The sequence below is a fragment of the Centroberyx affinis genome, unplaced genomic scaffold (assembly GCF_046629955.1).
Source record: "Centroberyx affinis isolate AG114_WGS23_722 - 3 ecotype Tasmania unplaced genomic scaffold, CSIRO-AGI_Caff_v1 ptg005180l_1, whole genome shotgun sequence".
Taxonomy (NCBI): Eukaryota; Metazoa; Chordata; class Actinopteri; order Beryciformes; family Berycidae; genus Centroberyx; species Centroberyx affinis.
In genome coordinates this window covers 1-119,494 of record NW_027282575.1, presented here as the reverse complement: position 1 = coordinate 119,494, position 119,494 = coordinate 1, and the positions used below count along the sequence as shown (strand labels likewise).

Sequence of the window (119,494 nt, the reverse complement as noted above, 5' to 3'; positions counted from 1 at the left end):
CGGTCTGCCAGTCAGGTAGTTGACAATCCAGGACACGAGGGGGGCATCCACCTGCATCGCTGTCAGCTTCTCACCCAGTAGAGCCGGCCGGATGGTGTTGAAAGCACTGGAAAAGTCAAAAAACATGACCCTCACAGTGCTCGCCGGTTTGTCCAGGTGGGCGTAGACGCGGTTTAGCAGGTAGATGACGGCGTCCTCAACTCCAAGTCGGGGCTGGTAGGCGAACTGGAGGGGGTCCAAGAGTGGCTTGACCATGGGTCGGAGCTGTTCCAGGACAAGTCTCTCCAGGGTCTTCATGATGTGGGAGGTCAATGCCACCGGTCTGTAGTCCTTGGAGCCAGCGGGACGCGGCGTCTTTGGCACAGGAACGAGGCAGGACGTCTTCCACAGCACGGGGACCCTTTGAAGACTCAGGCTCATGTTGAAGACATGGTGAAGCACTCCACATAGCTGGGGGGCACAGGCTTTGAGCACCCTGGGGCTGACACCATCAGGGCCTGCAGCCTTGCTTGAGTGGAGTCTCATCAGCTGTCTTCTTACATGGTCAGCTGTGAAGCACACTGTAGAGGTTACAGGTAGGGGAGGGGGAGGGGTGGAGTTGTCAGGTTGGAGAGGGCAGTCAGTCTGGGAGCCAGAGGGGGGGGAAGTGGGACCCTCAGTGGAGGATGGGGGGCTGTAGGAGGGGGGAGGGGGGGGCGATTGAGTAGATGTTGGTTGGAGGCAGACGACAGATGAGTCAAGGGGGGGCTGGGCAGGGGTCACTGTGTCAAATCTGTTGAAGAACAGATTAAGTTCGTTGGCTCTGTCCGAGCCGCCCTCAGCCCCTCTGCCGCCAGTCGGCCTGAAACCAGTGATGATATATGGGTATAAATTGCCCAAATATATATATATATATATATAGGATAAAAGGGGTGGCATATTCAGGGCTAGATTATAGAGCATTTATTGTTAGATGTGATTCATGTGATTCATGTGATTGAAATCCAATGGGTTGATTCAGATTCTGCATCCACATTAGGGTTCGACCGATTATGGGATTTTAGAAGGCCTCTATTGACAGTTTGGACTTTGGCAGTTTTGTGTACGTGCTGATAGCCAAACACAAATATTCATTTAAATATTTTTGTTGTTTTTTCCCAAAAAATACTGTATACATTATATTTTAAATACATTATATCAGCATGACCTAATTCTATAATAATCATAATAAAACATATTGATTCATACTTGAGTGGAATGCAAAATGTGTCATTAGAATCAATAGTATTCACATAGACAACCAGTGTACTGTTGATTCTACAATAAATATGTAATCAAAAAAACCTGCATCATATCCATCATATCAGAGGTGGACCACACAGGGTGATATCTGATTTTTAATGCAAGGCCAATATCGTGCTAACTGGTAGATTGTAGGGATGGGACGATATATTCGAAATTTAATATATCTCAGTACAAAAATGTAACAATACGTATCATGGGGCAGAAAAATGAATGGTGATATTAGCTCCATTTTATTCTGCTGTAGTAATCACAGATGAATCACAAGCTCTCCATCGATGTTATGTTGTTTGCACTTTGTAATGACATTTTAAAATTGTTGGTTACATTCTAGCAAGCCAATGCCATCGCTGGAAAGATCTGTGGCACCACAATAAGCATAATTCTGCACAGTCAGGCTTTTCTGTTGCTATCTTTATCTCTAGCGTGGATGTATGCCACTTCATTGTTTTCCTCTCCCTCTGTGCCCCCCCCCCCTCCCACAGTGAAGTACATCCGCGAGGTCTCCCCGCTGTTCAAGAAGCCGTCCCTGGTGGCCGACCTGCCGTGGGACGGCGTGCGCCCCCAGTCGCCCAGCTACAGCGGCAGCGAGGACTCCGGGTCGCCCAAGCACAGCAGCTCCTCCTCCTCGCCCAAGGACAGGAAGGTCATCAGCCTGAAGATGTGCTTCATCAGCAGAAACCTCACCATGCCCGACCTGGAGAACAGGTCCGAGACTACATGACATGGCAACCCTCCTGAATGTTTGTGTGTGTGTGTGTGTGTGGAGAGAGAGAGAGAGAGAGAAATACCTGAGTATGTGGGCGTTTGGGTGTGGTTGGGTGTGTGTGTTTTGCCACTGGGTGTGTGTTTTTGTTTCCCCCATTTCGATTTTCTTTTAATTCGTTTGGAATGTTTGGTCTGTGAGAGATAATCAGCTTTGATAGAACTATTTTCTATGATTTTGGATATTAATATCTTAAAACTGCTAATGTTCCTTAAAGGGGAATATGTGTGTGAAAATGTAGAAATATATTGATTACTCCCATCCAGTGAATAATACTTGAATATAATTTAGGTGTAAATATGACACAGCATAGCATCCACATTTTCCCTTAGGTATTATACATTAATACTATACTATCATATACACTCGACTAGCGACTGACCTCCCCCCCCCCCCCCCCCCCCCCAACAGGCTGCTGGAGCTCCACTCCCCGGACGGCCAGCACACGGTGGTGCTGCGCTGCAAAGACGGCCCCAGCGCCAACTCCTGGTTCACGGCCGTCCACACCAACATCGCCGCCCTGCTGCCGCAGACCCTGGCCCACATCAACGCCTACCTGGGGTCCTCGTCCTCGGCCTCCACGCACCCCCACCTCAAGCACGTCGGCTGGCTGGCTGAGCAGGTAAAGCTGCACGCTACGTGTACGTTTGTATATGTGTAAAAAATCCCTTTCGGACGCTCGGGGCTTGACAAACAATAAGTACAACAATCGAACATATGAACACACACACATATAAAATAATGCAGCAAATAAATACATACAGATACATCTTCAGTGACAGATTTCCAGGTTGAAGCTTATGTGCAAATGTGCATCACTAGCTATTCACATGATCACGAATAGGAGAACAAATATGCAGAAATGTGTCCAAATGTGCAAGTATGCATTGTCAGCTATTTATCAGATTTCCAGATAGAGGTAACTTATGTACATACATTTATACGTTACACATTAACCTACAGTGAATGTCAAAGGTGCATTTTTCTGTGGTAAATCAGATAGGAAGGTAGGAGTATTGTACCGAAACGGCTCAGTTTTCGTTTCAGTCAGTGTTCCCGGATCTCATTTTCCCCTCGCAGAGTGCTTTGTTATTCAAGTAGTGTATATACATAATAGGTTGTCTCCCATTGCAGATGGGACTTCTGCACACTTAGATAAAACGCATGTTCTGTTTATTTGCCAGGCTTTCTAGTGATTCCACACAGTTAGGGATGCAGTGGAGAGAAAGGCCAGTTTAACTCAATGAATGAATTTATGAGCTGATACAAAGCCTTATCAATATCAGTTCTTAGTAAGCACTATGTAAGTACATACCTTTTTCATTACTCCTACATCACTGCTCACACCCAGACCTCAAACACACTGGCTGACATTGCTGCCTAAACCTCCCTCAGTGTAGATGTACAGTACACCAATAGTTCTGTCTTGGCACATGACAGAAAAATGAATTCCTAGCATTTTAAAAGGAAGCGTAAAAGCAAGATTTTATAGATATGCAATAACTGCAGCAGCAAACAGGAAATGCTTGTTTCCCTGGGTTAGCCTTAATCGTAAACATCAACATTTCCATTACAAAATAAGCCAGGGCAAGTTTCAATTCATGTCTTGTTCTGTGAACAATGTCCCTCGGCTATGATGTAGTGTTCATTCAAGGCCGTGTTGAATGTATGGATGTGTGTGGTTCTATTTATCTAGGCTGAGGTTAGACAGGAAACGCTCGGAGACGGAAAACCAATAGAAGCTTCCGTTGCGCCACACCACTTCCTGCGGGGCTTACCTGCTCACGTCAGTTGCACTCCCAAACACACCACCTGGTTCGTCACGATAACTCTGCAAACACTCCAGTCACTCAGCCATGACTGAGGCACGTATACACTGCTCTATTTTTACCACAATCACCCAATTCAGATCAGACAGTCAGGGTGAGACACTTAACTCCTCTATACCTGTACACCATCAAACTACATCACTATAGCTGTACACTATCAAACCACATCACTATAGCTGTACACTATCAAACTACATCACTATAGCTGAACACTATCAAACCACATCACTATAGCTGGACACTATCAAAATACATCACTATAGCTGAACACTATCAAACCACATCACTATAGCTGTACACTATCAAACTACATCACTATAGCTGCACACTATCAAACTGCATCACTATAGCTGCATATTATCAAACTGCATCACTATAGCTGCACACTATCAAACTACATCACTATAGCTGAACACTATCAAACTACATCACTATAGCTGTACACTATCACTATAGCTGAACACTATCAAACTACATCTCTATAGCTGAACACTATCAAACCACATCACTATAGCTGTACACTATCAAACTACATCACTATAGCTGCACACTATCAAACTACATCACTATAGCTGCACACTATATAGACCACATCACTATAGCTGTACACTATCACTATAGCTGAACACTATCAAACTACATCACTATAGCTGCACACTATCAAACCACATCACTATAGCTGTACACTATCACTATAGCTGTACACTATCAAACTACATCACTATAGCTGAACACTATCAAACTACATCACTATAGCTGCACACTATCACTATAGCAGCACACTATCAAACTACATCACTATAGCTGTACACTATCACTATAGCTGTACACTATCAAACTACATTACTATAGCTGCACACTATCACTATAGCTGTACACTATCAAACTACATCACTATTGCTGAACACTATCAAACTACATCACAATAGCGGCACGCTACATTCTGTAAACTACATTCTCTAAATCAATCTAACCCATCCGCACTGACATGTCCCACCTGCTGTCTCTGATAGGTCCAGCTGGACGGCGGACGCCACCAGTTCAGGCCGGTGGTCATGGCGCTGACGGAGAAAGACATCCTGCTGTTTGAGTCGGTGCCGTGGAGCCGAGAGGCCTGGTCCATGCCTCTGCTCACCCACCCACTGCTAGCCACAAGGTAAAGACAGCAGACAGGAGGATGATTCAGCCAGCTCTGCATATTTACTGTATGCAGTGGTAAAATCCTACATCGGTCCCACAGTCCTACATTTTGTTTTATTCTACTGATTTTGCTTACTGACTGATTTGGGTATTTATATGATTTGTCAAGTAATAAGATGAAACTTTGATGATCGTTATGGAGATACTGGGTAATAGCAGCTTCATCCTAACTAAGAATACAGTAGAGCAAAGGCAGAAGCATTGGCAAAAACAAGGAGACTGGAGGAGGGTAAAGATAACAAATGCCTTATCATATTTCCATGTTACATCATCTGTGTCTCCCTGCAGGCTGGTGCATTCTGGCAGCGCTCGGGGCTCTCCAGCCCAGGGGTCAGACCTGGTGTTTGCCACCCGGACAGGTACGGGGCGGGGCATCGAGTCCCACGTCTTCCGGGTGGAGACCCACTGGGATCTGTCTTCGTGGACGCGAGCCTTGGTGCAGGGCGGACACGCCGCCGCCGAACTCATCAAAGAAGTCTCCATCGGTGAGATTGCTTGTGTGTGTGTTGGTGTGTGTGCGCATTATTAGTATCAAGAATTCAAAGTCAATACTTGTGTCCTTGTAGAGAACGTTCTTCCCAAGTTGTCTTGGAGAGAACAAACTTCTCTAGAACGCGAGAACAGAGCAGAGAACGTCTTTACAGTTTGAGATGAAGAACAGAGAACAAAGGTCACGCCAGTCACGACCAATCAAATCTCTTCTTTTCCTTCTCTTTAAAAGCAGTGTGCTCTGCATCTTTTATGCGTCTGAGAATTTGATGGAGAAAACAGAGAACAGTCCTTGTGCGGGAATCGCCACAAGCGGATATACGACACCTTACATTCCATTGGCTTGGGAGGAGAAAACACATTTGGTTACCGTGTTGCTCTGGCTCTAGGAGAGCAGTTGCTCAATGTAGGAAACGGTTCAGTGACATTAGGTCAAAGAGCCAAACAGAAGTCGGTGGCAAACAGCAGGGACAGTTTGGCTACAGGAGGGGACCGTCCACCATCCACCAGATCCCTGACATCTATAGAGAATGGTGCCGTCTCCACGTACTGACAGTTCTATGTTGGATGACAGTCACTCACACCACAGCCACATGTATGTATAGTTAGAATGGAAAATGTTGTATCTTATTTTTTCCTGCTTGAGGGAAATATATCAAAGTCAAATTGACAGAACACTGCGCCATGCACTTTTGACCTGGTCTTAGCAGGCGGGCAGTGCAAGTGCAAATCCCTGGAATCCTTGACACCAAAATTGCACTGTGCAAACTTTACTGAAACCCCCCCCCCCTACTGTGCCTCTCATTCATGGCGAGTCACCAAAATATCAAATGGTTACAGGGGAGAAAAAAAATAGCGTGTGCGCCCAACGAAAATGCCACTTCCCCAGCTCAGTGCCACCGTCACCCGCCGTGGGCCGTCACGAAAACAGAACCCTCAGAGTTTTCCTTTTTGTTCTCGCCGGCCAAGTCACCATCCGACGCCTGCTCTGTTGGCAAGTGAACTTCTGGGATCTTGATCCGTCCTCTGTGTTCTGTAGTTTTGGAATCGTACTTCGGCCGTTGCATATTTTGTCAAACACATCATGGAGGCATAGGAACGGACAAGAACAAATTCAGAAAGACCTGACTTGTGTGTGTCCGCATGTGGGTCGATTTCGTTTTCTCCTGCAAACCTACTTGTGCACTTGTGTGTTTGGCTGCATACAATATCTGTGCATGCATACGTTCGGGTGAATGCATGTGTGCCTATTACATACAGCTTGTGGACAGACTGTCTAATCAGAAGAAGTAATCAGAGGACCCAGGTTCACTTTTGAGGATGAAATCACTAAGGACCTAGGATTACTAAGGTGTTATGCTTCAAAATGGATGTATTGTGTTTTCAAACTAAACCCTTCATGGGTTATTTTTGCATATAAGGACAGACAAAATCACTTTGTCCAGACTTCTTGTAGCACAGTATCACAGTATTTTGGCTAATGTTAGCTACTTTTCAGCACCCAGGTTGCCAGTTGGATGAGGCATATTTCCATGAGGTTTAGATGCCTTTGCTCGAGGACAGTTTGACTGTATTGAGCAGTGTCAGTACAAGGAACTGAACAAGAAGCTCCACATTTACATTCATTTCTGTACACAGGCTTTAAAACGGCATGATAATGTACCTCGGACGCAGGAAGCTTCTGACGGCGAGCGACTCGGTAGTACCGCGCCGCAGATTAAACGTCGCACACAGAGGGAGAAACGCTGCGTAGGAAAAGCAGAAGTCGGAGCCAGCGGAGGGGAATGTTTCCACTCAGCAGAGAACAATAGTTGGCTGCAGTCACAGCGCTGGAAAACCTCAGGCTTTTTTTTTTTTCTCCTTCCCCGTCCCGCTGCTACACAAACACACAGTTGTGGAGGAACATTCAGACCGTTCATGTTACAATAATACACATGAAAGCGCTTCGAATGAGATGACCGCATGTTTCAAAGCTGCACTGGGGCAAGATTTTGTTGTAAAAATACACTTGTCTTATCAGAGCGGGGCTGCAACAGAGAGGAGCGTCCCATCCCTTGTCATTTAGATATCATAGATTTGTCCTATTTGCCCAAATTATTACTATTGTTTTGGTGTCAGGTATGGTCACTGATGGGAAATCTTCTCCTAGGGGAAGTGAGGAATCAAAACTTAAGAGTGAAATCCCAAAGTGTCTCCTAAACACCAGTGAGCGAGTGCTCCGTCCAGAGAAAGCTGGACTCGTTCAGCCATCACTGGTGCCAGAATTCAAACAGTTCCCTCTTGCTGCCATTTTGGGCCGCCAGTGTGCAAAGTTACTTAAACGCGTGGCTCCTCAAAGAGACATGTTGCGGACGGATATTGTCCACCCCTCCGTACGCACTTGCACGTACCCACTCAGACCCCCATACCGCTGTTCTAACATACCCTCCCACCCCCCTTGTCCCAGGTTGCACGCTGAACAGGCAGGACGTGCGTCTGACGCTGCACTACGAGAAGGGCTTCACCGTGACGCGAGAGCCGGCCGACCCCGCCGGGGGCGCCGTGCTGTTCCGGTACCCCTTCGAGAAGCTCAAGATGTCCGCCGACGACGGGATACGCAACCTTTACCTGGACTTCGGGGGTCCGGAGGGAGAAATGGTACGTTCCGGGGCCACCCGAGGGAAGACGCGTGATAGTAATCCTTTGCTTAAATCTCCCACCTGCCATATCCAAATGTTGCAATTATCACCTTCTAATTTTGATTCTTCTGGCGTCTCCCTCTCTTCCTGCCTCCTCTACCCCGCTGTTTTCCTGTTTTCTCTTGTCCTCTCTCCTTCCTCCCTCCCTCCCAACAGGTGTTTGACCTCCACTCGGGCCCCAAGCCGGTGGTGTTCGTCCTCCACTCCTTCCTGTCGGCCAAGCTGACCCGTATGGGCCTGCTGACGTGAGCCGGCAGCAGCCGCATTGGACGGCAGGCCACCGAACGGGGCCCAGGCACCGGGGGGCGGAGGGTGAAGTAGCCCCCGAAACGCCGATATCGGGGCGGGGGTCCTTTTTTTTTTTTTTTTTTTTTCACAATTTCTCCATTCACGGCTGAAGTTAGGCCGCGAGTCGGCGCCGAAAGGGGACGACTTCACCCTCGAGTCATTTTTTTTTGCGATTGTCTCAAAAACGTGCCTTCTCTTCCGGCTTCTCCTCGGCCTCCCGCGGTCTTTTGTGTTTTTTTTTATCGCGAGGTCGAGGAAAAGTAAGTGGCACTTTGCTCGAAGCGTTGCTCGTGAGGTATCATAAGGTGTTACAAGGCAGCCGAGGCGTGTTGCGAGCCTGTTCCCGAGTGCGTTCTAAGCATTCTGGTGAGAAGGCGATACTGTAAGGCACAATGTGCGAAAGCTACGGGGGACGCTTTGTGCCGCAACTGAATAGCTGTTAACGATCTCACGACATTCCATGTGATAACGTATGAAATTGCTTGCGATTATAACATTAAAAAAAGCAAAACTCTAATGCACCTGTGATACCTCGCCGACGCACTTCAAGTAGAGTGTCACTGAAGAGTATTAAGGAAAGGAAGGATTTTTTTTAGACAATTCCGACGCAGCCAAGAACAGATTTTGTAAATGTTCCCTCGTTTTACTCTATGCCTATCATTCCATGACAGCCTTCCAATGTACTTTGGGCTCTTTTTATGTACTTGTTTTGTTTTTGTGGTGGACGAATGAGAGAGAGAGAGAGAGAGAGAGAGAGAGAAGCTGTGTGTGCGTTGTGCTTTTTTAGAGTTGCGGTTAATTGAGCTCGCGTGCTGAGATTTTGCGGATGGTGAAAGCCGTGCAGTGTGTGTCTGCGTGCATGTGTGTGTGTGTGTGTGTGTGTGTGTGCGTTTTAATACTACATGCTTACGTCGGCTTGATAGCGTGCCTGTCGTCTGAAAGACTCACCTTTTAGCACATTATCCCAAACTACTGTTGTAATCAGGATTGCCAACTGTGCCTTTCTCCACGTAGTACAAAGACGCTCTTTGTAACGTTTTTTTTTTCTTTTTTTTTTGTACGTCACGCCGTAAGAGAACTTTTAAAAAAACAACGTTAAGCTTTCAACGTGCACAGCAATAGTATTACTCTTATAGTGTAAACCACGTTACTTTTGTTTTCGTGTCGGTTCGTTTTATAAGTGTGTATCTTACGTTAGCATGACTTCCTGACATTGAACTTCACATGAACTCTGTATCAGATGATTTACGAAAATGGCAGTGTGTACCCCCCCGTACCGACACCGCAATGTCGTCCTTCCGTCTCAGCCGCTATCACCTCCGCTCTCGTCTAGTCTGAACCCACTTAGAGCCGCGTTTCTTAAACTCCGGCTACAGACAAAATGTATTTAAGAGGCTCGTTTCAAGGTGGCTCCTCGCATGACAAGAATACTAATACCTTTTAATGAACAGAACTTTATTGGGATGACAAGAACCCCTGCAGTAGAGGAGTTATAGCTGATGCCTACCCGCTCATTATGGCCTTCTCCTTCCTTTCTTTCCCATTTTTAGAGTCGAAGAAAGTTTCTTTTGAACAATAATCCCAATGCTGATCGGAACATTACCATGAGCTGCCAACAGCAAACTCATTCGCTCGCCCATTCCGCATCAGCTTTTGGCATAATTGTAGATTTTTTTTTTTTTTTCTGAAATAGAAGCGATACAGCAGAGTGACTGGTGAAGTTTGAATCAACTCCTTCAAGTCAGATGATTTGAAGATTTTACTCATTTCTGAGTGCAACATGACTGACACACTTCTCATAAGCTTCAGTTGGTTCATGGTACGTATTTTCTCAAGCGAACCTTCCTCTTCAGTAGATCCACTGTGTCCTTTTTCAGGCCACGGACAATGTCCCATTATGTCTGACCTTGCAGCGTAGGAAAACAAGGCAACCCTTCTGTCCTCAGATACGGATCACAGTCCAGTCGCTCCGTGTTTATAACCCCTGCGTGACCCGTACGCTTTTTATTTGGACCTTGATCTCTTCGACGATTGTTTGAACAACACGGTTTTTTTTGCATGAAAGCAGGGGAGTGCGGACATGCAATTCTGTTAACTACAGATTCTAGTTGTTTTTACTATTTTTAGTAAGCCAAGGTTCCTGGCTGCATGCGTTACCGATGTAGCAATCCCTCAGAATCTCAGATTGGAGTTGAATTCGGTCTGCACACAAAAGGTCCTGATACACTTGGCAACATTTGAGGCAATGGTGAAGGGCAGTGTTACACTTCTTCATCATGCTTTCTTTCCCTTTTACAAAGTTGCACACATTTTTTTTGTATCCACTTTTCAACCTCCATTCCATTTCCAGGCGATTTTGCCTGTTTCCACTCGCCTCAAAGAGTAAAAGCCTGTGTATCGTGACCTGTCGCACATCTTTTGAGCTACGTTCGAAACAGTTTTCAACACAAACACAAAAGCAGTAATGTGCGTTGTCTCTCCTCGCTGCGTCAGTAGAGAGATCCAAGTGTTTGAAGTTGGTTTCTTTAAGCTACAGACTCTCTTTCAGCTTGGCGCGCTAGTCTGTCAGATCCCTTTAAACCTGTGAATGTACCCTCCCCTTTTCTTCTTCTCCTGCCTCTTTTTATATGTTCTGAACTCGTGGCTCTCCTGTCTATGCAAAGCAACGCTTCAAGAAGGGGTTTCTGAACCAAAGGTAATATCTGTGGCAGCTTGCGTCCAACACAATCATTTAGCAGAAAAGTCACAAGAGGATTAAGTGCTGCTGCGAAAAACCCGTCATATGCAAAGTATTTTAGACTTCCTACCAAGATACAGTATACAATGTATGATAGCTATGTAATAATCTCAAATGTAAATATCTACCAATAAAACTGTTACAAAATGATACCGGCTGTTGTGTGGTGTGTCTGATTGGATGGATGCTTTATGGGGGATTCTAACAATATTATAGTTATGGGTTAGTTTTGTATTCATAAATGTGGCTTTTGTTAAGACCCATTCAGTCTTTTCTGCTTCCAAAAATGAGATGACATTGTTTTTATATCATTAAAAAAGTAATAAACTGTAACATAAACATAGACTTTATTTCATTGTTTTTTATTGATATGTTGTTCTCAACCTTTAAATGCTTTACATGCCAATGTTTGAAGTGGCTTTTTGAATGTGGTTCAGTTCAAAATAGTTTTAATTCTTCCATAGCACCAACATGTCCGCTAGGTGGCAACACCCATACACTTGTACCATCTGCCAATAAGCTGCGTCAAGCTGCCAGCGTTTGCCAGAAATACGACCGGAAAATAAAGCATAAAATTGCTACTTTAAAAAGAGAACAAAAGTGTTGGGGTTTACATAAGGTGTTCGAAAAAACATCAGTTGCATTTTAATTTGCTACAGATTCCTCCCAAAATATGTTTTTAAATTAATTTGGGTACTTGTATTTCTTAAAACGTTGCACATATATTTGGGTTTTATTTTGGAATTATGACCGGAAGTTTTCTTTTTTATTCGCGGTAGCTTGACACCTGCTAGTAGACGCAGTGTTGCTGTTGCTGCTGGGCCGAGCTGTCATCTTTGCAAGCTATCGTATTAGCCACTATTGTCATGTCAAGAGCAACCTGTCCCCGAAGAATACAATACAGTTAACAGGCGCATTTCTTCAAACATCCGTCACTGGGGAGGATCAGAGGCTAGAAATCTGGGCGGATAGCAGAAGAGTGAGATGAAATGACAACGTCAACATTACAGGTAGGCTACTGTTAGCTAGCTGAGTAGCTAACGTGAGCTACAGCTGGACACAACCCGTTATACAGCAGTTTGAACGCTAACTGGCAATGAAAACAGCTAACGCTAGAGCTATCTTTGTTAGCACGCCAGTTGGTTAGCTGTGTCAGTTTACAGTGCGTCATTTTAATTGCATTGGCAGTGCGTGTTGGAGCAGCTAGCTAAATATCCAAACAATGATAGTAAGAATTCTGGTGACAGTTGTTGACCTCAATGTTAAACATGCACAGGGGAATGTTTATAACGGTAGCTAGCTTGCTAATAAGCTGCTAGCTAGCTGGGCTAGACTGTGCAAAACAAAAACCCTGCTGGAGGGTTGTAGTCTGGTGACTGGCTCATTAAATATCAGAGGAAAATTTGTCATAGACCTCAAGAAATTAATTGGCTTCTATTATTTGACACTTTAGTAATCCCCTTGGTTCAGGCTGCTCTACTGACATGATGCTGGGACTAACGAGGGGACCACTGGTCCGTGACAGGATGCATTGCCTACATCTGTCTGCCTCTCCGTCCCTCTTACAGAAAGCGATTGATCTTGTGACCAAAGCCACAGAGGAGGACAAGGCAAAGAACTATGAGGAGGCCTTGCGCCTGTACCAGCATGCTGTGGAGTACTTCCTACATGCTATCAAATGTGAGTACTGCAGCCTTACACTCAATACACAATGCCATAACATGTGTGTATAACATACATTCATATATTTATCATTTGAACACAAACTGACTGCTCCAGTAACATAGGATCTGCTGTCGCTCGATGTCACAGCATCCCTCTGTCGTCATGTTTGCATCCCTCTTCCTTATAAACAATCTAGTGTCTCATCTATCCTCCAGATGAGGCCCACAGTGACAAGGCGAAGGAGAGCATACGAGGGAAGTGCATGCAGTATCTGGACAGAGCGGAGAAACTCAAGGACTACCTGAAGAACAAAGACAAACAGGGCAAGAAACCCGTCAAGGAGGCGCAGAGCAATGACAAGTACGCTGCCGCTCCTCTGCTCTGTCAGAGTACATTAATCACACCGACAGCTTGTTCTCTTTCATCCCAATTCATATTTCTTTATGTGCTTGTTTCCTCTCTAGGAGTGACAGCGACAGCGAGGGTGAAAACCCAGAGAAGAAGAAACTGCAGGAGCAACTTATGGGTGAGCGTGTGTAATAAGTGCATGTATTTATGTGTGTGTGTGTGTGGTTAATGAGGGATCAAATTCAGAATTTATGCTGACATTTGTGTAATATCAGATGGCCTGACATTAGTACAAGAGTTAGACCGATATACATATCCGACTGATGTCGGCCTTCTATAAAAAAAAAAACATGGGATGTGGTCCAGTCAGTGTGGCTCACATCTGATATGAAGGATATGATGCAGTTTGATTGATTACATATTTATTGTAGAATTGTTCAATACTACACTGGTTATCTATTGGAAGCCCTTAACCTGGATTGATTCAAATGAAAAGTATGAGTATACAGTACTGTGCAAAAGTCTTAGGCATATGTCAAAGAAATCCATAAAGCGAAGATGCTTTCAAAACTAATGAAATGAAAAGTTTCTGAATATCAAAAATTTACAATAAACAGCAGTCTACTGATACACTAATGCAGAAAACAAATAGACATCTAAGGCTTCTAAGAAATTTATATAAAATATCTAGGGTGCCTAAGACTTTTGCACAGTACTGTATGTTAATTATGATATTGCATTACTGATATTTTCCTCATGGCCACAGATGTACAGTCACCTATCTGGTTTGTTTTCATCAGCCTGTAGAGAGTGTTGTTGACCAACTTCATCATTAAAAACTGTCGGTTTCTGCGTCCAGGTGCCATTGTAATGGAGAAGCCCAATGTCAGGTGGAACGATGTGGCTGGACTGGAGGGGGCTAAGGAAGCCCTGAAGGAAGCCGTCATCCTGCCCATCAAATTCCCTCACCTCTTTACAGGTACTGTAGCTGTAGTATCTCTCTCCAGCTGGGGTCACATCCAAGAAATATGATGCATCTAAATTGGAAAGCTGAATGGAAACAGCAAATTTGATAAAGTTAATTAAGAAAACAAGTATTTTTTTCCCCTGTGTGTTCCCAGGCAAGCGGACCCCGTGGAGAGGCATCCTGCTGTTCGGCCCCCCGGGGACGGGGAAGTCTTACCTGGCCAAGGCCGTGGCCACCGAGGCCAACAACTCCACCTTCTTCTCCGTCTCCTCCTCTGACCTCATGTCCAAGTGGCTGGGAGAGAGCGAGAAGTAAGTTCCTTTCCCGTAAAACAAGCCGTCATCTGAAATGATTCTGCAGGGTCCTGAAATGCCTGGAATATCATGGAGTTTAGACAATGGAAAGTCCGGGATATTTGTGAAATTCTCTGCAGAAGCCAGGGAATATCGGGGAATTTTACAAATGGGTCACTTTATAGGAGTATACCAGAATGTGGTTTACAACTTGTTTCACATATTCACTGCATTCGATGGTTTTCGGAAACCAGACTGTTCACTCCTTTAGAAAAACAACATCAACAAACCAGGACGCAATCCCTCTTGTCCCCCTTGAACTATTCTATGTTTTGTATTGCCTGTTTTGTATTTGTATTTGACGGACTACAATAGGTGAACTTGCACCCCGGTAAACCCATTTCACGATCCAGACCGGCCGCACCATCATTCATCTATCTCGCTCCTTCCGTCTCTCTCTTTGTCTTCCCTCTCCTCTTTTCTCCCCCCCCCCCCCGCGCAGGCTGGTGAAGAACCTGTTCGACCTGGCGCGCCAGCACAAGCCCTCCATCATCTTCATCGACGAGGTGGACTCGCTGTGCGGCTCCCGGAACGAGAACGAGAGCGAGGCCGCCCGCCGCATCAAGACCGAGTTCCTGGTGCAGATGCAGGGTGAGGGGACGGGGGGACGGGGGGACGGGGGGACCGAGGAAATATCACAGGGATAATATATATATATATATACGCTCAGAGTGCAGTAAGATAGCTCCGGCTCTGTGGGTTTTCGCAGGTGTGGGGAACAACAACGACGGCATCCTGGTGCTGGGAGCCACCAACATCCCCTGGGTCCTAGACGCCGCCATCCGCAGAAGGTCAGAGGCCCGCCTGAACGCACCGCAATGTGTAGTGGGTCAGTTCTCGGGGGCCTAGACTTGAACGACACTCTTTGTCCTCTGCCGTCGTCCCCAGGTTCGAGAAGCGCATCTACATCCCCCTGCCGGAGGAGCCGGCCCGGGCCCAGATGTTCCGGCTCCACCTGGGCAACACGCCGCACAGCCTGAGCGAGGCCGACCTGCGGCAGCTGGCCCGCAAGACCGACGGCTACTCGGGCGCCGACATCAGCATCATCGTGCGGGACGCCCTCATGCAGCCGGTCAGGAAGGTGCAGTCGGCCACGCACTTCAAGAAGGTGCGTTTGTTTGGGGTTTCGGTGTCCCCCCCCCGCGACGGAGTAACGTCGGCCTCCCGTTTTGAATACAGCACCGACTCCCGTTTTTTTTTTTTCCCGTATTGCCGTAGGTTCGCGGCCCGTCCCGCGGCAACAACCAGGTGATGGTGGACGACCTCCTGACCCCGTGTTCCCCTGGCGACCCCGCCGCCATAGAGATGACCTGGATGGATGTGCCTAGCGACAAGCTGCTGGAGCCCATAGTCTGCATGGTGAGACGCACACACACACACACACACACACACGCTGTCGTACAACCCGGTAATTGTAGCTCTCACACCTATTCTCAATATCAGTTACAGAGCCAGTTGTGGTTGCTGTTGTCCGGTTTCCCCATTGGCTTCCATAGTAAAACTGGAGATGGGAGATTCCACTGAAATGGCACCATATTTATATTCACATGTAGTATTGGGAGGATGATCATTTAGTTTTTGGAAACAATGCCATCCCATAACCTAAAATCCCATTTGCGACCTATTGAATGAACCTGATATCAGCTTTGTTGGGGGGAAAAAAAGGCAAAATTAGAACACTTTTTAATATAATATTGTCCCAAAACCTATTATTCCAACCTTAATATGAAGCCTGACTATCACATTGTGGGTAATGCTGAGCAAAGACCTGCTAGTGAGTCAGCCCAAATCTTAAAAAAGAGCAGTATAGATTTCATGTATAGAATCGGGTATTGTGATAACTTAACACAGTGGTTCTCAACGTGGGGTCCGGGGACCACCAGGGGTCCTTGAGAGGGTTCCAATGGGTCCCCAGCAAATTGCTGAATTTTTAAACTTCACCATTATTTCATTTACAAGACGTGAACACAATCAGAGAATGTAGAAGAAAGACTATTTTGATCATAGTTTCACTGTTATCTCTGCCTACAATAAAGATAGTCCCGGAATTCTGGGCAAAATCATATCTAACAATAAAAATATTGTCAGATATGAGTCCGAGAGAAAAAATCTCATCGAATGGGGGTCCGTGACCCTAATGTGGACTAAATTAGGGGTCCTGGATATGAAAAAGGTTGAGAATCACTGACTTAACATACTCCGATACAATGGATCAAGCTTATTATTCATCATGAATTGCAATAATTCATATTATAAAAGAGCATTTTGATTGCCAGCCAGTGTGTTGGGTGACTCCTACTGATTTTTTTACCTTATTTGGCGCTTGGCAGGTGCTAATTTCTGACTTTGAATCTAGGAGAAACCGCATATAATAAGAAATTCTGTCACAAAAAAAGCAAATCTCGTAACAAAACTATCATTCCGTTTCTCCAGTCGGACATGCTGCGCTCCCTGTCCACCACCCGTCCCACGGTCAACACCGAAGACCTGCTGAAGGTCAAGAAGTTCACAGAGGACTTTGGGATGGAGGGCTGAGAAGAGAGATAGAATGCCACCCTCCCTCCCTCCCTCCCCTCCGTGCACCTGACCGGGTCAAACTACGACTACTACTACCACCCACCCATCCCACCCATCACCCGACCATCCTGTACGCGTTCTACCCGCCCCTCAAACCCCCCCCCCCCCGCTCCCGCTCAGCTCACCCGCCTCTCACGGGATTTCGAAGTAAACGGCCGAAACGACGAGGGTGAGAAATTTGTGTGTGTTCTTTTACTTCTAAATCGTCCAAATCCGCTATGTTTTTCGAATCCTTCGGAAGAGCTGGGCCAAGCGCTTAAAAAAAAAAAAAAAAAAAAAATTGTCGGCGTGAATCCAGTCGGACAATAGCGCCCACTGTCTTTCCCCATTTTCAAACACTAGCCGCTACAGCGTATTCACTCCGAAACATGAACTTTATCCCCCCCTCCCCCCCCCAAACCCCCGTCTAACCCGCATCGGCAAGAAGGAAGGCGCATCTCGGGGGTTAGAGTTCTTGAGCCTACACTCTCTCCGACTGAAGGACTGTACATTTTTGTTGCCATCCTGCACTTTGTTTTCGGATCGCCGCCACGGAGAGCGACGTCCGAAAAGCTTTTTTGAAGAAGAAAACAAACAAAAAAAAAAAAACGAAACAAAAGGAGTTTCCGTTTTTAGTCGTCCTGCCAGGCATGCGGGCGTGCGAATGCATACGTGCAGAAGTGTTTTTATGAAAACTGGTGTGTGTCTTAACGTGTATGTTGCTGTTTGTCGACCGCCCTGTTTGTTTTGTTTCGTCTCGTCGTCGCGGTGGATGGATCCGGAGGTGATGGATCCGGAGGTGATGGATCCGGAGGTGATGGACGGACAGATTCGTCCCGCTGCCCCCGGTGTCCTTCTGTCTACAGCGGGCCCCGTACCTGCTAGCAGCAATCTGACCTGGGCAAAAGCAGTAGTCGGATTCATTTCAAATATGTATCAAACTGTGCAAGAGAAGTGCTTGATTGATGCCCTCCAGAGTCCATTCATTTCACTTCAGGAAGAGCGTTTTCCTCAAAATCCCCCCCCAAAAAAAATCAAATAAATTTTTAAAGTGGTAATCAAAAAAATTTTTTTTTTTTGTAAGTGGTAATCCATGGGATCCTTTATCAATTGGCGATAGAGAGTAGCAAAACGGATATATATTTATATGTAAATGTTTAGAGCTGCAACTAACAATTATTTTCATTGTCGATTAATCTGTCGATTATTTTCTCGATTAATCGATTAGTTGGTTGGTCTATAAAATGTCAGAAGATGGTGAAAAATGTGGATCAGTGTTTCCCAAAGCCCAAGATGACGTCCTCAAATGTCTTGTTTTGTCCACAACCCAAAGATATTCAGTTTACTGTCATAGAGGAGGAAAGAAACCAGAAAACTGAGAGAAGCTGGAATCAGAGAATTTTGACTTATTTTTCCTAAAAAAATTACTCAAACCGATTAATTGATTATCAAAATAGTTGCCGATTAATATAATAGTTGACAACTAATCGATTAATCGTTGCAGCTCTATAAATGTTGCAGATTATTACTTTAAAGGTTAATATGTCATCCATCTAGAGTCAAATGAGCGCTCTTTTGTTAACCAATAGAAAGCAGTTCTGCTTTACATTTTGAATTTAGCGAACTGAAGTAAACTGACTTCCACCCTGATATCCATTCATCTGGCTAGTTTCTGCTTTTGAAACTGTTCAATTGTCATCCAAAGCAAATGAATCAAGCACGCCTCTGGAGGTTTGAATATGTGACATTTTCTTTTCCAACATCTTTGTGTTTTTTTGCCCAGGCATTGACAGGCAGTGTTACAGAACACTATTTATTACTTATTTATTTTAACGCGCCTCTTCTCTCAGCTCAATATGTCATCTGTCTGACTGTATGATAGACTTCATGGTAGAAGAGAGGCGTTTACACTGTCAGTATTTCCTCTGTTGATGTTTCATGACGGAGCTCCATGTATGTGAAGGCAGCGCACAGTGCAAAGTCGTCTTTTCTAACGGGAAGCAACATTCACACTAAGTTCCACTACCATATTGTTTCGTTACTGGTTTTTCAGGGCTGGCTTTCCCACACCGCTTGAATTGTATTTGCTCTGTTGTAAGCTAATGGACAGAAATGATGACACTTTTGGGAAAGCTAGCTCTGGTTGCTACCTTAAGAAGCAGGATTACCCAGTGAGCCAGAATGTCATTTCATTCTTGATATTTTGAATAATCTTTCAAATTAAACTCGGGTACTGGTTCTTTTATTTGTCATGTAATCATACCAACCGCTGACCTCTCACTACAAACTACACATCAGAGGTTATTTCATGAGTTTTCTGGCTAACTGAGTAATGGTGCCTCTTGAAATAGCTCATTGCTAGTGTTGCTGTGTGTTTGTATAGCTGGAGGTACATATTGGCCTAGTCCAAGGTCAGTTATTAACGTCCCTAAGGGGACCTAACCTGCCACTGGCCCATGTAACCATAACTACTAATTTAACCTGAATTAATAAAAACAGACTACATTTCAAATGGGAAAACTTATTGGTTTGAGATTCTTTTATTCAGGTTTGAACAGCCTAGTGTGATTTCACAATGGTAACATATATTAGTAAGCCTGACTTGAAAATATCAGATGACTTAAGCTCTATACATGAATTTTATTACTGATTTCAAGGAGTGATTGTTGCCAGGAGTCAAATGACATTAACGAAGCTTTAATTCACCTCTTTGTCATCACATATGCAAATATCCGATAAGGTACAGGTAAATCACACAGGGTTCCCACACTCCTGGAAAACCTGGAAGATGTCATGGAATTTTCCATTCCTGGAGGAGTTATGAAACATGATAAAAGGGAGAAACAAAAGTCATTTTTCATCAAGACAAAGTTTATTTGTCAAGTTGTTGTGTCGACAGAGTTGAAATAATATAATAATCCTTGGTTGTAAAGTGAAAAACAAACTAATTCTGAAAGTTAGCGTAGTTGATGGTTATTTTTGAATTCAGTCTCCTTCAAGTTTGGTCATGGAAATCTGAAAAGGGCTCATGAAGAAGTCGTGGAGACATTTTTGGGAATTTCATCAGTGAAAAGGTGCTGGAACCCCCGATCGCACAAAATCCGTCCCACTTACAGTCAGTCAAACTGTGCCACAACATTCATCATCTGACCGCCATTTTGATAACAAATACTCCACATGCTACATTACAACTTCTTTGATGTCGAGACACGAGACCGCCCGCTGACCACCACCACCACACACTTCTCGACGATTTTCTAGAAACGAGGCCACGGTTTATTTACACGTTAGGCATTTAAGCTGATGCTCTTATCCCGAGCGCCTACCAGTGAGCGAGCAGGTAGGGGGGGGGGGGGTTCGGCGTCTTACCTCAAGGACACTTTAGACAGGACGCGTGGCTGTTGACGGACACGTGCATTGGCGGTCGTTGGAGGGGGCGGGGATCCTTTCGGTTCCAGGGCGACCTCTCTTTAACAACAAGGCCACCGTGCCATTTTATTTCTGCCACAACCCCTTTTGACGTTCCTTTGCGTGGAAATGGCAGTGTTTCTTCTACTTCGGTCCTACTTTCACCCCGATACCGTCCGAACGACTCGATAAAATAAAAAAAAATACAAATCTTCAAGCAGATCCAGGGCAACTCTAGTCAAGTTTTTCAGGATGTACACGAGTCGATGTCTTCGTTCTGCTCTCCTGCTTCGATGTTCGGATTGAAAGAGCAGAATGGATTCTCGTCCCGTTTTGCCGACCCCCACGCTCGTCTCAGACTACATGGTTCCTCCGTACTGACGTCAAGGAAACTTTTAGCGGACAGACCTTGGCAGCAATAAGGGACATTAATGAATCCTCCAGACGCTTAACAGAGGAAATCGCTATTGAGCCTATGAGCGACACAACTGTTGCATCTACATAGCAGAATGTACAGTTACAGCCATTTGAAAATGCTCAAGGTGTTTTTGTATTGCGCTAAATGCTTAATTAAAGAGTAACTAAACCCCAAATCTGTGTAAAGCCTGACATCCCGTGGTAAAAAGCATGCTAATGTCGTGCTCTATAGAGTACAACAGGTGGTGACATCACCTGGCACCAAAGATCAGCCAATAGAAGATGGCAATTTCAGTACTATGCTTTTTACCATTAGATGTCAGGCTTCACATAGATTTGGGTTTGGGGTTTAGTGACCCTTTTACCACTAAACAGACCCGTCTAGCCAGTCCAGCAAAGTGTCCATCTGTGCCACAGTCCATATCTTTGTTTGGCTCCATCTGTACAGAAACTGAACTGGTTCAAAATTCCACAAAAAACATTATCATTATGAGCAAAATCCATGGGTCCAACGCAAACCAATGTCCAACCATTAAATGCACATTACTGAGAATGCCACTGCCACACTGCCGTCTTCCAATCCAATGTCTTATCATCATCATCATCATCATCTTCATCATCATCACACTTTGCTTCGTTTCGCGTGGCTTTCTGCCGGAGGAGCAGCCCTTTTGTTGCGGTGATGAGGGAAGGTCGGCATGAGTTCCGGTTCGCAGGCTGGAGAGAGCGGAGAGGAAGAAGATTAAGGACACACACTGGAGGTCAGTGGTTGGAAGTCCAACCTTTCACATATTACCCAGAATCTGGTCTCCTTGACTTACGTAGAGGTTTTTCTTTGAAGTAGGAACTCTCCAAGCAATCTTTGGCAGTAGCCCTGGATGAAAAAAAAAGACAAGAATCAGTTGCCGGGTTCCTCTTTAGACGAGGTGCGTGTCTGCTAAAGCATTCTTTACTGTGTGTGTGTGTCCTGTACCTGCGCTGAGGGTTGTACATGAACAGCAGGTTTAGTAGTCTGTGTCCAGCGTCAGACAGCCAGGTGAATTTGTTCTTCAGGTTGTTGTACGGCTGCTTCCTCAGGCTGTACTGGCCAACGAGGGGGAGTCGAGAGAAACCCTGTGACACACACACATACATTTAGGTGATTTAGATTTGATGAAGCTTTAATAAATGGGGTCATCCATGGGTCGTTTTTGGCCCCAGACTGGCAGCCAGCCCCAAGCCAGCTGCATAGTACCCAAATCCAGTGGTAAAGCAGTGAAAAAGGTAATAAAAGTACTGAAACTAAAAGAAAAACAAGACAAAGTATAGCAGGATTTAGCACCCTGTAACACTTTAGCATACACTATGTTGTGTGATAGTAGGCCACTAGCATTATCGAAAGTAAGACAACTGACCTTTTAGTAATAGGGCCTTTAGGGCCTACTATCACTCAACATAGTGTATGCTAAAGCGTTAGCATGGAGCCTGCTATCACTCAACATAGTGTATGTTAAAGCGTTAGCATGGGGCCTACTATCACTCAACATAGTGCATGCTAAAGCGTTAGCATGGAGCCTACTATCACTCAACATAGTGTATGTTAAAGCGTTAGCATGGGGCCTGCTATCACTCAACATAGTGTATGCTAAAGCGTTAGCATGGGGCCTACTATCACTCAACATAGTGTATGCTAAAGCGTTAGCATGGGGCCTACTATCACTCAACATAGTGTATGCTAAAGCGTTAGCATGGGGCCTACTATCACTCAACATAGTGTATGCTAAAGCGTTAGCATGGGGCCTACTATCACTCAACATAGTGTATGCTAAAGCGTTAGCATGGGGCCTACTATCACTCAACATAGTGTATGCTAAATCTTTAGCATGGAGCCTAATATCACCCTGACCCAATAATATCTTGTCAGTCAATTATCAGTCGTTGCTCCACTTTGTCCCCAGAAATGTAATACATATAATAGACGCAGGGACTTCGCCATAGCTTAGTGTTCAGTGAGCTGAGCCTGAGAGGTATTCCGAGCTGAACTCTTACCGGCCAGATATTCTCGTTGGGCGTTCCCAGCAGCTGAACTATCAGGTCGACCTGCTGGATCTCAGAGCTTCCAGGCAGCAGAGGTTTGTGGGCCAGCAGTTCAGCCAGGATACAGCCCACCGCCCTGCAGAGAGAAGCATCACCGTGATCTGGACATCATCTCAGCGACTCCTGCCATCAGTTCCAATCAACTTACTATTAACTTAAACTATTTTATTAGTCTGGCTTTCAATGGGGAGTTTTAGCGTCCCATGATGGTCTAAGACGCTTTTCCACCCTGACAAGAATAAACATCTGGAGGAAAGAGGGAATACTTGTATTGTTGGAAGGAATTGTTTGGCCTGAAAATGGTCAAATTGAAATATATTTGAATATCGACACAACATACTACATATGTTATGTGTGGGGTTTTTTTTCCATCATGTCGGAGCTTGGAGCCTTACCACATATCTAATGCTGTAGTCTGGGTCTTGGTCCCTAGGAGGAGCTCTGGTGCTCTATACCTAGAGAGAGTGAGAGAGAGAGAGAGAGAGAGAGACCCAGTCGTTCAGAGGTAATGGAGCTGATGAAGGAGGATTAGTTAGAGGGATTAGAGGGATAAGTTTCCATTGTGGCAGCACAAGGACAAAGTAAGCAAGCACAAGGGTTAGCTGCAGGCACATGCCACACACAATTAGGCTAAAGAGGCGCACCATAAACATGGTTCAAAGGCCAAGTAAACACACACACACACACACACACACACACACACACACCACTCACCACAGTGTAACCACTCTGGGCGTCATAGGATGCAGGGGGATGCCGTACATCCGGGCCAAACCAAAATCAGCTGTGCAGAAGGAACAGGGGAAACCAAAATTCAGACCCATGAAAACTACAACTAATAATACTAACATTTATTTTTATTGCACTTTTTAAAAAAAGCGCTTTAACAATCGCATAAAGCAAACATCACTCATAAAATTTAATTAAAACAAGAAGGCACCGCAAAATTTAAAAAAAAATGACATAACATTACATTACAAAAGCCAGGCTATAAAAATAGGTTTTAAGAGGTGATTTAAAATAAGATGCCGATTTTGCCAGCCTAAGCTGTTCAGGCTCCCGAGCCAAAAAAACCCGGGCCGACTGCGGTTTTAAGCCGGGATGCTGGAACGGCCACAAGACGTTTGACTTCAGTAGCCCGTTTCAGAAGCACTTCTGCCTCGGGAGCGCAAGCCAAGGAAACGAACTTTATCAGCAGTTTGTTATTTTATTATCTCCTTCATTTACATATGAAAAGCAGATACAAGTAAAAAGGTAGTGATCCGTTCTGGAAGTGTTGGGAATTTGACTGGATGGACTGTAAAAGCGAAGCCAGTCCGGTGATAGTCGAGGAGAGAGGTCAAGGGTTAGCGATGGTCGAGTTGGGCAGTGCAGGTATAATGTGATTACGGTGCAAGCGGCAGAGGTGGTTATGGTAATAATGATGACTCACCAATCTTAACACAGCCTTTGTCTGTCATCAGCAGATTAGACACCTTCAGGTCCCTGTTAACGAGATTGGAGAGGATAATGGCCGGGCTACGATAAGCCGCAGTGCATTCAGCAACTAGTCAGACCCCTGGACTGTGTTAACGCGTCTGCAGTGTTGCAGCCGGAATTCAACGTGGATTGAGATTAGTAGCAACAATTAAATGGGATGTGTTCTACATGATCAGTCTGTGATCCTGTGTCTTAAAAATAATAATCATAATTTAAAAAAAAGATGACTTTACCTCATATGCCCCTGCATCCCTAACAGTTAATCTATTAAATTCCCATCAGCCGTTACCCAACTGAGTGAAAACAGGCCTACGGCTCTTTCTGCGCTCCTCGATGATCTCGTTAGCCGCTTTAAAGACCTTTGCCCCACAACCTTGGATGCTACCGCACCCCCGAAAACCAGATCAGTCCACTTAGTTAATCCGTCTCCGTGGCTTAATGACGCAGTGCGGGCCCAAAAAAAAAAGAGAGAGAGAGGGCCGAAAAGCTGGATGCGTTCGGAACATAAACGACGGCAGATCTCTTCTCCTGACCAAGACCTGTCTGGTTTATCGGAATATTCTCCCGTTTTGAGACATTTTAAACCGATTTCCCCATTTTGCTTAAAAGGAAACTGTCTCCCGCATGAGGTCATCTACTTGTCCGCTTGATGTTGTTCCCCACAATGTCCCTTAAAGATGTTTTTGACACAGTCGGTGCTAGTATTTTATCTATTATGAACTGGATGTGCTACAAAACTCCATAAAAACAGCACATGTGGGAGAGATGTGGAAATCCACTGGAAAATTGGCTGTGCATAAATTGTATCTAAATATCTAACAACCAGGCTGGAAAAAGAGAGACAACTGAAAAAGATTGCTGTGGTTTGGCTCTATACAGGATACAGTATAGAGTATTTATCAGATTATAGACTAGTAGATGGCTCCATTCATTGTCACTACTTCTAGTTCATTTTTGAGCTTCCACAGTACACAATTGTGGTAGCATTGTAATTATTATCTAAACCTAAAGTAAGTGTAGTCCAAATGTTTTAAAGGTCCCACATTCTCCACTGTCCAGAGTTTTATTTTGTGTCTTGAGGTCCATTCAAAGCTGTGTGTGTGGTGTCATGCACCAAAAACACTCTCAATCCATTTCTCCACGTTCATTTTCCAGCATCTCTCTGAGCCTTACCAAGAACAGGCTGTTTCTGTCGCCGTGTCTTTAAGGCTCATTAATATGAACGACCCCTCTGTTCCGATTGGCTAACCGTTTCGAGAGTGAAACGTGAGACGCCGCGGCCCGGCAGCTACAGGTAGGGAAAACTCTCCGGTAATAAACAATGACCACCGCTCTACCGCTTTGAAAAAAACATTTTTGTTAGTCTATTATTTCTTACAAAAATGCTAATGAGCGAACCTTTGTGATGCCACAAAGTTACGGAAGTCCAAACGGCTCGTTCAGAGGCTCGCTGCACTAATATAGATTGTGTGGATTTAGTTGTTGACCGTGGGTTTTGATACTTTCACCATGTTTAGATAGACCATCCAACTCCTTTATAATCAAAGAGGCAAGGGGAATCCTGTTTTACACCATATGGGACCTTTAAAAGTCAGTTTATCGTGATTAAAAAAATATTTTTACGCACTACAACCTGAACTTGAAACATAACTTAGACCCAAACAGTGACAGATATGGGACAAAATCTGAAGAATCAAAAGAATTATCCATCCAAGCACCACAGCTGCATCAAAACAGAGAGGAAACAGTGTATTAGAAGCCAGAAGACTTGGTTCCCACTGAGTTGTCTGGGACTGACCTGTGTAGAATGAAGTTGTGGTGGAGGTACTCCAAGCCTCTCAGCAGCTGAAGGATTATACACTTCACCTGGAAAAAAACACAGAGAAGTGGAGAATCACCACACTGCAGATGAGACAAACATGTATTGTATGAGGTAGACCTAGGAAAATATCCCAGAGTTCATAGCTACACGTAGGGGACTCTGCTCTGTCCTACCTGAGCCTCGGAGAACGGCGTCTGCATGTTCTCCAGCAGACTGGCCAGGTCCTGTTCACAGTAACTCATCACCAGGAACAGACTGGACAGGACACACACACACACACACACACACACACACACACAGCCAGTTAAAGAGGCAGTATTTTCTCTCTGATGTGTGACTGTGAAATTGGTTGAGATGACTATGATTTGACCTTAACCTGAATAGTTTTAAGGAAAGATTTAGATCAGATTACACACAAGTATGCATGAATATGTTGCATTGGTATTATTGTTAAAATCATTATCCTGGGTTAGGCCTAAACCTGTTTTAGCTGTTCAAAAAAAATCACTGCAAATTACAGCTTCTCATGGCTTATTGCTGTGGTAACACACCATTGTAATAAAAGTATTTATCTGCCTTAAAATATAGTTCATGAACAGTAGATAAAGGATGATAGATAATGGATTAATATAAGGTTAAAAATGGGATTTAACCTGGCTTAATGAGCAAATATAAACAAATAAAGTATGTCTCCCTATTTTTTTGTAGACAGACTTTTTGCTCTAGTGAAATGTTATGCTCTCAAATTCATGGTTACATTTTCAGGTGTGTGTGTGTGTGTGTGTGTGTGTGTGTGTGTGTGTGTGTGTGTGTGTGTGTGTGGACTACCTCTCCAGCTGGTTGCCGACGACCACCTCCTTCAGCTCCACTATGTTGGGATGCCGCAGCCTCAGCAGCAGGGTGATCTCCCTGAGGCTGCTGATGGGGATGCCTGTCAGAGAGAGGGAGGGATGGAGAGAGAGAGAGAGAGAGGTTTGAATATTTTTTCAGAGAGAGAAGGTGCGCTTGTTTCAGGGCAGCGGCGGGTCTCACCGTCTTTCTCTTTGTCCATCCGCACCTTCTTCAGGGCTACGATCTCGTCGGACTTGGTGTCGCGGGCCCGGTCTGCGGTTAAGAAGAGGAAACAAGCGGCTGTGGTCACGTTCTGCAAAACCAGGTTGTGTGCACTGGGTCTGGAAATCAGTAATCCACATTCCTGACTTACACACAATGCCGTAGGTTCCCTCCCCTATTCGGTTCAGCTTCTCGAACTCTTTGACACTTCTGCAGTTCCCGAGCTGAAAAAAAAAAGAGGGGAGAAGAAAAGAGATGAGTTCAGTTCCTATCAGTTCCATGCATCATGGCTGTTTCCAACACTAGTTGAGAAGCCTTGACTTAGAAAATGCATTTTGTTTTCAACAATATCTACAAGGATAAACCTCAACTTAATCAATATGGTTACTGGAAAGACATAGGGAGTTGTACTGCTGGTCTGGATAGCTGCATGTATCATAGTCACTGATGTATCCAACAACACTTGATACAAATTTGGCATCACCTAAAAAGGGTTAGACAGACCTCACTAAATTCAATTGGGACAGGAATCCATTGCTGGTGTCAAAGGGCTCTGATTAAAGTTTACTAGAAAGCCTCTGCTGATGACGTCCCAGGCTGCTCAGCAACACCTGAAGGTGAGCGGGCCACAGCAAAGATGCATGCGGGCTTATCTAACTGGTAGAGGGAGCCAATGGTCAAGCAAGGTAATGAGATTGGCTGCTGCTCGAAAACAATGACTGGAGCAAAGTTTCTGGGAAATGTACGCTAAACTCCATTAAAAACTTTGGCATTTTTAAGGTACATTGCTTATTAGCAAAAGCAGACCCCTCGTAGAATATTACTTCAGACCTTTTATGAATCATTAGGATCTACTGGTAAGTTCGGCACGCATCTGATCCACTAAGCAGCTCGTTTTGGGATAGAATTTCAACTTTTACAACTGGTTCACGCGGCTCGCTACCGTCCACCGCCGTGCTATTCTGATGAAAGAAAACCGTGGTAATACCAAGCTAACCAATTAAAATGTTTAAATTGTATTTAAATAATTATTACTTGGTGGATTAGATGTATGCCGAATTTATCAGTAGACCATGAGGACTCGTAAAAGGTCTTAAGTCATGTTCTATAATTGATGTAGCTTTGCCGATAAGCAATGCAACATTACACTACCATAGTCTGAACAGAGTTTGGTATAACAGCAGAACGGCAGAGCTAACGGGGCTAATGCTTACCCTGTGATTCTGCGGCACTGTGAATGTTCTGTTGTTCTTAACGGACTTCAGCTTTATAGGGTCCGGTTCGTCCTCGCCAATAGCGTCCATTCTGTCTTTTGAGACCGATTTCAACTAAAGAAGACTGGAATTATTAACGTTATGGCATTAACTAGACAGGCCGCAGCAGCTAGCTCCGGTGGGCGCAGCCGTCGTGTTTTGTTTTAGGCCACCAAAAGGACAACCGTGCGCTTTCCCGGAGTTTGAGCAGGGAGGAAGACCCACACCGTGCAGGCATACAGAGGTGGACTCCGTTCTGGTTCATCGTTGAAACACTGTTAGGAGACAAAAAAACGAAAATATAATAAATGCTATGAATACCATATGCCCTTAAATATTAATAGTAGTAGCAGCAGTTGTATTAGTATTACACATTCCTACAATATGTGTGGTCCAACCTTTAGAAGGGGTCAAAAGGTTAGAAAGATGGAACCAGAGGCCTGGGCGTACCTTCTGTAGCAGGACGTCTTCTGTTTAAGTTTACTGGCTGTTTACTACTGTTTTGCGCCCCACCATGATGGGGGTTGAGTTCGGCCTCCGCTCCTTCATGGCGTCCGCTATAGTCATGGTGGACGGGGAAGCGTAGATGTCATCCCGAGACGGAGCCGTGATGATGATGGCGGGCGGACGAGGAGGGAAGTCCGGGGAGCCTGCAGACTCAGTGTTGGACTGTGAGGAGGAGGGCAACTCTATGACAAAGAGAAATTACATTAATTAATTATTACAGTGCACAGTGTATGGTCTAGGTCCCATATTATTCAGCTTGCATTATGTTTTCAAATATACTATGGTTCAGGATATGAATAATGTTCCTTGTGATGTGATGCAAATAAGTGTAGTTTAGTTGAAAGAGTTTATTGAATGAATTAGAAGACTAACAGTCACAATACTGGACCCTGATTGGCTGATAATGCCAGCTCCACTAGGTTAAATGAGGTAAATCTGCTGAGTGGAGGCTTCCAGGTGGTGTGTGTGTGTGTGTGTGTGTGTGTGTGTGTGTGTGTGTGTGTGTGTGTGGCTGGACAAGGAGTCAAAAGTTGAGTTAGTTCAGGTGCTGAAAACCCGTCCAATTGGAGGGATTTCAGCAATTATTAATCGCTTAATTGAGCCAATCAAGAGCAAGTCCAGTTGTGATGCGTGGACTCGGTCTGAAACTCCCTTTGAAAAACAGATGAACTCTAAATTTAACAGCTCAAACCACATCTATTTTAATCCAAGTCTATATGAAACATCTTTAATCATACATGTATATAAATAGGGCCTGAATTTGTATAATAGGGCCCCTTTAAAGTTCACTAATGATGACACGTTGTCGTCTAGTTATATTGTTATATTTCAAACGCTTAGCCGGATCAGCTCACATATTAATTTCTGCTGTGTTGTCTTGTTCCTGGATGTTTCTGGATGAACAGCAACACCTTTTAAATAGGATTGGGCTAATTTCTTAAGAGCGTTAGAGCTGCGCCTGCATCATGTTAGTCATCATGCTAATGACCAACCAATTAACATACAGTATCTGTCTATATTCAAAGGCTGCTGGGGAAAGACGTGGCGTTGGACGCGGCGGTGTAGCGGCCGTCGAGGTTACCCGAGGCTTTCTGCTTACTGTTCGGGTTCGTTTGGGTATACTGTGACCCCTCTCCCCACACACACACACACACACACACCTATAGATACACAAACGGCTGCTTTGTTGCCATGGTTTTATCTCCTAGAAAGCAGCAAGGTGGATGTTAATCAGCATTAGCAGCAACATAATACATCTGAGTGGTCATCCAGGCCTCCGTCTTAGTGACAGCACTAGTAAACACCAGTAGAGAGTAGTATCATTCAGTATCATTACGTTAATAGTGCGTAGATGTTGATGCTCCTTTCATTCTGACCATATCCTCTGTGTTTTAAATATTAACTAGGTGTGTATACCCTGAAAATGCATGTACACTGCCTGTCAGAGGTTTGGACGCATCACATTTTTCTTTATTTTTACTATTTCCCACCTTTTACACTAACAGTAAAGACGTCAAAACTATGAAATGACACAAATGGAATTATCCAGTGACCAAAAAAGTGTTAAACAAATCAAAACTATCTTCTATTTTAGATTCTTTAAAGTAGCCGCGCTTTGCCTTGATGGAAAGGCAAAAGGCTTTGGAAAGAAATTCATACATAGGATCAACTTCACTGTTTATATTTGTTACATTTCAAGCATTTAAGCAGAAGCCTTTAGATCAAAAATGGCTTTAAGAGAATGAAAAACATAGAACATTCAGTCAGGTGGGTCCAGACTTGACAGGCAGTGTATACATGTATATACCTTCAACTCACCACACTACAGGTTGGATAGTGACAAAATGCCATAATGAGACAACAGATCATGGGATAAAATTCATGAATTCATGACTCCAATCTGTATACTTCACAGACTAATGGAAGGATAGGCGATGTCAGAGTGCGATGCGTGTTTGTTTGTTCAGTCAGAGTATTTCTACTGCTCTACTCTTACCTGAATCTTCCTTCTGGCTTGCTCCAGACCCCATTAGGCTTCAGTCAGCTGTTATACAATCCATAGACATCCACATACATGGTGATCACTGCTGGGTCAGTCTACACTACAGTGCACTTAGAGTCATTATGTCTGCACTTAAGAGCCTGTGTGCTATATCTGTGGCTGCTCCACTCCCCAATCGCCTTCTCCCTCCCTCCCTTCTCTGTTTGTCTGTCTGTCTGTCTCTCTCTCTCTCTCTCTCTCTCTCTCTCATTGACGGGTGGCACTAATCTAGGATCGCTTGTCCAATGGCTCAGTCGTAAAATATTCTGGATTTAAAAAAACAAATCAGAGATGATTTGAAAAGTCATAGTTTATTATGTTTTTTTTTAAGTGAAGGACTTGTAGATGTTCAATATAAATGTACAATATAATCAGCTAAACATAAATTATGCCTACTGAGCACCAAAACCAACAAATTGTGTCATTAAAAATACAAATAACATGCACACACACATACAAAACAATACAGAAAAAGGGAAGTCATAACATATATAAGATGGACTTAACATTATCCAAAATTATAATCTTCAACCATAGTTTGTGAGCCACCAAATCACGTGTTTCTACCGGGCGCCACCTATAATCACGTGACTGCCCCTGAACCAGGAAGTGCAGCGACAGAACCAGGAAGTGCAGTGTCCATATACACGGGCTAATCAAAACAAATCAAGACTAGCTTGTTGGAGAGCGGAAAACACATTTTAAATTGATTACCTGGAAGTCATAAACGCCTTGACATGGATGGTAACTAGTGTTTTAACAGTTGACGAGTCTGTCTAGATGGAGTTTGCCGTTGGTTTTGAGTTACATCATCAGTTTGTGACGATAAAATTAGCTAGGCTGGCTAGCTAAATCTAATATGTTAACTTAGCTACATGTTAACTGTAACAGCAGCTGTCCAACCAGTTGTTTTGATACTCGGTCATATCTAACTGTCTTATTTCGCTAATATAGCTGGGCACTGTAGCTATCTGGCTGTGGCCTTGGGTTTGATTTAAAAACTTCAAGCTACAGAGTCTTTGCTAGCCCCGATACGCTCCGTTTCCTAATGTATGTAAAGAATGTCACGCCAAACCCTATTCAAAAACCTGTCAGTTTGATGTGACCCTGCTTATCGGCAAACGTACACACCTCGCCAAATAACTCACCTTTTATAATGCGGCATACCAGTAATCCGTCAAGTAGCACTTATTTCAGTAAAATGTCATCTTTTACAATTAGTTCACGCTACTGGGCACCACCCTCTACTGTATATTTTAAAAATAACGGGCGAACCAATTCTAAAAGTTTACATTTTATTTAAATAAATGCTGTTCGGTCGAACATATATATGCCGAATTTATCAGTGGTTGCTCTCGCTTCGTAAAATGTCTGAAGTCATGTTGTGCGAGGTGTATAGGTTTGCCGATAAGCACTGCAGCATTAAAGTGACGAATTCTTGAATGGAGTTTGGCGTGACGTCGGCTCTATCCGAGAGAAAACGTCACGTGTAGGGGCTAAGTAAGGAGAAGAGCTTGCTCCTCAGCTGTAGCCAGCCATGCGTGTTTGTGTGTATGTAAGTAAGGACTCGGGTGCCTTTTGCTGGGTCAATTACTTAACTGTCAAGGCAAGCTCTGTCCTCCTCTCTCCTCCAGTCATTGTTTTCGAGCAGCAGCCAAGCTCATTACCTTGCTTGACCACTGGCTCCCTCTACCAGTTAGATAAGCCCGCATGCTAAACCAAGCACCCAACTATTAATGTCACAAAGTGTTTCTTTGGTGCATCTTTGCTGTGGCCCGCTCACCTTAAGGTGTTGCTGAGCAGCCTGGGACGTCATCAGCAGAGGCTTTCTAGAGAGAGTCCAAATTCCTGTCCCAATTTAATTTAGTGAGGTCTGTCTAACCCCTAAATTTGTATCAGGCGAGACAGACAGACAAGCTCCTGTTATCAATTTACCAATAATTGGCAGAGATCGAGAAGGTTAACAGACAGTCATTGGGACGCAGTGCTTTTAAAGTGACACTCTATATTCCTAATTCCCTTTTTCTCTCTCTCCCCAGAAACACTCTTCCAACTAAAGGTATGCATCTGACTAAAAGGTTTCATTCATCTCAGCTTGATATAATCTGAAAAAAAAGAAATTATCTATTGACTTCATTCCTGTCTCTCTCTCTCTGTTCACAGTTTACAGCTAAGCAGCTTGAGAAACTGGCCAAAAAGGCGGAGAAGGACTCGGAGAAGGAGCAGGCCAAGGTCAAGAAGGTGAGCGATCAGGAGCCAGGTTAAAGGCCGGGGCCTCGTTTTGGTGGGCAGTGCTTTGGTGTTTGGCTTTTCCCTGCCTGTTAAACTGCTGTAATTTGTTTTGCGTCGACCCCCGAAAGAAGAGTACGTATATTGTTATCGCAAGAAGCTTCCGAACGAGTTGGATTAGTGTTCTTTTTTGCGTGAAGCCTCTGATTGTGGTCAGATAGACTTATATTTTCCCTTAAAATTGAGCTTTCTTAGATACTCTATAATCCAGAACCCACCTTGTTGACATTGTCACCTTCTAAGCCTTTTGGAATTGTTTTTGTATAAGTTGTATAACGTGCGTCTTCAGTCTTGAATGGCTCATAGCAGGTCTGAACGTCATATCATAGTTGGTGTTGTGTGATCTTTGGATCTTTGATGATAATATGCGGGTGTGGCTGTTTGGAATTGAGCCAGTGACTCATCCCTGTAGGCTTAGTAGGTAAAGGCAATTCTTTATCTGTACTCATATAACCCAAGAAAAGGAATGACATACTCTAACCATTGAAATTGTAAGTGATTGATCATTTATCCATGTTCTACTGGTCAGGTGGTGTCATGAGTGGCAGGCATCAGTCAGAAGGGGGCAGTACAACGTTAACATTGAACAAGGACTGCTGTCGAGGCTCCGTTGTGCTAATGATATCTGGGTATTGGTTTAATGTCTTTGACTAAATGTTTTCACAGGGAAAGAAGGCTATTAGGAATCTAACCCCAAATTCGTTCCAACTCTTTTTTTTTTTTTTTTCCTCCAGATGATTTGGTTTGGTCATTATAGAATAGAAAGCTGGAAAGCTGGATGTAACAAAGGGGTCGTAAAGTAGCCCATCCCTTTTTGCCTCACTGGCGAGAGAGATTTCCCTGCTGAGTGATGTTAGTATTCACTTTTCATATCCTGTTTCAAGCTCTAATACTTTTTAAATGAAGAGGGATGGCTATGCTGTTGTTAATGTTATTCTTCTATTATTGTCATTGTTGTTGTTGCTGCTGTTTTTGCTGTTGGAATTGTTGTTGTTGTTGTTATTATAAACTTTATATGCGCTGTACTTTTCAAGAGTAAGAAAATGCTATACATATAATACAACCATAAGAGATAAAAGCCAGTATAGGGCTGGGCAATATATCAATATTATATCGATATCGTGATATGAGACTAGATATCGTGTTAGATTTTGGATATTGTAATATGGTGATATGGCATAAGTGTTGTCTTTTCCTGGTTTTAAAGGCTGCATTACAGTAAAGTGATGTCATTTTCTGAACTTACCAGACTGTTCTAGCGGTTCTGTTATTTGCCTTTACTCACTTAGTCATTATATCCACATTACTGATGATTATTTATCAAAAATCTCATTGTGTAAATATTTTGTGAAAGCACCAATAGTCATCCCTACAATATTGTCGCAATATCGATATCGAGGTATTTGCTCAAAAATATTGTGATATTTGATTTTGTCCATATCGCCCAGCCCTAAGCCAGTAAGATGAACGATAAAAATATTAGACATGAATTTAAATGGGGTTAAAGAAGAGTGAAACAGGTGTATGCAACAGGAATAAAATAGGTAAAAACATATGAGTGTAAAAACATGACTTAAAAACACAGATTTTTGCCGGCTTTAACATGAAAGCACATTTCACCGAGTCAGTATACACCTTTAGAGTTGATGCATAAATACAGGTGAAATGAAAGGTGTATTGTTGACGCAGAGCTTGAGTGTGAACCACGTGTGTTTGTGTGTGTTTGTCCGTTCGCCCAGGCCCTGCAGCAGAAGAATGTGGAATGTGCCAGAGTGTACGCAGAGAACGCCATCCGAAAGAAAAACGAGGGTCTGAACTGGCTGCGCATGGCGTCTCGTGTCGACGCGGTGGCCTCTAAAGTCCAGACCGCTGTCACCATGAAGGGGGTAAGCCACTGTGTTTAGTGAGTTGACTAGTCCATGCCCCTTTTTATTGTATAAGTCTATGTCATACTGACAGTGGCTTATTGAATCCACAAGGTTGAAATGGAGAGAAAGAAATAACAATATTCATATCATCACACCACACATAAGCCCTTCCATTGCTTCTGCTTTACACCTACTCTTTGATACATTCCCTTTCTACATGATAATACTTTGGCCCAGAGTCTTTGTTCTGTTTCATTGCATTTATGTTTTAAGCATTTAGCTGATGCTCTTATCCAGAGTCACTTAGACTGAGTGCAACAGTGGAATAAGCTTCAATTTCTAGATCATCAGCATTATAAGCAACCAATAGAGAGGAGAGCAAAGGTCAGAGCTATGTAATAGGGAGAAAATATGTAATAGGGAGGCACTAGGAAAAGATATGACATAAGATAAGAAAATATACGGGAAATGAACGCTAGGGAAAAGGAGTAGATGGGATTTCGTAAGTATTGTGTTTTTACTCTTGTCTCAGAACTCAAGATATACACATTATAAAGGCAAAGATATATATATATTTTTCATTTTTCCATCAGGTGACCAAGAGCATGACCCAGGTGACCAAGGCCCTGGACAAGGCCCTGGGCTCCATGGACCTCCAGAAGGTCTCCGCCGTCATGGATAAGTTTGAAACTCAGGTCCAGAACCTCGACGTCCACACCTCGGTGAGTGGCCGCAGGGCTGTGCGAATTTGTTTTGGGGGTTTTGTACGGGTATTTGCAAGCACACATTTTGCATACCCATATTTATGTTTGTGTGTATGAGTGTGCGTGAGGCTGAAATGTACTACTGTATTGTGTTAAACTTCGATGAAACCAAGACCCAACACAATTTGGTCAAGTTTTAGGTGTTTAGCCCTTTCAATGCCTTGTTGTAGTGTTCATCTTGTTAATCAACACTATGTGACAGACTGTGAAAACATCGGATAGCACACACTTAGCGACTGGCATTCGTCAATTTTTTTGTCTCACTTCATAGAGGCGCACACACTGCACAGCTAGTTGGGTTTGGGAACACACACTTGATGACCAGTTGGATTTAGGGAACACACACTTGATGACCAGTTGGATTCAGGGAACACACACTTGATGATTAGTTGGATTTAGGAAACACACACTTGATAACCAGTTGGATTTAGGGAACACACACTTGATAACCAGCTGGATTTAGGGAACACACACTTGATAACCAGTTGGATTTATGGAACACACACTTGGTGATTAGTTGGATTTAGGGAACACACACTTGATAACCAGTTGGATTTAGGGAACACACACTTGATAACCAGTTGGATTTAGGGAACACACACTTGATAACCAGTTGGATTTAGGGAACACACACTTGATAACCAGTTGGATTTAGGGAACACACACTTGATAACCAGTTGGATTTAGGGAACACACACTTGGTGATTAGTTTAATTTAGGGAAAACACACTGGACAACTAGTTGGGTTTGGGAACACACACTTGATGACCAGTTGGATTTAGGGAACACACACTTGATAACCAGTTGGATTTAGGGAACACACACTTGATAACCAGTTGGATTTAGGGAACACACACTTGATAACCAGTTGGATTTAGGGAACACACACTTGATAACCAGTTGGATTTAGGGAACACACACTTGGTGATTAGTTGAATTTAGGGAAAACACACTGGACAACTAGTTGGGTTTGGGAACACACACTTGATGACCAGTTAGATTTAGGGAACACACACTGGACAACTAGTTGGATTTAGGGAACATACATGACCCGAGTATCTAAGGAACCATCAAATCTCGTGAAGAAATGAAAGTCCTGAACCCTCACACATTACAAGATCATCTCTGCCACAAACTAGCGGCGACTCGAGTCGTGATGCCAAAACCCGGTTATCATGGGTTTAAAAGTCTTGTAGTGTGGCCCCCGGCCTTGGATATTAAAACCCAATTCTGCACACTCTGATTTTTCTCCTATTTCAACTCAAACCATCTCTCTCTCTCTCTCCTCCCCACACCAGGTGATGGAGGATTCGATGAGCTCAGCCATGACGCTGACCACGCCTCAGGAGCAAGTGGATGACTTGATCCACCAGATAGCCGAGCAGAGCGGCCTGGAGGTGATGGACCAGCTCAACCAGTTGCCTGCAGGAGCCACCTCACTGGGCGGGGAGAGCTCGCGTTCCCAGGAGAAGGAGGACCAGCTGTCCCGACGGTATGGACCTCTGTTGGTGCTAAGCATTATGCGAGGTGCACCCAGTGCTGGGTGGTAAACTGGGGCAGCAGTGTAGTAACGTAGCGGTTAGAGAGACCATCCCATAACCAGAAGATTGCAAGTTCGATGCCAGCAATTTTAAGCCATGTTTCCTGTTGAAGTGTCCTTGAGCAAGACACTGAACCCCCTACCTGTTGACTTACTGCAAGTTGCTCTGCAGAATGGTGTCGTAATGTCTAAAATGTAAAACAAGAGAGATAATCATCAAAATGTTCCTCTCTATTAATATAAAAAAAATGTATTTTATAAAAACTGGAGTGAAAATTTTGCAGTTAGAGTGGAGCATTAGATCTTTAAATTAGTTTGCACAGCACCACACGCTACTGTTTGGGTTGCTATATTGCATTATAAAGACATGCTCCCATTAGCACAGTGAAAAATGAGATGTGGTTTGGAAATAATACCTTGATTTGTCATGCTTTGACAATGGAAATTATTTTAAGCCATGGTACAATTAATTTTCTGGGTACTGCGGCTTTAACTCGGTAGCAAAAATTAGCCTTTTTAGATAATTCCTTTACTTTTGTAAAGAGTGTCCTCGCAAATACTATGAACATATCATATTCATATGAAGTATTGGGCAAATTATTGAGAAAATTGCATTTTATTTACTAAATCATTAATAATTAATGAGGCCATCTGTGCTTCACTGGTTTACCTGTTGAAACTGATTTTATTTTGTTTGATCAAGCTAGAAAGCTTCGCAACAACTAGCTACTTTAGCTTCGTCTTGTAATATAAGTTCTCATTTTGTCAATTTTAGGATAATGCTAGTCACAAACAATTACTTAACATCCCATGGGCTAAAGCGTTAGCATGCGCACCAGACAGAACTATCTACCTCAGAAAGAGAGATAATTTTGGCACCAGTCCTCCGTCAGATGCGTCAGAAATGATGGTCTAGCGCTTTAAATGTACATACTGTTGACCAATCAGAGCAGAGTGACATTGGGACGCGTGATACTCGGCACACTGGACCTTTTTAAGGCTTTTTCACACCTTTCAAAAGCTTCAAAAATAAAGCCATGTGTCACTCACCCACATTTTTCACATGTTCATAGGTTGGCTGCTTTGCGGAACTGAAGACGTCTCGTAGGAGAGGCGGTGGGCTAACGACAACAACTGTTTGGAGGCAGACAAACACGAAGACGGGGGAAACGGGAGCTGTGTGTGTGTCTTTCTTATCGAACTGTTCCTACCGTGAGGACTTAATGAGCCTATTGATTACCACCCCCCCCCCCCCCCTTGGTCTATAAATACACACTCGCACCGGCTAGAAATAACACCTGAGAAGGCATGAATCTCTCTCTCTCTTCTCTCTCTCTCGTTCACCTTCCCGTTTCGATCCACCTCCGCTCCCGTCTCTGTCTCCCCTACCAATTCCCTGCTGTGTCTCATTTTACCTTTCACTTGAATTTTTCGTCTATTTTCCTCCTTTTTGGATCCCCCTCTCTCTATCTCTCTGTCTGTCTCCCTCCCACCACCACCACCACCTCATCTTGTGGTTTCACCATCCAAATCTCGAGTCACACACTATTGGATGTATCCTTTGTACAGACATTTTACATATGGTATAATGTACAACGACGATAAAGACAAAGAGTTTTACTAAGTTTGACATATTGATTATAAGGGAGTTGGGTGGGTTGAAGATGTATGTATGTATTTTGTTTTGAAGTTTTTCGGGCTTTCTCTGTTTTCAACCCGCCGATGGAAAGATGTCGGTTGCTACGGATGATTCTCTAGAAAGGCAGGAGCCAACCGCATCAGATGGGGGAGAAATATCACTGTGCGCGCACTCCGATGTATCGTAACTTTTCCGTTTCTTGAGAGTTAAGACGCACGGTGTAATAAGTATATTCTTATCGGATTCATCCAAGACGCGACCGCTTCATCGTGACAAAGTTCCAACTCTGTGTACAACAAAGGACAATCCTCAAAATGTATTATTTTTTGCTGTCGTCTTTATTTTTTGTTGAGATTTGTCGATGATTACCCATGCCTGTATTCTTACGTTTTTTTTGGGTTTTTTTTTTTGCTTTGAACGTTGTACGCCTTATTTGGGATGCAGGTGCTTGCATAGGTGCTTCCCCCCCCCCCCCCTCAGTGCCTGAAGGACAGTAGTTTAGAAATCGGACCAGTAGTGGATGCAAGCTGATCGTAACCTTTTAGGTATGAAGTAATTTCTCATTTTACTGAGATGTTATCCGTCATGGTCTGTGTTTATTAGGGATGGGACGATATGCTACGATACGATGCAACGATACGATATTCGATACGCGATATGTGGTTCACGATTCAATACAACCACGATACGATGTAATAAATAAAAGTTCAATGACAACAAAGTCTGACTGCAGAATTCTGTTTATTTCTGAGCCACAAATCTTTCTAGCAATGGCACTGGCATGTAAACAATTTTAAAATGTTATTACAAAATGTAAATAATATAATTTGGATGGAGAGCTTGTGAAATTGTGATGGTCAAGCGTCTCATTTGTGATTACTACAGCAGAATAAAATATAGCTAATATCGCGATTGATTTTTCTGCCCCACGATACGTATCGTCACATTTCCGTATCGCGATATATTGAATTTCTATATATATATCGTCCCATCCCTAGTTCATTCATCCCAGCTTCTCCAGGTGGGACCACCGATCTGGAGTCCTTGAATAGTTCCTCGATCCATCCCACATCTCAGGCCAATTCTGATCCAACGCTGGACTTGGTAAATACAGGCTCTGGTTGCCATAGCTGTCGTAGGCCGACATTATTACGGACCCTTACCTGTACCGGTGAAGTTGCCTCTAGGTACTGATCTCTGATCGGTTTGGGAGTCTAAACACGATTAAGACGTGAAGATAGCAAAGCAGGGCAGGGATGTACAGCCTGGGACTTTTTCCATTCGGCAGGAATCGGTTTGCTACTCCTGCTTTGCCTTGTAAATTGTTGATTTGCTTTGCGAAGTTTGTTTAAAATGTTTCCGATTATTCGCGAGGTGACTGGAGGAGGCTGATGGGAGTTGGAATGTTTTTGGTTTCGGTGCGTCCTTCTCTGAGCCTTTGCTGTAGACGGAAACCAGACAGAACGCAGATGCAGACAGAAGCCAGATCTCCACCTATGACAGAGCAGCTTCACCGTGTGTGTATGTGTGTGTGTGTGTGTGTGGGGGGGGTAAAGTTAACCTTTCTTTCATTTTAACACGGGGAGGGTTATTTATACTCAGAGTTACGCCGACTTCGCAGTGCTTTTGTTTTGTATATTTATCTTGTGAAAATAAAAAACTGCCCTCTGATGCAAAGTCTTCCCTTTGACTTCAGTTATTTGTTTTCAATGCAGTTAACTGACCATACAGGATTTCTGGGTATTGAAGTTCCAATGGTTCAGTTTCCTCTTACTGCCAGTTGGGGCCGCCAATGTGCAAAGTTGCCTAGTGCAGCTTTAATAGCAACATGTAATGATGACACAGCACTTGATGTTATGAGCATATTTTGTGTGTGTCCCAAATGTAGACACACTGATGCACTGACAGTGACACACCCTCTGGGCAGGCAGAATACTCTCTGAACAGTCATCACGGCTCCCTATGGCCTTATTATTTGTAGCAGGGCAAAACCAAAACCCAGATCATGACTGCTGCTGTGAGGCGGTTCATGAATAATAATAATAATAATAATAACGGCAAACACGGGCTGCTGTTTATTCACTGAACTCTGAACGGACTCCATACCAACACGGCCGTTTCGGGGTAAACCGTCTGCAAATGTTCTGGTAGTTTCTCGCTGAAGCCGTTTTTCGGGTAAAACCGTCCAAATGAGGAGGTGGTCAGATCCCACCCGTGGGCTTTCTGTTTGGCTTTTCTTCTCTCTCTGTCTTCTTCTTCTGTCTGTGAGGTAAATTATCACACCGCGGTTAAATAACTAGGCAGAAATGCCAGGCGCCCCGTAACAACTGGCTGTCGCTCTATTAAATGTCAACGCGAGAGGCCGGGGGGGGGGGCCCAGCAGGTTGCCTTGGCGTGCTCTGGGAGTGTTTCCACCGCCTCCTTTTTTTTGTTTTTGTTTTTTTCCCAGAAGCCCCCAGAGAGAGCCATGGAGACAGAAGGGGCAAGAGAAACACAACGGACAACGAAGCGGGGTTTGCGCTTCGAAACACTCTTTTTTAAACATCCGAGGTGAACGGGGACAGACAAACAGGCGGTTACTATAAAAGGGATGTTCCCAGGGTCTGCTGACAGAATGGAGTTCCCCTTTAATGCTGCGATGGGCGGCGGTGTCGGGTTTCACAGTTTGTGTCTGTTGTTGTGTATGACAAATAAGCAATAGCCTACTTGGCAGCGGGTTGTAACTGGATACCGGAGCTGTGGGGAGGTGTGGAGGATTTGTCTCCACGCGATCAAGAATGGGCGGGGGGAGGGGGGGGAAGGTCAAGGGTCGGAAAGTGGAAAATCTAGATTGAGTGGGCGGTAAAGAGAAGCCCTGTTTGCACAAGCATGTGAACACACACTCAACCTGGATCAATGGTAAATAATAAAGGAAAACAGTGGTAATTATTTTGAAGTGATTGTAAGGAAACAGGAGGCCCGCGCACTAAACCGAGGCACAGAGACAGTAGAAATGTGCTGCTGGAGAGATAAGCAGACATCAAACAGCCGGAGGCAAAGCAGATTAGAATGAGTGTGTGTGTGTGTGTGTGTGTGGTTCCAGCCGTGCCCTCCGGTGATCCACACACACACACACATACACACAGCACAGGTATATTCTAGTCTAACACAGAGAGAGACAGAGAATGGGAGAGTGGAGGAGAGATGAAGATACAGCTCTCTGCATAAAGGCTAAAGATCCCTCATTCTGAATTGTGTTACAATTTCACATTGACTTCATCTTTTGGAATTATTTCTTTTCTTCAGTCTCTAGCAATTCCACCATTTTGCTTTTGGCATCAGCAAATCAGATGCATACGTGTGTGTGTGTGTGTGTGTGTGTGTGTATGGGTGGGTAATCCCTGGCTGCCTCCCCCCATGGAAACAAATCACGGTGTTCCCTCTGTTATCATGAGAGCCAGAGCAGCCCCGCTAATAGATTTCTGTCTCTCTCTCTCATGTGACCGCCGCTGCTTATTGGCTGAGGGACGGGGAGAGTTGACGCTCAGGGCCGCTCCGATTGGATTAGAGGGGAGCCGCGGCAAGCTAGTCAGCGTTAGCCAGAGGGAGAGCGGAAGTAAGGTTTTTTTTTTGGGCGTAATAATAAAATCTGAAACGTAAACTTGATTTGTCACTTAAACACGCATGCGTATTAGAGTGTCGAAGGTGTACATGGAATTTTGTAAAAACAGCCCAAGGTAAGATAAAAGTAACGATTGGGTCGTTACAGAAGCAAACACTATTAGGATGCTGCAAAGATTTTTGTATTTACTTAAGTCAGCTGAGCATGCATAGTCTTTTCCAGCAACATCCTGCTTCATATTGATACAGTTACAAATATTTACACTGCAGCTGCCCAGTACAGTCAAATAGAGCAAATGAGGAGTATGAAGCAACAACTCTAGAATGTATGAAGAAGAAATATAAGAATGAAAAGTATGAGCACCAGTAGAGCATACTGGCAAATGAAGTAGAGAAATAGGAATTTTATGATAATTTGTATTAGCTATATGCAATATAGGCTATAAAACGTGATGAAAGAAAATGAGTATATTAACAAATTGGTTTTATAGCATCTTTACAGGGTGTGCAAATTACCGGGTTTACAAAAGGCCATATGTATGGACAGAAAGTGTCTAGGTGTGCAGACGTACATTGTAAAAAAAAAAATTATGTACAGGGTGTACATTTGGGAGGGTATGTACAATGTGTCCACCTTATATGAAAATAAATCAATTCTATTTTGATTTACTATAAGCTACCCCTTAAATACATTCTTTATTTTCTCTGTAGTACTTACTTCATAAACGTTGCAACAGATGTTCGTCAATAAGGGCTTTTATTTTGAAAGTGTTAACCGGACGTGCCATTGTACAGTGGCTAGCTTGACACTAACCGTGATAAGCAGTAAGGTAACGGTGGCTACGATGCTTATAGTTTCCATCAGCCGGGGAAACAATAAAAACGGAAAACACGGTGAAACTTTCGTTTACCGAGACGGACGTTTTGGCCTCGAGTAGCGCGAGAGAAAACCGTGAAACCGAGTGAAATTCGCCTCAATTTGGATGTTTCCTCTTTGCCGGGGGCTGCTGTGGAGCTGGGCTCGGACAGGGCGGGGTGATGTTTAGGTTCCGGTATAAAGGCAGCGAGAAAATGGGAACCAGGAGGGATGTGGAGCCGGCTGCCGACGCTGTTGTTTTGTACCGGAGAATATGAGAAGTTCAGCGGCCTGTTGTAACAGGGCGGCGGCGTAGACCGTCTGGGGAGGCCGCTGGCGGGGGAGAAGCGTGTCTATGCGGCGCCCCTCCGCCCCCTGTCCGTCAATACGATGAGGACGCTATTTGCATTCTGTTGTCTCTTCCTTATTACCGGCGGAGCGGACCGGGCGACGACGACCAGGACCCTGCCTGTCGACAACAGCAACAACACCAACCTGACGGCCGACAGCAGCAGAAGGTATATTAATATAGGCGACGGCTCTTCGCAGGAATTTGAGTTCCCGGAAAACACCAACGGCGTGATTGTAATCTCCAGTCAGTACCGGAGCGCCGCGGCCAGCAGGAAGGGCCGCCAGAGCTGGAAGCAGACGGTGAGGGTCCGGTCCCTGGATCCGGACGTCTTATCCATACTCAACGTTACCGACAGCGGCCACGCAGGGCCGGTGACGAGTTACATTATCAGCATCCGCTCTGGTTTACCGGGCAAGGCGCAGCTGCAGATCCAGCTCCTGGACCTGGACCAGGACTCGGTGCCGGTTCTGATCGAGGAGCGGACGGATTACTCCATCAGGGTGGCTCCCGGAAGCGACGACCCGGCCGCCCGGCTGATCCAGTCGGGCGGCCTGTCCCACTTCTCCGAGAACCCGGTGCTGTTCGCCTTGCTGCCGCTCATCTTCATCAACAAGTGTGCCTTCGGGTGTAAGGTGGAGGTGGAGGTGCTGCGGGCGCTGCTGCGGAGGCCGGTGCCGCTGCTCCTCGGGGTGCTGGGCCAGTTCTTGGTGATGCCGCTCTACGCCTACAGTGTGTCCCGGCTGGCCTCGCTGCCCAAGGCGCTGTCTCTGGGTCTGGTCATCACCTGCTCGGCCCCGGGGGGCGGCGGCGGCTACCTGTACAGCCTGTTGCTGGGCGGCGACGTCACCCTGGCCATCTCCATGACGCTGGTGTCCACGGTGGTGGCGGCGGCGGCCATGCCCCTGTCGTCGGCGCTGTACGGCCGGCTGCTGGGCGTGCACGCCGCGCTGCACGTGCCCTTCGTCAAGATCCTGGGCACGCTCCTGTTCATCGCCATCCCCATCTCCCTGGGCATGCTGGTCAAGCTGCGGCTGCCCGCCCTCACGCGCGTCCTGCTGGCGCTCATCCGGCCCTTCAGCTTCGTGCTCATCGTGGGCGGCATCTTCATGGCCTACCAGATGGGCGCGTCCATCCTGGCCAACGTCCGGCCGCAGATCGTGGCGGCCGGGGTGACGGTGCCCGTGTTGGGGCTGGTGGTCGGGGCGGCCCTGGCCAAGCTGGCGGGGCTCGAGCTGCCGCAGAGGAAGACGGTGAGCATCGAGGTGGGCGTGCAGAACAGCCTGCTGGCGCTCGCCGTCATGCAGCTGTCCTTCCGCCGGGCCGAGGCCGACTTCGCGTCCCAGGCGCCGTTCATCGTGGCGCTCAGCAGCACCTCGGAGATGCTGCTCATCGTCCTGGGGCACTTCGCCCACCGGAGGCTGTGCGGGCCCGCCGCCCCCAGGACTGACACCTGATTGTAGCCGGAGTTTTTGTTCTGAACTCTTCTAAAAAAAAAAAAACACGAACCCTCCTCAACCTGTGGAAAGATGTTGCCCCACAGTTTGGGCTACAAGTCACACACAGCAAGGCGAGAGCCAGCCAACAATCAACAATCCAGTCATCACTGTTGTTCTACACAGGACAGTGAATGGACTTTTTTTGGGTTCTTCTGTTGTTTTTTATTTTTCATGAAAACCAAAGGCCTTTTACCCCTCTAAGACCTGTTTTTTGTTTCTTTTACAGTATGTCCTTTTTAAATCAGATTGTACTGTGAGGTACTTAATGTAAATACGCATAAGAAGAGAAATACCTATAAAAGAAAAGATATTTTTCTACCAGATTTCTTTTTTGTAATCCAAAAAAATAAGAACAAGATTGATTTGTATCATGTTTACAAGAGGTCAATGTGTCTTAGCAAAAGGAGGAGGGGGAGGGGGGGGGTATTTTTGGGGGGGAGGAAAGTGGAATTGCTTCTTGAATCAAACAGGAGTATGATGATGATGTTTTTTTGAAAGTAATTGCTACTGATTGTGTTTCCTGGATCGAAGAATCCATGTACTTGAATATTCAAGGGGAGAATTGAAGAAAAAAAAAAATGACGATAAAATTAAAAGCATCTTACAAAAGCAAGCTTCAGTTTGTCGAGGGAGTGTGTTTGCAAAGGAACCGGCCGTGTCAAAATGTTAGGTTGGGTTGCCAGAAGGCCTCCTCACCTGTGACTGTTTGCACTTAAGAGTCTGTAGGTATGTGTTGAAATTCCCATATGGGGCTTTAACTGCTGTAGACCTGGCTTCTGCTAATATGGGTTATTAAAGGCCGATACTGATGTTTTTGACAGCTGGTATTTTATCCCCATATCCAACATCTTTAATTTTGACCATTGTGATGCAAAAAAAACCCCCCAAGTATTCAGTGTTTCCCGCTGGAGATTTATGGAAAAGCCTCTGAAACAGCATTCAGACCATCATGGGACACTAAAACTCTCCACTGAAACCTAGGATAATAAGAATATTCCTGAATACTTGTATGGAATCCAATCAATATATTGCAATCAATTCAGGTTAAGGTCCTCCCACAGACAACCTATGTAGTATTGATCAATTGTACAATATCAGATATATCAGGTAAACTTTATTTACCTAGCACTTTCCTAACAGCAGAGTGCTTTAGAAAAAAAAAAAAAAAGAAGAAGAGGAAAATGCATACAACTGCCTTCAGCCTAGAAACTCATTGCACCAGGGGGGACAAAGGCCAGTTTTTTTTTATCAGCTTATTATCCAATAAGCACATTGCTGTTCATAGGTTACAGGGAAGTGAAGTGAAGTATTGTCAGCCGGTCCAGACCCACTAAAGGCATTAAAGCCTTTTGGTTTCCCTGGCTGGAGGCCCGAGGGGAGGCTTTTATACGCCTGTAACAGTGCGTTTCCTGTTGACTTCCTTAAGAGCGGCGGCGGCGGCGGCAGGCCCTCCATTGGTGCTTTCCTGGGACTTTTTGTTGTAGTGGGAAAAACAGGAGAGCGTAAGACCTTGGTGCTTGCGACCGGGCTGTCAGGAATGTAGCACTGCTGTAAATAAGCCTCCAGGCTGAGCTCAGGTTGTTTGGTGTGGGTTTTTTTTTTTTTTTTTTTCGACTCCTGTGTCCAGTTTGGTCGTTTTCTGTATAGGGAAACGATGATCGTAAGAGGGAGCAACATGATAGCTCCACTCCTCACCATTACGTATCGGCAAATGTCCCCATATTCCGGGATGATTATTGATTTTTCTTACTACAGAGCGTGTGTCATGGGCAGACTTGTTCCCTGACATCACAGCTATACTGTAACTAGAAATGTTTGTTGCAGTGCAGTAGAAGCTAGTTACTAGTTTATTCGTTTGTTCATTTGGCCTTTAAGCTTGCTATTAGACTGTTCCCACTCTGTTTTGGAATTTAAAGGGACTAGAAACGATTTGTTCTGTCCCATAGTACAAAATGAGCACAATCTGCGAGGGCTTCACAGGGCTTCTGATCAACACTGGTGACTCCGTGACTCACCACCTGCTGCGATGTCCGCCTTTTTAGGCCCACGCTTTCCAGCCTGCGCTCTTGTTTTGGAACAAAAACCTTCACCCCCCCCCACCCACTGGAGTGTGGCGTGTTTCAACACACTATCAAAGGTTGCGTCCCAGCTGGGAACAGTGTGAACCAGCATCCAGCACACAGCAGCTTGTCCCAGGCTCTTATTTTGCTCTCTATGCATTTGAATCAGGGGCTCTTTTTTTTTTTCTTCTTCTCCATTTTGGTTTCCTTTACTGCTGCCGGAGCCTGATTTTAGCATTCATCTGCAGCGATGAGCGGGGGGTTTGAAGTGGGGGATCTTGACCAGAGGATGCTGCCTTACATATTAAAACACAGAGGAGACACACACACACACACACAGAGAGAGAAAACACTGCTGAGCTCTCCATCCAGTCATTTGTTAATCACATCTTTGCTTGCACCATGTTCCCGGTAGATTCATCCCTCAAGTGACAGTGTGTCACTCTTGATTCAGACAGGTGAAAGGAGCTGGTACTGTAACTGAGCGTGTGTGTGTGTGTGTGGGTGGGTGGCTGTCTCGGCCCCCCCGGGGGTGTCAGTGTCTTGTCGTGCTTCACGGGGGCGGACGGGTGACGATGGCGAGTTCGCCTCCGTCTACCCGCCCGTCCTTTGTTTGGAAAATTCTATCCCGCACAATGGGAAGAGAGAGAGAGAGAGAGAGAAGCGGCCTTTAAAAAATGCATGAGGACAGATTGCATTAAGTTTTCATGAGTTCCTTTCACCCGCTCCCGCGAGACGGTTTCCCTGCTGAGCTGCCGCAATGAAGCCAGGGGAAAGTCCAGGAAAATGCACAAGAGAGGAGGAGAGGAGCATTCTGGGAATATCTTGGAACCTCACACCGGGCGAGCTGGGACCTGTCGGCGCGCAGTCATGGGGTCTCTGCTGGGTTTGGCAAGGTGTGGCGCGCTCCATACCTCGGCCTGAGCGAGTCCGTGTCTGATCTTGTAGATCTATCACCAAAGATCAAGCAAAAATCCACAGAAATCTATTTTGAAGGCAATCAGAGGAGATTTCAGGGCCAAAGTTCCCTCTAAGCTGATAGTTTGGGGACCTACATCTAATCATTTTAGCACTTTAACCCAATAATAATCTTGCCTTGTCATCAGTTGTTGCCCCACTTGTGATCTGTTTCTATACACAGGTTTGGAAGCTGATAATAACACTGTAGGGCTGGGAAAACCTGCTGCGCACGTTCAATTCAATTTCAGTTCAAAGAAACGGGAAGTAGGTGATTACGGTTAGGTTTCAAAACTGGTTCCTTGTGTTCTCAGTCTGTCGTTGCTACCAGTTGTAAAGAGCATGGCCTCACAATGCGGTTTGGCAAGTTCACTTCAAAGTAATTCCATGATCAGAGGCAAAGAGGGTAAACCACACAGGAAGAACAAATGAAGAAGAAGAAGTTCAGTTTCCAGTCAGAGTTTTCCATTGTACGCATATGATATCCACCCAGGATCAGGGGGTCAGGTGACTAAATATGATTCACTGGGATCCGCATTACATCACATCCTGTAAGCCCATCCTATTCCTTCAGAGAATATTACACACAATATATACAGTATGGTGGTTTCATTATTGCCCTAGCAGACACTTTCCATCACTGCTGTGACAGAGTGCCTCTAATGGACTGGCTGCTGCTATTTACCTCCAGTCAATCAATGGTGTGGGTTGCCAGGTCTGTTTGTTGACAGAAGAAGGAGCAGAGATCAACAGAGCGAAAGAGTGAAAGACAGAGACAGAGGAAATGTTAGCCTTGCCAGCTTTGTTATTCATTGATCTGCTTGTCTCCTGTCCTGTCTGGGGAGATTGATCTGTTGTTGAATTCCCTTTACTGGCACTCATTAGTAATGCTTATTTATTTTTGCGAGCCCAATATATTCCATATACTGTAAAATACTGTGTATGCATATTTTGGCATATTGATACACACGCACGCGCACACACGCATCCCTCTTTCAGGACTTTGAAACCGCAGGGTTCATTTTTGTTTGTCCGGGCGACATGCTCAATCCTGATTGGCTCTGGCGTGGACCAATGAGAGAGCAGAGGGAGAAGAGCGCGAGGAAAAAACATGGAAGTGAGGGTGAATCAAAACAGTTTCGCCGCAGACAGAATCTACTAACTAGCGAAAACACAATACTTCTTCATAATAATTCATTAACCATACACCGTGTTATCATTCATTGAAAACGCCACAGTAGCTAGGAAAGACGACATGCCCTAAGTGTTAGTTTATTCACAGTAAAAGCAGAATGTCGCTGAGTGTATCGTGTAGCTCCGTCTGCCAGAAAAGGACTCTGTCGAGCCTCCTTGGTGAGTTGACAGCTGCCTTGCTAAACGAGTCTCAGTAACAACATTATCTTATGTGAATACATAACTGAAACGCACTGAACAAATACTACAAGTCTATTCCCATTATCTGCCCCGAGTCATTAGGAGCCACTCTTAAATTCGGCTCATATATAATCCACCAAGGAGATTTTATTTCAGTGAAATACTAACTTGTAAAGTGGCCCACCGCGGCGAATCAATTAAAAAAGTTGATATCTTTAATAAGCAAGTGCTGCTTTGTGAATTCTTTGTACGCCGAATTGAAGTGTGCCTCCCACTAATTCAGAAAATGTCTAGAGTCATCTTATATGTTATAAGGAGTGTGTGCCATGATTGGTTTATTGTTCGTTAGTACCAGCAGTGTTTGTTTGGAGCAGTTCCTGTGTTTCACGGTTAGAACATGAGTACATTTCTGAGTGAGTGATTGGTACTGCTGCTTAAGAATAGCTTTTGTTTTGAAAGGGAAAATAAGGCGATATAAGTACTACAGGGCGAGACAGGACGTAGTTTTTTCGTTTACAGGAAGGAAGGAGAGGAAAAAGGCGACGAGGCAGTTGTGTTAAATGGTGATACTGAATAATACCCCATAACTTTTATCCACAAGAGACCCCGCCTAATTCATTTACAATAGCACTTTAGTGTTATGCTACTTTCACACAGTATAACGCTAACAGCGGTGCCTCCTATTGCTGTAAAGTTGCTCCCCACCACCTGAAATAAAAACTAAATACATAACGTTACTTTGTTATTTTTACCTGCCTGTCTACACCCAGCTGGTCGTGTGGTGAAGAGGCCGAGGCAGGAAGACGGCCAGCGGCTGCAGGAGGCGGCCGTCCAGCTGCTGAACCAGCAGCAGAGCCTCTGCAGCCTGCTGGAGGAGGCCGGGGTGAGTGGAGGGACGACAAATCCACTAAGGCTCAATAATGATAATAATAATAGTAATAATAATAATAATAATAATAGTGAAATTTCGATGTTTAATGTGTAGTAAACCAGTTAAAGGTGCTATGTGTAGCTTTTTAGACATGTAATTAGCGACAATTTTACACCTGGGATGCCAGGTGAATGCAATCAAGCAGCAATCAACGAGCTACATCAACAGTTAAAAATATGTTACACTGCTTGTGAAGGAATAACCTGCAGGTTAATGTAATAATGGGAAGTTATTACATTATCCATCAGTTTATTACATTAACTTAGCTTTTTATTACATGTTCAACCCATTTAGAGAGACATTTTGTTACAGTTTGACAGGTTATTACAGCATCTGGCAGTTATTACATTATATGGGAATGGTAGTTTTTTTAGCATTATAATGGAGATCAAAGACCAAGCAAAAAATCACATCAGGGCAACATTCAGGACCAAAGTTCCCTCTAAGCCAGTGGTTCTCAACGTGGGGTCCGGGGACCACCAGGGGTCCTTGAGGGCATTCCAGGGGGTCCCCAGCAAATTGATGAATTGTTAAACTTCATTATGTTGTCATTTTAGAATGACTATTTTGATCAGAGTTTCACTGTTATCTCTCTACCTACAGTTCTGGACAAAATCATATCTGACAATAAAAATATTCTCAGATTTGGGTCCGAGAGACAAAATCTCATCAAATGGGGGTCTGTGGCCCTAATGTGGACTGAAATAGGGGTCCTTGATATGTAAAAGGTTGAGAACCACTGCTCTAAGCTGATAGTTTGTTGACCTACGTCTAATCATTTATCACACTGACCAAATAATCGATAAGGTGTTTCATCTTTGTAAGCGGGTTAGGGCATTTGCTCCTGATTATTTGCCAGTGTTTGATATGTCAGTGTGTCTTTTTTTTATCTCATCTTTATCCTTCATCTGTGTATCTTCACTCCTTCTCATCTCTGAACTCTTTTTTTTATAGAGTCCAAACCCGCGCAATCTTTTCTGCAGGGAGAATGCAGAGCAGAGAGGGCCGGCGTCTGAAGGCCTCCCATCAGCCATGGCGGGGTCACTCCTGGGTGAGCGAGTGTGTCTGTCAGTGTGTCTGTCAGTGTGTCTTGTGTGTTTGTGCATGCGGTGCTCCTAAGTGGGACAGGGGATCCAAAATGAAAACAGAAAGTCTTAAAATGTCTTATATGTGTGTGTGTGTGTGTGTGTGTTTTACATTGTGCGTTCCCAGTGTGTGAGCTGAGGCGTCAGGCCGGGCAGCTGGGCGTCCCCGTGGCCGCTCTGTCCGTGAGGATGGTGCTGGAGAGGCTGACGGAGATCACCGGAACTGAGGAAGAGGAGGAGGAGGAGGAGGAGGACAAGAGGAGAGTGCTGCTCACCTCCTCTCAGCGAGTTAGTGTCTCACTGTTGCGCTGGGGCAAAATTCTTGGGGGAACACTGAATACTTTTTGGAAAGATCGGCAAAGAAAGAAACAAAAGTCTCATCTCTATACAACTATAATCACACTGTACAGTCAAGACACCAGCACCTTCAGTATGCTAATAGGGATGTGTCATCCCCACAGAGTGACTTTGGCTTTTTCTTTTTTTTTTTTAAACTTATTTTTTTATTTGGTTATTTCTCACATCCCCTTTTACATCAAAAATATTTCAACATAGGTTGACAGTTTCCTTTACAGGGGGTTACAATTGAGATAATGAAAATAATAATAACAATACTGAAAATAACTAATGTAAATAACACAAACATATCAAAAACAAAACTAAACATGGGCTATATACAAGTTCACCTTACATAGACACACATATTCAGTCCAATATACAGAAAGATATCCATATCATTTATCTAAAAATAAAAGTATATGGTCGTTCCATTATCAATCCCAATGGTCCCTTATTGCCTCCATTAATGGTGTCCATCTTTCTATAAAAATGTCCCTCTGTAATCTTAGCATATATGTCATTTTTTCCATTGTATAAAGGTTTCTTAGAATTGTTGACTTTGGCTTTTTCTGGTTTACTTGCCTTTACTCTCGCACTAGTTCTGCCAAATCACTTTTATCAGTCAGTGGATCATTAATTCTGCCATGTCATTTAGCGTTTAGAGTGCAGCAAGCGTGTCGCATATGAAATGTCTATACTTAAAAGTCCCATCCCTGGTGTGGTATGTCCTTTCCAGACCCGGCTCTGTGTCCTGCTGCAGTCCAGCAGAGAGCTGCTGTCCCTGGGAGCCCTCTGCCCCGAGCTGCTCTGGCAGGAGTACTGGAAGGCTCAGGTGTGTGTGAGAGAGAGTTTGTGTGTATAGTGTATGTGTGTATGGGTTTGTATGTGTGTGTGTGGCTTTCTCACATAATGGGTTTGTGGTGTCTTTACAGAAGCAGCCCAAGCTGGAGGTGGTGTACCATCTTCACTCCCGCAACATCCTCACTCTCAAGTATATTCTAGAGAGGTAGCGAAATATTTTTTTTTTTTTGTGAATTTTGTGATGCTTTATTGATCCTCCAAGGGGGAAACTCTTCTTTTCACCCCTCTTGTGGGGTCAAACTTCTGAACTAGCATTTTATCTTGATTCATTACACTTCAGCTTCCTTGAAGTTATTACATTGAATTGCATCTAGGACTCAAAAAAGACTAGGACTCAATCTCCATCCAGGAGAGGATTCCAAGTTTACTTCCCCTCTTTCTCCCCCCCAGTGATGAGGCGGTGAGGTCATGGTTGGTGTCTGAGTTGAAGGCTCTGTGTGGCTGGACGGCTCCAGAGGACCAGCAGGAGGCCAGACAAGTCCAGCAGGAAGTGCTATCCAGTAAGAAACATCACTGGGACTAATACGCCTCAGTTACTTAATCTTAGGGGAAAACACAGTATGCAACCTTTGCCTAAAGACCCTCTTCTCTCCCTGTGTTCCAGCGGTGGTCGGGGTCTTGGTGGGAGCCGGGTTTGAGGGGAGCCAGGAGCCAGCAGCACCGAACAGAAGGGTCTCCCTGCTCTGCTGCTCAGTCCTGGACCACATGCTCGCCTGTGAGTCCGCCCCCCCCCCCCCACCCGCTGTGTATTCCTGTATCGATGAAATATTTAGATCCCTACTTTAACCCATACCTCTAGGCTTTATGATGTGGGATCTGAAAGGTTCCCCCCCCCCTAGTCTCCAAACTGCTGCGAAATCCTACTTGTACTTTTTTAATAATTTCTTTGTCTTGATTTTCAACGTATTGTTTCCCCTCCTTCCTTCCTTCAGGGCTTCTGGACACCATGGATAAGACGCAGACCGCGCAGTGTGGCGGAGCGGGAGCTGAGCTATGGTTCTTTTCATTTTATTATTTCAGATCAGATTTCTTTTCTTCTGGAACTGGAGAACAAAATGATTCCTACTGATTCCTCATACCATAATTACCGGATTTGAAAGCAAGGAGAGATATGAGGCCTAGTGGTAGCTTCGACAGTAGAGCCTTATAGATGAATACCAGTGGCCATTTTATTAGCTACACCTAGGTACTTGGTAGAACAGCCTTTTTCCTCCAGAACAGAATTCTTACTCGATAGTATCACGTAGTCCCTGCGGATCTTCCAGCGGTGCGTTCTCGCATTTGTTAAAAAAAAAACCCCGTTCCACCTCCTCCCAAAGGTTGAGATTCCGGGGACTGTGCCAAGAAAACATCCCCCCCCCCCCCCCCCGCCCCATAACACCACCGGCTCCAACCTGTACCGCTTCACTGTCTCGTTCTAAGTGGAACAGCGGCTGTCTCTGAGCCTCTTCCAGCCCTGTCTGCGTGCTTCATGCAGTGAGTCACAGCCACTTGACTCACTGTCTAGGGGAGCGAGAGACAGGGGGGGTAAACCGAAGAGTGGCCACTGAGTGTATAATGTAGGAAATGCATTATTTATCGAGGCATTGTGGTAAACTGCATCCACCGGCTTTAAAGTATAATTGTCTTCATAAGCAAATGCAGACAGGGAAGTGGAATGGATGTGTTTTTTTTCTGTTTCCAAAAGCGAACCGTGCTTTGTTTCTATGCAAAAAGCTCCAGTTTTTGAGCAAGGTGTTCCACACGGGTCTTGAATGATGATCTATAATTTAGACCGTGCTGCTCTGTGGTGTGGGATATGTGTCTCCGTCTCTCACCCACCCACCCCTCCCTCTGTCTGTGCAGGATCCAGCTGTTTGACGCGTCACTGTGCGGGGTGTCCGCATCCCCAGAGGCCCTTCGCCGCTTCTTCACCCACTCCCTCACCAACGCTCTCACCTATAAACCTCGACTCGCAGGTAAAAAGCGAGTCACACGTCGATCCTCGTGGCCCTTTCTCATATGATCACTTACTTTCATTCCTAAGCGAATAAAAACATCTTTCCTCAGTGTCGGACGCCATCGCCATGCAGAGCGAGTGGAGCTTCGCGAAAGCCAGCCGGTCGCTCACCTCCCTTTTTCGTAAGGTAAATAGATTCGCGAGCCTCCAGTGCTAGTTTTGTTTATATAGTGCTTCTTGTATTTTAACTATAAAGAGGTGTGTCCTATTTGTCCAGTGTAGTAATAATTTCTGGTATTGATTCAGAGTGACCGCCTCACATTACATGGAAATTCTATTGTGGATCCTTGAAAAGTCATGGAATGTTTTGAAATTTAATCCATGAAAATGTGTGGGAACCCTGATTTTAGTGCTTCTTGTATTTTATGTTAATATTTTTATGGAAAATTCATGTTTTATTTCAATAGCTTCCATGTAATGCAATGCAGTGACTCTAAAGCACTCAAATCCAATATAAAAAAGTGAGTCCCATTTGTCCAGTGTAGTAATCATTTCTGGTATTGATTCAGAGTCACCGCCTCACATTACTTGGATTATTATGGATCCTTGAAAAGTCATGGAAAAGTTTTGAAATTTTATCCGTGAAAATGTGTGGGAACCCTGTATAAGAGGGCGTGTGCACTTCTGTCTCTCTCCTGAGAATATATCCTACTTGGCCTCGCTGTCAGTCTCTAAATTCCACAGTGATTTGTGAATTTCTGAGAATCACTGTGGTTATATTATTTTTTTTTACTCTGTGTGCTGTCACCCCACCAGTTTTCAGTGCTGTTCTGTGTATAGAATCATGCGCTGTGTGAACTGAACTTTTTCTGTCGCGCTTCCGCCGCAGCTGGCTGTCATCTTCAGCGTAGAGGAGCTGCTGAGTCACCTGCAGCAGGTTCTGGAGACGCACGAGGTCAACTGGCAACACGTCCTCTCCTTCCTCTCTACTCTGCTGGTTTACAACCCCTCCGCCCAGCCCAGCCTCAGAGGTAAACGATAGGGTTTACATCATGGGACTGAAGAAAAACGACAACAACATGGAATCTGATCAAAATGTCTCATTACAATCACAATTGAGGTTAAGGTCTTTCCATAGACTACCAGTGTAGCATTGATCAATTCTGCCATAATTCTGAAATCAAACTGCATCGTATCCATCATATCAGAGGTGAACCACATTTGACTGACCCAGATCTGATTTTTAATAAAAGGACAATATCAGCCCCATGTATTGGCAAACCAATATATCAGTCTAACCCTAGTAAACACACAGATTTATACACATTGGCATTCATTCAATACACTCTCCAGCTATGAAGAATATAGGGAAGAGTATAGTTATCAGGCAAAACACACACCAGCAGAGTCCCCACTTTGTCCCCTGCTTGTAGATTCCCGTTTCCATCCACCCCATATAGACCCTATGGTTGTCCTCTCTCTCTCTCTCTGCCTCTGCCAGAGCTGCTGTCCAGGCTGCTGAGCTCCGCGTTTGACGGCTACGACCTGGAGAACATGATCACCGCCTTCCTGCTGGCGCGCCAGGGGGCGCTGGAGGGGCCCGGCCTCTTCCCCTCCTACAGCGACTGGTTCAAGGTTTGTTCTAACCCCGCCTGGTCGAATAGAAATTGGAAAAAAAAACCTAGAAATGTTGATTGATGAAGTGCAAGTGGCAGACTATTTCCAAAGTGGATGAGTAACATTTTTGAACGAAAGCCTTCAGATGTTTCAGGAGCTACTGGGTTCAGGAATGCAGACTGTTGGTCCAGCACAGCACTGGTACATCTGGACTGGATTTGACTGAACACTTCTAATCTTGCTCTCTCTCCTCAGATCTAGTTCATCCTTTTTTTTTAAATCTATTATCATACCTTTTGTTTGATTATATCCCTGTCAATCACTTTTCTCAGATGTCTTTCGGGGGGGCCAGTGGCTACCATGCGGCCAGCAAGAAATCTTTGGTGTTCCTGCTGAAGTTCCTGTCTGACCTGGTGCCCTTTGACCCCCCACAGTACCTCAAGGTGAGGTTGTGGAGGTTTCGCTACTCCCTGGGACATTATGGGGTGGCTTCATTGCACTGGATATAAGATATATAGTGTATATCAGATTAGATTAGATGAAACCTGTAGGATCCCTGTGGGGAAATTGGATTGTTGAAGGATTGTTGTACTTCCCATGAGAACACAAACCCTTTTTCTACCCTCCTGTCCGATCAAGTTAATTTCTCGTCATTCTGACCTCTCAGGTTCACATCCTGCATCCTCCCTATGTGGCCGTGAAACACCGCAGCCTCCTAATGGAGTACATCTCCCTGGCTAAGACCAGGCTAGCTGACCTCAAGGTAAGGAGTGGGATCGATAAATCAATACCACATTCGTTTTCTGGGAAGGGGAAGGGTTAGTAGCAATACTCATCCAGCGAGGTTTATGGGAAATGTGTTTTTTTTCAACTTTAAAGGAAAAATCCACTCTAAAAACAGACCTCACATGTGTTATTCTCATCGTGCTGGACAGCTAGATGGAGGATTTGTGATCACGAATGCTAGAGACAAGACTCTGCAGACTCTGGCATTATCCATGATGATTGTGTGTGTGTGTGTGTGTGTGTGTGTTTGCAGGTGTCAGTGGAGGACATGGGTCTGTATGAGGATGTTTCCGGGGCAGCCGGAGCACCAGTGCAGGTAACAGCGACACCAAGTGGTGTGTTTGTGTACTGACGTCTGCTTGTTTGTGCTGTCGCCTCAGCACCACGGTCTATGAGAAGCAAATGTAGGTCAGTCAGTCAGGACCCTGTGTGAAAACCTGTGTGTGTGTGTGTGTGCAGTGCCAGGCTCTCCAGGACGTGGACAAGGCGGTGTCTCTGTTTGAGAGCACAGGGAGAATCTCTGCCACAGTCATGGAGGCCAGGTATTCAATCCGACTCAACGGAAGCAACCCAGTTTCCACTCATTCATTCATTCATTTCATCACCGGCCTCTTTGTCAGCAGGCTGCATTCATAAAGTACATTAGAGGATCTGTGGGTCCTTAATAAGTCTGAAACTGTCTTAAATACAGCTTTTAGAGGTGTAGATGCCAAAGATGTTTTAGTATCTTCATATCTGCTGTACTAAACACAGTTGGACTTTTGACAGATTTTGCTTTTAAAAGGGCTCCGAAGCCGAATTTAACCACTAATCAGCGACACTCTCATCCTCTGACAGTATTTTCCGGCGGCCGTATTTCCTGACGCGGTTCCTCCCCGCTCTGCTGACGCCAAGAGCGGTGAGAAACGTCATTTCAGTCCTTGCCATTACTGAACTCTGTATCTTAAAGCGTTAAAGAGTGACAGTAGTTTGAAGGAAATCAGTTTTTACAGTTTGTATAACCAGCAATTAAATCATACATGAACTAGAAACACTGTTCATGTCTTTCTGCAGGGAGTTTCTTAGGTATATTGTAGCTGTAAAATGTAGCTGTGTGCTACATGCCGGATTTGCACTTTGAACTCTGTGTCTGTCCATTACAGCTTCCTGTGAAGGCCGACGCCCGCATGAGTTTCATAGAAGCTCTGAAAAAGTGAGTTATTATCCGGAGGCTGTAAGCTATTCATCACATAACTCCGCTAATTTAGTCGCATCTCAAAATACATTTTTATCCACTTGCATTTACGTAATTGTTTTTGATTTTGCCCACTTTTGACCCTGCCTTATGTTTTTTTTTTATCCTATTATGTATTTTTTATTCTAACCAATTTTCTCTTTTGAATGCGTTTCCTATTTTATCTTCTTATATATTTAGCTTTTCTTGTTTTTACACCTTTTGTAAGTGCTGCATAATTTAAGTTTCTTCTTCTTCATATGGGAATGTCTTTATCCCTTGTTCCTTACAGTACAATGACATGCATATCTTTTTTTAACAGTCAGTATGGGCCTTATGGCAATAACCATCGGATCGTTAGTGGCATGCTCTACAAATGACTGTACATCTATAATCATTTAAATGTATATTTTGACTATTATGACAATTGCTTCTCTGTTTTTCAGAGCGGATAAGATCCCCGCTGCCCAGTATTCATCTTATGTCGAGTCCTGCCAGAGACAGTGGCAGCAGGAGAGTGAGTATCTTTACTTCTCATATGCTCTCATAGAGGTGAGTGATGATAATGTATGCCATTTAGCGGTGTTGTGCGTTGTGTTTCCAGGGAATGCGGTGTGTGTGGAAAACCACGACGACCCTCTGGAGGTCCTTAAAGTTCAGCTGCAGGAGTTCAGAGAGCTGGTCGTTGAGGGCAATGATGGAGGTAGGCAGATGGAAGGGAGACGCGTCAACACACACACACACACAGAGACACACACAAATTGTCTTATTTACTCTGGGAACGCGCTACATGGATTTTAGGCCACCTCACGTCGGTTCTAAGCAATTACAATAAAAGCTTTTTTCGATACAAAGCTTAAAAGTCTCTTCTCTCCTTATTGGGTTCAGAGTGCCTCGGACATTATAGACACAGCTCAAGAGTTTAGTTTATTCTCACTGGAGGTTCTCATTCTTAGCGCTCGTATCTCCGTTGTTTTCCACTAAGCCCGGTCTCTTCGAATCTCTTCATGTACAAACCCGTCCTCCAGAGGTGTCGGCTCAGCTGTCCAGGATCTCGCACACGCTCAGCGCCATCTTCCCGGACCGTCCCGAGGAGCCGACTGGCCAGGCAGTCATCAAGCTTCACACAGACACGCCCCTGTCCCCTGAGCTTCATGTCAATGTATGAACTTCCCTGTATGAACTTGTCTTCTTTGAATACCTTGCTGTCCTCTGTTTTTTGTCTTGTTCCAGCTGTGTCAATTGGCTGTGGTATGTTACCTTCTGTCTCTCGTATCCTCAGGTGGTCAATATGATCCTGAGAAACTTCTGCCAGTGTATGTTAGACGCTTCCCGAGCAAACCCACCTAACAAGTAAGACTTTACAAATTCTCAGCAGAGTGATTCCTGTTTACTTAACTGATTCACAGATTGATCGGTCGCTCAGTTGATCGATTTCTTTCAGATTTACTCAGCCTATTGCAAACCATACTTCTAAAAGAACAATCTCCCAAGGCTGTCACCTGCTTGAACCATATCATCACAGAATAGATGAAGCCTATGTTGACAAAACCTCACAGAACGTATCACTTGAAGCATAAGTACATCAGTAGTAGGGATGGGACGATATATTGAAATTCAATATAGCACGATACAAAAACGTGGGACAGAAAAGTGAGCAGTGATATTGGCTCCATGTTATTCTGCTGTAGTAATCACAAATGAGACGCTTGTCCATCACAATTTCACAAGCTCTCTATCCAAATTATATTATTTGCACTTTGTAATGACATTTTTAAATTGTTGTTTACATTCTAGCGAGCCAGTGCCATCGCTAGAAAGATTAGTGGCTCAGAAATAAACAGAATTCTGCACAGTCAGACTTTGTTGTCATTGAACCTTTATTTATTGTGGTTGTATCGACTAGTGAGATAAGCATATTGTCCCATCCTTAATAAATAGGGCATCATGCACAAAATATATAGATGTATCGCAGGGAAATTTCTTCGTTCATATCAGGCTTCCCGTACAGTTCTTCAAAGTCTGGAAAAGTATGGAAAAGGAAGGTTCTTACAATTTGCTGTTCTGGAAAAAATAGATTTTTTCAGAACTGGTAATGTGTAGTAACCCTGCCAAATATCATAATGCCACTGTAAAACTCAGTCACTTGACCTTTTCAGTCTTGTTTGACCTCTACATGTGTGTATTATGTAGTTTGAGGGTTGGCCTGTGGCTCATCATGTCCTCTGTCTGCCCCCCAGACAAATCCCTTGGGCTTCCAGGTTTGTTAGCGTTCTGCTCGGTAACACACAGCTGCTCTCCAGCCTCACACACAGACTCTGGGACCTATTTCATAACCAGGTACATAACCAGCTCTCCATGTGGACTTCTGTCTTTAACTCTGTGTCTGTCCTGTCTCCCTTGCCCTTTCATATCTTGTCTGGCTGTCTGCGTGTCTGCAAGATTCTTCCTTAGATAAGATTACATTAGATAACATTTTATTGATCTTCGAAATTGGGTCATTGCAGCAACAAATAATAGGATACAGCAAAGAAATAAAATTAGGGTATAAATATTAATAGAGAAAATGGTGGGTATTAAACATAACACAATTGATAGTTAAAACACTAGAATGTATTGCGTAAAATATATAATAGTGTAAAAATATATGAATTACAGCATGTATACAGGATGTGACGAATGATATTGAGACAATCAAAAATGTATGAAAAAAAATTTATATGAAAATATATGCAGTATTAATATAAGTATTATTGTATACTGTATGTATGAATACTAGAAAATGATTCCATAGATTCTTTGGAAGGTGCCGAGTCCAATCCATGTACCACTTTGTCCACCATATTGGATTTTACCGCCATTCTGAATTCTTTAAGAAACACTTTTTTCGCAACTCCTCCTAGGCCGTTCATCTGATTCACACGAAACTTGGTGTGCACAATCCTGGACCGTCCTCTTTTAATGCTGTATAAAGGTTATTGATAGGCCAAATGGTTTGGCTTTTATCAACCAATAAACATTTAACGAAACACGCCCAAACACTAAATTGGCCATAACTCATTGACCATTCATCTAATCAAGCCAAAATGTGAAACACATGTTGAGGAGTGTTGCTTGAACATGCCCACAAAAGCATTTTGAGCTGTACCACTAGTGGGCACTACAAATGCAAAATGTTTATATAAACATCGAACAAAAAGTTCGGAAATTTGTGTTTGGTAGATGACAATCAGGTACCTGATTGGCACCTGATTGGCAGCACCTGTGAGCATGCGCCCTGCTACAGTGGTCAATCGGTGTCTGCTCCAAGAATCGGCATGCCACGTTTGTCTGATCTCGATAAGGCCTGTGCGATAGGGCGACTTCAAGCTGGTGTTCCACAAAAGCAAGTTGCGGCATTATTTGGAGTGAGCCATAGTACCATCTCCAAACTGAAGGCCGAGTTCCATGAAACGGGGGATGTCAGAGAGTGGGCGCCCCAAGAAGACGACACCCCAAGAAGACCGGTTCCTCACCCTTTCAGCACTTAGGAACCGTAGGCTGTCTTCTACAGATTTGCAGTCAAGGTTTGCAGGACGATATGGCACACGGCTCTCGGCCCAGACGATCCGGAACAGACCGCACGCAGCCAATCTCCGGGCTCATGGGGCTGCCAGGAGGCCTGCCATGACCGCCCTTCACCGTCAGGCCCGTTTGCGCTGGTGTCGGCAACACACCTGTTCCGGCACTGGAACCTGAACATGTGAAGGAACGTTATGTTCAGCGATGAGTCCAGATTCTGCCTACGGAAGTTGGATCGTAGGGTCAAAGTGTGGAGAAGACGGGGAGAACGCTATGCTGATTGCTGCACCGATAGAGTAACACCTTTTGGTGGAGGCAGTGTGATGGTGTGGGGCGGCATCTCCATCACTGGAAAAACGAGGCTTGTCATCATTGGAGGCGATCTCAATGCAGAGAGATATCGAGATGAGATTCCGAAACCAGTGGCGATCCCATATCTCCACAGTCTGGGACCGAAGTCCATCCTCCAAGATGACAACGCTCGCCCCCACAAAGCGGGGTTTATCAGAGACTACCTCCAGAATTTGGGAGTAGAGAGAATGGAATGGCCTGCCAACAGTCCTGACCTCAACCCAACTGAACACTTATGGGATCAGCTTGGGCGTGCTGTTTGTGCTAGAGTGACCGACACAACCACGTCAGCTGACTTGCGACAAATCCTGGTTCTTCCACACGCTACTGAGGCTCCTGACTGTTTGTTAAATGAATAAATTGTAAAATTGTCAATATGTCTTGTTTCTTCCTTGTTACTGATAGACTTCAATCATCCAATCCACCAAACAACACCAAACAAGAGTCAATAGCAACAGCAGAATAAGCTGTTTGGCATTGGCAGAGAAGATTTGGCAAATTTTTCATGAGCGCAACCCACATACTCAGCTGTGCTGCTCATCCCACAAATGCATGTTCCTTACAAATGAGGCACCATTTAAAAGGGAAATAAACAGGCTTTCCAACGGTATAAAATGTATTGCCAAGAAGCATTGTTACAACAGAGAAATAATCTACCAAACACAAATTTCAATGTTTAGATCGATTTTTCAGAAATTTTGTACACATGTTCTAGGATCATGTCTAAGTCGATCCATGCAATTTGGTCATGATTGATGAAAGTGGGCGTGACTTATTGCATAATAACCAAATCTTGATAAAGTCAAAACTTTAAAAATTCATAAAAAATCAGCTGTATGTCCAAGAGAGGTGAAATATTCAGGACATGCCGGCTTAAGTGAGATCAATCTTTCGTACACTGGTACCTACTAGGGCTGGGCGATATATCAATATTATATCGATATCGTGATATGAGACTAGATATCGTCTTAGATTTTGGATATCGTAATATCGTGATATGGCATAAGTGTTGTCTTTTCCTGGTTTTAAAGGCTGCATTACAATAAAGTGATGTAATTTTCTGAACTTACCAGACTGTTCTAAAACAGGGAAGGAAACCCTGTCTTTGCATTTTATTTTGATCACAGTCTTGTTTTAATGAAAGTGCTTGTGACATCTCACATGTGGCTTTGACTTACAACTGAACATTTAGCCCACTTCGTAGAAAATACCGAGATATATATCGTGTATCGCCATTCAGCCTAAAAATACTGAGATATGATTTTTGGTCCATATCGCCCAGCCCTAGTACCTACCCCCGATTCTGAAGTCGCCCCCCTCTGTTTATAGCAAAAACTGACTGTGATCCCACAGCATTGTCCTCCTAAACTGTACGTTTTTGAAATCGACATACCTTAATTAGGAAACAGCCAAAAACTTAATATCTTTAAAACTGAGTGTATGGTAGATTGAAATGTGCACCTGCAAATAGTTTAATAAATTGACAATGTGATATGTTTAAAATAGTTTGATCAATCATTTGATCGTCTGTAAAGTCATTAATCACCAACTATTTTGATAATCGATTAATCGGTTTGAGTAATTTTTTAAGAAAAATAAGTCAAAATTCTCTGATTCCAGCTTCTTAAATGTGAATATTTTCTGGTTTCTTTCCTCCTCTATGACAGTAAACTGAATATCTTTGGGTTGTGGACAAAACAAGACATTTGAGGACGTCATCTTGGGCTTTGGGAAACACTGATCCACATTTTTCACCATTTTCTGACATTTTATAGACCAAACAACTAATCGATTAATCGAGAAAATAATCCACAGATTAATCGACAATGAAAATAATCGTTAGTTGCAGCCCTACAATCATTGCGGACCAATCACTTGTCCCTTTATTTGATTTTCCTACTCTGCAAAGTGGAAGTTGGAGTAGTTAAGCCCCTGATGAACTGTGATCATTTTGAAGCTTAATGAAAAGTAAATCAACACTAAATCACATGTGCAGAAAACTAGTTTTACTTTAGTTCATTTCTCCCCAATAAAACCATAACAGGAGTTTGGCTCCGTAGGTAAAGCGTCGACCTTTGTTTCTCGTTTCCTTTCTCCCTCCTTTCTCTCCTTCACTCTACCCATCATCATCCCTTCACCTCTGATTTTCTCCATGTCCTTCATATAAACAAACGCACTCTCCAGTTGAACAAACCTTCCTGTCGTCCAAAGGGGCCATCGCTGAGCGCCGCCCACGTGCTCGGCCTGGCAGCGTTCGTGGTCCACCTCCACGCCTCCAACTCCCAGAGTCCTCTGGTGCAGACAGTGACGGTCCCGGCCCCGCTGCCCACGCCGGTGCCCGTCGCCGAGGCTCTCGGCTCGGCCCTGGTCTGCAGCACGCACGCCAGCATGCTCTTCTGTGTCAGGTGAGGGCGTCTGATAGCCGGTATTTAGTGCTGATATTGAATAGCTTTGAATTTGACCATTTTCATGCCAAAAAGATTTTTAAAAAATGACAAGTTTTCAGTGTTTTCCCCAGAATTGTATTCTTGTTAGGGTATAAAAGCCTCTGAAACAGCATTTACACCATCGTGGGACACTAAAACTCTCCATTGAAACCCAGGATTATGATAACAACACAACAACAACAACAACAAAAAACCGTATTTATGCATATTTGCAAAAATAACTTTCTCGGGTGAACACACTGTCCAGATTGTCCACATACACTAACACACACACACACACACTTGTAGCATTAACGTTGTGTATGTGTTGATTATGTCAAGGCATCAAGACAAACAAAATATCTGTAAATACAGTCAAATGTAAAATATGCATCCTACATCTGTCACAGGCAATATAATCATGCTGCAAAATGTGTTTTGTCATGAAAACGATTTATCATACAGGAAATATGGTGTGTATGGACTATAAAGTACAAAACTGAATAAGTGTGCTCACATCTTGAGAATGCATACTTGTTGACTTACATACTCGTGTAGAACACATTTTGAACAGGAGCATTACATTTCATCTGTTTGACATGTAAATCATATGTAAGAAAATTATTATTATTTTACCTTGCCTTGGCCAAAAACAGAAATAACAACATTTGTAGCATTCAGTTCAGTTTGAGCTTACTGCAGTTTCAAAAAAGACCCAATATATCAACAAAATATTTTACGTGAACTATTTATTATTGTTGAATTTGTAAATGAACAAACACGTTAATGCAAACATTTATGCTGCTGCTAAGTCAAGCATGTGGTGTACAGTATATCATGAATAGTGCTGCTGAATGAATGTAGGGGAAAGAAAGGAATTTTCGTTAATTACTGTTGACATATCAAACTATTTCTTCATTAGTACAAAGGGCTGATCTGATTACTGTATGAAGGGTATTGATTAAACAAAAAAAACTCCAAAGTATAAATTAAAACAAAGGTGTTTTTGTAGTTACAGTTAATGTCATTTAAACAGAAGTGATGTGGGCCACAATTTGTGGTATTAAACATGTAGGCAAGAGTAAAACCTGTGCACCCATAAAACAGAAATGTTAGTTTGGAAAAGGGATACAAGCTGAAGAGAAGTGGAAAACATTTCTACAGTCTTACTGGCCTTTCCCCCTTTTGATTACCGAACAACTTGTTTTAGTCGGAACAGCGCCCTAAGCTGCTGGGAGATCTCTCGCATTTTGAATCCATATATGAGAGGATTAAAGAGAGGCGGGATGACTAAATACTGAATAGACATCGCCACACGGAAGATATGCGGCATGTCAGAAGGAAGCCTATTTTGAATCACCTCAAACAGAGAAATGATAGTGAAGATGCCGAAAATGAAGAGGTGGGGGAGACACGTCTGGAGCGCTCCCGCTCTGAAGTCTTTGGACCTCCTGAGGCAGATCGTAAATATCCTCATGTATGAAAACAGGATGAATATCACAGGCGGAAAGATGGCAATCACCATTATCAACAGGCCGTATAAATTGTTCATCCTCAAGTCCCCGCAGCTCAGTTTGACGAGCGAGAAATTGTCGCAGACGATTCTCGCCAGCGTGAACCTGCACAGCTTCAGTCTGCTGGTCATCACGGCCGCACCGCCGACCTCGCAGACCGGCAGAAGCCAGGCCAAGATCAGGATCAGTTTGACGGTGTGCGTCCTGATGAAAGCGTGATAGCGGAGCGGCCTGCATATGGACACGTACCTGTCGTACGCCATCGCCGACAGCAGCGTGAATTCGGAAGCGGCGTACACGTACAGCAGGAACCCCTGGAAGACGCAGGCGGGGTAAGAAATGGTTTGGTTAGCGGAGAGTAAGTCTATCAGCAGTTTTGGATAAAGAGCCGCGCTTCCTAAGAGGGCGTTCAGTAACAAAGCGGCAATGAAAATATACATGGGCTCATGAAGGCTCTTATGAACGCAGATGAGAGAGAAGATGACGGCGTTACTGCAGACGATAAGAACGAAGAGCGCGAGCGTGATTAAGAAATACAAATATCGGTATTTCAGCAGATGCACGTGCCCTCCAAGTGTAAGATATGTCACGTTTACGTAGCCGTCCATGTGGGGAGGTTTTGTCAAAGTTACAGCAAAAACATCTCATTTAACATTTCATATGACAAACGTATTGTTGTGGTCAGTTCCCTTTCAGAATGTAGCGCTCCTCGAGTCCACTCTCTCTGTTCTCCCAGATGTGTTCTGCAGACGCTCTTGTGGTGAAACTACATGTCAGTAGCAATCTATTGATTAGGCCCGCCGTCCAGGTTTTTATCAGGTTCTCTCATCCTCAGCGGGTCTCATTACAGAGTCCAAGCAGTTCCCCGAAGTACCGACCCGAGTCTTGGTGTGGAGGACAGACCTCATGATTTCTTTATCGTTGCATCATTGATATTGCCCTTGAGACAACAATTCTGGATGTACACAAAGTGCGAAGACGCAACGCTCAACATTTGTTTTATGTTTTATGTTTTACTAAAAGTTCAGATTTTAATTCGGGATTCATTCTGCTGCGCTATCATTCACGGCCTGCGATGAATTCAGTTAATTGAGATGAATTGATATTTGAAAAAAGACGGTCTAAGTGGTCAAGTTATTATCATATGGTAAAAGAATAATGAATTGAAGCTACTGGATTGTGGTTCTCCATATTAGGGCTGACAGTCACTTAGGGGAGCACTACATGTACCTTACTTTGAGTAAGGCCTTGCATTTTCTTTTTTTATTTACATATACATACATATATATATGTATATTTTTTTTATTTTTTTATTTTTTCAGCTTTCTGTTGTTGAGGAAGGTGGGAAATTTTTATATAATAAAAACTTATGGATTTATGGAATACAGCAGGCAGATTTTCAAATATGAAATAGGATCAAAGATGTTTTTCTATAAATTCAAAATTACTATAACATACTGTAATAATTTAAACCTGTACTGTAAATATTGTCATTATTCATCTTAATTTATTGTCATATTGATTGATTGCTATTATGATGTATCACTGGGTGACACACCTATTCACGTCATTTATGTATGTCATAAAAAAAAACAATGTTGTTGTCACTACATAGGCTATATCAACATGGGTAAGGTGTACAAAATGATATGATGACAATAAAAAAGTATTAAAAAAAGAAATACCATGCGAGGACTACAGTATCGCCCTTGAGAAAACAATTCTGGATGTGCGCAAAATGTAAAGACACTCCGACCTTTCATAGGAGGTATTTGTTTTATGTTTTACAAACATTTGTTTTATGTTTTACAAAAAATTCAGATTTTAATTCGGGATTAATTCTGCTGCTCTATCGTTCACAGCCTGCGATGAATTCAATTAATTGCACTACGTGTTGCATTTTAACATCAATAAAATATGAACACATTCATTTTGAGACATTAGTACTGTATATTGCCATTGCCAAGAAGATTGTCAGGCTCTAGCGGCCTCTACTCTGAATTTTACATTGCTCTTCCAGTGTAAACGGAGCTAAAGCTTTCAGAGTTTCTGGCAGTGGCAGATGATGGAAGGCCGATGGAAAAATCACTTCCACCATGTTGATCCTCGTCAGTAAAGACAAAGACACCAGGCATGGGGAGGGGGGACAGAGAGGTTTATGGGAAATATCTTAATTTTGAGAAACAATAGCAGTAACAACACCGTTGGTTTGAGATGGAGGCTACCAATCAAATCCACCATGCTCTATGGCAAGCCGTTTTAACATTTAATCGAACCACACTCCTATCTGTAATTACATTTTAGATATCCATAATAGCATTTCTCCTAGTCAAAATTATATTCTCACTAGTCAGAATGGTAATTAAAGATATCCACAATAACATTCTTACTAGTAGAAATTGTATTTCAAGATATCTACAACTTTGATTGTACTAGTCAAAACTAAATTTAAGATATCTAAAAATCCTTAAAAAGTATAAGTGGCCGTTTTAACATTTAATAGCTAGACTGGATATGTATTGCAGATATCTGTAATTCAATTCTTCCTAGTCAAAAAGAACATTTCAGATATCCACAATGACATTCTTCCTATCTACAATTGTCATTTCAGATATCCACAATGTCATTCTTCCTAGGACAAATGACATCACTTTTGCCATTCATGTGTATTGGGCTTTCAATTTTCAGATATCCACAATTTTTGATATCCAGAATGAACATTCTGGATATCTGCAATAGAATTCTTACTAGGAAAAACTCCCATTTCAGATATCTACAATCCAATTGTTACTAGTCATACTTTTAATTTCAGATATCCAAAATGAAAAACCATTCCAGATATCCATAATGTAATTTTGAATATCCAGAATACATTGTGACTAGTAACAATGTCATTACGGATATCCACAATTGGCATTATGACTAGTACAAATGCAATTTCAGATATCTACAATTAGAATTATGAATAGAAACAATGCAATTGCAGATATCCACATATGTATTGTGCATTTATTACATATATTTACATATATACATATATTGTGTATGTATTACATATATTTGTGTAAATGTATTTTGGATATTCAAAATTACATTATGGATATCTGGAATGGTTTTTCATTTTGGATATCTGAAATTAAAATTATAACTAGTAACAATTGGATTGTAGATATCTGAAATGGGAGTTTTTCTTAGTAAGAATTCCATTGCAGATGCAATTGTGGATTTCTGAAATTGAAAGCCCAATACACATGAATGGAAAAAGTGACGTCATTTGTCCTAGGAAGAATGATGTTGTGGATATCTGAAATGACAATTGTGGATAGGAAGAATGTCACTGTGGATATCTTAAATGTTCTTTTTGACTAGGAAGAATTGAATTACAGATATCTGCAATATACTGTATATCCAATCTAGCTATTAAATGTTAAAACAGCTTGCCATACATGCTCTCATTTGTTTATAGTAATTATATCAATGTATCACAACTCATTTGACAATGATAATATTGATGTTTAAAACTGCTACACAGTTAAATAATGATATTAAAGAATAGAAATTGTTGCTCCCTGTATTTTGCTGTATTGTTTGTGGAGGAAGTTTTGAATATATTTTTATTTCATAGAGATTCAGAGTAGGTTTTAGTATTATAATTGTCATGGACAAGCAAATTGTGTCTGCAGATAGGACTTTAATGTTAAAAAATCAATTAGTCGTATTAATGTATAAATGAACAGCTGTGGGTCTTCCACATTTCTACATGTTATCTCTTGCACTCACTTTAACTTTGACCCTATTCTTTGTTGGAGTCCAGCGGCCTTCTGTCCCAGCCTCACTACAAGAGATGTGTCCTTGTACCATCAGAGCCCCCCGGTCACTCTCCCGCCTCACACAGACACAAACCCCCCCCCCCCTCCCCCTACCACACTATCTCTAAGGAGCGTCTTATGTTTTGGTGGCGTTCCCTGTTTGTTCCCTCAGGCTGCTGTAGTTCTAATTTGCTCTTCGGGGGATGAGGAGATACTGTGGACCGATGACCCGCTGTCCAAATCAACATGTTTACTCTTTAACATGCTACATTGGGGGATACGGCACAGTGGACAACTACTGTACATGTAACCTTAATTACCAGTCACTCCTCAAAGGCTTATCAGGAAATTATTCTCTTAGGTACCTATTAAGAATGTGCAAGGATACACTTTAGTCCAGTGACATTTTTATCTAGTTTTTGTTTGAGTGCTGCAGAGATGTCCTGGCCTACACATCATATCCTACAGACTTAAGAAAACATCTTTGTTTGGTACAGATCCCCGCAAAAATCCAACCATAATCATTTTAATACGTTTTTCAATGAAAATGAGAATCATGATGTAAAAATGATCATTCCCTCTAGTATCGCAAATCATATCGCAATTGCAATATCAGTCAAAATAATCGCAGTTAGATATTTTTTCAAAATCATTCAGACCTATGTGACAGCAACCTCTCTATTTGAACTGTTTTTATTTGGATTTTCAATAATAGAGGATGGTGGTCACAATATACACAATAAAGACATAGTGGCATGACCTTCACATATGACCATACGACCAAAACATACTCCATAACATCTACAGAAAACAGATAATGACAGCAACCTCTCTAACATGGACCAGACACTTTGGACCAACCACGTGCCTCCTAATGAGTCATCACCCATGGCTGTAATGGATAGTCTACAGTCTCCTGTAGTGATAAATAATAATTTCAATACATTTCTCTAAGCCTAGCAGGTCAACATATTGCAAAGGCTACACTTACCAATAAGCCAAAGAGCTGTTTTGCACAACAAATGAGTCGTGCGTCTCACCCGGCCATTCAGAAATATCCTACTGTGGCGAACAAACTGTAGCTGACTCATTGAAGGACTTCTTGGAATACTTGTCAGAATATTATCATCATCAAGGTATGACCCATAGAGACTGAGCGGTAAAATCTCTATGATGTGACCAGTATTAGCGTCACTAGGATGTTGTTGCTGTTGTCATCAGAATTTGATCATAGCATATGAGCGGCAGTTTGATATATATATTTTTTCTTGTTGCTGACCAGGTTCTGTTTGGCGGCTGTGTGCTATGGGATCTGCAGAGGCGACTCCTTGCCTCCACACCAGCAGCAGGACTACGTACCAAACAGCCTCTACAAGAAGGTATCACTTTCTGACACTACCACTCTCCTTTTTAGGTCCTTTTTTCGGTTTAGTATTAGCTGTACAACTTTAAAACTAAATGCATGTAACTGCGTCTATATGTTTCAGCTGCTGTACCTCATCCCAAGACTGCTGCCCGAAGCTAGAAGGACTCCTCTCACCGGCGAGGGTCCAGAGGGAGACTACCACGAGGAGGACCACCCTGGACTGTGGAGGAGCACCGCAGACGCCAACACCACCTGGAGGAAGACCGCTTGGCATCTGTGGAGGCACGCCACTTTCCGTCAGCTAGTACAGATACCACAATACCAGGTATGGCCGAATCTATCTTCCACAAAAATGATCTATAGCTTCACTGAGCGTTGGAGAGCAATCCTGCAGCTTTGAGTCTTTTGTTGTTTGTGAAAGTTGCTTTTCTCAGAATGGCTGGCCACTGAGCTCAGAGTGCAGAGAAATGAAGATGCCCTGCCTGACCCAGATAGGTAAGGAAGAATTACACACACTGCATGTTCATTTGATTGTACCATGTCTGAAGGCACGTGTGTGTGTGTGTGTGTTGTAGGCAGGAGTACCAGCAGTGGGCCTGCCTGGAGCTCTACCTGTCCTGCCCTGTGGAGCAGGGAGGCTGTGGAGGCGACATGAGGAGCCTCTGCGCTCATATCCTCAATGCTGTCATGGACCAGCAGTCAGGGTCGGTAGAATTCTCGGAATTGTCAGAAATGTCTCGTACCTCAAATGTAATATAAACTTAAGCTTAGTGCTGTTACACACACACACACACACACTTCCAAACACCATGAAACCCTCCCCAAGAAGAGACTACAAGAGACTACATTTAAAAGCTACTCAGCTACAGTAGTGAGAGTAAATGGCATTTGTTGCTTCCATTAATATCATCACAGTGCTTTATATTTTCTGTTAACAGTGGCCAGAGCCAGGAAAAGCTGGATCAGAGTGGAGTGTCAGAAACGGGCACCTGTCTTCCAGACATCCTATCCAGACTACAGGTGTGTGTGTGTGTGTGTGTGTGTGTGTCTGTCACCAAAATGGGTGACGGATGTTTAACAAAATCTGAAACTGCTCCAACAATTATACTGGCATTGATGTGTGTGTGTGTGTGTGTGTGTGTGTGTGTGTGTGTGTGTGTCTCTGTGCAGGAGCTGGTCTATGAGATGGAAGTGAGCGCTCACTCCAGCAGAAGCGGAGCCGATGTATGCGACTTCCTGTTTGAGCTGGCGTCCCAAAGGTGCTCCCCTACCGCGACCTCCGGTTCACCGAGCATCAGCGGGGAGCTCAGCCTGCAGCACGCACTGCAGACGTGGAACAGGTACACACACACACACTAATGCATAACATACAGATCATCTGTGGTGTCAGCTGTGGGGCCGCTGAAACCTTTTCGTGTGTGTGTGTGTCACGCAGAGTATTGCTGGCCCTCCCAGCGGTGTCGTTTGTTACGGTAAAGAATGAAGGAGGGAGGACGAGTCTGGACTGCCACAACCTGATAGAACACGTCAACCAGCATCAGGTGAGCATCTTAAGGGCCGCATCATTCGAAGGGGACGACATGTTTACTGTTGCCTTGTACCTACATAATCTGTATGTAAAGTCAAGTGTAACGATGATTCTGTTGGGTTGTCTGGTGTGGATCTACAACTCCTCACTGCCTATGTAAGTTCCGCAATAACCGCTACAATGTCCATGTCTTTCTTCTCTGTCTGCCTTTCTTTCTTCCCGTTCGTGCGTCAGAGGAAGGCGTGCTCTCCGGCCGGCCTGCTGCCCTACCACGTAACGGCACACTTCCTGAGAGTGAGAACCGCGTTTCTGAAATCTAAAACAAACATGTTTTTCTGCTGTTTGAGCTCTTATGAGATTAAGACTGCGTCTCCTCCCCAGGGTGTGCTGAGTGCCAGCGTGCGGTGCGGACACGCGTCCGAAGAAGTCAACAAGGCCTGGTCCCAGATCAGTCTCCGCTGTCCTCTGCTCCTGGTCTCCACTGTGGTACTGTCTGTTCTTCGTATAGCTAACGAAATTAATGCACATTTCCTTGCTGATCTTAAGGCCTTTTGTTGTTTATTTGTTTTTGATGCCCGATTCCATTACTGATACTATGACAGCAAGATTTTAATTGGTTGAAGAAGTTCAAGAGACTTAACGCATTGAAGCTCGGCATTTCTGTCACTAATTGTAACCTATGTCCAGTATCTGTTTCATGATTTTAGTCATGCGTACTGTGTGTGTGTGTGTGTGTGTGTGTGTGTGTGAAGCACTGGTGGGAGCGTGCATCTCCAATGCTGGTGTCATTGTGGCGTCACCTGTGTGATGGAGATCCTCTCCCGAAGCAGCTGCAGCTCCTCACGGACTGTCAGCACTGGGCCAGCAGGTAAAAACTATTTCAGCCCCTTACTTGTGCTCTTAAACAAAGGCTGTGGAAGTGGGACCCAAAACAGGCCGGTCCACCAGTGTTTTTTGGGGGGGTTTTTTTTACACTTTTTCTTAACCCGCAGCTCAGGGAAGGGCGTGTCGTCCCCGGTGCCTGCAGCTCCGGCCCTGCTGCTGGCCGCCAGCCTGCACCGGGCCTGGGGAGGCGGCGGGGGGCGGCGGGGGGAGAACCAGGGCTCCAGAAACACCCTGGAGATGCTGGGAGCAGAGAGGGAGAGGCAGTGCCGACAGGTGAGAGCGCACAACTGGGTTTCTCACACTAGCTAATTAAGTGAAACCAACTCATCTGCTGCACCCAATGTGACCTTTGACCCGACATTTGTTTTCTCATTTATCCGTCCAGGTGCTAGTTTTTCTACTTTTCCTGGGTGTAAATGACCTTATCTGGACCTTCCTGTATCCTCAGGTAATGTACACACACACACACACACACACACACACACAGATACATACTAGTGCAAAGACACTCTTTCTCACACACAAGGGTTCAGAAAAAAAGGTAAAGTCAGGGAATATCATGGAATTTTACATTGTGTCTTTGGAGCAGCAAATATTGCTAAACAGCAAAGAAAATAGAGTAGAAACAGAAAAATGGAATATAAACGAGAATATAGCAAATGGGGAGTTTATTAACCTGCACAACTCCCTTTCACACAATGTTAAGAAGAATGTATGAATGAAGAGTGTGAAAAAGGTGTGCAAAACAGCAGCAGAATTCACTGAGGCAAAGAAAGAATGAATGCAGAATACAGTGGAAATATACCAAAAATAGGAAATATGTTCAGTATCAAATGGGTGGAAACTGTATACAAATATCAATATATAACAATGAGAAGGAGTTGGAAATATGAAGAAAAAAAAAAAAGTGAATTTACAGCAAGTATACTAACTGATAGTCTTTTAGTTGAGGTGGCAAGTCGACCAGCCTCACCTATTGAATAGAGGGGGTCCCTGTTGTGTTTTGTCTGTGATGGTTTCTGTAGGAGGAGAAGAGCCATCAGAGAGCCAGGGCCTTGTGCACAGACGTCCTCACTGTGCTGGTGGACTCTCCTGACTGGCTGCTCATCTTTAAGCCAAACGGTACAGAATAACCTTTCTAAAACCTCGGTTCGCTCCACATGCTCTGAGTAAAACCATCTTTTTTGCTGGTATTTGTTTTATATATATATATTTTTGCATTGTTAAATTCATGTGCTGTATCTTTCTTCCCCCCACACTAGAACAAGGTCTTTACCAGTCGGTTACCATGGTGACACGAGATGAGTGCACTAGGCTGATGCCATTGGCTTTCTACAGGTGAGTTTTTCAGCAAGTCGTTTTGGTGTGGCTAGTTTAAGTGTGGCTTTATTGGGGGAATAATAACCTGGAATATGGCGTTTCATTCAAATACCAATGTAACTTGCATACTGTACTAAAAATACATGGAGAAATGGTCTTTGTGTGTGTGTGTGTGTGTGTGTGTGTGTGTGTGTGTGTGTGTGTGTGTGTGTGTGTGTGTGTGTGTGTGTGTGTGTGTGTGTGTGTGTGTGTGTGTGTGTGTGTAGCCTGTTGCTGCAGCAGAGTGCTGAGCTGCTAGACAGGGCCGTCCAGTGTCCAGGCTTCCTCCATGCTGCCGTCCTCTGCTACATCAATCTGCTCCAGCTCTTCCTGGACGGGGACACGCCTAAACCGAGCTCGGAACCCCGCGCCGACCAGGTGACCGAGCCCCGGGTGTCCGTTCATACCAGAGGAACGGTCTCCACACTTCACATTACTGAATTCAAACCTATGATTTGTCAGGTGGAGCCGTCCCAGATCTTGAGCCGAGCCCAGCAGTTTCTTCTCAGGACGATCTCTCAGACCTCCCCGACCGCTCTCTCCTCCAGCCAGCTCAGACAGGTAAGCAACACACACACACACACACACACACTCCACTGACTACATTCATTCCCTAACCTGCCTGCATGAAGTCAGAGCCCTGAAACATCATCCTATCTCCACTCCTTCCTGTCCTGCCCCCTCTCTGTCTCCTGGTCTAGCTGGAGTCGCGGTGTGCAGAGCTGGACCCCGAGGTGGCAGCAGCCCTCTCCCTGCACCTCAGCCCCGACACCCTCAGCCAGGAGATGGACTTCTTCTGAGCGGGTGAGGAGCGGGCATTCAGGCAGAAAACTACAAAGCTAAAGGGAATGTTTGGTTGGAGGCTCATTGGAAACCTCTTTACTGTTCACTATGCAAGTCTCAAACGAATGTTGATACCCGGCTTTGTAAAAACATCTCCACACAGTTTATTTACAGGTCATCTTGTACATAATGCACATAGGACTTAAATGTCTATATTACACATGTGTATATCTCAAGCCCTTTTCAATGTTTACAATTCAGAGATAAACACTTAAAGAGTACTTTGCATTGTAATAACTTAATAAAATCATTTACTGTATGTAACATTAAAAAGAAAATCCATGTTCTTGAGAATCATTCTGCACATTAATTTGCACTGTGGGGATTACACAGCGCATACAGGCAGAATAAGTGCTTTACATATATCTAGGTAATGAGAATATTACATTATAGAATTTACAACAGCATTAATGTCGGGTACACACAGTTATACAGTTATATGTGGCTTAACCAGGGTCTGCTACTGTATAATTCAGCTATCAAATAAAAAAAATCTTGCTTTATCTAAATCCATAGTCCACATTAAAGGGATAGTTTGTTTTTTGGGAGTTTCCTACTTAATATGGAAGTATTATATTGGTGGAATATGAGCTCAGAGAAGATTCCCGAGTTTCCGACTTGGAATTATGAGTGGAGTGCTGTTCAAATGGATTTTTCCAATTAGGAAGTAGGACGTTTCCCAGGAGCTGCTACTTGATCCCCTACACTTCCAGCAATTGAGCTAAGCTAACCATTCCCATTGCTTCAAACTGCATGTGGAGACATAAAAATGACATCCATGAGTTCGTCTGATTCTGGGTAAGTAGGAAACGGCTAAATCCCGCAAAAACCAAACTATCCCTTTAACTGTCAACTCAAGTCAGTCACAGTGCACTACAGAAGCCTTGTTCTCTCCAGGTAGTGCAAAATCACATTTCCTACCACCTTTACATCAGACTAGGGCTGGGCGATATGGACCAAAAATCATATCTCGGTATTTTTAGGCTGAATGGCGATACACGATATATATCTTGGTATTTTCTACGAAGTAGGCTAAATGTTCAGTTGTAAGTCAAAGCCACATGTGAGATGTCACAAGCACTTTTATTAAAACAAGACTGTGATCAAAATAAAATGCAAAGACAGGGTTTCCTTCCCTGTTTTAGAACAGTCTGGTAAGTTCAGAAAATGACATCACTTTACTGTAATGCAGCCTTTAAAACCAGGAAAAGACAACACTTATGCCATATCACGATATTACGATATCCAAAATCTAAGACGATATCTAGTCTCATATCACGATATCGATATAATATTGATATATCGCCCAGCCCTACATCAGACCCGTTACAGAGGCACCAATTTGTACTTCTTGTCCTCTAAAACCCAGGATTACAGCAATCTCCTTTAAACCGTGTTCCCTCTGCTACTTTATGAAGTTGGAGGAAAGCCTATCTTGCTGTCAGATAGACCATAAAACAGACTAGTTGTTCTTGAACTACTTAAAGGCGTAATAGGTAAGATCTTTACTGCACCGTAGCACAAAATGACCCCGATACATCTGTGGGGGGTTGATCAATACCAGCGACTCAGTCATTACTTCTGGCTTTCAAAACTCACTTTCCAGCCCGTACTTCATTTTAGAACAAGAACTCCCCTCTCATTGGCCCAGAAAGTGTAATGCAAATTTGTCCATAATTGGTAGATACTGAAGATGAAGGAAAGCCCGCTGCCTCCCCCAAACCAAGCTGACTATTTATGGTATAATTCGCAGGAAAGCACCCTCGAAATGAAATAGCTACGTTTTGGAATGAAACTTCTTCAAAAATATAAATAGCTGGCCCGTAAGATAATAATTCTCACCAATATTGTCACTATCAACCAACATGAAAGTTATCATTATGAAGAAAATAGTCAAATGATTTTCTGTTAACTCTGATTTTAAAAGTAGACGGTCTTTGTGTACAAGTTATGTCATTGAACCCGTGCTAAAATCCGCCATCTATTGGAAAGAGCCACAGCCTCCATCCCAGTCCATCAACCCGATGACGTGTGAAGATGTGAACAAACTGTAGGAACTGTAGCCTTGCCTTGGAAAGCAGACCCAACTTGAACATACTAGAGAGACGGACTCTGAATCACTCTCCCAGCTGTCATCTGTCTTGGTCTTGCTGAACCACTTCCCCGGTCAGCGTGATGGTGTGGATGTCGGAGTACGGCGGGTGCTGCTGCTGGGCGCCGCCCCTCTGGGACTCCACCTGAGTGAGCGGGTGGACCATGGACATGTGGACGTTCAGGTTGTGGGCCTTCTCGAAGCGCTTGCCGCACAGCAGGCAGGCGAACTCCAGGTCGGCCTCCGCCTTGTGTTTGGTCATGTGGTATTTGAGCGACGCCCGCTGGCGACACTGGAAGCCGCACACCTCACACCTGGAAGAGGTTGGAAAAACACAGCTGAGTGACTGTATACTGATCAGGGTTAGAATGATATATGGGGCCAGTATTGACATTTTATGCTAAAGACAATAAACTTACAATTTACACTTCTGAGCATTTAGTGCTCTGCTCACGTGAAAATAAGAATGAAAGAGCAGAGGAGGAAAGGGCGATGTCTGGTGTAAGATAGATCCATTTTACATGTATAGTACTAATAGCATAGCTGAGTAGCAATAGAATGATCAGTACTCACTGAAGTGGCTTGGCCCCTGAGTGGCGCATCTGGTGAACAGAAAGGTGTTTCCTCTGCTTGAAGGTTTGACCACACTGGTCACAGATGTAGTTCCTCTCCTCTGGAAACACACAGGTGACACACTTCAGTAGAAGCCAAATTAAACACTGAACACACAATACAGCGAACCCTCTGTTGATGAATCATAAAATGCATCACATCCTGTGCACCATAGGATTTTTCTAAGGAAAGACCTACCAGACACCGGGTGTTTAGAACAGCAAATGGAAAATCTTTCATGAACATTGAACTATTGTGTTATATCAATCAGCGCTAGAGAGTAGTAAAATGTACTTTTATTTTTATGAAAATTAAAAGATACTGAATATCAGCACAAAAAATCAGCTATTGGCAGCTTTAATCCCCCCCCCAAAACATTGGTCCAGCCCTAGTACAAACTAGATCCCCAGAGATGTGGTGTGACCTTACCGGTGTGGATGAGCTTGACGTGTCTCTGCAAGTAGCGGTCGATCATGAAGACCTTGTTGCAGCCGGGATGAGGGCAGGGTCGCTCTCTCACCTCCTCATGATGCTCCTTGATGTGCTTCTGAAAAGCCCACCGGATGTGAAAACTAGTCATTTACATGGCCATAGGGATTGTGTATTGTTACCTCTGGTCATGTATGACAGTGTAAAATACTGACTAGCCATCTGTTTTCCTTCAGTCACCTGAGGTGTGTCTGATATAACCCCCTTATTATTTTGTTGCATTATATGCGTCAATAGTAATTAAGGGATGCACTGATTCCACTTTCTCACTGGCAACACCTTCCAGTTACTAAGCTTTAAATATGAGACAATACATACTGAATACCAATTTCATCCATTTCTTTTACAGAACACTATATGCTTAAACCCACATAGGGTTACTGGACAAGAATGACTAAGATAGAGATACCTCACATCAATGCTAAACATCTATGTGTAAAAAGGGCAGAAAATAAAGTTTTCTTAATAACAGAAACTTCAATAATACAGAAATGGCATTAGTTTGCCCTTGTATAATATATTCTATATTCTGACCTTCAAACCATCAGGAGCTCGGTAGACAGCTGTGCAGCCCTGATATGGACACTTGTAGATATTGGGCAGCTCCTCTCTGAGAATAGAAACACATGATTACTTTGTTAATACAAGTGTATAATATACATGGTTAGAATTGACTGAAACTGAAACTAAGTCTTTCTATCAAAGCCAAACTAAGACTGTAGAATAGAAGAGTCCTAACTAGAAAAGAGTTCAGGACACATTCTCTTTATCCACAACAAATCAAAACTAAAACTCTTAAACTAAAATTGAGTTCCAATTAGAAAATAAAATCTAAAAAAAAAATGGCATGCAACTCACAAGATCTCTGACCTCTGATACCGTAAAGATAAAGTACAATCCTACTGTATGCAGCCTTCAAACATTTCCTAACCTTAAGTGCAAATTTGAGAGACAATTTCCAACAAAGAGTGCTCTTTTATTACATGATGTATCATCTTTCTACCCTCTCATCTCTTTCCGCTCTTCATCATCTCTTATCTCACCATGCTGATTTCCTGGTACTAAAAACAAATCTCTTCCACGTCTTCAGCCTGACTCTTTAACCTTTCCCGGTATTCACGTGTTTGTTTAGACCATACACTGAATAGTCGTGAATGGACTCGTGTCGAGCATCTCTCTTGTACCCTTTAGGCTTGAACTTGTTCTTCCAGCCAGGCTTGGGTCCGGGTTTCTTCTTGACTTTGGGCTCCTCCGGGGCCTTCGGGCTTCGTCTTCTCTTGTTGGGGACGGTCACCCTGCGAGGCCTGCGGGGAGTGGGGAGAGCTCAAACCCGGGATTCTCTGTCACCATTTATTTTCAGTGGATCTCTACTATGTTTAGGAGGGATGAGAGGAGCGTCCGTGGCTGAAGGCAAAACCTTTCTACCCACCTCTTCTCCGGGTACGGCTGGAACAGCTCGTCGTCTGAGAAGCCCCTCTTTCTGCTCTCCTCAAACTCGTCCTCGATGGATACGTCTCTGTGGACGCACATACCCAAGCTTTAACGTCCTGTCACCAAACCACAACGCAAACAGTAGGGATTGGCCTGTACGGATTTGTCACGATTTTTAAGGTCGATAGCCGATATTTTGTGCTAATATTCAAGATATTATTTCCCCCAGAATTTGATTCTTGTCAGGATGGAAAAGCCTCTGAAACAAAATGTAGACCATCGTGGGACACTAAAACTCTCCAATGAAATCCAAGATAACAATAAAACGTTCATGCGCACTTGTGTGGAATCCGTCAATTCAGGTATTCCTACAGACGACCAGTGTAGCATTGATCAATTCTACAATAAATATATAATCAAACTGCATCATACTGAATGTAGACATTGACTGGACCATATTCTGGCCTATATCTGCAAACTGATATATTGGTAACCCCAGTATACTCTAACCAGCTATCATTCAAAGAAGGTAAAGAGATTAAGGAAGATCAAGAAAAAGATGCTCTGCGTGAGTGACTCCAGGATTTTACAATTACAAGACCAGGGAAAAGAGGAACTATGATGAGAAGGTAGAAAAGATGAGCTGTACATGTGACTCACCTGTCGGAAAGGTCACTGTCGGCGGTCCTGTCCTCCAGCTGGCCGGGAGCAGGAGACGGCGCCTCCCCGCGGCCCGCAAACTCTAGTTTAGGAGAAACCACATGAGTCAACAAATCATACTGACGCATATCTGTTATGTTTTTGCTCGACTTGTAGAGGCAGCTTCCTCAGAGAATAAGAATAATGCTGTGTGGGTCTGAGTTTGCGCAGATGGTGAAAACTAAAAGTAAAAGTTTCCATTCTACAGTAAGCAGTTTAATATGGGAGTAAGCCAGACATCTTAACCAGGTTTCCTATAATCAGAGTATGAGCTTAACCAGGTTATTCTAACCTAGTTATGATGTTTACATGTGCCACTAAACCACTTACTTGAGTAACTGGGTTAAGATCGTAATTCTACATGCAGGGAAATGTCACCAACACAAATTCCAACAGACTTGTATTTGTATTTGGCAGATAAACTGTGTCCTATTCTGAAGATGGACAATTTGGTGCAAGATGGCACACAGAAAATCAACTTCAGGGTATCAATAGTCCCAGTTAAGAGGTCTTAAGATTGGGCTTATGTTAACCACCACCTGTTTATGATGGTTGTGTACTCTTCAATGAACCTTGTGCCATGTAATGAATCCAACATTTTGACTCCATTTGTGGGAAGTGCTGCCTTTTACTTTGACCTTTTTGGGGATTCTCCTAAGGAACGAACTCCTTCGCCTTTGCCTCTCACCGTCAGTGTTGGTGTTCCCTTCGATCAGGGCCGAGCTCTGAGTCTGCGGTGTGACTGCAGCTGGGCTAGGCTGGGCCAGACTGGTTGTGCTTCCCCCTGGGGTCCTTAGACCCGCTCTGGACCGCTCCTCCTCTTCCTCCTCCTCCTCCTCAGACATCGGACCGTCGTCGTTGCCGCTCCCCAGCGGGCCGCTGCTGACGCTCGCCGGGTTGCCGGCGGCGGGAGTTGCGGCGGCGCCGGTGTCCATGGTGTAGCTGTGACCGTCCACGCAGCCCCACACGGCCCGGACGGAGCCCCAGCACCGGCCCTCCAGCACCTCCTTTAGGTCGGGGCAGGAGCGGCAGGCCTCTCCGTGGTGGTGAGCCCAGGATACCAGGCTGTGGAGGCACTTGGGGTCTGAGGTAAAGGACGGCGGCGCTGGAACAGGGAAGACAGTAGAATGCCTCAATAGGATGGCAGACATGATGGGAGAGTTTCGTGAAAATGATCTCTAACTCTCATAATAGCAAAGGTGAAGAAGAGATGCTGTCACTTACTTGTTGAACCATGGTTCACCAAGGACTGTGGACACTTTGCGTTCTTCCTGAAACAGAAACAGGTAGTTGCCAATGGCTGTAGATTATCTCCCTGGAAACTGGAAGATATCAGCATATAAACCTGCAACAGTTTCCTCCTTTAGACTCACCGGCCTCGGGCGTTCTCTTTGCCAACCGGCGGGAGGTTGACTCTCTGCAGGAACCTGATCAGGATGCTGTGACACTTGTAGAAGTTGGCGTGGCATTTCTTACAGATGAACTCGGACAGCCGCGGGTCACGGTCCAGCGGCACCCCGACCAATCGCTGGAAGTCTGTGTGGAACAGAAGGGGCGACTGGGCCGCCGTGTCCGACTCGTCGTCGGGAATATCAGCCGAATCCTGAGGCCACTTGTTGAAGGCGTGCCGCAGGCTCCGGGGCGAGAACTTCCCATGGCAGAGCCTGCAGAGGGCAGTAGATAGTCTACCTGCAGGGACAGAAAATAGATTCTTAAACTGCAACTCAGGACCCAAAATGGGTAGAGGGGCTTCTGGTGGCTCTCCATAGGACAAGAAGTCTAGTAGGTTACCTTGAGTGTAAGGAGGTTATCTTATCATGAGTCTAGGTCACAGGGCAAGACTAAATTTACTCAATGTGTGTCCTGGGCCGAAGAAGACTTTGACAAGAAGAAGAGGATGAAAAGGTAAACAACTGACAGGCAGAGGGGGGAAAATATAATGCAAGTTACAGTGGTAAGGGTTTCCTCTGTTTAACTTAATAATGTACGCCCAATACCATGAACAAGAAAGCTGATTGGATAATTAATGCTTTCATATCCTAGTTTGAATAAAAGTGTAATGTGCTACAGCAACATCATCAACACCAAGCATTTGAGATATGTAAATGACAGACGCATTAAGGATCTAGTATTGAGCTAGTCCTCATTTGCCATTCGCTCTCACATAGAGAGTACATCAAGCTAAACTCCATTCAAAAATCTGGAAATTGAATGTGGCCTTGCTTATGGCAAATGTGAAAACCTTAAAGAACATGATTTAAGACCTTTAATGTATCATTAGGAGCCACTCTTAAATTCGGCATATATTTGATCCTCCACGCAGCAATGTATTTCAATCAAATCTTTAGAATTGGTTCCCAGTCTTCTCTACCACCTCGCATTTTTGGTGGAAGAACATTGTGGTAATAACAGGCGATCCAGTTGTAAAGGTTGAAATTGTATTGGAATAAGCGCTGATTGGTAGATTATATGCATGCCGAATTCATCAGTGATAGCTAACAATTCATTAAAGGTATTGACTCATGTTTTGTGAGGCGTGAATGCAGATGAGCAATGCAACTTGTATCTGGCAGATTTTTTGAATGGAGTTTGGTGTGCCGTTCTCACCATACATGAAAACGCCACACTAGTAGGTCTACTGAGCCAAACGCTTGCCACCAACCTGAAGATTTCGACCTGCTCTCCGGATGTTTTTGCGTGTCGTCGGCAGCTGTCACGGTCAAGTCCAACCTTGCGGTTTTGTTTGTGGGACCTTTATCGTGATGGAGGCTACCTATCGTCGGCGGGGCTACCGGGACGGTCTTCCGGGGTCTCCCTCTGTTTCCAGACGGCTTCTTGACCTCGCCGACACCGCCCGGCTGTGTCCTGCTCGTCGGTCGTGAAGCGTCGGGCACCCGCGGACGTTTGCCTTTCTTCTTCATCATCAATTAAAAGAGTTGGACTCTCGGCAGCCAATCCTGACAATTAGAGCCCTGCTGCTGTAAACGTGTAATGTTAGCTGAGTGGTTAGCTATCAGTTTTTACTTAAGTTTTAGTCTTTTTTTTAATGATTATTATTAAACAATTATTTGAACAACGTTGTAACTCATTCAACAATTTTCATGTTTTGGGTATATTTCATATTGTGCACATAGCTTTTTTCTTTGTCTCGACAAGTTCTACTGCTGTTGCTATGTTGCATACCCTCTGTACACCATAATGCTGTAATGTTTTTTTTCATACTTTTCACTGACACATTTCTACCACCTTACATGTTGTAATTGTCAGCTGTATGTTTCTACAACCCCCATTTACTCTTCTATTCTTATTCACATCTTTCTTTGCTGTATCATACTACTTGCTGCTGCCACGACCCAATTCCCCCCTCAGTGATGATTCAATTTACATCTGATTTTAACAAGACAAATGTAAAAAATTGCAGGTGATGACAAGGTTAACAGTTAAAAGAACATATCACATATCACTGCAATAATTAAAACTACATGGAAGTGAGACAGAAATCAGACAAAACTCACAGAAATAACTAACGTTAACGTTACATTTAAAAAAAAAAAAAAAAAAAAAGGGCTAACTGGATTGCTGATTAGGGGGTTGCAAAAAAAACATTTTAACATTCGCGTTACATCACTTTTCTTATTTCCAATCACCCTTAACGAAACAATGTCATTCTATTTGCAGTAATCGTTATATTTGAACTATTGTAGATGACTTCTTAAATGTCTGTTTGTTACAGATATTCAGTTAGTTTACGTTAGCTGGTTAGCCTGAGCAGCCTTTTACGTTTGCTAGCTAGCTTGCCAGATTAGATTATTTACTGGCTACTGAAAGTGAATCTATTTACGTTATAGTTTATGGCATACACAATCCTACCGTGAATGTATGCAAATCTTAACACTTGCAATGCATGTTGTTTTTGGCACAAAATGATGTTTTTGAACCAGCCAGGAAAATATGTGGTTTGAATTCAGCTCCCAGTTGTAAACATTGAAACCCGGAAGTGGTAATGACAAAAAATGGAGAAATATTATGTAGCGCCACCCTTGGAAAATGTGAGAAATTTCCCAAAAAAATCATAAACTGTTCGCTAAACGAAATTGTCAAGCTTACTTTAATTAAGCTGTTGTAGTTACGTATTATATACATACCTATACAGCATAAACGCACAGTTTAGCAAACATAATCCAATAACATACACGACCATAAATGATTAGTGGTTATGATTTTATCAGTTCTTGTTGCTGTGTACAAATAGCGCTATATGAAAAACACTAATAAACAACTATCTGCTACCAGCCAGAGATAGATTTTGGCTTCAAAATAAAAAGGTAAACGTTGTCACGTTTGGGGGAAAATAGGTGTATAGAGAACAAAAAACTTCGTGTTATGCTGCAAAAAGGATGATGACAACTATAATTCAATTCACTACAGATTCCTCCTTGAATACCGTCTTAATTTTCACTTTGTTTTACTCAATAACACGTTGCATCAACTTCGTCCTATCTTCTTTCTAGCTATCTTGACCACTGCTCGATCGGCTGACAATACTTCCGTTCATGTATACGTCACATCCGGACTAGCGATGGCTGCATCTGGCTCAGACAGTAGCGTGACGCCCCTTCAAAATGCCATGAAAATGGCCAAAATTGCAATACAGCTGGACGCAGGGAACAGACATAAGGTAGTAGGCTATCCGGCTTTGCTGCTGGCAGCGGTACAGTTTTAAAACCATAGGAAATAGCCTGGCCTAGTTGATGTAAACAGACGGGAAGGGGGGTGGGGCGGGGGTATCATATTTATGTGACCACTCCTACTAATGTTGTCACACAGGTAAATAAACCGTGCTACAGGCAGTGAACTGCGAAACTAATGTTGTCACACATAGGTAAATAAACCGTGCTACAGGCAGTGAACTCCGAAAGTCTCTTCATAACGCTGTATTTTGCTTTTTGCAATTAACATAACGGAAATATATTATGGCATGATACGTCGCTCTCATATGTGCCGTTGTCTTGAATGGAAAGACCGTGACGCCAAACTCAATACAAAAACCTGTCAGTTTACTGTTGTCTTGCTTGTCACTAAGCGCACCCACCTGCTAGAACATGACTTGAGACCTCTTATGAATCATTTGGGTCTTTTGTAAAATTCGGCGTATAGACAATCCACCAAGCAGCGTGTTACTTCAATAAAATGTCCACTTTGAGACTTGGTTCACACACCCTCCAAGGTGTGTTTGTGGTGCAAGAAGAGGGTGGGAATAACAGGTGACAGTAACGGATAACAGTTCTGAAGATTGAAATTTGATTGAACCAATAGCTGCTTGGTGGAATGTGTGGATGCCGAGTTTACAAGTGGAACCTAATGATTCAAAAAGTCATGTTTTATGAGAGAATATACTGTAAAAGTCATGTTTTACTGGGCTGTTTGCTGATAAGCAAGGCAGCATTAAACTGCCTGATGTTTGTTGTCGTATTAGTGATTCATGGGCATGGACATTTATGGTGGCATATTGTATTGTGGGTGTGTGTTATAACAATATATTACATGCTTGCTCTGTCTCTGCAGGAAGCCTACTGTGAATACTTGAGGACGATCAACTACATTTCACATGCACTTTTGGAGGAAGCTGTATCACAAAGTAAGATCTGTGAACATCCATCAAGGTTAGGCTATTATTATGCTATTTAGATGGGACCACAAATGCAGCAACAGTGAATTTGACTGCAACTATGTTTGACAGTGTCTAAGAAACTTATCGTTTGACAGCTATGGTTCCGCATAACGAATTAGTGGCTGTCAGTCTGTAAGGCTGTAAAGTTCTTACTAATAGTGTGGGTGGAGCTTGCCCAGACTTGCCCCCTCTGCCAACGTAGTTAATGATTTGAACCGCAGCTGAACTAATCAACTGGAACACAGTACTTGACTGTTACTCCAGCAAATTGGATCAGACCTGAAATGTCAGGAGATGACCTCGATCGAGACGAATCCCCCTAGGAATGCCGTTTCTTTCTGTCATTCCCTCTCTCTTCTTCTTCTTCTTCTCCTTCCTCAGAGGAGAGGGAGATGGTGGCGGTGGAGGTGGAGCGGATGCTGCGGCTGGCCGAGCAGTGCCTGGAGCGAGCCAAGTCCTTTATAGGGAGGAGGGACGAGCCGCCCGACCTCTCCCTCTCCCTCTCCGCCGCCGCCTCCTCCTCTTCCCGTTCGCCCGTCCAATCGGGAAGCCTGAACCACCTGAGCGCCAGCCTCCCCGCCAACACCGGTAAACACGCTTCCTCCAATCACAAGCATCGCTTTAATAAACAGACAATCAGCCAAAAAAAACTAGCCAATGTTTTAGCTGCTTTGTCCTTTTAACCAATCACCACCTATCCCCCCTCCCCTCCTCTTTTCTTCCTCTGTTGTCCCAGTCGCTCCGTCTGATACCCCTGTGGACTCTGGGCCTAAAGCGGGCAGCCCGTCGAAGCCCGGCCACCGCAGGGTGCTGTCGGAGGGCGACGGGCAGCCCTCCCCCTTCCTGCCCCCCGAGGTCTTCCAGAGACTGCAGACAGTGGAGTCACAGGACAGCAGCAGAAAGTAAGGGCCAGTGTCTACATTCCATTATATAGATATCCATTAAGGTAAACAACAGGCAGTTCCAGGAAGCAGCCACTTTGCAGATTCTCCTAACCGTCAGTGAGCAAAGGCAAAACATCTACCAGATCCTTAACAAGTCCTCAAGTGTTTTCAATTGAATTATCTCAATTCGAGGCCTTAAATACGATCATATGTTGCCTTTGAGGCTTTAATATGGTTTCTGAGGCAATGTAGCTCTTTCCTGCTGCAGCTCTTGTGAGAAATCTCCCCTTCAGTAATGTATTGATTTGTGTGTGTATGTGTGTGTGTGTGTGTGTGTGCGTAGGGAACTGACCCCCATCGAGGAAGCGTCGCGCCTGAACCAGAAGCTGAAAGCGAATTATGAAGCTCGTCTGGCAAGGCTCGCACCTGGTCAAGCCTACCAAAAGACGTCTTTGGTTAGTGCACGTGTGTGTGTGTGAGTGAGAGAGAGAGAGAGAGAGAGAGAGAGAGAGAGAGAGAGAGAGAGAGAGAGAGAGAGAGAGAGAGAGAGAGAGAGAGAGAGAGAGAGACCCCCCCACTGGCTTGGGTCTCAGCCTCTGACCCATACCAAGCATTTCGTTGACTCACTTTAAGCTCACATGTATTCTGAACCCAGGTCATTCTGCACTCACCTGACCCAGCACAAACACACAAGCACACACACACACACACACAATAGGTTAGTGATATTACACATCTGATTATCTCTGGGGGTGTTGTGGATGGTTTTGCAATTCCCTACCCCTTGGACCCCCATGCATTTTTCTGCATACAATGAAATGCTAAAGCGAGGCAGATAGAAAGAGTAGAAAAAGTGGCCTCTCCCTCATTCCACAGTATTTACCACATGTATTTAAAATGCGAGATTCAAAGAACAAGACGGGAGTCAGTACGGTTTACCCTGCGGTTCAACCCAAGCATAAAATCCATACCTTTTACGCTGGAGGCATTCATTTGCATCACTGTCACATAGATGTGTAGATGTAGATGTTGGAAAAATCGCAGATTGTTTTTCAGGCTTTAGTGTTTGCCAGGCTTTAGTGTTTGCCATAGGTAAGAGACACGTGATTGGTTGATGCCGCCTGTGATGCCCCGCCCCCCTCCTGGCCAGTCAATTAGTTTGATCTCTGTTGGACCCTTCCAGGCTCAGCTGTTATCAAGCTAGCCAGAATAAAGCAAAATAGGACTTCCCATCGATTTTCAAAATAAAACCCATGGACAGTGTAACTTATTTGGGTAATGCAATGTATCAAGCTGTAGTGGCTAAGTCTAGTGGTCTAGTAGTGTCTTCCCATCACTCTCCATCCTAGCATCAACACTTCACATCTTGAGGAAAACCCGGTGATGGATATTTGCACAGATATAGCAACAAAGTGTCATTTTGAAATCAGTGATTTCACCCCGACTTCTTGACTTGATAAGATCATAAGCAAATAATGAAGCCTCTATGGTGTCTAATTTTGACCAATCTTAACCCAAAACATGACAATTGAGTCCTTGAATTACACCAAGCAATACCTTGAAAGTCATTGAAAAGTCCTTGAATTTGATGTACAAATGAGTGTGGGAAACCGTCGATGTTTCACAAAAAGTGATACACAAGCACAGCACTCTCCCCAAACACACTTAACATTGACTTAAACAAAAAACTCTTTGAAAAAAGAGAGTGTACGCCAATACTTATTTTTTCGAGGCGACACATTTTGCGCTTTTATTTTGAAGGCAAAATCGATGTGCTTCCGGGCGTATCGTAACTACCCGTGGTAACTTGACGCAGCTGGTCGCTGAACGCATGCAGGGGACTGGGAGCTGTTGTGTTGAAATCTACTTACTGCCTAGATCAGGGATATTTTAATGCTAGATAACGTCTCAACAAAACAGCGGAACTTCCCTCGTCGTACTAATCACTCTGGTGGAAAAAGTGACTCTCTTCGGGCAGAAAAAAAATGGTAAGCGAAATGCGATAACATAAATCTCGTTGCCGCAACTTTTACCTTTCTATTTAACTAACGGTTAGCTAACGTTATCCCTATTTCCATTCTGTTGTGTTGGAGGGATTTTTAATGTAATGTTATCATTCAGATACGGAAAATGTTCCGACGTCCGAACAACCAAATGGAGCTGCGTGCTTACTGGAGAAAGCTAAAGGCGTTTGTAAAGGTAAAGTCCAGTTAAAGTTTGGTTCCTCGATATGTGTCGTTCTCTTCTGTGGAGAACCTACCGCCACACTCTATGAAAAAAATCTGTAAATTTAATTTCACCTTGCTTGTCAGTAGACCTACATACCTGGTAGAACATGACTTCAGACGTTTTATGAAAGTCTAGGAGCCACTCTTCAAATCGGCATACATCCAAGACACCAAGTAACCTTTTTTTCAACTGTCAGCTTAATTAGTCACACCTGTAGACTATACCACATAATTAACCATAACAGTACATTCAGTCTCGCTCACTGTCCTCTTACATTGTCTGAAGTCATCATATACAGCAAGCAAGTTATTTTCACATCATACAACAAAAACTCAACTAACCCCTAATCAAGCCAGGAATCCTGTTTACCTCCAAAGTTTCTATCCCTCCCCCCCCCCCATACAAATCTCATAAATGGCAAGACAAATCCATTTCTTCATTTAGCCCACTTGGAGCCAGTGTTTATTTCAAAGATCTCTACTATCTCCTCTAAATGGCTTCTTGACCAGTTCTAGACCCGTAAACCTCAATGAACTAACATCATGTTTATTTGTATTGAAATGTGTAGCTACTGAGGACTTGACATCAGTATTTCTAATTTATTTTGTTCTCAAATATTCTGATCCTTAACTGCTCTTTTCGATATACCAAAGGCCACATGGACATTTCACCATATAAATCACATATTTACTATGACATGTTATTGTGCCTTTTACTCTATATTTTGCTCCTTGTGTGGGGATGGTAAAATATGTCTGACTTGATCATTGCATTATAATGAACACAGTTATTGCATATAAAGTCACCATCAGGTGGAGGTGTTGAGGAGAACGTGGACTCATATTTCATATTTAAGTGCATGAACTTATGAAGCACTTAAACCACGAAAGTAACTTGTTCTCTTTTCCATCGCAGACGCTCTCTCTCCAGCGGCAGATGATGGAGAACCTCATCATAGCCAAAGCCAGGCAGGACGCCGTATCCTTCTGTTGTCGGCCCTGCTGGCCCGGTTTCACTTTATTTTCAAAGTTCTGAAACATTGATAGTCGCAGTACTGGAACTATTCTCGTTTGTGGGGGTTTTCATTTTTCGCTGAAGGTTGTAATGACAAGACGCCCCCCCCCCCCGTGTTTTGAAACTCCAAAAAGGCGTCATCACTTTTAGCTGTTTAGTAGTTTCCTCAATGTTTGTCGCGACATCAGCTCCACAGGAAGATGGAGGAGAGAAGACTCAGGCTGCAGGAGGAGGCCAACAGGTACACCTCCGTCTTTTAATCATTATTTAAAACGTACATCTATTTGAGTGTGTCTTGTCTTCTCTTACAAGCACCGAGAACTGCTTCTCTCCCTTTTCCTCCACCCTTAATGTAATTATTGCTACATCAGCCTGAGTAAAGTTAGTTCCTTCCAATGAGTCTAACAAACTTTCAGTTGAAATTGACATGCCTTGTCGCTCTCAGTGCGTCCAAATTGCGTTTAAAGTGCTCTCTAAAGGATTCGATTTTTTGCTAGAGTTATGTTGCAGCTTTTTGTCAAATACTTGGAAATGGTTCACAGCCAGTCAGTTTTGGAAATGCACACTTAAGAAATCAAGGTCTGAGGGAAGAATATATTTGAATTCTTAAAATTATTGCCTGTATTTCCATGTGATATTTGCATACATTTTTTGCATCAGCTCAGATCCATAGATAATGCAAGTGCTTGTGGATAAACCCAAGAAGAAAACTGTTCATTGTCATGTTAATTGATACATAAACATTCGCGTGTTGTCATTGCAGGAGGTTCGCAGCATCGGGGACAGTGACTGCAGAGGAGCAAGAGCAGCGCGTTCTCTACGCCAATGTGCTGGAATATGAGCAAGACCATGTGAGTTTGTCTGAATTTCAGTAGTTTCAATTATGAAGTTGCGGATGTGTTTTGTTAATTAGTTTTTCATATAACTCTGTTTGTCGTGCAGGATTGGCCCAAACTGTGGAAAGCCAACATGAAGAAGAATCCTGACGATGCCACGCTGGTTTCAGGCCTGGTCTCCTTCCTGCTCAGGTAAATCACCGCGCTCAGATAACAGTAGTGTTTGTGCTTAGCTGCTCTTTTGTGCTACTATTCTACACATTCAGCAGTATTGTTAGTCTGATGAAACGTGGTCGAGTGATAAGTGTTACGTCACCACTACCACAGCAGATTATTGGAGGCGCTCGAAGGGTCAGTTCAGCTACTCTGGTTCTGTCAGTAGATGACATTTACCTTTCCCTGTGTTATCTTGTGTTTAGATTAGGTTTGGTTACTATCACTCACAAATGTCACTACACACTTGGGTCAAAGGAGCGAGAATGTCTGTCATGTCTCACCTGTGTTTACTAATGGTGTGCTTTAACTCAGTGATTCTCAACCTTTTTCATATCAAGGACCCTAATTTAGTGCATATTAGAGCCACGGACCCCCATTTCATGAGATTTTATCTCTTGGACCCAAATCTGAGAATATTTTTATTGTTAGATATGATTTTATCCAGAATTCCATGACCGTCTGTATTGTAGGTAGAGAGATAACAGTGAAACTAAGATCAAAATAGTCATTCTTCTGCATTCTCTAATTGTGTTAACTTCTTGTAAATGAAATAATGGTGAAGTTTAACACTTCATCAATTTGCTGGGGACCCCCTGGAACCCCCTCAAGGACCCCTGGTGGTCCCCGGACCCCACGTTGAGAACCACTACTTTAACTCCCAGTTCGATGATTGTTGTTGGTCTTGATGCCAGTAGGAAGTATGCTGCAGGGACAGGTTGTTGTAACATAATGTTCAGATTTGGCAAAATAGGCCTTTGAGTTAATCTAAGTAAAGAAAATTCCATCTAAATGAACAAAGGCATGAAAAATGATAACATGAAAAGCAGTTAAAAACTTCCATCTCCTCAACTCAGCTGGCCCGTCATCTCCTCCTATTCCTCCTGTACCTCCAGTAGGAGTTTGCTTGGCCACTAGGTGCCGCCATCACTCCAGCTATATCAAAACAAAGGAGAAATTACTTTTCCCCATGTACTGTGTCTGCAGCCGTTCTGACCACCCAGTGATGAAGCTCCTGAGGAAACACCAGTACCGGGTTTACAACAGGCTCTACCCCATCGTCAGTAAAGGCCTCCCCTCAAGTCCCGCCTTGCCCCTGAGAGCCTCCCGCAGCACCCAAAGCCTGCTGCACCCAGGTATGGCCGGCCAGATATTTGCGGGGCGGGTCTTGGTGGGGAACGTTTGGTTCAAATCAATCATTTCTTTCCCAGCTCAACCGCAAATGTAAAAGCTTTCATAAACTGGGTATAGGTTGAATCACTACTGTGGGAGATACATTAGCAAAACGGACATTTCTCTAAATGAAAATGCCGTGGATTCTACAGAGACCCAGAAGAAGCCGAGCAGGACCGGCGGCGGTGTCGTCGGCAGCCAGAGCTTCAGCTCCGACCCCTCCTTCTCCCCCTCCCTCTCCCGCGACCGCAACACCAACTACGAGGAGGAGGAAGGGGAGGAGCCTCGCACGCCGCTGACGGTGGACCGCGAGAACTCGTTCGAGGACCTGGAGCAGTTCCTGACCCAGCTGGACTGGGCGCCGCCGCCGCACGGCGACGGGGACGACGCCGGCTCCGACTCGGACCTCACCTTCGACCCCTCGATGCGGCCGGAGCGGGACGAGGGCCACGTCCAGGAGCTGGAGATGAGAGCGCTGAAGGAGCACCTGAAGGCCATCGTCAAGGATATCCATATCGCCATTGGTGAGCGGGATCGGGGAGGATGAGTGTGTTTGTGTGAGGAATTCACTTGCAAATGAAAGCCAAAGTGTATGAAAATGATCTTGTCATGTTGATTTAAAACACTGTTTCAACATCCACAGTTCCCCAAATTCTTAAATCTTTGTGAGCATCAGTCATAGGTCTGTCCAGTCGTTTGGGATGATTTATGGAGAACATCTGTAGAGAAAATCTGGCATTAGATTCAGAGAGATCGCTCGTCTTTGTCATTCCTCATCTTGCTTTCTTGTCCAAGTACATACCTTTGCAAAATATTTCAATTGTCCCTCCCTTCCCTTCCCTTCCCTTCCCTTGCTTTGTGTTTCAGATCAGCTGCTGTCGTTGTGTTTGCTGTCCTTTGAGTGTCTGAACACAGCCAGCTCTAAGGACCTGTGCGTCGCCAACATAGAGGAAGCCTTCTTCACGCCACTGTGGAGCCCCCTGTTGGCTCTTTTCAGGTACTGCAGCCACATCCTAAATCGCCATCTCTTCACACCTAGTTGGTTCACCAGAGTAAGGTTCATTTGTCCGTATGAGAGCAAAACAATCGGGAGTGAGACCTCGTTTTGAGAGGGAGGTTTCTCACTACGTTTCCAAACCAACTCCACCCAACTATGGGAAGCGGAGTATTATGGGTTAAATACACCGTGAATTATGGGTTATGCCGATGCTCTATGTATGTTAACCTCGAAACAAAGTCCTTTCCTAGACCAAAATTCTGGCCAATCAAGCACGGTCCGAAATTGCCACCCATGATGCATCACATGCCAGTAAAATTTGAGGTTCACCAGCCACACTGGGTGCTAACTTTTTGATTCAATAACATTTCATGTCTCAGTTATATGCAGTCTTTGGTTTTGCCTGCTCTCAAACTTTTTCCTGTCCAGCGCACACTCACTCTGGCCGTGAGCCAATCAAATCAAAGCAAATAATGGCTCTGTATCAAACAGGCTCCTGACTGGCTGTCTGTTATGCTGCTCTACACAAGGCTAAAGTTGTTTCTCCACTGTCTGGATGGTTAATTGATTTTGGACCTATATATAATTGGGTTAGAGTTACTATATTTGGACAATGAGTCCAAATAGAGTATGAAAGGCAGCTGAACCGATGCATTACTGCAGCAAAGTAAGAACTCATACCCTGATTGGAACCAAAGCAGAGGGACTACTAGTTTGAAAGTGCCCACAAAATGCCAGGGTCAAACTCCAGGTCTCAGTCTAGTGCTGATCAATAGCATGCTGGCTGAAGTGGTGGGAGGATGTCACAGGACTCAGACATTGGCTAACATGTTTGTTTCTACTGTTAGAGATGGGTCCAGGTTTGGCACGATGCTGCACAGTGTTTTATAGGATTTTATCAGCTTTATATATGCTGGGAAGAATGTTTGTGAATGTTCCTTAGAAATACTGCGTGAGTGCACCTCTCACACTGACCAGTATGTGGCAGTCATACTCTAAAACTAGAGTACATCAGCCTCCTCCATCCTTTATTGCTTGTCTGATTCTCAAAACACACAAGTAGACATTTTGATTTGTGGCCCGTCTTTTCAAATCATCAGTTAGTTAAGTTGTGTTTATGCGGGACTGGAATGATGTCGTGATGACCATTATTCAAGCCCACTAATTCGACATGTGGGTCTTACATTAATTACTTGAAATATTCCAGTAATATCTGTAACAGTGTTTGTGTTATTCCTACACTGTACAGGGCCTCCTGGTTTGATAGGAAGGAGGAGGAGATTTGACTACAAAATGGATCCAGGATTTTTTTTTTTCTCGTTTAGTTTTTCCAGAGCAGAGTGGTATCTTTCTTATTCTGTGGGAAACATTGAATACTTGGAATAAAACTCAAATTGGCTTGAAAATGGTCCCATTTAAATATATTGAACATCAGCGACATTAATCCAGATATATCAGCATCAGCTTTCAAAAACTATTGGTATACCCCTACTTGTAATATCATGAACATCCATTGCTGCATTGGTTTCAGTCTGACTGTAACTCTCGGTGTCTCCGTTATCAGGAAGGTGCACAAGGAAAGGGAAGTGGCTTTTGAGACGAGTATGCAGCTGTACCGGGACGCCACGCCTGGAGATGTCGGTGTTCCCCTGAAGCTGTTCCCCCAGGACCCTGACGCGCTGCAAGGTTCCTACCCCTACGAGTCTGCAGTTCAGGAGCTGAAGCTCGTGTGTAAAGACTGCTGTCCTCAGAGGAAGTTGGAGTGTATTGGTGAGTTAGTTTTTGTTTTCTTCTTGCTGTGGTGTTTCTGCACTGCACTTCCCAGAGATCACCTGTCAATCATACAGTGTGTCCAGTACTGTGACGTCTTTCTCCTTGGATTTTCTGTTGATGCAGTTTGAGTTTCTGTAGGTGGCGCTCTGTTCTGTTTAGTCATGGTGGCTGTCACTGCTCATGCTCACTACCCAGTTCTTCTGTATATAGGTTGAATCACCATTAAGTTACAGCAGTCAATGGTAGAGACATTTATATGGAACGTTGCGGATTATTACTTGGAACATTGAGAGATCATTTGCTGGTTAGAGTTACCACTTCTCACAATTTTTAGTGTTTGAGACAGCCAAATATGTTGAAGTCAGCAAAATGAACACCATGATAGACTTAACAAAAATTGTTCACAGATGATGCAAAAAGACGTGGTTTGGTTGGAAATCTGAGTGATGGACAGCCATCCCGCTGGTGTGGTTTTCCCACTCAGCTCCACCCTTTTTATCTTTAGAATAAATGAGCTGGGAAGATTTCTGGTGGGCTAAAGCGAATATCATGTACTCGCCATGTGATTTGTTCCAATGTGGTTCTCAAATCGCGTCGCACGCCAATGCCTGTCGCCCATCTTTCATGTTCCACGCCACTTCGTACTGTCCAATACTAAGTATAAATCACTTTGAAGAGGATAAGTTCTTGATGATATGTCGTTGTAGGTTTGAGTCTGTCTCTCTCCCACATTTCCTGTCACTCTACACTTTCAAAATAATCCACGTTAGAAGGCGTACTGATCTGAAGTGGCTCTCTGGAGTTCATGGTGAAATTTACTCGCTTTTTTTCTTACTTTGAGCAAACCGCAGCATGAATTTACAGAATTAGTGCTGCACTACTTCTGGATATTTGGGCCGATGACAGTGGCTCGTCATCGCTCACGTTTCTTCCGTCTGCTCTGCCGTTGTGCCGCAGTTCGAACGTTGCGTCTCATCTGCGCCTGTGCCGAGGACTACAGATGCCTTCACGAGGTGGACCTGACGCCCAGAACGGCCGCCATGTGAGTATGAGATCACTGCCTCGCCATTACCGATGAAGACAAACACACACACACACACGCACAGATTTCCACCACATATTGGAAGCAGACAGCACAAATGCACATAATTGAAGGAAAATTCCCCCCAAAAACACTGTTATAAAAACAGCTCTTGGTGATGTTGAGGTATTTCCAGCGTAGCTACGATGGAGTTTGATGGCATAAAAATTTGAAGCTACCTAAAACGTCAACGGTAAACGTCAGGATTTGGTGTCAGTACCTCACAATCAAAGAGCGAGGGCTTGTTTCTAGAGCCGCCATTTTGCACCGACGCACTTCAGTAGTCCATAATGCATTGCAGTCACAACACATGTTGCATTTTGGGTAAGGGGCACGATTGTCACTTTTTTCTCAACTGGAAAAACTTTTGCTATCACTGTTGCTCTATCCACCTACATGTATCGCTGAATGCAACAGGTTCCTGTACGTTCTCTGGGGGGTTGTCAAAAGGCATTCTGGGAAATGTAGGAAATCACAAGCTGAAGTGGAAGTAGACAAGGCAGGTTGCGGGAAAGTGGGTACACCGAAAAAGTAAATTGCAAGACTTGATCACAAAATAACTCCTGGAATGCGCTGAATACAGATTGGATGGAATTTTCCTTCAATTGAATCCACCCAAATAAACTTTGCCTCAAAGTGAAAGCCCTTTCCCCCCATCCCTGCTGACTCCATGCTTATGGTAGGAAGGGCCAAGACTTTCCCAAAGTCCAGTGCAAGTACCCAAACATCATTTAAGGCTCCCTGCCTCGGTACTCGCCCTGTCAGGTCTCATCAGCGCTCGGCTAGGCCCGGCGGGGCAGGGGCCGTCCTAGGTCTGTTACCCCCCCCCCCCCGCCTCCTGTAGAGCGCTTCTTCCTGGCCAGGCCTAAAAAAAAAAAGTGGGTCGTCCTGTCTGGGTTTTCGGCACAGACCCGGGGTCCCGACGAGGAGGAAGGTTCTTAGAATCCTGGGTGATGCAGAGAGAGTCGGACAGAGGCTCAGTGGGTCACAGCGCCCATAATGGGGGGGGAACACACAGAGCGCACCGCGGACTCAATTTAAATTGTTCCCTGTTTTGACAAAGGTTCGTCTGAAACGTCGGCAAATGAATGGCCGCAGAGGAAATATGTACGCGGATCTACTAGTCGGGCCTTCGTATTATCCCCCCCCCCGCACCACACCCAGGAGTCTGTTAACTTAAGCCTCAAGTTAAGGGCATAGACTGTGTTTTTTTTTTTTTTAATAGGGCTCAAAAGCATTGGTAGGAAACCAAAGAGGCGTGAGTTTACAGCCCCCAGGCTTTAAATCTAGAACTTCTTACGAGTCCACATTCCCACCCCAAAGAGTTGCCTATCTCGTCTTCCTCACACACTCTCATCCTCGTCTCTGTTTTCACGTCTTCTCTTTTTTTTTTTTTTTTTTTCTTCTTGGACCCGCTAATGTTTCGGAGGGCGGCCGAGGCCACGTCTCCTGCTCCATATCTGTCTCCTTGTATCGGGAGCGTGCGCGGAGGGCGAGTAAGCACTTCTCAAAGACCTTCGTCCAAAAAAGTTGTGACGTTTTTTTTTTTTCTTTTTTTCGTTCCACCCCTCCCGCTGCGATTCGGTTTTCGTTTCTCGGAACTAAATTTAGTTGCCGAGCAGTATCTCCTGCGTGCCGTCCGGGATTGAATTTGTTACCTGGAAGCGCGAGTTTACTCGGAAGCCGCAAAGTCAAACTCTGCTACGTCTTCAGAAATCTATGATCTCATATGACTGGGTCTGTGATCTCCAGATATGATATATAAACACATTTTTTAAGTAAAATGATCGCAGCTTGACCAGAAAGCCTCTGCTGGAAAGAAACAGCTCTTCTCGACCGAGCGCTCCGGCTCTTTTAGGTCATCGCAGTTCCGTCTTATTTTCGGGAATGCCATAATCTAGCCAGTGGCCGCTGGCAACTCTAATGCAATAAAACACCATTGCAGAAGTGTCCTCTTTATGTGTTGTTTTCGCTCAGAAGTTGATTCAGGCCTCATTGAGGGGGGGTAATTTAGGACTGTATATTTTCCCGCTTGCCATCTGGCAGTGACCAATGTTTTTTCTTCTTGGTCACGGTTCGGTACAGGCCCAGATGTGACTGGCTTTTCTTAGTCCATCTAAATACAGGTTGCTTTTCTGCAAGGAAACGCTTTCGGTCAAGGCAAGGAAATTCCACCCGGGCTCCTAACTAATCATGACCTCGCTCAGTTCATATATAAGATCATCGGCTTTCGATAGGAACGAGCGTACTTAATATTTACGCCGTGCACTTTGTGTTTTTCTTTTCACCACACCCTGTCCCTTTCGGTTTCCGCTCGACTTAATTGGACACACACACACACACACACTTCTTCCTCTGCTCGCTCTCTTCGTTTTAATCCGTCCGATAGCGTTTCCACATTCATCCCTCTCTTTTGTTCCCGACCGATGGGGGCTCATTTGTTCTCCCCCCGCGCCTTTTGTCTGGCTCTACGTCCCCTTTTTCCTTTTCTCCCTCTTCATTGTGTCGCTCACCTCGCCCACCTCTCTCTCTCCCACTCTCTCTGTCCTGTTGATTTTGTTTTTTTCCCCCTCGGTGTTTCTGCCGTCTTTTGACTCGTTCGCTGAATCGTGAAACCCACCCCCCCCCACCCCGATGCGGTTTCTCACCGAAATCAGTATCCAGACGCGGCGCATTGTAGCCTTGGAATGCAGAGACACCGGTTTCGGTTTTGATTATTGTGTGTGTGTGTGTTTACAGTAGTGAACTCAGAGGATTATTACTCAGGGTTGCGATTATGCGTGTGAGGTCCGGCTCTCCGCGGTTACACGAGCCCCGTCCGCGCCTCCCCCGGACCTGCGGAGGGAGAGTATCCAGTTGCGCGCGGGCCCCGGGGTCAGTCGAGGGCCAGCCACCCGGGCTTCTCACGCGAGGGCCGGCGGGGGCCCGAGCGGCCGGCCCACTGCGTGTGAGTCCCGATAAACAAACGGTCACTGTCTGCACCCGGGGAGAGAATGCTATCGAGCTGTCATCATCTGCTCCGGGCCGTAATCGCTCCTCCCGACAGGAAAAAAAAAAAAAAAAGCTTTATCATTTCCATCTCTGAACACACGTCCCATTAAGGGCTGCGTTTGATTTAGTTTCCAGTCAGTCCCTCGGGGCGCACATGTCATCATACCCTGTAAATGTCATTCTCTTTTTTTTTTTTCTCTCCCTCTGCCCTATTTATTTACTTGCTGTTTTCCTCTGCGCTTCATCCCACCTCCTCCTCTCCTTCGTCCGACAGCGGCGCAGACGACCTGTTGCCCATCCTGTCCTTCGTGGCTCTGCGGTGCGAGTCTCCCCAGCTGGTGTCCGAATGCGCCGCCTTGGAGGAGTTCATTCACGAAGGGTGAGTGTCGGCACGATGGGGAATGACAGCAAATGACAAACATACCAAGTTCTTACAGGAAACAGTTGTTTACCTGCACCTCCCTCCACCGCGGGGCTCATCCTTAGAGGTGCCAGCATTGTGTCAGAGAAAAGCTTGCCTCATAAGAAGCCTCTGCCAACTTGCGCAATACTCCTCACCGTGACTCATTTGAGTGATGCAGGCTTTTGAAGACAGATACTGCCAATGTTCATCTTTAAATCTGACAATTTTCCGCCAAAACATTGCAACTATTCAGTGTTTCCCCCTGGAATCTTATCCTTGTCAGGGTGGAAAACTCTCCATGGTGATGATGATAATAAAAACATTATTAATTAAAATAATCCAATCAAAATGTCTCATTTGAATCAGTTCAGGTTAAGGACTTCCCATAGACAACCAGTTTGGTATTAATTAAATTGTACAGTGTGTAATCAAACTGCATCATATCCATATCAGAGGTGGACGACACTTGACTGGATGATATCTAATTTGCAATAAAATGCTGTATCAGCAAAGGGACATTAGTATATGACCTTTGTTTTTTGTTCACCATCTTTCTCACTGCCGTCTTCCTGAAGTTGACACATGCTCACTGTGGTATAAAGTGCTGTAAGCATATGCCACAACAACTACACTACGTCTGAATGCATGTTGGCCAGTACCGAGACAGGAGCAGGCAAGCAGGGACGTACGGGGGGGGGGGGGGATCTCGGGTTCAGATGTGTCAGGCCGAGTATCAGGGTGTCGTCGCGTGTGAGTCCAGACCACACCCGAGAGGTCTGCTCTCGGCCGTAAAAACAGTCGGGTCGTAAAAAGCCGCCTGGTTAGATTGGCAGTGGCCGTGGAATGTCGGGATATTTAGGAATCGGGTTTTTTCTTCCCTATAAAAATACAAATAAAATCCCACTCGGTGTTTATGCAGCTCAGCGGTTTGGAAGGGCTCAAGTTTGGGGGAGAGGTGGCACCCGAGGGGAAGGGGGGGGGGGGGGGTGTCTTTGAAGTGATTAGTTGAATGAGTTGTCGCTCACTGTTTTTGTAATTTGTGTAAAAAGTATGCGATGCCGTGACCAGGAGCCCTCAAAGGGGAAAAGGCTGCACACCAAAACAAGCTTAAAAAAAAAAGTACATTAAGAAGGTGAGATAAGGGGGGAAAAAAGGTTATTTTTACTTCAATTTGTCTTCAATTTTAGATTTTTGCACTTTTTGAGCACCATGTCAAATTAAAAGAACCATTTTGGCTATTTCAGCTTCTTTATATCCTCGTTTTTTTGAGGCTTGATGCCCTAACTGGCTGGTGTGCGGGCCCCTTTTCACTTTTTAATGATGTTTTGAACTGTGCTTTTGAGCCAACACACACAAAGCAATCATTAGCACCTCAGTCAACACAGGCGCCGTGTAGTGTTGTCACGATAACCGAAATTTCAACACTACAGCAACTTCACTACTTCAAGCACTGAATTGTATGAACACGAAATACTTTCTAGAGATTCAAAGTATTCTGTGAGCTCAACATGGCCTCTAGAGGGTGGATACATGCAGATTGGAATAGTTAGAAGAAGAGGAAGGATTGGAATAGACAGTCTCAATCTGGCTCTTGCAGCAGTCACAGCCAAACAGCTGAAAACATTCAACGGCATCAATCAGTCCACATCATCTTGAGCTAAACTGGTTGACAATTCTGGTTACAGGAGCCAAATATGGAACTATTTCACTTAACAAAGCCAACAAGGAGATGGACCAACCCTCATCAAACCCCTGTGTATAAAAAAATAAAAAAATAAAAAAAAAATCTACAAAGCTGTCCAAGCCTTGTGAGAAAACATGTTGCTTGATGGTTTCTTGTTTGTTGTGGTATTGCAGTAGCATTGCATTTTTACATATTAAACTTAGTGTTGGTATCGAAGTCCAAATTCTGCTATCGTGACAACACTCTGCAGTATCAGACATCTTTATTGACAATTTCCTGACCACAGCCCTCCCAGCAGTTAAAGTGATAAACATCCTAGTATCTCTCTCTCTCTCTCGCTCTCTCTCTCTCCCTCTGTGTCTTCTCTCTCCTCCCCTGCCTTCGTATCCAGTTGCTCTCGTGTCTTGCTCTCGTTAGTTCAGGGTCAGCCAGAGTTGACTGGCTCTGCAGCCCTCCTCTGTCTCTCGTCCGCTGTCTCTGAGCAATCCTCTCCTCTCATCCCTCTCTACCCGTCATCCCCCTCTTTTCCAGCTCCTCATGCTGCCCACCCTTTTTTGTGTATATACACGGAGAGCTCTAAAGCTGGGGGGGGGGGGGGGGGTCTTTTTGTTTAGTAGTGGTATGGTCAAGGCTGAGCAGGGAGGTTGATCTGTTCCCTTTAAGGGAAAATGCTGATTTGATGATTCCAGCATAAAGAATGAATGGGAGAATGTTTGGGATTTTTGTGGTCAGTCATGCCTGTCTATCTTTCCTTCTATCAGATTGGACTCGTCTTTTGTCTGTGTTCCTATTGTCCTAATTTGACTCTCAAGGTTTCTTCCAGCCTCAAGGTATTTCAAAGGAACAGCTAAACTCACATCTCTTTTCCATCTCTTTTCCAGCTATTTGATAGGAGAGGAGGGCTACTGTCTGACCTCCATGCAGAGTGCCTTGGCCTACGTTGAGTCGCTGCACACAGGGGGAGCTCACCTTCGCACAGCCAAGCTCACCTGATACAGGTAAAGGAATGTCCGGACTAGACCCACTCATTCACTGGCCTTTGTGAAAAAGGCTAAAAAGTAAGCCGCTGCACCTGAATGTATGTGGTGAGGCTGAGTGTCATGATAGTTTGACAGTTGCAAAACTAAACATCTGTAGCTCTATCTTTGTCACAGCTAAAAAAGCAAAAAAAAAAAAAAAATAGCCAAGTAACACAGTAAGGTAGCGTTGGCATTTGAAGCTACTGTATTGTAGTTGTTGTCAGCTAGCAATGCTAATGTAGAGTTGAGTTGTAGTTGTAGAACTTGCGAAATGCAAAGACGAAGGGAACGCGATAACATCAAGATAGTAAACCTCCGGAGCGTAATTGAATGCCCTTACATTAGTTTTGGATGCAATACTGCTCCATTAAAAACAACAGAATGCAATTCATTACACCACACCTGAGTAAATGACACTACAAGTAGCTCAGATTTACTCTTAACTCTCTCTTACCCTCTCACTCAATGGATTTTCATGTTCATCCCAACATGAAAATCCATTGAAGTTGTTACGGAAAACACCCAGCGAGGTAGCACCCATCGTTCCATCTCAGCCTTCTTCTAAACTATTGAAGTTAATGGAGCCGCCTTTTAACAGCTCCCAAAAAAATAGACGAAATGTCCATCTAATTTCTCCAAACAGCTCGTGCAGCATAATCCAAGTGTTTCGTAGCCAAACGATTGCACTGTGGGTCCAAAAGTCCAATATTTACCTCATCATTTCCTATATTTTCCTCAACGACATTGCTTTGTGACGTCCGCCAGAGCGCTGCAGGGTCGTGCGCAACTAGATCAAAGCAATGTCGTTGAGGAAATTGTTGGAGATGAGGTAAACATTGGACTTTTGGACCCACTGTGCAATTGTTTGACTACAAAACATTTGCATGTTTGATGGACATTTTATGTGGGGTTTTGTTTTTGTTTAGGTGTTGTGGAATTTTCTTTTTTGGAAGCTATAAAGAGATGGCCCTGTTAACTTCAATAGGCTGAGATGGAACTGTGGGGGCTAGTAGTTAATGACTGAATTTTAATTTTGGGGTGAACTGTTCCTTTAAGATGGCTTTACATGATGCGATCCAATGAGCTGTATGAAACACTGACAGTCTTATTTAGTTTTGCTGTTTGTTAGACCTAATCTTTGGAAGTGTCTAAAGACCATGATACATGGGCAACATTTTGAGGCAATACACCATAGATGGGCAATTTTGCCAGCAATTATGACCCGAGCTGGAGGGATGGAGGGAGAGACGGAGTGAAGTAGACCAGCTAACACTAATGCTTCACACCGAGGGATTGGAGTGTAGCTGGACGGCTCGTCTGGCGGGGCCCAAAGACGGGGCGCGATGGGACTGTATGTTATAACATGTGACATCCTCAACCGGTGTTCCCCAAAACTCCCAGTGACACAATGATTCCACTCCGGCTAAATATCGGACTCCGCGCTCCCCCAGAACTGTCGCTTTGCCGCCGGGCCGCCGGGTTGAGAAGAGGGAGCTGGACGTCCGGAGTGTTTCGCGCTGGAATAACAGATTTTAGTTTTAAATGTCGGCCTCAAATGTAGACAATTGTTCTATGTGTGGTTTCACAAGTCGTCTCTCATGATTTTGATCAAATTAGGCCGTCTCACACTGGTGAAATTACACTTGATGAACCAAGCCATAAGTCGCATCCAGTCACTTTTGGCTAGATCTTTAAAAGTCACTTTAGGGCATCCAGGGCCAAAGCAAGTCTTGGAAAATAGTTTAGTCAGATTCTGCTGATCCTTATTTTGCGTTTGAACACATATTTCACAGAGGAAACTTGTGCCTATGCTTATCATGCATTCTACTACAATATCACATGATTTATAATAGGGTTTGACCAATATAGGTTTTTGAAGGCCGATACTGAGATTTTTGCCTCAAAGCTGCCGATAGCTGATATTTTGTGCCAGTATCTTTAAATTTGACCATTTTCGTGCCAAAACATTACAGTGTCAAGTGCTTCACCCAGAATTGTGTTCTTGTCAAGGTGGAAAAGCCTCTGAAACAGCATTTAGACCATCATGGGACGCTAAAACTCTCCACTGAAACCCATGAAATTGTATATATCAGCCTAACCCTTGCATATAATCTTGAATATTGTATTCTTAATACTGTTTTGCTGTTCCTTTTTTGCGTTGTAGGCTGCTGCAGTGAAAAGAGTCCCAACCTGCAGTCCGACCCACATCCCCCGCTGCACCGCTGAATGAACCCCTGCAGCTGCAGACGCATGTAACCTACCAGACACAGACTGATATTCTATATTTAACAGGACTATCTTTCTCTTACCTCCTTGTTTCGGTCGCCAGTGCCTACGGACCCGTTTGGCCGCTTAACACCACGAATAGTTTTCTAACCAAACCCTGGCCCTGGAGCGGGGGCTGGGTGCCGGACCGGGCTCCGCCGGGTCTGGCGCTGTGCTTTCAAACACTTGAGGCATTGCTATGTAAACCAGGATGGGATTGCGGAAGGGACCGCGCGGTCTAGATTAGCGAACGGACGGAGTCTTAGGGAACGGAATTGGAATCGAATCCATACAGGTTTGGCCTTTGCTCACACCTAAAGTTTGCAACTTTAGAGTAACTTGCGATATGTTTTACAACTTTGGTTTTTTTTTCCCCCACCCTCTTCATCACGTCTGTCACAGTTTTATTGCTTTCCATGACGAGGAAATAGGCGATCTCTGTGGGAGCTAAGCTGAAATAGCGCTACTGAACTGTGTTACAGGTTTTCATTATTTTTTTAAGGAGTCATGTCTCAGACTGACGTCGGATCAGTTTGTTTTTTTTAATCCACGTATCTTGCAGCGGTTTTATAAGAATGCAAACGCATCGACGGCGATGATGAGTATTTATTAGAGAGAGCTTGTGTTTGTGCGGGTGAGTGTGTGTTTAATGTGCACCTTTTTGTTTTTGGTTGGTAGAATGAACAGGTAAAATTCATCCACAAAAATATGAAATGATATATTAGTTTATGCACTTTGGGAGTTGAGGGTCATCTCTAATGACTGTCATCTTGTTGTCATGTGACAGCCGACCATTATGGCAGAAATTGACAAACACAGGAATACAGTTAGGTAATACTTAGACCTGACTGTTCATACTTTTGCACTTTGTTGGTTTGCTCCAATGGTTTTTTTTTTTAGTCCTGTCAACGTGTGTGTGTGTGTGTGTGTATTCGTGTGTTGTAGGAATTAATTTGCAAGGGACTGCAGTTATGTGTGGAACATTATATTGTTTTCAGCATCCGACATTTCCCAAAAGCGGTTCGAGTTGTCCAAAGGTCTACCCGCGAGCGACTTTTTTGGACGGAAAGAGGCGAACGAGTAGAAAACCGAGCGTTGGATTCGGAGAGGTCCGCTCGTCTTTGTCCTCGACTTTTCCTCGACTTTAGCCTTTCGGTGTCAAGGAAACGTCAAAATAAAGCAACCGTTTTCTACACAACCCTTATTTTTTCAGTTTTTCTCCCTTTCTACCCCCTTTTCCTCGAAGTGGACCCTCATCCCCGCAAATCCACACAGGTTTAAAACCACCGGACGGGAGCGAGAGCTGGTCGAGGTTTATCCACGCGGACTTGAATTAGATTACCCCACCGACGGACATCGAAGCACTTGAGAAAACGCGAAATACATGGCAGCTCTTCGAGTTCGGTTTCAAACGTGTGCACAGTGGCGGGATGAGCGTTCACCTGAAGGAAAAAGGTAGATCCAGTAAGCAGAGTTTCCTCCAGTGTCTTTTCTGACTGTTTTTTTTTTTTTTTTATCGTCGTTTTATTCTGCTTGGTTTATTTGCTCGATCGAATTGCCTATTTAATATATAATATTTTTTATTTTGTATGGGTCCAAAAAGATGATGTGAAAAGATATCTTAAGTGTTTGTTGGATTTAAAACTACTGCCTGCATTTTGTGACATTGTTAACACCAAAAATATACTCATGTTTTCATCTATGGAAACTGTATGTAATTATAATAAAAAGGCCAGGAAGCTGAGATATATATATATTTTGCAAAGTGGATGAAACCACTACACTGATGCAACTAATGATTTATTGTCTGTTATTTTTTGTTGTTGTTGTTGTTGCATTTGAAGAGTTTATTATATGAATGTATGTTATTTCATCATTATTAAACTATTTTACTGTGACAGTGTATGGGAAAGTTAGAATGTGAATAATGAATGCGTGTTGGATTGTGACGCCAATAAAGAAGAGAAATGTTTAAATGGTTTCATGTGTGTTTTGGTCCGACTCTAAATCTGATCAGTAGACTTCAGCTGATGACACTGCTATTTCTTTTATGTTTTATATTTTCTTTTATGTGAGCTGACTGGGATGCAGGACAAACTTCAGAGAAACACTCAGGCTCAATCGCATTCTTCAGATCATAGACTATGCATGCGGCTCCATTTATACATCAGTATTTTTCACATCAAGATCAATTGGTTTAAATGGGGTGGGGTTAGATGGCAGTAAATCGCAGGCAGTCTGTCCATGCAAAAACTGTTTGCTTCACAGACAGCGCAACTGACTGATGAGTATGGGGTTAAATCACTTCCATAATGTATTCACTCATATTTTTTTTCATTTGTACTTTGCAACTTGTAGCTGAATTTCTGTGAATCTGGAGAGAAGATTTGCAAGAATAACAAAAACAAAATACTTTACTAACAAATAGTGAATCTTCTAAGAAGTATTTTGTTAATCATTATTAGATTATTTGATAGAAGACGCTTATTTACTCAGGTTTGATCCAAGATATCAAGCAATTGATATGGCTGGAAATTGTAGTAATTCCAAATGGCAAAGTAGTTCCCCTCTTTAAATTAGGGGACCCACAATCTTTGTTTTTTTTTTGTAATTTTATTTTTTTATACATTTTACATACATTTTTTATTTGCACACAAATGCCACACCCCCCTCCCTCATACACTCCATCCCTAACCTCACATAGACATAAAAGGAGAAAAAAAAAAATTCATATGCAAATATGCATATATACATGCATACATACTTATATATATACATACACACATATATCCGCATATGCATATACACAGATACGCACGCACACATACATACACATAAATACACACATCAAAGGAACAAAAAAAAAAAAAAACATGACCCACAATCTTTTAATGATTGCCCTATCTACTGTAGGTCCTTCCATGCTTTTCAAAAATCCTAGAAAAGTTAGTGTACATAAGACTTCTGAAACATCTCAATCCTAATTCCGTTGATAAAATCCGCTGCTGTATATAATAATGAACAACAATGTGTAGTGGCAAATGGATCAGCATGGGAGAGGGTGACAATAACAAGTGGTGTCCCGCAGGTCTCCGTTCTTGGGTCTTTGTTGTTTCGGGTTTACATTAATGACCTGGCTGCTGCATCCTCATCAACGCCTCCTGTTCTTTTTGTTGATGATGCTAGTACTAACTTCAAGTGCTTCTCAAAAACAACATATGTGTCAGAGGAGGACACGACAGAAAGGTCATATTTATTGTCGGAATATCAAAGTTATCAGACAGAAAATGTGAATTTTACACAGTGGCGTTTTTGGCGGTGGGGAATCTGAATTCTGTGGGACTTCTTTCCTCGCTCCCTCTTCCCCACCAAATGTATGGCAGAGACAAACAGTATTCACCAAAACAACTCTTAACACTAACAGCAACTGAATTCAGCCATCTTTGTGTACTGCTTAATTCGGCTGTCAGTTGTTTGTTCTGTTTGGGCCGTGAGCATAATGTGTGCATGATGCAGGAGGCCGTGATGGACAGATGGCTATATTGCCACAGAAGCCTCTGAACTTGAAGAAAAAACAACATGCCACTCCGAATCAGGAGGAGCCGGGATACCACCCAGCATCTCAGCCCCCGCTCGCTTGCTTTTCTCTTTCTCTCTCTCTCTCTCTCTGTCCATGAATATGCCCTTTCTTCCTTTCCTTCTTTTTCTCTCGCACAGTGTGTTCCTTTATGTCCCTTTCCAGTTCACTTACCTCGTCGCCCCCCGTACCAGCTGAACCCCAGATTCAGAGTCCCTTTGGTCGATTCCCAGTCAGCGGGGTCAGTTGCCCCCTTTTTGAGGTCCGAGTAACCAAGAGTACAGTGCTCTTCTCATCCCGGCTGCTTTGACTCACTGACACACACACACACACACACTCACAGGAACATTGTTCTAATGCGTGTCATCAACTAATTCTGTAACAACTAACTCTGCCTTGAATGCTCACCAAAACATGCTTAACCTTTACCTTAACCTAAACCTAATCTTAATTTTAACCTTAATCCTAAACCCAAATCCTAATCCTAAACTAACCTTAATCTAAAGCAATACACCTTTTTGGGAGATTGTCCTATTGGGCAATTTACCTGATAACATAAACACCAAAATCATCCAAGTGTCCCCGGTAGATCATTGGCACCTGTGCTCCATGCTAACGCTTAAGCATACACTATGTTGAGTGATAGCAGACTCCATGCTAACACTTTAGCATACACAATGTTGAGTGATAGCAGACTCCATGCTAACACTTGAGCATACACAATGTTGAGTGATAGAAGACACTAGCATCTCAAAAGTGAGAAAATATGAACTTTTAGCGGCTCTAAAGCTAAATGGTCAATAATCTGAAACGATATGCAGCTAAGTCTGGCAGTTTGTGTTGGAGACTGGTAAAATGTAAACAAAATATGATACAAAAATAACTACTTTCCCAGTGTCCATAGAGTCCATAAGCAGAAGCTGTCATTTTATGTCATTTGTATGCCACAGATTAGCATTTCTGCCATTCTTTGGGTAGTCCAAAATCCTTATGGAAAATATGAATGGGCTTTTTTGAAAAATGCCAAAAATAACGGCTTTGTTGAAGGGATATCAATGAGATGAACTATGTTTTATCCAGGGGTTATAATACATCCAACAGCTTTGTGAATTTTGATCCTTAAGATACTTTGCTCATGTTTGGGGAAATCGGACTACAATAGTACTGATGAATGACTTCCTTTACCACTTGTTTCCACATGTGTTTCATGTGTCGTTGCTTGCAGCTGATAAATAGAACTGTGTTCTATTTTGTCTTCTTTGTGTTGTAGTGATGCAACTATCAGAGCCCAACCTGTTTTAGCCTACTTATTTCCTACAATTAAAAACTGCACTTCAGCACTGATTCAAGAAAGTTTTAAACAATGACAATAAAAAAAGATTATTTGTTGGTTTCACTGTTTTAGTGGTCACACAATGGCAATGTAGGCCTAGAGATCATAAAAATATCGACAATTGTTAGATATTTTGATAGACTGCACCTTTGCTATGTAGGAGATTAGTGTGACTGGACCTGCAGGAATTTTAATTCAATACCCCTGCTTCACATGGCAGCCGCTTACAAGCTAACAGGGCAAAAAAAAAAGAAAGAAAACAAAGTTTGTTAAGTTTGTGGTTGAAAACAGATCAGTCACCATTAAATATCTCCTGCTAAACAGATCAAACAAATGATTAGGCAAACCAGAACCAGGCCACTGAGTCAGCAGTGTGTGAGAAAGAACTTGGCAAGAGGTATTACATCTATTTGAAACTTTCCTTTGGTCATGATTCATGCAAAAAAATGCTTGAATTGAGGAAATGATCTTAAAATTACGGAATTTACCTAAGCTTTTCTGACCACATAGTGTATGCTAAAGTGTTAGCATGGAGCCTCCTATCACTCAACATAGTGTATGCTAAAGTGTTAGCATGGAGCCTCCTATCACTCAACATAGTGTATGTAAATAAAGTGTTAGCATGGAGCCTCCTATCACTCAACATAGTGTATGTAAATAAAGTGTTAGCATGGAGTCTACTATCGTTCAACATAATGTAAATAAAGTGTTAGCATGGAGTCTACTATCACTCAACATAGTGTGTGTAAATAAAGTGTTAGCATGGAGTCTACTATCATTCAACATAATGTAAATAAAGTGTTAGCATGGAGTCTACTATCACTCAACATAGTGTATGTAAATAAAGTGTTAGCATGGAGTCTACTATCACTCAACATAGTGTATGTAAATAAAGTGTTAGCATGGAGTCTACTATCACTCAACATAGTGTATGTAAATAAAGTGTTAGCATGGAGTCTATCACTCAACATAGTGTATGTAAAAGTGTTAGCATGGAGCCTACTATCACTCAACATAGTGTATGTAAATAAAGTGTTAGCATGGAACACAGCAGCCTTAACCTTAAAGCCAAGCCCCAGTTTGAAAATAAACACTTGTAAAAGAGAGGACCGGAAAAATGTCCTCACTTTGGAGGTTAGTTCGATTTTTCATTTTTCTATCCTTGTGAGGACATTTGGTATAAACACACACAAACACACACATACATACACACACAGGGTGCATCTGAGCGAGACAAATCAGTGAAACCCCTTGTGTCCAAGCTCCTCCAAACATGAATGGCAGCTGCAGTAAAATGATCTACGACCCCCGTTGTCACATTTTGGCCCTCGTCTACTGTACAAAACCACATTCTGAAGCAATTACATGATAATCGAGTTACTCTGTGTGTGTGACGCTGGCATGCGTGTGGGTTTGTGAATGTGTTTTATTGTAAAATCCGTGATCCGCGTGTGCGTGCGTGTCTTGTCCCGAACTGGGCGGGACGCACACAGCCCCGGCGGAGATCGCGTGACTCGCGAGTCGCTCCTCTGACCTCAAAGCTGGCCGCCGATATGACACAAGCCTCTGGAGAGTGTAAGCCTATACCGGCCATGTCCAAAAGCTACCATGCACCCAGGCAGCTGTTGCTAAATAGATACAGCATTTACTGGGCTGATCCCTCCTCTGTCCCCTATCTCCACAATGCTTTGCCTGGTAGTGATGAGGAGGCCGGGGGAAAGAGGATATCTCTCCTGGGACCACACACACACACACACACAATCTCCCACCCGGTTTCTGACTTACACTCCCGTCTGTCAGTCAGCCTAAAAACTCACACACACACACTGCGCCTTGCGGTGTCGCCTGGCAAGCGGGCGCGAGGCGTGTTTCGGCTTTTCACAAAAAAAAAAAAAACTTTGACCTCGCTTTGGTGAGGTCTCGGCGCGCTCTCACGAAAGGCAAGAGCGCGATACTGCCAAGATTTGTTTTTCCACCCCGCTTCGATATTTTAATCCCTCGCGCTCATTCCCAGTGTTTTGAGGAGGCGTCCCGGGCCGTTCCAGCGTTTAATCAAAAGCAGAGGAGCGATTTGACAGCCCCGCCTCTTAGCTGTTCGTCCTCCCTTGTTTGCCAATCCTCCCGGTGCTTTAACAATGATCTGTTGTATCATCAGGTACAGGGCGTAGGCTGAACTATTGGAATGGGTCATGTCTGTGCTGTCTCTCTACCCATCTATATTCAATTGAATCAAACGCATACAAATCATGTTTTGGGCTGGTTGTGCTTTCTTGTGAACTCTTGTGAACTGTCTCTTTCTCTCTGAGTTATGTCTGCTTAAGTAAGAGTCCCTTGATAACTCTACTGGTGTACCACTCTTCTTCTTCTTCCTATACTGTGGTTTCTTAAAAAAACATACACAATCCGAAATGAGTTGTGGGTATATTCCTGGTCGGTCCACCGCAAGCGATACGTTTTCTTTAGAGCTCCATGTTGACTTTTTTTTTTTACTAACTAAAGGCAGTTTTCTTTTCCTATTAGAACGAGATGAGCCATACTCAGAAGGCAAACGCAGGCCGTTGGTGCGAGCGTGTTTGAGCGCGTGTGTGCCGCGCAGCGACGGAGAGAGAGAAAGGGAGTGGGGAAAAGGGAGGAATAGGAGGAGACGGAGATGAAGAGAGAGAGAGAGAGAGAGAGAGAGAGAGAGGTCCGGCCGATTCTCCCCCGCTGCTCAATTATAATTTGCCCTAATTGAGCTGTGAGCCGACAAGGTCGAAACAAAAACTCTGGCCGACTACCTCTGACTCCCCTCCCCACTACTACTACTACTCGTTCTCATCCCCAAACCCCCCATTCCCCCCGAAAAATCCTCAATGCAGGCTTCTTTATTGGCATGACAAATTTACATTCTTTGTCGCGAAAGCATGTACGCTTTGACGGGCCCATCAACAAAGACAACAATGCCCCCTCTGATACCCCGGCCCGGTCCGCTGTGGCGTCCTGACCCCTGTTCAGTTTATCTAAGGGACACGCTGCCCCACATAACGGGTGGCAGATAATGGGGCCTATAGGGGGCCGGTGTTAGCGCCTGTGAACGGGACAGAGAGTCACGCTAGGGGGATGTGAATGTGCCAAGAGGTCCCCCCCCACACACACACACACACACACCCACACACACACACACACCTCCACCCCTTTACCAACCCTCAGCAATGCAGCTTATCTCCACCGCAAAACGACTCATTGAAAATCCATGAACACACAGGATCACAGACACACACAGACTGATAATGTATATTATATCCTTTTTATTTATTGTTATTTTAATGTGAAAAAAGTTGCATATTGTAACTTTGAAGTTTCCCCTCATCAAAGCTCTGAAAAAGAGGCTGAAATGTGTATTGTTTCTATTTAGAGCCAATGAGCTTCATGTCAGTGTAGGCACCTGACATGTTGGGGACCTTTGTCAGGTCCCCAACATGTCAGGTTCCTACCATGTCAGGTCCCCATCATGTAAGGTTCCCATCATGTCAGGTCCCCACCATGTCAGGTTCCTACCATGTCAGGTCCCCATCATGTAAGGTTCCCATCATGTCAGGTCCCCAACATGTCAGGTTCCTACCATGTCAGGTCCCCATCATGTAAGGTTCCCATCATGTCAGGTCCCCACCATGTCAGGTCCCCAACATGTCAGGTCCTCAACATGTCAGGTCCCCATCATGTCAGGTTCCTACCATGTCAGGTCCCCATCATGTAAGGTTCCCATCATGTCAGGTCCCCATCATGTAAGGTTCCCATCATGTCAGGTCCCCAACATGTCAGGTCCTCAACCTGTCAGGTCCCCATCATGTCAGGTTCCTACCATGTCAGGTCCCCATCATGTAAGGTTCCCATCATGTCAGGTCCCCACCATGTCAGGTCCCCAACATGTCAGGTCCTCAACATGTCAGGTCCTCGCCATGCGAGGTCCCCACCATGTCAGGTCCCCAACATGTCAGTCCTCAACATGTCAGGTCCTCGCCATGTGAGCTCCCCACCATGTCAGGTCCCCAACATGTCAGGTCCTCAACATGTCAGGTCCTCGCCATGTCAGGTCCCTACCATGTCAGGTCCTCGCCATGTGAGGTCCCTACCATGTCAGGTCCCCAACATGTCAGGTCCTCAACATGTCAGGTCCTCGCCATGTCAGGTCCTCAACATGTCAGGTCCCCACCATGTCAGGTCCTCATCATGTCAGGTCCCCACCATGTGAGGTCCCTACCATGTCAGGTCCTCAATATGTCAGGTCCCTACCATGTCAGGTCCCCAACATGCCAGGTCCCCACCATGTGAGGTCCCTACCATGTCAGGTCCCCAACATGTGAGGTCCTCAACATGTCAGGTCCTCACCATGTCAGGTCCCCAACACGTCAGGTCCTCAACATGTCAGATCCTCAACATGTCAGGTCCTCACCATGTGAGGTCCCTACCATGTCAGGTCCTCAACATGTGAGGTCCCTACAATGTCAGGTCCTCAATATGTCAGGTCCCTACCATGTCAGGTCCCCACCATGTCAGGTCCCCACCATGTCAGGTCCATACCATGTCAGGTCCCCACCATGTCAGGTCCCCACCATGTCAGGTCCTCAATATGTCAGGTCCCCACCATGTCAGGTCCCTACCATGTCAGGTCCTCAATATGTCAGGTCCCTACCATGTCAGGTCCTCACCATGTCAGATCCCTATCATGTCAGGTCCTCAATATGTCAGGTCCTCAATATGTCAGGTCTCTATCATGTCAGGTCCTCAATATGTCAGGTCTCTATCATGTCAGATCCTCAACATGGCAGGTCCCCAAAAGTGTAGGCACTGTTTTGCCTCCACTCTTCAGTAAAATTGCCCTTATAGCCTTTATATCAAGACATTGACCGTACTTCCAGGATTGCAGACACATACAGTCACATACGTCTACAGTCAAACATTCCCCAATTCAGAACTTTGACCAATACCAGTGGCTACGGAACACTTTCACTCTCAAATTTCTCTCTCCATTTTTCACTTTGTTGTCTATGCAGGATGGAGAGGAGGGAGATTTCACCTAACTCTGCTATATCAGTGGTTCTCAACCTTGGATTTGAGACCCCCCAGAGGGGCATGACATTTTTTGGGTGGTTGTGTGATGATTTATGGGATAGGAAAAAAATATTTCTACTATACAAATTTATTATCATGTCTATTTTGTCTTTTTTTCTCAAATTTTTGCTTCTTTTGCATATGCAGCCGGTGACCAGGGTTCAAGTAGGCATTGCTTAGTTTAAGGGTCACAAAAAAAGTTTGAGAACTACTGGGCTACACCTAGTCCAAAAATCCCTCCTTCCCTGCGCCAACTATCCTCACCTCCTCTGTCCAACAGTTTGCCCTCAAGAGATCTACTCTTGTCCTAAGTACACTTCACAGATCCAATGCGATATCAGGGGTTTCTTGTCTTCCATAGAATATTACAAATCCTGGGATTATCTCTCTTACAGGCATAACGCACAACAGCACATGCAAAGAAAACAGTTACCAGAGTATAATACCAGAGTATATATTACTTGAAACAACAGAGGATGGTGGGATAAAGGTATGCGTGGATGCGGTTGAGTACTGTGGGCGAGGAAAACAAATGTACCGAACACACTGCGGTTCTGTTTCTGGAGAGTTCAGCGGGAACAGGAATGGCAGAAGTAGTAATAGTATCGTAGAAGCATCCCCCGTGGCAACAAAGCAGGGTCGGAGGAAGGGTCTCCCAGTCTAAAGGTTCCTCTCCAGAATGACAGATTTTAAGTCCGCGGGGCAGTTGACGGTGAAGACGGTGTGCGAGGTGTTCCGTCTCTCCACCAGGGCGGCGACGGCCTCGCCCAGGTCCAGGTGGTTCAGGTACCCGGGGGCCAGGCGCTCCGGAGGGGCCACGCCCGTGTCGATCTTCACCTGCCGGGGATTGAGAGGTCGAGGGGCAAAAGGATGGAATGGGAGGGATGGCATGGAGGGAATGAGGGAAGACCATGGGGGTGGAGAGAGGTAAAGAAGAGACATGGTTCCTTATCAGTGCATCTGCTTCAGCTGCCACAGTACGAATTTGACCTCTTTGGCCAGAAAATGTTTCGTCCCGTGACACTTGCACAGGATGTACTCATGTAATTATTCAGAGGACCAAACACAATGTGGTTCTGTTTCTAGGGAGTTCCAGCTGCAGATGTATTCAAGACACTAACCTTTACAGCGGGTGATTTAATTTTGCACCTATTAGATCAAACACTGATTCTTTCCCAGATCACAGTCAAAAGCAGGAAAAGTTAAAGTTAAAGTAATTATCTGTGACATGGAACTTCCGGTTATGGCGGAGTGGTGAGAGGTCGCAACTTTTTAGCTCCGTTGCTAATACCTCATTAATCCTACAATACTAATCCTAATTTCATTCAAATTAGTGCAACGTGCATAAAAGGAGTACTACAAACTAAAAAATAAGCCACAACACAACGAAGAAAATTCGGAGGTGGAAGAGGGCGGCGACGAAGTGGCCGTTCCCGATGGGGAAGGAGAAGATGGTATGGATGTGGACGAGAGCAGCGTCAAAGACATCATGAAAGCCATCAATTCCATGAAAAATTGACTTTACCAGAAAATTGATGCAGTGCAAGCGACAATTACAAAAAAACAGGACGCATTACTGAGGCGGAAAAACGCATATCCGATACTGAAGACGATGTAAACGGTCTTCTATCCAAAGTGCGCAGTTTGGTCAAGAATCAGTCAAGAATCTTACAGCCAAAGTAGACGATCTGGAATGCAGAAGTCGATGGAATAATGTGAGATTGGTGGGCATTCCGGAGAAAGAAGAGGGCCAGGATACAGCTGCGTTTCTGGAGAAGTGGTTACCCGAGGCGCTGGGGCTGGACCCGCGGCCTTTGGGTAATCCAGAGAGCACACAGAATTGCTGCACCACCAAACGACGGCCATGATGCGCGTCCTTCACGTCCCGAGAACGCTCATCATGAAGTTTTTGAACTTTAAGGACAGGGAGCGAGTTTTGAAGTCAGCTAGAGCCAAAGGAAAAGAGGCCACGATGGAGTGCGACAGAAGCTACGAGACAAGGGGATCCAGAGGCTCAGAATCATCTTCCCAGCCCGCCTTCTGGTGACACATGGTGAACGGTCCTACACCTTCGACACTCCAGCAGCAGTGGAGAGCTTTGTCGAGGGCCTATGAAAGAGCTTAACGTTATCTCAGTTAGTTTTTCACCCCCATGAAGCACAGGCTAGCTAACATACCAGCCCACGTTATGTATGCCATCCTTGTTATTTTATTTTATCTTATCTTAACAGAAAGAGTATAGTCTTAGCCTTGGCTTGCCTACTTGACTAAATTTCCATGCAAGGTGAAGAAGTTTCGTTTTTATTGGTTTATTTTATTAAATTTTTGTTGGACTGGACTGTCTTTTCTGTCTTACTGTGCAATGCCAAGGCTAGTGAATTATTAGCCCCGATATCAGGCAGCATTGAGATGCACCGAAGACAGTGGACTTGGACATAATACAGGCCTCGCTACCTATTTTTGTTTTATTTACACGCTGTGAAAATGGGGACATTAAGAAATGAGTCAAACTGACATTGATTCCAGATGGCTGGCAGTATTTTTTGTTTTGTTTTGTTTTGGGTTTTTTTTCACATGTTATTTCAGATACAGGCTATTACGACATATTGTTTGGCTAATTTAGAAGCTTTATATCCTCCTCTCAAAACCATTCATTGGCTATGCCTGCCCTTTCCTCTTTGGGGGTAGCAATCATAGGACATTGTTATCGTAAGGGTTTGACCTCATTTTGGTATGATTTGTGTCTGGTTCTCATGAATCCTCTGAGTCTAGATTGAATGCATGGAGGGAAGATATAGATGAGGACGTATCTTTAGAAGACTGGGTTGAGACAGACATTCAACACAAGCTTGAAGCTAATACAGTATAAATGGCTGCTGCATACATATATAATCCCTGTTAAATTGCATAAGTTCAATTATATGGTAACACTTTACAATAAGGGTCACTAAGTTAAGGGTTACTTAATGCTTAATAAGTATTAACTAACCCTTAATTAACAGTTAACTAATGTGTCTGGTAATCATTTACTAATGGTGTTCATGTTAACTAAGGTATTAATTTATACATTATTTAATAGTCATCTTTATAAACTATTAAATAATGTATAAATTAATACCTTGAACACCATTAGTAAATTACACATTAGTTAACTGTTAATTAAGGGTTAGTTCATGCTTATTAAACATTAACTAACCCTTATTAAACATTAACTAACCCTTAACTTAGTGACCCTTATTGTAAAGTGTTACCTGAAAGCTTTTATATTGTCTATTTTAAACACCCGATGTCTGGTAGGTCTTTCCCGGGAAGAATCTCTGCTGATCTCTGGGGAAGTGCCGTGCAGAAACACCACAGGATCTCGTGGATTACCGCTTCAAGAAAACTTGTTCCAGATAACTCCTTGCTGTGCCTCACCTGGTTGAGTTTGCAGGGCACCTCGGGGTACTCCTCTCGCAGCACCTGGCAGAAGGCCAGGGTGCTGGCAGCTCCTACGGTCAGGAAGCCCGTACCGGG

At 44.1% G+C, this 119,494-nt stretch overlaps 10 protein-coding genes across 11 annotated transcripts; 6 read left to right on the top strand and 4 right to left on the bottom strand.

Annotated features, from left to right (window-relative positions):
- The first annotated feature begins 665 nt into the window (after positions 1-665).
- On the top strand, positions 666-11,402 carry LOC139666880 (beta-2-syntrophin-like). The gene is made up of 7 exons (XM_071546220.1): positions 666-675; positions 1,767-1,989; positions 2,459-2,669; positions 4,890-5,032; positions 5,365-5,561; positions 8,012-8,202; positions 8,400-11,402. The coding sequence occupies exons 1-7, from the start codon at positions 666-668 to the stop codon at positions 8,490-8,492; spliced, it is 1,068 nt and encodes a 355-aa protein (XP_071402321.1). The 3' UTR covers positions 8,493-11,402.
- A 737-nt stretch (positions 11,403-12,139) lies between these two features.
- Positions 12,140-17,158, top strand: vps4a (vacuolar protein sorting 4 homolog A). Its single transcript, XM_071546224.1, has 11 exons — positions 12,140-12,278; positions 12,837-12,948; positions 13,149-13,293; positions 13,398-13,459; positions 14,141-14,260; positions 14,403-14,559; positions 15,044-15,192; positions 15,311-15,392; positions 15,490-15,709; positions 15,820-15,960; positions 17,035-17,158. The coding sequence occupies exons 1-11, from the start codon at positions 12,258-12,260 to the stop codon at positions 17,134-17,136; spliced, it is 1,311 nt and encodes a 436-aa protein (XP_071402325.1). The 5' UTR covers positions 12,140-12,257; the 3' UTR covers positions 17,137-17,158.
- A 2,624-nt stretch (positions 17,159-19,782) lies between these two features.
- cdk10 (cyclin dependent kinase 10) lies at positions 19,783-28,826 on the bottom strand. The gene is made up of 13 exons (XM_071546217.1): positions 28,627-28,826; positions 27,564-27,636; positions 27,392-27,463; positions 27,188-27,290; positions 26,533-26,614; positions 26,336-26,403; positions 24,491-24,543; positions 23,773-23,842; positions 23,454-23,513; positions 23,011-23,134; positions 21,956-22,095; positions 21,804-21,856; positions 19,783-21,699 (listed from the first exon to the last, which is right to left on the bottom strand). Exons 1-13 carry the CDS (start codon positions 28,714-28,716, stop codon positions 21,605-21,607), a joined length of 1,083 nt encoding a protein of 360 aa, XP_071402318.1. The 5' UTR covers positions 28,717-28,826; the 3' UTR covers positions 19,783-21,604.
- Positions 28,827-31,829: 3,003 nt separating this feature from the next.
- On the top strand, positions 31,830-40,981 carry chmp1a (charged multivesicular body protein 1A). The gene is made up of 7 exons (XM_071546216.1): positions 31,830-31,957; positions 33,253-33,272; positions 33,377-33,454; positions 35,242-35,388; positions 35,964-36,092; positions 37,433-37,626; positions 38,748-40,981. The coding sequence occupies exons 1-7, from the start codon at positions 31,951-31,953 to the stop codon at positions 38,767-38,769; spliced, it is 597 nt and encodes a 198-aa protein (XP_071402317.1). The 5' UTR covers positions 31,830-31,950; the 3' UTR covers positions 38,770-40,981.
- Positions 40,982-43,721: 2,740 nt separating this feature from the next.
- slc10a3 (solute carrier family 10 member 3) lies at positions 43,722-46,025 on the top strand. Its single transcript, XM_071546215.1, has one exon. The coding sequence runs from the start codon at positions 44,160-44,162 to the stop codon at positions 45,573-45,575; it is 1,416 nt and encodes a 471-aa protein (XP_071402316.1). The 5' UTR covers positions 43,722-44,159; the 3' UTR covers positions 45,576-46,025.
- Positions 46,026-49,791: 3,766 nt separating this feature from the next.
- On the top strand, positions 49,792-76,414 carry LOC139666879 (Fanconi anemia group A protein-like). Its single transcript, XM_071546219.1, has 42 exons — positions 49,792-49,987; positions 50,779-50,891; positions 51,894-51,990; positions 52,152-52,312; positions 53,100-53,195; positions 53,296-53,369; positions 53,615-53,724; positions 53,829-53,939; positions 54,157-54,220; positions 55,070-55,182; positions 55,274-55,350; positions 56,053-56,194; positions 56,665-56,798; positions 57,113-57,223; positions 57,448-57,543; positions 57,820-57,882; positions 58,041-58,108; positions 58,404-58,464; positions 58,709-58,758; positions 59,226-59,296; positions 59,384-59,482; positions 59,808-59,941; positions 60,062-60,132; positions 61,020-61,119; positions 64,903-65,096; positions 71,723-71,819; positions 71,928-72,131; positions 72,228-72,301; positions 72,382-72,514; positions 72,773-72,826; positions 72,977-73,146; positions 73,242-73,347; positions 73,569-73,628; positions 73,716-73,820; positions 74,087-74,202; positions 74,327-74,492; positions 74,605-74,667; positions 75,248-75,341; positions 75,482-75,557; positions 75,806-75,971; positions 76,041-76,139; positions 76,280-76,414. Exons 1-42 carry the CDS (start codon positions 49,927-49,929, stop codon positions 76,376-76,378), a joined length of 4,353 nt encoding a protein of 1,450 aa, XP_071402320.1. The 5' UTR covers positions 49,792-49,926; the 3' UTR covers positions 76,379-76,414.
- Positions 66,307-67,239, bottom strand: LOC139666874 (olfactory receptor 51E1-like). The gene has a single exon (XM_071546213.1). It carries the CDS (start codon positions 67,237-67,239, stop codon positions 66,307-66,309), a length of 933 nt encoding a protein of 310 aa, XP_071402314.1.
- A 2,139-nt stretch (positions 76,415-78,553) lies between the features above and the next one.
- Positions 78,554-85,711, bottom strand: znf276 (zinc finger protein 276). Of its 2 annotated transcripts, none has more exons than XM_071546222.1 (12): positions 85,615-85,711; positions 84,407-84,722; positions 83,118-83,433; positions 82,969-83,015; positions 82,433-82,849; positions 81,706-81,787; positions 81,044-81,130; positions 80,799-80,918; positions 80,149-80,224; positions 79,555-79,672; positions 79,087-79,186; positions 78,554-78,827 (listed from the first exon to the last, which is right to left on the bottom strand). In XM_071546222.1, the coding sequence occupies exons 2-12, from the start codon at positions 84,666-84,668 to the stop codon at positions 78,554-78,556; spliced, it is 1,899 nt and encodes a 632-aa protein (XP_071402323.1). In that variant the 5' UTR covers positions 84,669-84,722; positions 85,615-85,711. The 2 variants fall into 2 exon arrangements, with proteins under 2 accessions (XP_071402323.1, XP_071402324.1); XM_071546223.1 differs by having other exon boundaries at positions 84,407-84,701; positions 85,615-85,696.
- A 612-nt stretch (positions 85,712-86,323) lies between these two features.
- Positions 86,324-107,923, top strand: vps9d1 (VPS9 domain containing 1). Its single transcript, XM_071546225.1, has 17 exons — positions 86,324-86,422; positions 87,310-87,382; positions 87,797-88,003; positions 88,152-88,317; positions 88,643-88,754; positions 91,444-91,506; positions 91,731-91,783; positions 92,306-92,393; positions 92,485-92,570; positions 93,579-93,727; positions 93,917-94,288; positions 94,632-94,761; positions 96,326-96,531; positions 97,492-97,576; positions 100,881-100,985; positions 103,575-103,691; positions 105,877-107,923. The coding sequence occupies exons 1-16, from the start codon at positions 86,324-86,326 to the stop codon at positions 103,684-103,686; spliced, it is 2,106 nt and encodes a 701-aa protein (XP_071402326.1). The 3' UTR covers positions 103,687-103,691; positions 105,877-107,923.
- Positions 107,924-114,718: 6,795 nt separating this feature from the next.
- LOC139666878 (uncharacterized) lies at positions 114,719-119,491 on the bottom strand (the record flags this gene model as incomplete). The annotated part of the gene is made up of 2 exons (XM_071546218.1): positions 114,719-116,815; positions 119,396-119,491. Coding segments are annotated over 2 exons (273 nt in total), but the record flags the coding sequence as incomplete, so codon positions are not given.
- Between the last annotated feature and the right edge of the window lie 3 nt (positions 119,492-119,494).

Excerpts from the sequence above, each read along its gene's own strand:
- LOC139666880 (XM_071546220.1), top strand. Across the intron at positions 1,990-2,458 it reads ATGCCCGACCTGGAGAACAG|GCTGCTGGAGCTCCACTCCC; the intron begins GTCCGAGACTAC and ends CCCCCCCAACAG. Across the intron at positions 5,562-8,011 it reads CATCAAAGAAGTCTCCATCG|GTTGCACGCTGAACAGGCAG; the intron begins GTGAGATTGCTT and ends CCCTTGTCCCAG.
- vps4a (XM_071546224.1), top strand. The coding sequence starts at position 12,258 with ATGACAACGTCAACATTACAG. Across the intron at positions 14,560-15,043 it reads TGGCTGGGAGAGAGCGAGAA|GCTGGTGAAGAACCTGTTCG; the intron begins GTAAGTTCCTTT and ends CCCCCCGCGCAG. Across the intron at positions 15,193-15,310 it reads GTTCCTGGTGCAGATGCAGG|GTGTGGGGAACAACAACGAC; the intron begins GTGAGGGGACGG and ends GGGTTTTCGCAG.
- cdk10 (XM_071546217.1), bottom strand. The coding sequence starts at position 28,716 with ATGGACGCTATTGGCGAGGACGAACCGGACCCTATAAAGCTGAAGTCC. Across the intron at positions 27,637-28,626 it reads CAGTGCCGCAGAATCACAGG|CTCGGGAACTGCAGAAGTGT; the intron begins GTAAGCATTAGC and ends TTTTTTTTTCAG. Across the intron at positions 24,544-26,335 it reads CACAACTTCATTCTACACAG|GGACCTGAAGGTGTCTAATC; the intron begins GTCAGTCCCAGA and ends TCTCGTTAACAG.
- chmp1a (XM_071546216.1), top strand. Across the intron at positions 35,389-35,963 it reads CCGCTGTCACCATGAAGGGG|GTGACCAAGAGCATGACCCA; the intron begins GTAAGCCACTGT and ends TTTTTCCATCAG. Across the intron at positions 37,627-38,747 it reads GAGGACCAGCTGTCCCGACG|GTTGGCTGCTTTGCGGAACT; the intron begins GTATGGACCTCT and ends ACATGTTCATAG.
- slc10a3 (XM_071546215.1), top strand. The coding sequence starts at position 44,160 with ATGAGGACGCTATTTGCATTCTGTTGTCTCTTCCTTATTACCGGCGGA.
- LOC139666879 (XM_071546219.1), top strand. The coding sequence starts at position 49,927 with ATGTCGCTGAGTGTATCGTGTAGCTCCGTCTGCCAGAAAAGGACTCTG. Across the intron at positions 50,892-51,893 it reads GCCTGCTGGAGGAGGCCGGG|AGTCCAAACCCGCGCAATCT; the intron begins GTGAGTGGAGGG and ends TTTTTTTTATAG. Across the intron at positions 56,195-56,664 it reads CGCCCAGCCCAGCCTCAGAG|AGCTGCTGTCCAGGCTGCTG; the intron begins GTAAACGATAGG and ends TGCCTCTGCCAG.
- LOC139666874 (XM_071546213.1), bottom strand. The coding sequence starts at position 67,239 with ATGGACGGCTACGTAAACGTGACATATCTTACACTTGGAGGGCACGTG.
- znf276 (XM_071546222.1), bottom strand. The coding sequence starts at position 84,668 with ATGATGAAGAAGAAAGGCAAACGTCCGCGGGTGCCCGACGCTTCACGA. Across the intron at positions 80,919-81,043 it reads CAGCCGTACCCGGAGAAGAG|GCCTCGCAGGGTGACCGTCC; the intron begins GTGGGTAGAAAG and ends CACTCCCCGCAG. Across the intron at positions 78,828-79,086 it reads TCAGGGGCCAAGCCACTTCA|GTGTGAGGTGTGCGGCTTCC; the intron begins GTGAGTACTGAT and ends AACCTCTTCCAG.
- vps9d1 (XM_071546225.1), top strand. The coding sequence starts at position 86,324 with ATGGCTGCATCTGGCTCAGACAGTAGCGTGACGCCCCTTCAAAATGCC. Across the intron at positions 91,507-91,730 it reads CCAAAGCCAGGCAGGACGCC|CTCCACAGGAAGATGGAGGA; the intron begins GTATCCTTCTGT and ends TCGCGACATCAG. Across the intron at positions 100,986-103,574 it reads GAGGAGTTCATTCACGAAGG|CTATTTGATAGGAGAGGAGG; the intron begins GTGAGTGTCGGC and ends TCTCTTTTCCAG.